The sequence below is a fragment of the Notechis scutatus genome, chromosome 2 (assembly GCF_049901735.1).
Source record: "Notechis scutatus isolate UNSWTSFEM ecotype Mainland chromosome 2, rNotScu1.2, whole genome shotgun sequence".
NCBI classification, from domain to species: domain Eukaryota; kingdom Metazoa; phylum Chordata; class Lepidosauria; order Squamata; family Elapidae; genus Notechis; species Notechis scutatus.
Genome location: NC_142010.1, coordinates 100745352 through 100886379, shown reverse-complemented (window position 1 = coordinate 100886379; position 141028 = coordinate 100745352). Strand labels below are relative to the sequence as shown.

The following is a 141028-nucleotide window of genomic DNA, read 5'->3' as shown; positions in this document are numbered from 1 at the left end:
GTCCCTGTTTCTCAAGTTCCGAGATTAACTGGCCTCAGGGGTTACACTTGGGGGGGAACCCCACACCTCCCTGAAGGGGCAGAGCTGCGTGGGGAGGCTCTACTTTTCCGGAGAGGGGAGTTGGGGCTCGGCCGAAGAGCTCATCTGATAGGCCAGACGGGATCCTGGGTGAATCTGTATCCACGGACACCGTCACGCGTAAACTAGGCTCTTTTTAAAGTAGATATTCATCTAAGTTAATTCTCTAATTTAAAATTCCGTCATAAGAAAAGTGGCGTGTCCGAAACAACTCCCACCCTAAAGGCATTTCACGTAAGCAGCAGGTAATTTCAGATGTGCGGTTTCTGGGCTTCATTACAATCATGTTGTTGCATTCATAATATAGGAAAAAGTCGTTCATTGCGTGGTTACCATTTGATTGGTTATTTGCCATCAAGTCGTTGTTGACTCTTAGCAACCACATAGATATTCTCTGCATCCATTTGTCTCTCTAACCTGGTCTTTTAAGTCTTCCAACAGTAGCATTGCATACATTTAATTGATAAAACACCAAGTATTCCCTCCAGCTGAAAGGCAGCTTTAGCTTTGAACAGCTTTCAGGCTTTGATAGTTCTCTGAAAGAATCTGGGAAGAACAGCTGTACTTGATTATTTTCATAAGTCAATAGCTTCCTGTACAAAGACTAAGCCACTGTCATTTAGAAGGAGAGTTGTGTTGTCTTCCATTTCCCTCTTGCTGTATTTCTTTTTTATTCACACAAGTTAGAACCCCATAATGAAGCAAATGTCATAACTTAAAATTAGCCGAGAAGTTTTTTCTGTTTTTGTAACTAAAAAGTCTCCTTTGACTGAAACTCAAATCTTGCTGACTTTGTGAACATGAATGAGCATATAATGATCTTGGTAACAAGAGACAGAAATGGTTCACCACTACCTTCTTCCAAGTATTTTATTTTCAGCTTCCAAGTCTAGTCCCTGGCCAAGATTCATGGTAGCCTCTCATCCAGGAACTAGCCCTGCTATTCTGAGATAGTCAAATTTGGCTAAGGGCTGCCACCTGTTGTTACATGTTTAAAGGCAAAGGTAAACTGCTAATAACCTGCTACTGCTATTCTAAAATGGCAAGCCTACATTTACTACTCCTATATAGAATTTTTCACTTCTGAATTATTCATGTTCTCTCAGTGGCCTTCACAGGGCATTTCACTGATTTCAGGTGTGCTTTCAAAGCAGAACTTGAATTTTATCAGGAGATTTAATACTATTTCTCAAGAATTACATCTAAGGTTCATTATATCAACAATGCCAAAGGGATGAGATTCAACTGTTTTGCAAATGTTCCAATATTATTTTTACTTACATTACCTATGTTTCATTTTTCACATATCTTTTTAATGTAGTTTTCCCCCCATTGCAAACATTTGCACAAGAGAGTAGGCAAAATATGAGCAGAAAAAGAGTGAAATCACGCATCTTTGTAACCCAGCAGTTTTGGATGATTCTCTTTCTTTAAGGTTAGCAGAAAGGAATGTTGGAAGAAATATCCTTCTGGGTTCAGTTCCAAGTTGGGAAAAAGACACTGGAAACATGGAGGCTGTTTGGAAGGTTTAATGGTGGACAGGAGGACCACATGGCCTGGAGCTCCAGAGTAAAAAGGAAGGATGATCACCTGCTTCAAGGTGAAGGAAGAGATCAAGAAAAAGGGCTGATATGCTGAGAGTGCCTGGGTTTTATAACCTTTGTTGGGATTTGAATTGGAGCTTGTATTCTGATTGGTTGTCAGACTCCCATGGGGCCATGCAGGGGCAACTCTGTAGGCTGTCCTGAGCTCCAGGCTTGGTTGAGCCTTGCTGGATGATGATGCACTGAAAAGGGCTTTTGAGCAATTGCTATAGCTTTACCTGGAGATCTTTGTTATGTAAAGTATTCTGGCCCAGGCCTTAATGGCCCACCCATTAACAAAGGTGGGGGAGGAGCTTCTACTTCTGAGGTGAATTTCTGCTTCTGAGTTTCTATTTTTTTTTAGAGGAAATATTCTGCCTTTTTAATATTTCCTAGGATATGTCAATTTTCTAGGAGAGGTGTGGGTGCCAACTTCCTACAGGAAGACATGCTAAACTGAATGTTTCCCCATCACTGAATGTTTCCTCCAGCCCAGCCTAAACTTTACAATAGCTGCCCAATTGTTTATCTTAGAAAATATCCTGATCTTCTTTTATAAATATATATTTATATATAATATCAATATTTATTAATACTTTTATACTATTTAGTAAAAAATAAAAGTATTTATTTTTGTTGACATGGCAAAACAGAAGAATTAATGAAAATGTCTTCCAAAATTGCTTCTTAAAATTATCTCATTGTTTGGAAGAATGTCCAAAACATTATATAAATATAACATTATATCTGACCATCCTTCAACCTTGCCTAAAAATCTGTCAACTCTTGCAGCCTATTGGAAGAAGAGAATCATTGAGATATTGCCTCTACAAGGCCAGGGAGCAATATCACAGGAAGTGAAGCCGCAGGATTTATATTACTGTAACAGGGTATAATATAATAGTATAATTACTATAATATAACAGATGTGTTCTATGCTATAATTCCTATTGTAATTGGAGAAGGGAGGTTGGTTATGGGAAGAAAGTAAATTGTCTGCATGCAAAGTCAGGACAAAGAAAGTTGGCGCCTCTGTGTTATGATAAGTGAAGCTGCCTACTAAAACACAGAGAAAACTTTGCTGAAAGCCTTTCATTTGTTTTATTTCCTCTTTATGATTCTTGAGATAGTTTTGATAGCAAAAAAATAATTTTCACAAGTTCTATTAGCAGTCTTAACCAGATCTCAGTCCTAGAGTGAATACTTAAGAGTTGTAGGTCTTTCCTGAATGATCATGGAGATCAAAAAACAATATCATAATTATAGTTTAGATAAAGAACTCAGCAAAGAATAGTATTTGGGTACCTGGATCATAGACTGAAAATCCTTGGTAATCTGCTGTTCAATTGAAACCAGAACTTTTCGCGTTGGGACTAATGGATAGATAATTAGAAAAAAAGTTAAAAGGTTGCTTTTACATACAATCACTGCTACAAAATTATTATATGCACAAAAATGGAAAGACTCTGAAATATTCACAGTTCAGGAATGGCTGGTGAGGATGACAGACTTTTGAGATCAAGAAATTTAGTTGCCTAGCTAGGAAAAAGACAATAACTATATTTGTGACTGGAAACCACTTATGGGCTTTTTGCTGAAACAAGAAAAAAATGAAGTTGTGATTTATGGATTTGATGATTGGAAAGATAAAACTATAGAAAGAAGCAAATTCTGCTGTAATCATAGAGAGAGGGTATAAAGGTACTTGCAACAGCTATTAAGAAAATCAGAAACTTCTTTATAACGTTGTCTTCTCTATTTCTTTCTTTGCACATTTTCACTTCCTTATTTTTCCTTGTTTTCATTATTTTTCCTCTCAAAATTTGTATTGTTTTTATTTTAAAATTCCTTTAGTGTTTATATGTGTGTGTGTGTGTGTGTGTGTGTGCCATCTTTCCCAATCTCTTCATAATCCAAGAAGAAAATAAAAGAAAAATATGTTTTTAAAATCACAATTCATAAGTGATTTACCCATGTAAACATTATCTGTTTACACATGTTGGTTTGCATTTAGCATGTAGGGTTGCTCTGAAATTATCTTCACAGAAACTCTTTGAGGTGAAGATAATGTTATTTACCCAACCTCTATCTTCATCCAACTGTTTAATCATTATACTAAATGAACAATGAGGGACAAAAGAAACATTGATCTCTGTAGATTTTACCAGAAAATAATCCTGCTGTGATTATTCTTTTAAAAATAGATGTCGGGTTACAACCTCAACTCATTCCTATGTTTTTATCATGTTGACTAGAACTGACAGGATCTTGATTCAACATTTGATGGACCACATTTTCCCCAGCCTAGTCTTTTCCAATTATTTTTCCAAAATTAGGAAAAGATTTAAAGAATACTGGTAATTGTAACACAATAGGGGACTGTAAACATGGTTATTAATAGTGTTGGGTAGGGGTGTGCTCCAATAGTATTGATCCTTCTAATCTCCAGCTATGTCAGCTCATAACTATGTTTCCTTAGAAATAGGGTCTGTGGGCCTAATTTACCAGCACATGTGTATAAGTGCATGTCTGCATTCTGCTTAGTACACAGCAAAACCTACCTAAAGAAATGCAGCAAAATGAGTCCCACAAATGGAGGGCTAATAAACAAAAAACAAAAAACTCTGTTGAACCTGCATCCCTGAAGCAAACACATTTAAATCTAATTTCCAAAACTCCGCACAGGGTTTGGCTGAATAGTATGCAAAATTGCCTTTGAATATTACAGGTCAGGAGGAATGCTTTACTTGGCAATACTCATCAGCAGGTTTGTTTGTTTTTCCAAATGGGCGTTGTTTCAACAATTATGCCTCTGTCTTCTGCTGCTGTGCTTCCAGATCCTGGGGGAATTACTTATTTATTCAATACCTGTTGATGTTTTCTGTAAAATGAGGGGGAACTCAGGGGTTTATCTGGAAGGAATCAGGAATTCCCTTGCTCTGCTCCAGATATTCAGAAGTATTTTCAGTGGTGGGATTCAAAAAAAATTACTACCAGTTCTGGTGGGCGTGGCAGGGGAAGGATACTGCAAAATCTCCATTCCCTCCCCTCCCCACTAACCTGCTTTCCAGCTCCGTTCTCCTGTGCAGAGCAACAAAAGAAGACCCAGCCGATCAGCTGGGACTCAGGAGGCAGAGAATAGATAGGGGCAGGGCCAGTCAGAGGTGGTTTTTGCCAGTTCTCCAAACTACTCAAAATTTCCGCTACTGGTTCTCCAGAACTGGTCAGAATCTGTTGGATACCACCTCTGAGTATTTTACTTCTCTCAATTTTCTTCTTTAAGGGGTTGTATATCTTCCACCAAAGGGCAGTGGGAGAGACATGACAATGGATGGACTCCAGCAAGAGTCCGAAAGCTTGGCAAACTAAAACTCTGGTCCCAGTGACCGACTCAGATTGGATCCTGCAGCATTATCCTGCGACACTTATATTTGCCTTCATTCGTGGACATGACAATGTATAGAATTATAGCCATATAATCTTCATTGAAACAAAGGATCAGCATAAGTTTGAATAAAATATATTTTAAAATAGCAGAAGCATTCCAAATAAGGCCAGGTCCTGCCTGTTCCCTTACAGATTTGGGAGGGGAAAAAATCCAAAGTATAATTCCAAAGCAAGTAGCATAGCAATGCTCATTCCCCACAGCCCAAGAATAGTCAGCTACTTTTACTATAACCATCTCTAAAGTCATTTTGAGAGAGTTGCAGATTCAGAGTTGATGGTTCCAAGAATCAAAAACATGCTGGTACCTTCCAAGTGACTCTTACTTTTTCCTTAATTTGAAGCCCTACAATGAAAGTTTTTTTTTTTTTTTTGAGGACTGCCACATAAGCCACAGATCAGCCATGTGGTGCCTGCACTCACCATGGTATGTGGCCTCTGCTCCCAACACACACAGTTCATGGGATCCCTAAACCAAATAAAAATTAGTTTTTCATCTTAAAATAAAAGGCCAAAATAAAGATCAAAATCAGCAATAATACAGTTTCACAAGGTTTTGTAATCTCAGTAGATCTGGGCTGTGTATATATGTTCATGTGTACACCTTACACAGCCCATCCTGGAAGACCTTTGTCTCCACCGATTGAGAACCATTGGTGGTTCCACAATCTCTTGCCACTATTCATTTTGACTTGTAATTAAGGTGGAATACATTTAGGGGACATCAGATGCCTACAAGTGATCAAGACAAATCCAAGTCCATAAGATACATCCATACCATTGTCTGTCTCTGGCAGAAGATTGTTTTGGAAGCATTATATCAAGCCCATTTTGAGTATAATTTTGAAAGAGCCGTATCCTGTTTCTCTGCTACAGAGCTTTCTATCAAGCAGGAAGGGTCATAAAACAGACTAAAATGAGAAACGCTGAACTATCACTGTAGCAACTCGAAGATTAACATAGGAATAAAAACTTTGCATCTAGAAGGTAATGCACAGAAGGCTTCATTATGAAGCTAAATAGCCATCGCTCCAATCTATTATTGAAGCTTTTCTTTATGCAAAACAAAATAAAGATTTTAAAAATCCATAAAATAATCTTCAGAGCAGAGAGTACTTTGCTGCACGTATAAATATAGGCTTTCTTAACTGTTCCAAAATGTTTCAAGTCCCTTCTAATACTGTGCCCTGGTTTGTTGGTTTGTTTTCAGCATTCCTTTTGTTGTTCACCAGGACCAGAATGGGAAATAGGATGTTTTTTGTTTTGTTTTTTAAGTGCTTTTTGGCTCAATCGTTGATTGGAAAACGGACAGTATCTCAAACGCTGCTTTGTTATACATCTCTGCTGCTGCAGCCCAACACAAAATTCTTTGTGCAACTATCATCATTGTAGAAGCTTTTTAAACCAGAGATTAAAATGGGTGCACATATAGAACAATCCTCTTTCAACTCCATTTCAACTCATTTTAAAACCATCAAGTAATTTTGTTTTTCCTCTGTTTGAGATCTCCCTCCAATGAATGTGAAGCTTAAAAGCTAGACTAGCAACCAACAGCCTAGTAGCCTAACAGAGTGCAAACTAGAGGAGATGGAAAGTAGACCATGAATGAGCAGTGTATACGGATTTCCCTTCCTGGGGCTCCTTCCTGGAAACATCTTGCCATTAGGGGGCACTGTGGGCAGTCAGGAATGTAGCCTTTGGATGTAAAGATGGGCAAACTAGCAAACCCGTTTAAACTGAAGGACAAGGAGGAAGCAAACTAAGGAGCAGAAGTAAACAATGGTGAGATAAGGGAGAGGAAGACCCAACCAGCATCTCTTTCTGGCCAGTTGGTCAGAAAAATCAGGGGGGGATACATACTTTTGTTATCTGAGTTTTGTTTCCCATCTCCTTTTCATTCCTTATTCATTAGATTGCTCTAAGGTTTTATTGCCAGATCCCAAACTCATTCAGAATTGTGGCTCTTTTGAGAGACAGCTTATTCCACTATAGTTCATACTTATCTAACTTAAAATGTACTATTCCCCCCCAAATTCTGGGATCTTGAAAATGTCAAAACTGCCCAGTTTGGGATTTAGCAACCTGAACCACAGACCCCCCCACCCCACCGCAGCTACCAGTAGTGCATAATGCTGCGCTTCCTCAAACTTTCGAGCATGAGGGCCATGAAATAAAAAATCAAATCAAATCAGAAGTCTTTGATCTTCTACTACCATAGTAGCTTGAGACTCAGTTCCAGCCTGAGCTTGGCTGGACTGAGTATAGAGAGACTGAAATCCGTGCCATTCGATCCGTTCCCACTGGATAGCCATGCTCCCAACATAGCCCAATGCATTTTCCAAATACCGAAGGGTGAGGCCATTTCCAAATGCCGTTTTATCTTCCAGATTTGCATTCAGGGAAGCAGAGCAACTACAGCCTGTCTTAGCTTCATGGATCAAGCAGGAGGGGGAAGGGCCTGGATGATCCAAAGTAATCCACCAGAGCCATCACCGGTAGACAGGTTGGCATGCCCTGTCATTCCAGGAATTTGTGGATGTCCCCATTCAGCTGATACTGGGGTCCCGTGGCAGCTTCACTCAGCAGCGGGCAGTGAGATGCCCCACACTGGCAAGTATGGATCATCATGACTTTCTTGGTAAAACTGCTCCCATCAGGACAATGGAAGGGTACATTTAGTGTACGAGTGCGCAGAGGTACACAGCAGCGGCCATCCAGGCAGGCCCCACAGAAACTGGGCTGGTAACGACGTGGGCTCTTGCAACCCGCATGACTGAATCTCACGGGCTCTTGCACTTTGTGCGTCCTCAGACATTTCTTGCCTTTCTAAAAAAAAGGGGGGGGGAGAAGGGGGAAAGGAAAGTATTTAATGCTACCCATCTAGTCCTCTCTCGGGCCCAGACTGCTATGAATTAGTACAGCTTTCCCCACTGCATCAACTTATTTAAAACTGCCTGCAAACAGGGCCAGTAAAACTCTTAGATATATTGTCCCAAATATCCCTGGAGAAGATTAAACTACAGACCATTTAATTAGGGTGTCTGAAGTCAGAACCACAGACCAGCATTAGTTAGGGAATGCTGACTTCAATTATTAGATACCCCATTCCTTACCCAGAACCTGGCTACAGGAAACTCATATTTTTTTATTAATACCATGTTTCTCATATAATAAGGCCGGATTTTATTTTTTTTGAGCCCCGAAAAAACGGCTAGGACGTCTTTTCGGGAGTGAATTACTTTCTCCCCTCCGCGCACCCTCACCGAGGGTGTCCCGCCGGCAGCTATGCCTCGCCACCAGCCACTCCTAACGGCCAATCATGGTGGAGCACAAGAGGGCTCCTTTACCCCCACCAAGCGCTGAAAACCCGGGTCAGCGGGCGGGCAGGGATGTCTGCCGGCAGCGTTTCAGCCGCTTCTCAGGCCTCTGTAGCTTTCACAGTTCCCACCGGTGCTGGCGCCTCTCTCGCCAGCGGCGTCTCCAACAACAGCATGAGTCGCTCCCGCTTTTCCCCAGTCCCCATAACAGGGAAAAAAAACATTTTGAGGTACCTGGGAGCGCCGCGCACTGCCTTTTGGTTTAATCCTGAGCGGCTGGGTGGGCGTGAGAAGAACCGAACGAGCATCTCTGCTGCTGCTACCCTTGGTGCTCCAGCCTCGGGCAATGCAAGTTTGCAAAAGTCCCGGTGCGCAGCCGGTTCCTGCATTCCAAGAGCCCAGGCTGAGCTGCAGCTGTCCCTCTTTCGCCAGCGCCATCTCCAACAACAGTGGCAGCAGCGGGAACCGTGGAAGCGTTTCAGCCGCTTCTTGGGTGGGGGAGCCACCTCTATAACTTCCACGGTTGCTGCCGCTGTTGTTGGAGACGGCACTGGCGAGTGAGGGACAGCTGCAGCTCAGCCTGGGCGCTTGAATGCAGGAACGGGCTGCGCACCGGAACTTTTGCAAACTTGCAGAGCCCGAGGCTGGAGCACCAAAGGTAGCAGCAGCAGAGACGCTCTCTCGGCTCTTCTCACGCCCACCCAGCCGCTCGGGATTAAACCAAAACGCAGCGCGCGGTGCTCCCAGGTACCTCAAAATGTTTTTTTTCCCTGTTGTTACGGGGACTGGGGAAAAGCGGGAGCGACTCAGACGCTGTTGTTGGAGACGGTGCTGGCGAGAGAGGCGCCAGCACCAGTGGGAGCCGTGGGAGCTAGAGGCCTGAGAAGTGGCTGAAACGCTGCCGGACATCCACGCCGATGCCGCCCGCCTGCTGACCCAGGTCTGCAGCAAAGGCGCTTGGTGGGGGTAAGGGAGCCTCCGTGCTCCACCATGATTGGCCGTTTGAGAGGCTGATGGTGAGGCATAGCTGACCTGCGGGCACTCCTAATGGCAAGTTCCCCCACCTTCCCCCAATTTCGCATGTTTTAAACTAGGCCTAAATTTGGGGGGAGGGGCTTAATTTCATTTTATGCCTAGAAAAATGCTGGGTCTTCCTATTGTGGGGGGGCGTATTGTTGGAGAAACACGGTGTATACAGTAGTTAATATACACATTCTGATTTCCAGAAACTGGGTTATAATTGTAAGGCCTCTTCCCCATTTGGACTGCAACTCTTGTCAACTCCACACAGCATGATCTATGGCTAGGATCAAAAGGGAAGGCTGCAGTAACCGACACTAGCCCTCCTTTTCTTTTGGTTCTGCCATCTCACCTTTAGCTTTGAAAAATCAGGCTGCTCACAGGGCCTGACCTGACACAATCGGGTTTCTTTGATCAGCTTGCATTGGGGATTATTGCTGTTGATGCGGGTAGAGATGCCAAAACCACAACTCTTAGAGCACGGGGACCAGTGTGTGGTCTGGACCAAGCATTTGCGCTCTTGCTTTGTATCCTGATCCTGGAAGAATGGTCTCCATGCTGAGGAGAGAGAGAGAGAGAGAGAGAAATCTCATTACTTCACCATCATAGGGATCCCAAGGGAGACATGAGCAAAACAACATCCCAGCAACTGGGATGACTGCACACAACAAGATGCTGTTGGTGGACCAGTAGTGGGCAGCCCTTGGTGCACTGCCGGTGAGTAGCTCAGGGCTGGGCACTTTTGGAAACTGAGCAATTATTTAGATGCTCAGATTTGTCCAGCGAAGTTCTTCTACCAAGAAGAGCCTCTGGCAGTTCTGCTACTTCACTGGGTATTTCATGAAGAGGTCAAAGCAAACTGTGCATCAGATGGTTATAGCATAGAAAACCGAAGAAAGAGGAAGAAAGAAAACAAATCTGAGTTCTAGAGTTCGGGTACCAACTTTTCTGTGTTTAAAACTTTGGTGACTGAGCAATGTATCAGGTCAGTGGGGCCCACCTCATATCTGCCTTCCTCTTCCACACTCCTGTAATGTTAAGAATGTCTGGGGACATTTCTTATTTCTATTTTGCATGGAAAATTAAACAAGAGTCAGGGCTGACACTTACAGCCATGTTTTTTTCCCCTGCTGTCCTTCTGCTGGGAAGAAGTTATATTGACATAAATTGTGTTGCTCCCACCAACTACGGCAAGAGTGTCAAACTGGAGGCCTTGAGGCCGGAACCAGCCCGTGGGGTGCTTAGATCTGGCCCGCCCTGGAAACAGCAAAGGACCGGCCCATGGTGCCTCTGCCAACAAAAATGGTGTTCAGGGAGGCTGCACCCTCTGATTTCACTGGCAGAGGGCTTCAGGAGGCCATCACAGTTGAAAATGGAGCCTCAATGAATGATGTCGAGCTGGCCATGCCCCTCTGCCCCCAGGCCCCACCACCCAAGATCAAACACAACCCTGGTGCGTCCCTCAATGAAATCGAGTTGACACGGTATCTTCACCATGTCTCAGCAACATGAATGGGGAGTGCTACTGTTGCCCTCATGCAACTTTCAACACAAAGTAGATTTCAGGACAGTGACTGGGGGATTTCTTGCTAGTTTTTCCAGAAGGAAAACCAGTCACCTATCCTGAACATGCGTGTGCAGAGTGCACTGATAAATCAACATCTAATTTTTATCATTCGCTACATGCTTCTGACAAACTTAAATCAAACTCCCAGGAAATCCATAATACTCTATGAAGCCTGCGATGGTCCAAATATTTATTTATTTATTGAATTTATATTGCCGCTCATGGCAACTCGAAGCGGCTTGCAGAATGTAAAACCATATTTAAAGTAAAAAACACCAAAAACTAAACAAAAAGAATCAAATAAATTAATAAAGTACAATAGAACAAAATCTGGAAAAAAATAAAAAATCACACACCCCCAATTCCCACCCCCTGCCCTGACAACAGCAGATTACACGAGCCATTTGATGGGCTCTATCCTGCTCTGGTTTCCCCAGGCCTGCTGGCAGAACCAGGTCTTCAGTTCCTTCCGGAAGAGTATCAGAGAAGGGGCCATTCTAATCTCTGGGGAATGATGTTCCAGAGAGAGGGAGCCACCACGGAGAAGGCCCTTCTTCTGGGTCCCACCAGGTGTATCTCCCTCAGGGATGGGACCCGCAGCATTCCCTGCCTCCCTGCTCTGATGGGTCGGGTAGATGTGACTGGCAAGAGACATTCCCTCAGGTAATTTGATCCCAAGCCATGAAGGGCTTTAAAGGTAACCAATAACCACGAGATGGCAGCATCTATGAAACCATTCTTGAATGGTAACATACATTCTAGGCTACATCAAAGAATTTTGATGGGCAATATTGAAGGGCAAAGAATTTGTACCTCCCCATCCAAAAAGTCTGAGATCAGAAGAGCTGATTGGAAATACAGAAATGCCTGAACCAGAAAGAACTCTACGCTACTGTGCCTTTAGATCATTTGCCTCTAGATCTTTTTTTAGTATTTTTCCCCTCTGAAGCCAATTTCTTCTGCAAATCAATTTTGATCAAGTAAACTAGTATCTTTTCTCCCATTCCCATTCCCTGAGGGTCTGTGTGCCTCTTAGGCTTTTTCTAGTTTACATATTTATTTACAATCTTCTCAACACACACACATGCACACTGTACACTCATATCAGATAGCAAGATTCCTGGCTGAAGATCTATCAATCTCCCGGGAGTCCGATATTGGAAAGATAAATAGACCAGGTTGCAGCCAAAACCACAATACTCATGGAGGCCCAGCGCCCAACAACTGATGGGGAGAGCTGTTCCTATATCTGACCTGCTGAGACAATTGGAATTGAGCTGACAATGTCCCTGACCGTGCCACTCCAGGGCATGTCTACCTATTACATAAGTTTTGCACTCCTTCCAACTGGAATAACTAAGAATGGATCTGGATTGCCTGAGTTACAAGCTGGAGATGAGAAGGAAATAATGCTGTTAGGACAGGGCTGTCAAATTCCTGGCCTGCGGGCCAGATGCATCACGCGCTGGCCATGCCTACACCCGATTTAGCAAAGGGGGGAAAGTCCCAATACGTCACGTGACACTGCCGTGATGACGTGAGTTAGATACCCCTGCGTTAGGATTATGCCCCACCAAAACAATCAGCCATCTTTGTGCTGCAGCTAGCAGGATGTGAGAACGAACCCACAAAATTATCTTGCAATTCCCCTGAGTTCTTGAGAAAGTTGCACTCTGGACATCAGGTGAAAAAAAAACTGATATGGATGCCGTGCTTTCTGACCTCACCCTCACCACCCACAGTCATGTTTAGTAGAAATAGCAGCTGGAAACCAAAGCAAAATGCAAATAAAGTATCACATTTCATGACCCCCTGAAGAGCATCAGATTTAGATCCCAAAAGGGCAACAGGCTACTGCCATTCCTACCCCTATTTTTGTTTAGTGTTCCCATCCTACTTAGGATCACCTCCCAACACCAGGTTACATATTTTAATCTCTTGTTGTTGAAACAAAACTATTTTTAAGGTCAGCTCGTTCTATCCTCTGCACATCTTGTTGCTTGTATCTACACCGAGAGCTTCTGCACCGGGGACAAATTCCTTGTGTGTGTCCAGTCACCCTTGGCCAATAAAGACTTTTATTCTATGCTATCCACTCAAAGCACAAGCTTTTTGAGAGTGCACAGACTGCACATAGGGAGTGAGAGCAGAGGGATTGCAAGACTCGACCTCAACCAGAAAATTTAACAAACAAATTTGGGAGGCTGCCTTGGCCATTGACTTCATATCCGGTCACATTTAGATGATATTGCTGCGATTTTCCATGTATTGCCCCTGTAAACCTAATCTTATTAAGACCTACTGTCTTATTTCCATTATCTTAATCATAACAGAAAGTATCCCTACAAACGGCTTCAAGAACAATATGTTTGTCCTGAAGCAGCAGAGACACTCCAGCCTTAAAAAAGATGATGATTAGTGGATATTCTGGTTAGATGCTCTGCAGCAGTTGTTCCTTCAAAAGAATACTCCTGACCGATGCAACTCTGTGGCCTTGTAGTTACCCCATCTAAATCTTTGAAGCAATTATAAATTGCAAAATCCTCTTTCCCTGTCATTTTGTCCCAACTTTACCAAGAGAAATATTTCTTTCAGTTGAATAAGGAAAGTACATAAAGTTCCTAACACCACTAACACTGGTGGGGCTTGAGTAACTCAACTTTGCTGAGTTTCTGTCTTCTGCCCACTCACCTGGCAGGTTCTTCCAGTGTCCACCTTTACCCGCATAGATGATTTCATTGTTACTGGCCTCTCCATTTGAGTTGTACTCAAAGGCGACACCTTTGTACTTCTTGGATCCTTTGCTGCACACAAATTTCTTGCAGCATTGACCGGGTACTTTAAGGAGCCGGGGACTGGAACAGCCTAGTGAAGCCAGAGGCAGTTCCAGTGGGCAAAGAGGCTGGCAACCCACCGCTCCATCAATGCAAGTGCATTGATGTTTGCAACTAGGCTGGAAGTTCTCTCCATTTTGGTAGATACGGCCGTTGTATTCGCAGGTCCGACCTTCTTGCTTTGCTGAGGAAGGGAAGAAAAAAGACGTTCCGATTTAGTTGGTGTGTGTTTAAGGGTGTAATCATATATAACATACACATTTATAAGAGAGGATCATGTCAGAAGTTACAAATTGCATGAATTACCAAGGTACTGTGTTGGGGCAAGCAATCACTAATCATGCCATCCATGATCCTTTTCTCCCCTAAGCCAGGTAATTTCTTATTAATCTATTTTCAAACAAACATACATAGGATCCTTTGAAATAGCTGCAGAAAGAAGTCTTAAATCATTCTGAACTTCAGCACAAAGATTTCCCAGCCTGCATCTAATTAGGATTTCACCTTCATAGACACCAGGGAGCACTGTTCACACAAACAGACCTGAAAAATAACCAAGGGGTACTGAGAACACTTCAAGGTCACATCCCACTGGTCTGCGCTAACATACAACTTCAGTTGAAACTGGGAGTGGTACCCGAAACCTCAGAGTTAGATTATGCAGAAGTGAAAACACAGCCAAGTCACTGGCTATCACCTTTAGAAGTCAGAGGAAAATATTTATCTGCAGAAATTTTAGGGGCCATGTCAACAAGAGGCGAGTGTTCTGAGCTTTAAATAGACATGTGAAAACAGGATGTGAAAAACACACACAGCCTGGGATCAGGTTGCAGTGGCTTGGGAAAGGGCTGGAGGCCTTCTGCTGGGGGGTCTGGTGAGAATTCTAGCATAAAAAGGAATGTAGTCTTTACCTTCTTGCTCTGCTACAAGTTGGCTTCTTTTTTTACTTGTCCTATATGTGCTTATAGGGTTTCTTTTATTTCCTGTATATTTGTCCACTGGGTGTAGGGAGCTATGGCTAGATCATCTGGAAGCCTCAGTTTTTAAAGCAAGTCTGATGCTCGTGTATGTACATCCTGGAAGTCTTATCTATGATAATAAAATCCAATCCATCTGCTCCACTTGCCAAGAAGCAAACCTCCTTCAGTTATGCAATCTGGTTTTCTACATGCATTCTTTCTACTTTCACTTCTGCATAGTTATTAAAAATGTCTCTTTTCTCAAATCTCTGGCTTTATATCACTGCCCCGATCTCTTTGTGTACTACTCTACTATTGAGCATAGAAGTTACTAGGTACTACAGAGTGATCTTATCTGCCAGTAATCTAAAGGAAGCTGGGATAAGACACAGTATTTTGGAAACTGACTGTTCGGTCCAAGCCCAGAGACAAGACACTGAGATCCAATCAAGTCCAATGCTAATGGACAGACTCTTGCCAAACTAAAGCTGTAACTTTCTAACCTCATAGATGTATCCTGAGAGATTCTGGGGTGTGATTATCCCGAACCACTTTTCCCTTTCCGCATCCAGCTCAGGACCGTGCAGTCTCTTAATCTGGGCTTCTTTCTGGGAAAGCTCTTTGTTGCCAAAACTCTCACACTGCTCCTCCAGGTGCACATTCCATCACACTCACACAAGTTATCTTCATTAGCACTGAATGATCTCCCTATTTCCAATAACTCAACATTTCTAAAAAGATATCACTGGGCATGGAGATCAGTCCAGCTCAGATTTATATGCCAAATAGCCTGGACAAACAGACCTGCCTTCTGTTAAACCATTGGTCCATCCAGCCAAATCTGTCTACACACATTGATGAGCAGTGGTGCTTTAAGCCTTCCACCAGTCGTCTAGCGTATTTGGAGATACTACCTCCAGTGACTTTTGGCTTGCAAAGATTGTGCCCAATCAAATCAGCCACAAAGCAATGAATGAAGGCATATTTCTAAGACAGATGAATTTGGAACCATTCCCTGCTATAATAAAATGCTGCTTCTTGTGAAACTGAGGGTAACTAATTCACTAGGTCAAGCATTTTTCAGTGCTTAATCACCTAGAAACTTCACTGGGGTGAACACTATATTAATCACTTAAAACTTCACTGCAATTTCTTAATTATTAACACAGGAGATTGCAATAGGACAAACATACAGAAATCCCATTATAAAAGCTTACTCTATTGTTTTAAAGAACGACTTTTTTAAAAAAAAATCGCTAAAAATAACCCACGGATACTTCGCTCCAATTTCAGCGGTAGATTTTTAGACATACAAGTCCAGCCTGGAACTCCAACCTTCTGTCCTTCAGAGGGCCACTTCCAGACCCCTCTTTCCAGCATGGCACCGTCCCTGATCGCCGGGAATGGAGGGAGCTGTCACCCACCTCATCTAGAAGTAGCAGGTGAGGAACGGCTCCTCCAACTCCAGGCCAGGTTGCGTGCAAAGGCTTACTTACCCCAACAGATGCCCCGGGTCGCTAAGGGGTCGGCCCCAAAATTGCACTCCAGGCCTTTATGAGGATCGCAGGGCGACAGCTTGTCACAGTCCTCGTTGAGCTGGCGGGCGCACACCTGGCAGCAGCCACAGTCGTCGAAAACCGAGCTGACTCCGGGAGGGCAGCGAAGGGGAAGCGGCGCGCAGCGGCATGGGAAAGGGCAGCGGCGGCCCGCGACCTGCAAAAGAGCGAGAGCGGCCGGGAAAGGCAGTTCTTTCGGCAGGCCCGGGAGGAAGGCGTCCAGCGAACCAACTCCCAGCAGCCTCCAGGTTCAGAAGACCAGGAAGCCCCCCTTCCTGCGCCTGGCTCTTTCGGGAGCGAACGCTTTCGCTTTTCCACCCCTTGCTCCCCACCTCCACCCCCACCCTCCTTTTCAAGGCGACACTAGAGGTCGTTTCCTAGAGGGCGCTGCGTGCCGCGCAGTCCCGGCATTCTCTCTCCCCCCACCCGCCACCCACCCTCCACCCACCCCGCCGGGATCTCCATCCCGTCGACCACGCGGGGATTACAGTTCTGGAAACAAATGAAAGCGTCCGGCCGCCGAGGCAGCGGAGGCCATGCGACCGGCAGCTCTGGGGATCGACGGAGGCGGAAAACGAAACTCCTTGCGCACCCTTGACGGGCTGCTGCTTATTCCCGATCTGGCCCCGGCGTGGAGCGGCCGGCTTTTAGGCAGGCGGTGAAGTTTGGCCCGATCCCCTTCTTGGGTGTTGTTTGTTAGGGAACAAGTGCTCGGACGTCAAACGGTGTCGGGCTTCCTGCCTTGGACTAGAAAGACCTCCAAGGTCCCTTCCAAACTCTGCCCTTCTGGTATTCTGCCAAGCCGAATTTCGGTGGCCTGATGAAGCCGGAACACGAATGGAAGGACACCTAAACCCGTCACCTGGTCATGATCTGAGTCAAGTCAAATCCCCCGGCCGGGAAGGTCAGCATTGGGGGCTAAGCAAGGTAGAAGCTGCTACTGGGGATTTAATGAGAATTTCCATCCTTCGGAGGTGGGTAAAAATGAGGAGCCAGATGGTTGTGGGGAGGGGAGGCATATGCTGACTCTGTAAACCTCTTTAGAGAGGGCTGGAAAAGCACTGTGAAGCGGTGTACAAGTCTAAGCGCTATTGCTATTTGATCCAACCCCATTATGATTTTCGCTGTTTGACAGCTGGTCATTTTTTTCCCTGTCATATTGACAATAACGTCGCACCCTTTCCCCCCCCAATTCACATGTCGAAACAGAGGAGAAAGGGCTAGTCTAGCTAAGACTACTCACCTGAGAGAAACCCAGCAGGAAAGCTACGAGGGTCAGGGCAGCCGCTCTCATTCCTGATCGATGAGAAAAGGCGACCAGGAAGAGGGCGACTATTGCTGAAGGAGAGAAGCAAAAACACCCGGGGAAGCAAACTCCCAGTGAGACGGAATTGAGCGTTGAGGCTCTGCCTCTATAAGGTCTCAGGACCCTGGCACACCCCCTTTTCTGCTACTTCCAGTACCTACAAGTGCTATTCCCTTCTTTCTGTATTTATATTTTCCCCAGGCCCTCCCACCTACCGGGCGGAGGGCCAGTGGGAACCTCCTGTCAGCCAATAGCAACGGTGGCGCACTTCCAAACATTCCAGGGGTGGGACTTGGGAAAGGTAGGAGGGGCCGCATGAATAGAGTCATTCATAAAATTAGAAAGCCAGTGCATTCCGAGGCGATGTGCGTTTGGCCAAGATGTTCCGCTAGCAGAGAAGCACTTTCTATGCAAACTGTTGAATTAAGGTCCTTACTCTCATGGGGCACCTCGCTGTATAGGCAATCCAGTGTGAGGAGTAGCCACAAACATTCCTGGCGTGCAAAAAAAAAAAAAAAAAAATTAGGCAGAAGGAAAACATCATGGAAGGAGAAAAAATAAACGGAAGGAGGCCAACGCTGCCTTTCGCAGAGCAAATCTCTGATCTGACTCTTAAGGTAGATTCAAAGGCTCTAGGAACTGGGAACATCAAATGCCTGAGATTACTAGGGAGAATCAGAATGCAATTATGCCCGTGAGATGTTCTGTGCAGTTTTCGGGAGAATGCACAAAGTGTCAGGTCAGGATGAATTTATACCAATGAATCTGATTTAATCTTAAGTGCACATAGCACTGGAAAAAATGAGGGCTAGTACTGCAAAACACAGTTATGAAGAGGAGAAGACCTGCATTTTTTCTGCTCTCAACTCCTTAGAGGGAGAAATACAATTACCTACATACTGTGGTTTATCAACTTTCATTTTTTTATGAAGCCATATGTCTATCTTTGCGGCCCTGTTTCATGAAAATGCACCTCATATGCTGAGGGAAGAAGCGCCTTTCAATAATTTCCCTCTCCCTGCCCACGTTTGGAATTATGAAATATGGGCCATTGATCTTTGCTGTTTTAACCACAAGCGGGATGGCTTTGTTCTTCATTATATTGGCTTGGGTAGGTATGCAGCTCTTTTATTGCCTAACATGTTTGATTGTAATATGATTAATAAATCTCTAAACTAAGGAAAGAGAATCATAAACTAATTTAAAAACAACCTTCGCACATCCATAAAATATAGAATGATTTCCCTGCAACAATTTCTCAGAAGAAAAATAAAAGACATATTCCGTTATCTACAAATGTTTAAAAAACTTTAAGAAAACAAACTTAGATTTTATTGGCTACACAGAGTAGTTGCCCGGGTGAACAATTGGCACAGTCCTGGGGGTTATTCCTAGCTTTGATCATCTCAAAATACAATTTTCCCCATGCATCCACCCATGTTGACCTATTTTTCCATATACCCAGAAATGGGTATCCATTAATATCTTTGTAAAGGGCAGACTAGAATTAGAATGACAAAAGTGCCTGCCCACAGGACCTCAACTGAGCCCAGCAGAGGCCTGGGTGGAGTGGATCTTAATGTTGTTCTTTTGTGAGCTAGGTTTAGTCTTTTCTCAACCAAAGACTCATCTGGCTTCCAATCATCACGACAGCACAAAAGACCGTGCCAGCACTTAGCTTCTATGTTAAATGAATGTTAGGCTGCATGTAATGACAGCATTCTTTGAATAGCTGCAAGAGTGTCACGAAGAAGGTCAAGACCTCTGATCCATCAGTCCATAACTTTAAGTCATAGAATAATGGCTTTAAGTTAAGTTACAGGAAAAGAGAATCCAACTGGATGTCAGAAAAATCTTAAGAGTAGTTTAACAGGGGAGGCATTTAGCCAGAGAAGTAAAAGAAGTCTTCTCCCCGGCTACCACAAGTAGAGGCTGCACAGCCATTGGGTGGCTTTAATTTAGATTCTTGCTTTGAGCAAGGGACTTGCTTGATGGCCCCTCCCAATTCTATGATTCTGTGAAGTGAGTCCAATCTGTCACTTTTTACTGAAGCTTTGGGACAGGTTTAAACGTGGATTTATAACTATTTAACACTTGAGGACTCAGTGCTTAATGATGCCTAAGGAAATGTATTAGTTTACTTACACAAAGGAGCATATTTTTGTCACCTTGCAATCGCTGTTTGGTGACTTCTGAGTATTGTGTCCTTCTTTTGTAATCTTCCTGCTTATAATTTATGCTCAGCTCAGCAGCTGTTGCCTAGTTTTCTGAAACATGCCAAATCAACATCTCACAACACTTGCAAAGTTGCTTGCACAGCACTGCAAACAAAATAACACGATGTTAGCATCTTTCAGCTTGGCTCATACTGCTTATAGCTTTGAAAGGAAAACAAGAGGCTATTATAACATGCACCTGAGAAGATAAGAAGATCCCAGCAGAAATCCAGCACCAACTTGTTTGGACAGCTCCTCCCAGCTGCCATGCCTGGATACTGAGGATTGATGGAAGTGGATCGACTCTGGCCTTGTACCATGTCTGTGGCAGCAAAATGGTTTCTAAATTCTGAAGAGATTCTGTTTCATAATATGTCTCTTTCGCTCGCTCACTCGCTCTTTTGGATAAGCAAGCTGCAAAAGGCATTTCAAGCTAAAATAAATGTGTGCCTTCCTTTTTTGTCTACAGCTCTAAGGTTTATACCATTTTCCTGACCTTCTGTTTTCAGACATTTCTTTCCTGCTATTCTGATTTCATTGATTTACCACACATCCGTTTAAGGAGCTACCTCCAAAGTAATTCTCTGAAGTATATGCCTAGCCATAGCCAGAGATATAGGAAGGCCTTCCTGAGCTTTCACAAGCACTACTTTTTTGCCTTAAATTTATCCTGTCAAGTACTCTTCCTTTCCCAACAGCTTTGATTTCACCAAATTATAAAAAAGATGTTGAGACTCTAGAAAAAGTACAGAGAAGAGCAACCAGGATGATTACAAGACTGGAGACTAAAATATACGAAGAACAATTACAGGAACTGGGCTTGGCTAGTCTAGTAAAGAGAAGGACCGGGGAGACATGATAGCAGTCTTCCAATATTTGAGGGGCTGCCACAGGGAGGAAGGGGTCAAGCTATTCTCCAAAGCACCCGAAGGCCGGACAAGGAATAATGGATGGAAACAAGGAGAGATTCAGCCTGGAAATAAGGAGAAACTTTCTGACAGTGAGAACAATCAACCAATGGAACAGCTTGCCCTCGGAAGTTGTGGGAGTGCCATCACTTGAGACTTTCAAGAAGAGATTGGACTGCCATTTGTCAGAAATGGTGTAGGGTCTCCCGCTTGGGCGGTGGGTTGGACTAGATGACCTGTTACCTGATTTCACCCCAGGATACTCTGTTTTGCTTCTGCTTTTCTCAAATCTCCCAGCCTTTAAATATGGCTTCGAAAACTGGACCTTCTTTTATCAAGCATATGCCTTCTTCCTACATTTCTAGGATAAAGGGGTTCTATTTTTTAGAATTTGTGGTTTCATAATGTTTCCAAGATCTATTTTTTAGAATTTGTAATTTCATAATATGTCTCCAAGAGATAAAGAGTCTTCTGCTATTCTATTACACTACCTTAGCTCTCAATTTTATACATTAGCCTACATCCTGAGTTTAATTAGAGTGAGGGTGAAAAAGAAGGTGTCCATGTATAAAAAGTTATAGTTGTTAAAACTCATCAGAGATACTGTACATAGAGTTGATGTTCATTTCTAAGAGTGCTTTATTTGTATGGGCAACTGGCCAAAAGGTGAGGACAGATTTGTCTTAAGCTTTCCAGTTTAAAAAGCATCTCCCAAATCCAGCAGTGGAAAGAAAATTAAACAGTAATACCTAATGGATATTTCTGAAGGACTTCTAAAAATATGTTTCAGAAAAATATTAATAAAATTTCCTATTGCATCATGAAAGATGAAGACTCCTGGGCAGATTATTTTGCTAGGGTTTCATAATTCACTCCCATACAATAACTGCATTTACTGTTCCATCTGCACAGGAGATCATACATACATACATACATACATACATACATACATACATACATACATAGATACATGTGTGTGTGTGTGTATGTTTAATGTTTCACTAGACTAGATGGTCTAATATTGCTCTGGGAGAAGAGAAATGTCTACCCCCTGTGTGCACTTGGTTAAAATGACTTCTTCAGTATTTTCATTGGAAAAGAATTACATTTATAAAGCATAACATGCAGCAGTACCTTTGGAACATAGAAATAGCACTTAAAAATTATATAGCGCTTTACAGTGCTTTACAGCTCTTTCTAAGCAGTTTACAGAATCAGCATATTTCCTCCAACAATACAGCTCTTATTTTTTTTTATAAAAATTTTATTTGGGTTTTCACAAAACATAATACACTTGAGAATTGAACTGCTGAACTGCAGACAGCCGGCAGTCAGCAGAGGTAGCCTGCAGTACTGCATTCCAATCACTGTGCCACCACAGCTCATTAGAGAAAATAATCATTTAAGGAACAGGCGAAAAGGCATGTTATAGCTAGATGATGTATTCTTCAGCTGATATACCACACGTGATGCCAGAGATAACCAATGGAAGCTGAACAACCTCTGCAAAACCAGATGTTAGGCAGGTTTCAAATCATCTTCTGAAACTAAAAGTAATCCTAAATGGAATTAGTGGAATCCTGTTTTCTAAATTGCAAACTGTAATGCCTTAAGTATTGGGAAAGAGCATTAGAAAATAGCTTGAGATATGATGTCTGGATCTTCAGGCACAGATTGGAATGATGAAGATTTTGGGTTTTCATAAATTGGTTATGGTAAAGAGCAAGTAGAACAGAACAGAATAATGGAGTTGAAAGGGACCTTGGAGGTCTTCTAGTCCAACCCCCTGCTCAGGCCAGAAACCCTATACCATTTCAGACAAATGGTTGTCCAATCTCTTCTTTAAAACTTCCAATGTTGGAGCAATTCACAACTTCTGGAGGCAAGTTGTTCCACTGATTGTTCTGTCAGGAAATTTCTCCTTAGTTCTAGGTTGCTTCTCTCCTTGATTAGTTTCCACCCACTGCTTCTTGTCCTGCCCTCAGGTGCTTTGGAGAATAGCTTGACTCCCTCTTCTTGGTGGCATCCCCTGAGATACTGGAACACTGCTATCATGTCACCCCAGTCCATCTTTTCATTAAACTAGACTACCCAGTTCCAGGAACCATTCTTTATATGTTTTAGTAAACTTTGAAGTAATGGTCAGAAATCTTTAATTACCGTATTTGCCGGCGTATAAGACGACCCGGCGATAAGACGACCCCCACCACCACCAGAAACGCCTCCAGAAATCCCGGGGCTGCAGCGGCAGGGCGGAGTGCCAGGGGCCAAGTGGAAGAGCAGGAAGGCTGCAGCCTCGGCGGGCGGGCGAAGCAGAGTGCGTGAGCGGCGCGGGGATCGGGAAGCCAGAGGCGCACTGTCGCTGCGTCCAACAAGCATCCGAAAGCGAGCAGTGGATATGCAGACATAGAGACGACCCCCCACTTGGAGGCATGTTTTTGAGCAAAAGAGTCGTCTTATACGCCGGCCAAATCTGATAAACCAAATGCAGTCTTTGCTTCCTCCACTGTCGATGCCCTGGGAATGTCATTCCCATTGCTGCTTACCAGACAAAAGTGCTTTTTTAAAATTAGGCATTTTGATTCATTGTTATAGCTCTGAATATTTTGAATTCTCAGTGTTTAATTACCTTTTATCTGATCATTGATTCTTGAATATGAATTATTACTTCATGAATACAATAGATAATCATCTATGACTGATTTTAATATACTAGGAAATATTCACACTAGCACTTAGCTCAGATTTGCTGTTACACTTTTGATTCATGTTTATCTTTAAGAAGTTAAACATCTGTAGCTTATTCAAACATAGCAATACCTAAAAATACCAAAATGGTAATCTATTCCATTTTTATTTAACATAGATTTAGACTTCCTATTCTGTCCTCTATAATTACTGACTGAATGTATAAAGGCAGATAGATAACTCCACAAAGCATCCATACAAAGTCTTTTTATTGGTTCATCAGGCATCCTCAAGATAACTCACATTCTTCTCAATGTCCAATTCTTTGCATATCTGTCTTTCTGGGTAAAAAGATGGTTATCTCTCATCCCGATAATGAAGGAGCAAAGGGTGAAGCACCAGCATGCTGCTGGGGTCCAAGCAAAAGTGAAGAAACATCCCCCAACCCACCAAGGGTCAATTCAGTGACCAATCAGGGTTACAGATGTGGCCACATAACATGAACTACATTTCCCAGGATACCTTAACTACATTTACCCTTAAGGGGACAGCTCCCAATTACTAACTAACTATGCCAATTCCCATTAACTATAACTGGCTGCACAGCATACTTCCAATATGACTGACTATAATTGTAATGAAGATTACCTATGGTGCATAGTGCAAGTGATCTACAAAGCTTTGGGGTAACGTTTCTGAAAACATTAAGGAAAGAAAATAAATAATATGTAATTCAGGCACATAAGAAAGCTAAAGGACAAGGGAAGGACTCTTTTTTCAACATATACACAAACCTTAATCCTGGGGTAGGGGTGAGCATCTTGAACCTTTTCAACTAAAGGAATCTATTCTTTTTTCTTGATGCTGAAAGCTGCAAGCACATGTTTTCTTCAGTCTCAAATGAGAAATGCATTCAACAAGGAGGGCCTCCAAATAAGTCTTCACACCAATTTTTTAAAGCAAAAAAATCCCAAATTCCATTCCCAGCCCAAGGAAAAAAAAAACATGTATCATCCCATTCAAGTTATGATCTGCCTTTTTTTCCTATTTTTTCATTGCCATTCCAGACACATTGGGCCTCCGCAGACCATTCCATACATCAGTTTTCCTTCTTACACAGCACAATATTTGCCTTGGAATTGGGCACACAACACTCAGTTATGGTGAAATATTCCATCCCCTAGCACAGAACTTCCTGGATATGCCTGGAACATTATACTACAAATACATCTTGTGATTTACCTGTGTACAGTTCTTTAACTTCTTTAAGATCTTACTCTACCCATGATCACCCAAACTCAAAGAATGTGTCCTCTATGACTTGACATTCACACATCTTCAAGTTGCAAAGGTTGAGAGAACACTGCCCTAACCAATTGTTCTGTTTACTGTTTCCAGTAGGATGTTGGTTGCTGCTATGGTATGCTGAACTTTAGGGAACAAGGAAATGTTGAGTGATCTCCCTCTGCAAAGTGAGCAAGTCAAAAAATATTGTAGGGGGTGGAGCAGGCAGAGACTGGAAAATGGGGAGAGAGGTTTGGAACTTTCAGAGAATCCTGCTAACCACTGAGTTTAGTTGAGCTGAGTTGAGTTGAGTTTATTGTCATTGCACCTAGTATAGAGAGCAGATAAAGTCAGAATTGTCTTGCCAATGTATACCTGGGTACACATAGAAGCTCTCAGGGAAACACCCTTCACCCACAAGTCCCTCCTCCCCATGCCAAAGATTGCTACATCTAGGCTGCATGCTTCTAACCTGGAGAACAGACATTTATACCTAACCTGGATCTGAATTCTGTAAAATGGTGTGATCCTTTTTGCTGCCTGTCTGAGAAATGATCATACACTAGGCGGCCACCCCAAGCATCCTTCTTGTTCCTCCCATATCCATGTATCCATCAGCTTGTGTGTGCTGTAGATTCCTGGGATGCTTGTGGAACCTTCAGGCAGTTTCCTTTTGGCAAACCTCCTTGTTGGACAAAGGAGCCTGTGTGCAAGCAGCTCTCTTTGCATTGGCCGTGCAGTTCCTTGACACACACTCTGCCTCTGTGATGGGGTCTAGGTGCATGTACCATGCATGTGCACACCCGAATTCTGAAGAATGGAAAAGGCTGAGTGTTGCCCCTCAGAGTGCTTTGGATTGTCACTTTGGAAACCATAGCAAAAGCAGTAGATGTTAGCTTGGGGGGAGTGCAACAGATGGAAATCAGCATAAATACCTGAGAGACGGATTGTCTATTCCTAGATACAGATTTTGGACTGGGTGGTGTGTGTACCACAACAGGAGGCTGCAATGGAATGGGACGACAGGGCGAGAGCTAATACAGAGCTGGAGCTGGGACTCTATGAAATGGGATGGCACAATTGTCCCCTTTCCAGTTCTCCATCTTTTTGTCTGAGCTCTCATTCCAGCTACCGAAAGAGTTTAGGGACCAGGAAATGGGTGAGGTTTGGAGCTGTGGCTCAGTCATAGTCAATCATCCAGAAATATGGTAATCATATGGATGGCTGTTCTAAAAGGAGATCCGCTTAGGTCAGGGGGCTTGCTTCAGATAAATAGGAATAGGATTGCTCCCTTAGCGACATTCTTAACAGAGCTTGTAAACATGGCCCTTTGCCAATTTCTATTTTTCCCTCCCCTGGCTTGGGTTTCAATAACTACTGTAAACAAAGGGTTTGTGTGTGTGGAGATTTCCTACAAACAGGATAAAAATGGAGCATATGGAAAGTTCGGGCTAAGGCTCCCATTACAAGCCCCTTGGGATTAAATGGCCCATTGGCAGGTCACCAGGTCCCTATACCTGCAAAAGCAACGCTGTCTATAAACACACTGTCTATTAATAAAAGCATGGCAAATACTTTTAATAGTGTTGGCCCCCAACACTTTTATCAAAATCCTGTATCTCAAGCCATCTGATTTTCAGTTATTATTATTTTAATCTGCTCAGATTTGCAGATCTCTCTCTCCATCAGGGACTTGCAAAAGACATCACTCTTCTGATAAAAAAAGGGGGGGCAATGTAATCAGCCATTGTGATTTGTAGCCGCTGTGTGTGTGTGTGTGTGTGTGTATGTGTGATATCTATGCAGCCTTTGGTGAGAAAGAGGATTCACTTCTCTGCATGCTAAGTAGGATCAGAAAAAGCTAAGAATATATTTTTTAGCCTGGGGGAAAGAACTTCCCTAAACACAGACACACAGATACACACAGACATAGACACACAGACACACAGACACAAGGGGGGGAGCACTCAGCTGGATTACGTCTCCTGGTCTCCATCTTGTGGCTATTTTTATTTAGCAATAAAAATACAACCGAAAGCAAAAATAAAAGTTAAAAGCATTTGAAGTTTAAAAGTACTGCTGGGAGAAGATTCTAGAGCATAGTATAGGCCTTTAGTGCAAATATTCATGGGATTAATTTCTACTTGGAAACTATTTTTTTCTGTAGTTATAAATAAATAAAGATTAACTGGTCTGTTAGATGTTACAGGCGTTTTAATTTTACACATGAGACAACCAGCTTGGGAAAGCTATTAGGCATTAAATCAAAATTAAATCAATTTAATTAATAGACTTCACTTCTGAATTCACTGACAGATTTGCACACTGCACAGTATGAAATAAAATTTGAATGCAGAATTACATCTGATGGTAAGTATTCAAAGTTCTCAGGACTTGATCAGACCATCATAGCAGATAAGGTCTTTCTTGTGAATCCTTATGTGTAGCATATCAGGGATAGTAAGTCATTGGTTTCTGCCGGTCCCATAATGGAATGCAGGTGGATTCAGCCAAACCATAACCAGGCTTCCACTCCCCTCTCTCTTTTGGCATCTGCTTTCCATGGAGAATGGAATGCAGTGAATCACTTAATGGCTTAATTGCCCTACTACTTCAAGGTTAACTATCTCTCTGCTTCTCTCTGCCAATATGGCAGTGTGCCTATCCTAAGCTGTAGCCAAAAGTATGGATATTACTAAATTCTCCAGAAAACCAGTCAAGGGTTTTCAATTAAACTTAAATCATCTATCACATCTATGACACATTGATCTTCCCCTCCCCCCCTCAGGCCAATGGATTCTTACCTCTCTCTGGGTATCAGTGGTAGGTAGACAGATCCCTTGCTGCTTCCTTCTCTCTCTAACATAGGAATTCTGCTTTGGTGGCCTTGAATCATCCCGGATCCTGCATCTTTTGGCAATCCGAGATTGCCCAATTCGGTTCTACTAGCTGTTCTCCCTCTTCTACCTTGTCCAGTTTCAAGACTAGTAACTTCCTTTCAGTTTCTTGGCCCATTACAACTTCCCCTCCTCACTGAAGACCTTGGGTGCAAATCTCTTCTCTGGATCTTTTCCATCCTCAGGTTATTATTACAGGTACAGTTTTTCTCTCTGTGGGATTACCTGTAGATGAGCAGACAGTGTTTGTCTTCTCCATTCTGTAACAGAAGGCATAGGTAGCCTGGGATAATAGGATATTTTTAAATCCAGGTATCCTACAGATAATTACAGATAATCAGAGTTGGAAGTGACCTTGTACATCATCTAGTCCAACCTCCTGCCTAAGCAGGAGACCCTACACATTTACTTGACAAGAGTAAATCTTCCTGAACTCAGGCATCCTTCTGGACTGACATGTATAGATTGTGGTACACTTCATAGATAGTCCTCAATTTGCTACCACAACTAACTGAGACATTTGTTAACTGAGCTTTGCCCCATGTTACAATCTTTCTTGCCACAGTTGTTAAGTGAATCACTGTAATGGACAAATTAGTAAGCCGGTCGTTAAGTGAATCTGGCTTCCCCATTGACTTTGCTTTTCAGAAGGTCGCAAAAGTTGATCACATGACCTTGGGATATAACAATTGTCATAAATATGAACCAGTTGCCAAGCGATTTTGATCACACAATCATGGGGATGCTGTAAAGGTTGTAACTGTGAAAAATGATCATAAGTCACATTTTTCAGTGCCATTGTAACTTTGAACAGTCACTAAACAAACTGTTGTAAGTCAAGGACTACCTGTATTTTTAAATTTGTACAATTTATCAGAAAGCTTCAGTTCCATTTAAACTATTTTTTTCCTCAGAAATAGAGAGCCCAAACCCAATCTGTTTTTTCATTGGAAGCTTCTGGTAAGCATAGATCAGTCTTGCTTCCATAATGTTGCTTTCAGTTGTTTTATGAGTTAAAGGCAGAAAAGACAACAGCTAGCTGCATCTTTGGGGTTTCTTTCTTCTATCTTTTCCCCTATCTTTATTTTATTCAAAAAATTAAAAATATAACAAAACAAAAAAACAAATGAGATTTTGAAAAAAGTGCATTAAAAAAGAAAAAACAACAACATATATACATATAATCCCCCGATGAATATTGATTAATAATTACAATATTGGTTTCCCACCCCTTGCAAAACAGGCCCCCACATTTTTTAAATTATTAAATCTATCTGCAAATTATTGACCTGTCATATTCATTTATGTATGTGTGTGTGTGTGTGTGTGTGTATAACAAAATAATTAACAGGAACAACAATAACAATAATAATAGAAAGACAAGGTTAAAGTTAAAGTTTCGAAACCCTCTGTTAGCAAATTCTTATGACTAATTATTTACTATGGCAACTAATCTATCACAAACCATCCCAAGAGTTAAGAGTAATCCTGAATCAAATACTCATCTTTGTTTTTAAATACCATCTCTTATCCATTGTTGATTAATTAAATATAATAGATTCGATCTCCACAATCAGTTTCTCTTCCCAATAAAATTTACATTAAAGTGGTTTCCAATCAAGTGTGATAAATCCATTCCCCAATTTCCTTCAGTCCTCATAGGAAAAGTCAATGTATCACTTCTCCATTCAGTCAGGCTTCTGCTATGGTAAAAGAATGCAGGCTTGAACCTCAGAGAGGTGCATGCTGTCAGTTCAGTCAGTTCTACATTTATACAATCCATATCTCTTTCCAATGGGTCTGCAGTTTTCAGATCGCATGCCTTTTGTGAATCCAATTTATCCAGAGCTACATGTATCTGAATATTTTCCATAGCAGTTATCATTTCATAAAACATTTTTGAAAAAGCTTTCAACTAAATATTGCATGTTACCAAAGTGTCTTTTTCCAGATATCAGCCACCAGATATCAGCGTCTTTGATGTGTTTAAGAAAACTGCTGCATAGAGGTATTCACCGGGAGACTTCCATCTAATAGAGACTTTATTCTTTCAAATTAGAAGGTTTCCAGAATGAAGACATATACCAGAGAAAGAAAAATCCTTAGGAGAACCCGATCTCTGCAAAAGAAAAAAAAAAGGTAAAGCAAGGAAATCAATTGACCGGGATGGATTATGGCTTAAGTAGAGCAGTTGGCAACATGTCAAGCCTTGCCCATTTTTTTTTCTTCCATAGGGATGCACTGGGGAATCTTTCTTTTGCTGGCTTCTTCTTACCCAATTCTTTTTTTGTTTTCAGAGAGGTCTCCTGTTGACAAACATACAGAAAGATAGTCTGACAGAGTTCCAACTCCTTCATATAATTTCTTTCCAATGTCTCCTTGGGAAGGGATTTTTTTAATAAAAAAATGCATTCAAAAATGCAGGTAATTTAAAAAACATGACTACAGTACACACTGGAAATTCTACACCCATTAATTCACCAGCAGGTGGCCAAGATAAGTAGGTGTTGATTTCTAAGATTACCTCCATGAGTAACATTCAAGGAAGGCTTTAGTCATACACATTACACACACACACACACACACAAACAGACACACACACAATAACATACTGTATAAGAATGCATAAGCAAAACACTATCCAATGTAATAAAACAGAACTAGTTCCTTTCAAAGGTGACCAGCATGCACATCTTTCTTATAAACTTACGAAGTGTGACTTAACCATGAGTACTATGTCCAAAGTCTTGTTCACTTTTTTTTTAAAGGATCAGCCCAATGAATGACCAGAACTGAATGATGTAGTTTTAAGGATTTACCTTTTGATAAAAGAGGTGATATGGAATGAAGAGATTGTTTATTGTGTTTTAAGATACAGTGATGAATTAAAACTATTTGTATTTTTTGAGACCAAGGAGGAAGGTATTTCTTTATGTTTTTTTTCTGTTTTGCTGTTGTTTTGTGTTATTTTTTATTTTATTTTTTCTTTATTATTTTTTGTACAATATTTTTTCTTCTCTAAACTTTTTCCTTTCTCTTTCTATTCCTTTAGGTTTTTTTGTAGTTTATATTTGTCTTAATCTGTACAACTGTAATGTTTGGTAAAATTAATTTTTAAACAATAAAATAATCTTCAGATTCATGGTACTAGAAACATTTTTGGGGATAGGATTCTTCTCAACTCGTTTCTCCACATAACTTTCAGTGATGCGTAGGCACTGAATCCTCATGACTCATTTGCACACATTTACAACTAGGAAAAAAGTCATACTTTAAACAGTCCAACAGTTATTCCCTTCAAACTTTCTGAGCTTTAACATTGCTTTATTCCCCATTTGTTTCAGTCTGCCCCAAATTACAAGCTCCTTGCACTGTTTTTTCTTTACATACAGTAAATACCAACTGGCCAAACTCTTTCAGATGAAGAAGGCTCTAGTTCAGATATCTGTTATCTTTGGACTTGGTTAATACTAGTTGGGAGAAGGAAATCACAACATGGTACAGTGTAATAAATAAAGTCATAAAAATATCTATACTTTCTGGTATAAGGAAATAACAAACTGCATTTATAATCTTTCTGTTGCCAGGAAATCAGAGAGTTGAGTTCAGTTTACCTTTAAGACTCATCAGCCAACTAATTTGCATGTCAGTGGATATCCTTGGCTGAAGTTTTCTTAGCAGATTTCAGTCATTAACTATCTGTCTGAAGATGTTATATAGTCTAAGAATGAATAACTGGTGGCTTTGTACATGTTTGCTGAATTATAATTCCTAGAGAATCAGTGATCAAGCTGTCTAAAATGGAAGCTGTCGTTGTGCAGTCTATGGAGAGCCACTGATTATTAGTTATGATATCTACTCTAGACGTGATGTGAGGGAAAGGATAAGTACACTGGTTTCCCTGCTGTTGGAAGCAATGTCCATCTGGGTTCAGTTCCAAGTGCGAAGGTTGAGATGGTTTAATGGTGGGATGGTTTAATGCAGGGATCCCCAACCTTTTCGACGCCGCGGCCCGGTTCCGGCGTCAGCCGGGCGCCGCGCCGGTTCGGCGTCAGCTGGGCGCCGCCATCTTTTGCGAAAATCACTTCCGGTGGCGTCACGGAAGTGATTTTTCGTCAAAAATAGCGGCGCCTAGCGCTTCTGGTGAGCTTTTCGGTAGAAATGGCTTTCTACCCGGAAAAGCTCACCAGCGCTGGCGCCGCCATCTTTTTGATGAAAAATTGCTTTTTTACCAAAAAGATGGCGGCGCCAGCAACCAGCGGCCCGGTAAGGCTTGTTCCGCGGCCCGGTACCGGTCCGCGGACCGGCGGTTGGGGACCCCTGGTTTAATGGACCACGATGTGAGGTCCTGAGCAAAAAGAATACTTGGGTGAGAGAGGGAGAGAGATTTATAACCTCTGTTGGGCTTTGAACTTGCTTCCTGTGGCAAGAAATGTATTCTGATTGGTTGTCAGACTCCCATGGGGCCATGCAGGGGTAGCTTAGTTGAATCTTGCTGGTGATGTAACCTTTCCAGGTGCCATGTGGTTAGATGGGTAGAGGGATAATCCTATCATGTCCTGAGGGCCATGTCTTAATCCCATTACCCTGGAGCTGAAGGCCTTTTGTGTTGTAGATAAGATGTCTTTTGTCTTTCTGGGGCTATTAACAAAGGCGGGAGCCACTTTCCAAGAGCATGTTTCTCCTTTTCTCATCCAGGAAGGTATAATATTCTGCCTTTTTAATATTTCCTAGAATATTTCATTCTTCTAGGAAAGGGGTGGGTGCTAACTTTCTACACTGCCTTTCATCCTCAATCTTTATGTACAGAAGGCAGCTATAGTAGCAACTTTCTCAATCCATGTGGTCTTTGCATCACTCAGTGCCCTGATTTTCATTCAGGGAGCCTTTATTGACATGTTCCTTTGTCTGTCTATGCTAGGAGGAAGACAGGAATGGCAACAGAGGTGGCCAGATTGACAGATTCATCCCTATGTTTCCTGTGAGAAAATGTGCATTTCTTGTAAAAATGCAACTTTGGGTTTTAAATGACTTAGTTTACTAAAATATGTTTACTCTTGGAACGACACCTATGGTTTTTAGCATCCAGGAAACCACTAAAAATGACATAATATAAAATTGAGTCAAGACTGAAGTAAAAAAAGTAATGTTTATATGACTGAGGCTACATTAGACATGGACACACCCACCCACACAATTAAAACTCCCAAATAGAATAAAAACAAAAAAGGATTTTTAGAAAGTATTTTGTAGAGCAAATTTGAAAAATGTTTTTTTTTTTAAAATAACCAGAAAAAAAGGAAAACAATAAAAAGAAGAGAACAGAAAGTAAAGCAACTAGAAAAACATAGATTCCCAGAATGGAGATTCCAACATTACAGTATAACCCTCCTACCCCAATTTCCAACAAAAACAAATACAAATAGAGTAAATAGGTACTAGACAGCTCATGCCCCAATGAGTCATCATTTCAGAAATATTTTTCTATCTAAACAGAAAAACAGAATGACCAAGAGCAAACAAAAAACAGTGGGAGCAGGAACAATTCTGACTTCCTGCCAGTTTCCCCACTGAGTTTCCTTGTGAGAATCTGGCAGGGAACACTGGAAGTTTCCTATCCTTTCCTTCCCTTCCCTTCCCTTTCTACCAGGCAGGTAAGTGGCTGCTGCTGGTTGGGGGAGGGAGCAAGGGATTGTAAGACTGGCTGGGAAACTGTCACAGAATATTGAAAATGAAGATCATGTGATTGCAGCACAACCAATAGGTGAAGTGGCCAAAAGTTCCCCAAATTTCATTTCCTAAGGCATCGTGTCCCAGATTTTGGTCACATTCTGTAAGTTAGCCCAATTGAAGTACCTTGTTCAAAAATTGTCAAAAAAAAATCATATTTTCCTTTCCTCTTTTGATCTCAACTAAACAAATCTGTCTGAAGCTTCCATTCGAACAATTTCCTCTTTCAAAATCCCGGACCAAGAAAATTAGATATTTAAAAGGGAAAACAAATCATCCTCTTTTATCTTGCAGCTAAATGGGCTCCATTAGAGATACCAGTTGGAGAATATGTGTCATAATATAAGTAGAATGTAAAGAAACACCCCCATATTTCAAAAAAGAAAAGATCTAGGTGGCTTTCAGAACAAACTGTCATAATAACTAGGAAAAGATGGAGGATGGAGGGCTTTAAGTAGCAAGAGTATGTATGTATGTAAGAACTTTGTATGAATGCAAACTTCTTACATTAAGCAAAAAGAGACAAGGATAAATATCTTAGTCAATAACGTCAACAATATTCTAGAGAAATATAAAAAGAAAGGAGAAAAAGGAAGCTTTTTAAGATCAAAGAAATCACAGAAAAACTTACAAATTCTATTTATTTGTATCCCTCCTTTATTATTTTTACAAACAACTGAAGATGCCAAATATATCCAACACAATTTCCTCCTACTTCCCCCACAATCACAAATCCATGAGTTGGGCTCAAAAAGAATGACTGGTCCAAGGTCTCCCAGCTGGCTTTCATGGCTAAGGTGGGAATTGAATTCACTATCTTCCACCTTCACCACTAGATCAAATGAGCAAATTAACAAATTAACATTTTCACAGAAAATATTTGAAATAAGTAAATGAATATTAAGGTATTTACTCCATAGTAGATCAGCTGTCAAATTTAAAACGTACCAATTAAATGTTCACTAAATAGGATAAAGCTGCAGGAGAAGTGCTACCACGGGGTTACCAATCTTGCAACCTTAAGACATGTGGACTTCAACAAACAAATAAATAACATCTGGAATAATTAATTTCCATATTTGTTTCTATGTATATTAGCCATACAATTTTCATAAAAACCTGGCACCTTCAAACTTCCAATGTGCAGTTATCTAATCTTGTCCCAGCATTTGAGGGAAAAGTCAGGTCTTGAAAGCTTTATGGAAGGCTAGGCGAGTACAGTCCTGCCAAACTTTTGGGGGCAGAGTGTTCCATAGGGCAGACAGAGGCTGCCACAGAAAAAACACAATTCATAGCTCCCGTCAGATGACAAGAGGGGAAGGGACCTGTACTGCACCCATCCTATCTGATTTTGTAGGATCAGTAGATGTCCTTAGGGAAAGGCAGTCCCACAGATAACCTAGCCCTGTGCAGTAATGGGATTTTCTGAGCAAGAAATGGAGGACATAGATGCATTAAAACTTGATGTCCTTATTCATAGCTTTCCACACAGTTTGGCTGTATAACTGTTATCTTCCTATACAGAGATGTAAGACCATAAGAGCAGGGATAGTGACCTGCTAGATAAGACCTCTGGCCCATCTGGTCCAGCAGTATGTTCTCACAGTGACCAACTAACTGCACAAGGAAGTCCACTAGTCTCCCAACAAATGGACTTTCTGTTGCCCACAAGATCCAAGGAAGAGACTTTAGTATATAACAGTCCTCGTTTCTACCCAGAATATTAGTCTATCCTTAGCTCAGTATTATTGACAACCACAGTGTTCCAGAGTTTAAGACAGGGGTGTGGCCTTTCTCCACCAGAATCCTATGAACTTTCGCATGTATAGAAAGTGCTTTATCGCTGCTTTACTATGGCTCATCCGTAGAGTGAGAATAAGGAATAGTGAGAGGTGATAATGGACTCAGAGTGTCCAATATCTCCCTTAGGGGACTATAGATTGGATCTTCTTTCTCCTAAAAATATTTTGATTGCTTTTGCCTAATCTCTCTCTGATTGTCCTTCTCTATGCCTTCTTTTTTTCCTTCTCGCTTTGCTATTCCACATTTATGTAACTCTTTTCCTATGCTCTTCTTCTCTGTTATCTGTTATTACCTTATTATTTTCAAGAAAAGAAGATATAGTAATTATGGCCAACAGTGAAAATCCACACATAATTAGGTACATAAACCTAGCAGATTACTTTACTGTTCTACCAGCTCTAACAAAATAATTACTGGTGATATATCTCAGCAAGTTCTTGTTCTTCTGGTTCAAAAATCTACTCCAAAACATCACATCTGGGTAACTATGGGCCTGGTGGATGCACCTATCCATTTTCATCAACATTGTCTTGGCAGTAGAGCAACAAGTTTGGTTGCTATTAAACCTTCATTAGTTGTGTGACTAATTATGATGCTGTGACAACTTATACCATCTGTCATTGGTTTCCATGACGCTCACATTGCACTGAACGATGTGAAAGTATAAAATAAAAATGCCTTGGCTTTAGGCCATGCCAAGAGGGGAGGAGGGCAATCAGAAAAGGAGGAATAAACATCAGAAGGATAAAACAAGACATCTGAAAACAGAGGTGGGGAAATGCACCTGGCTGGAGGGAATGGGCAATGCCAGGTGGGAAACACCTTCCATGAAGACTCTCCCTGAGGGCCCACCCTCTGACGTCAACACTTCTTTAGGAAATTGCTCTCCAGTACTTGGAGCACTTTCAACACCTTCTCTGCCTTTCTGAGGAATAACACAGGAGAAAGTAATGTTTCCAGGAAATCCTTGATTGAATTTCCCAGGGGCTGGCTGCATCCACCCCTCACCTCTTAGGGAAAGTGGGAAACAGGCAAATGTTGCTGCTGCTGCTTCAAGATCCCCAAAAAAACACTCCTTTGGGGGTTTCCTTCTCTTTCATCTTTCCTTTCAGAATGGTAGAAGAGAAGGAGGAAGAGGAACAGATATAAAACCTGATGGGCCAGATATAACTTGCAAGCTGAAGTTACTTTTCTCTACTTTAGATGTCTGTGGAGGTTCTGAGTCATACACAGAACTGAAGGAGCTTCTTGGATGAGAAACAAAACGTCTTCCAGCAAAAACAAAGAAAGTCCAGTTGCCTTTTGAAAAAGCACCTTTGCGACAACTCTGCTTTAAATCTTAATCCTGGTCAGAAGGCTGCCCTTTAAACTCTGTCCTGTAGAGCAGGGTCCCCAACCACCGGTCCGTGGACCGTCCCGGTCCGTGGAACAAATCCTACCGGGCCGCTGGTTTGCTGGCGCCCGCCATCTTGTTTTGATGACAAAGTGCTTCGGTGAGCTTTTCTGGGTAGAAAGCCATTTCTACCCGGAAAAGCTCACTGAGCGCTAAGCGCCGCCATCTTGTTTTGATGAAAAGTGCTTCCAGTGAGCTCACCGGAAGCACTTTTTCATCAAAACAAGATGGCGGCGCCCAGCTGATGCCGTACCGGGCCACGGCGCCCAGCTGATGCCGGTACCGGCTGCGGCATAAAAAAGGTTGGGGACCACTGCTGTAGAGAGAGGATGTTGTCAGCTGCACTCAGATTTTACCTTGGAATAGGTTGGGGCAGCAGTAGGGAAAATTGCCTTAGAATCCATATGTGGAGGAGATGCCACCATGGCTCATTATTCAATGTGACTAGATGGATCTTTTCATTCAGGGCAGCTAAAACATATCCTCAGGAGTTACTTCAATAACCTGCATTTGCAATCTTTAGTACTTCTGTTTGCAGGACCATTGACTTCAATTGATTAAAAAAAATGGTAATAGAAATATGTGTGACAGTCTGAAGAAACTTGGGCTGGTCTCAAATTAACATTCTGCCTCAGGCCTCTTAGAAGGGCTGGTCTGAGGAATACCACTGTTTTCTACCTGTTTTCTCTTTTCTACCTGTTTTCTAACATTTTCTGTTGAAGGAATGCCAGTTTCACTTGAAATTAAGACAAAGGCTCCAATTCAAAACCTACTTCCTAAACGAAGAAGCATCACTGAACACAGTGATTATAAGTATTTCTGAGTAAGTTGCTACTATGAACCAGGAAGAATGTTTGAGACGCACCTTGGAGAAGAAAAGCTTAGCTCTGGTCAGACATCTAAACATGCAACCAATTTGTCAATATTGGTAAGGGGAGGGCTTCTCATCAACCAAATCAAAACACAGGGGCATCTTATACTTGCACAGAACTGCATTCTTAAACCTCTAATCTGGTTTATTTCATCTGCTCTTGATCGAGTGGACAATAAACAAACACTGAGCCCAGGCTGCAATACTATGAACATTTACATGGGAGTAAACTTCACTTAAACTAAGGAGACCTACTTCTGAGTAAATGTGCAGGGACAGAATCGGAACTTTAATTTGAATAAACATGGAGGTTGTGTATTTCAGTTCGCTGTATAAATTTATATCTGTCAATTTGCCAAATGCTGGATTGTTTTCCTTGTCAGCATGAAATGCCAGGTAAAGTAATACTTAAGCCACACAAAGGTTATAAAAGAAACAAGGAACCAGTAGCAACATTTCACATTTATCAGCCATTTAGTTTGGATATCAGGTTATTTTCATTCCTTGGTTGCTTCCAGATTCTGGGTCATGGGTCCCGACACACAGCTCTACTGTTTCAGTCCTTGGGGTGGGGGGAGAAAGTTGGCAACATCACCAAGCCCTGCTCCCAGGCCCACACACATATTTCTGACAAGAAGAAATGGTCTGTTTCGACTGGAAAAACTGCAAAAAACACCATGGACAACCTGAGCATGTTTGTTTAGAGAAGTAAGTCTGGGTTGGTTGAATTTCACCAAGTCAATGAAAGGCTTTGAGTCCATTCAGAGAACTAACGATCAGTTTTCTTGAGAACATAATAAGGGCTTTTTATAGGTCACTTGCCTTCAGTCACCCAGTGCAGAGTTTAGCCCAGGATTCGCCTATGCAAGCATGCCACAAACATTTTATGCAGTATAATGACTGTAGAGGGAGTCATTTTAACTTGCCTTTGCCCCTGTCAATGAATACTTCAGCTTCAACCATAACAATACAAGGGCAAACAATAGATACAAACTCAAGGAAAACTGCACCAAACTTGATTGCAGGAAATACGACTTCAGCAACAGAGTAGTCAATGTCTGGAATACTCTACCTGACTCTGTGGTTTCTTCCCCAAACCCCAAAAACTTTAACCTTAGACTGTTTACTATTGACCTCACCCACTTCCAAAGAGGCCTGTAGGGGGCATGCATAAGCACCCCAACGCGCCTACCGTCCCTGTCCTATTGTTTCTTTTTTATTTTTCTTATATGTATCCATTTCATGTATTCATAACTATGTTTATACTTATACCTGTTATCTTATAATCACTTGACAAATAAATAAATAAATAAAGTCTGCAAGGAGGTTGCGCAATACCTCATCCCAGAGGCAACTGCATTTCAGCAACACTAAATGGTATCTGGGTAGCCAGAGTCACGAGCAGCCTCCCAAAGTAGTCTCAGTTCTTATGAATGCCATGGGGGGAGTGGGATTTGTCTTGAAACAGAAATGCCTCGTAAGTCCTTCAGTTGGAAATCAAAATTCTAGAAGGATTTCAGGAGGTTAGCTTTAAAAGGCGAACAATCTTGACAAGGCTTACAGATGTGGCACCACTGATGGCTGTCTGTTCTATGTACTGAAAAATGTACCACACTTCAAAAGAAAGTGCCTTTGATCTCCTGACCCCAAGTCTTAATTGCATGCCAGCAATGCCTGTTTGGTTACACCCTAACCATTGAGATAAGCAAAGCTTGTTTTAGCCTAGCACCAAAATGCACAGCACCGCTTTTGCTGGATAATGTCCACATCTGCATGGTAAAGGTGTTCTCTGTGGCATAATCTCCTAATTTAAAAAAGGGTCTTTGGTCACACTCATTATGCATAAAAATATCACCCAATCTGAAACCATGCATGCTTTTGTAACATTTTGGTTGGCAGTTATAAAAGCGATGGCAACTTTGCATGTGAGATTTTTTTTTCCTTATAGAAACTTAGAAAACTGACAGCAGAAAAAAACCTAGTGGTCCATCGAATTTGCCCTTTGTGGGTTTTTTTCCCTTTTAATTCATTATTTTTAGTTATTTTTATATTTTATTTTGATGTAAAATGTATGTGTGCATGAAGGAGAGATCATATATTTGTTCATCTACTAGTTTGTTGCATTTATAACAGACTTGATATGGAAATTGCCAGAAGTGCCCCATTTGGCAGAGTTGATCTTTATTCCTGTGACAGATCCATATTAAAACTTGTGAAAACTTAGTGAAGGTAAATATATACAAACACACATTACTATTTATTGACTTTTTGTTGTTCATCTCGCCATGAGGCAACACATACACAATGTAAACATTGCTACCCATATTTTATCCATCATCCCTATGATGCTTAACTTTGGGAACTATCCTGGATAAGATGACAAGGACTATACAGGGATTTCCCTGCCATGAATATTTCAGCTAACTGGGCGTTATCACCTCTGAGTAATGTGAGTCCAATCATATATATTTGAAAGAGAAAGCCTTTGAGTCAATGAGCTTAACTTCCAATTTAAGCAGGCTTATTTCTCAACAGTGCTCATGTTAATATTTTACATTAAGCACTACATGAAATGAAACATTAGAAAAAGTCCAGTAAGTTCTCGGTTTTTTAAAAAAATCATTATTACAGGTTACATAAGTTAGTGATTGTAGCTGGTAAAGCTAAGTATGCACCTATTTAATTTTCTACTGCCAACGCAGGAGACCAAGGGTGCACTTAACAATGGGAGGAGGTTGACAGTGCAAACAGAAGGAGCCAATTAAAAATGCAAGCATGACTAAGTATGGGCTCGTTTCAATTTTTTTTTTAGCGATGATAAATCAAAGCTACTGTTTTCCTATATTTCTCAGCTGAAAGGGAGTTTTGAGAGCTGCATAAGATTCTATGAACCACCTCTATTTTATTGGATTCAGCCCATATAAAGGCACTGCTAGATAATTATACATCTAGTTCCAATAGTCAGATAAGAATCCAGGGAAAGTTTATTGTCTGGTATCGAAGCATCAAGTAATGGATCCTCTCTATACAGTATCATTTCCCACAGGCTAAACGTCAGAGAGGTAAGTTTAAAATAATTCCAGACATACTACTTTTTGTGCCAATTGTAAACTTGTGCTTTACATACCCCAGAATCAGTCACCCAGTAACAAGAACACCTTACATGCTTGTGTGAGCAGAGGAATTCTGCATATTTATTTCACTGTGTTACTACATCTGGATACGCCCACAACGTTTGCTTGGATTTACAGCATTCAGGTGATTTGGTACCAGCCATAAAGCTGTCATGAGAACAATGCCCAGGAACCAAGTGCAGAGATTCCAGCTAACTCACCCTACTTCCTTAGGATGCCTCTGAGCATGCGATGTTTTGACACCTTTATATCATTAGTGGTCAAAAATCAGAAGGAGTGTGGCAGCCTTGTTTCTGATGAGTATCACGTTTGTATAAAGGTATAATACCAGCTACGACTGACTTTATCAATTTGTTAGTTGGAAAAGATGATGCTACCAGACTCCTGGGATAGGCAAACAGGGCTCTCCTATAACCACCTGTTCCCAGTAGGTGGAGATGCTGCTTCTGCTTGGACGGTAAAAGAGATGGAAGACTTCTCCCTCATATTTGGACTTACTGGCCCCGCTTGGTACACAAGGCAGAGGACGCCACCACTATCCTTCATCTGCTCCTCTGCCACCAAGTGCCCAGGGAAAGAGTTCCAGCCTGGGCCGGGCCGGAGAAGCCCTTCCCTAGGGTGGTTCCCGGCTGGCAGCCCGTCCCAGGTTGTTCCTCGTTACTTGCGTGGGTTGTCGGGCGGCTTCCTCCCAGTTGCTCCACGGCGGCAGCGCCTTACAGTAGGTCGCCTCCCTCCCAAAAGTCACTTTAGTTAGAGCAATGGGGAGAGAGGCGGGATCGCCAAGCGCCTGGGGAGGAAGAGGCGCTCCACTGGAGGCGGGCGTAGAGGAGGCGGCGGCGGCGGCGGCGGCTTGCACAAGGCGACTCTGCCGCCGGGGAAAGCAGCGGCGAAGGCGGGGCACGGCCGTCCAGAGCAGGTGGCCACAGCAGGAGAGCCGGATCAGGACCAAAGACCACCGACCACAGGCAAGTGGTTGGGATACCGCGTGCCATAATCTCCTCAGTAGGGTGCCCTCAACTCTGCTCTCGCTGGAAGCGATGCAAGTGCAAACCCCACGCGGCCGAAGGGCAGCGGCGACTTGGAGAAGGCAGGCTGGCGTCGGGAGGGAGGGAGAAGACGAGGGGTGGTATGAATATGGAAAAAAGTACCGGGAAGTAGTAGAGGCGGTTAGGGGGGGAAAAAAGCGTACCCCGGCGCCTCCGTTTCCCACCTCCGAGTAGGGAAGCGGGAAAGGGGGGGATTGACCCAGGAGAGCTGGCTAAGTTGGACCAAACTCGTCCCGCGCCAAGTGGCTTCCCGCTTCTTTGCCAGTTCGGTCCCCAAAACATCCCGCCGCGGTAGGAAGAATGAACCAAGCAGGAAGGCATTTTTTTTTCCCCTCCACAAAGCGGGATGGATGTATTTCAGCTTTGCAGACTCCTGAAGCGTCCTTGATTCCTCAGGGTCAGAGGCCACCTCCCCTCCACCGCCGAGCACGTCTGTCTTGTCGGAGGAGGAGGGCTGGAGGGGAAGGCGGGAGACTTCTGGGGCCTTCAGTTTCGGGGGACAAAACTGCTGAAGACACCTACTGTACCTACCGTCCCTGTCCTATTGTTTCTTTTATATTTTTATTTATTTTTATTTTTCTTATATGTATCCATGTATTCATAACTATGTTTTTACTTATACCTATTATCTTGTAAGCAATTGACAAATAAAAATAAATAAAAGAAAGCAAAAGACAGGAGCCGCTCCTGATCAGTTTCAGGCACCAGGCAGTGGCCACGCCCGGGTGAGGGCAAACAAGGCCAACAAGAGCTTCCAGTCTTCCCATGAAAGTCCCTTTTGGGCCCAGAACTCCCGAGTTCTACTGGGAGGAATCTCAGCAAGCTCGTGCTTGGAAGGGTATTGTAAGGAGTTGTGCTGCTAAACCCCCCCCCCCTTGTATAATTAAATTGGTGGGCGAGGCAGAGGAAGGTAGAGAATCCAATTAGATGGAACTTGAAAATGCTGATTTCAATCAGTTGTAAGCCAGGTGGTGAATTGCTATCCCGGTAATATGTTCTCTCTTCAGTTAAGTCAGATTGGAATTGGTGTACCCTAAGCCAGTGTTTTTCAATGATGGCAACTTTTAAGTTGTATGGACTTCCATCTCCCAGAATTCCCTGGCCTACATGCACTTCTGCTACTCTCTGTCCATCCAGGAAGTTTCAGAACTATTACAACCCGTGGAATTCTCCAGTCAGGAGAAAAGGGGACGTACTTCAGGCTAATGGTTTTATCAACAATATTGCTATTGTAGCTGGCGCTACAACAAGCTACCAGACTTATCTGGAAATTATCTTAGGCCAGTGTTTCTCAAGGTGATAACTTTAAAATGTGTGGATTTCAACTTGCAAGTTCCCCAGCCACCGTGCTGACAGAGGAATGCTGAGACTTGAAGGCCACACAACTTAAAAGTTGCCAGTGTTGAGAAACACTGTGTTAGGAATATGCTATTCCAGCCTGAGTAAACTAAAGGGAATAGAATTGATCACCTTAGGGACACTTGCTCACAGTGGACATCTAGATGCATAGAGGAAATTCACAAGTCTGGATTGAAGGGTAATAGACTTCTTCTGTTGATGCGTCCAGCAGCCAGTGTTTCAGACCTGCTGCCTATGATTCAAGGGGTGGTAAACACTTGATGTGATTGTTAGCTTGATTCTCCATAAACCTGTCAAGTCTTTTTGAAAACCACTCAAATTGGCTGCCATGACCACACCTTTTAGCAGCAAATTCCACATATTTCTTAAGCCGGGTGGAGAAATTTCCTTCTTTGACCCTGAACTGCATTGCAAAATAGCAAAGCTTTTTAAAATATAATTTGAAGACTACAAAGCCGAATTATAGAGATTGGATTTGCTGGCCAGTTTGGGGAAGTTAGGCAGGTCCTTGTTAGTTTACTTGAGATTACTTCCATTTTTAGGCAGAAGGGGCTTTTCAGGGGGGCAACCTGAACTGAGAAAGTCCATTGTTTAAAGGAGGTGGAATGTTGATGTAATCAGACTGATTAAGAATGGAAGACTCGGGTTTGTCTCTGTTGCAATTTCCTTGTAAAGGCTGCCCATGGGCCAATCTGGTTTTGATAGGATTAGGGCCAGGCAAAGAAAGGAACTTAGTTTGACCCTGATTCCATCTAAAAGACAGAGAGAAAAAGGATGCAATGTCTAGGCTTTTTACTGAACCTGCAACCTTAATTATCTTTGTGTTTATAAAGTCCTATGCCTGGTTAGTCATTTGCCCACTGAAATCCTATTTATGTACAGTTAGAGTTTGGGCTTAAAAAATGCATCATTTTACACTGAACTGAAGTTGCATTTGTCATTATGAACTGTGTTTGTCATTTTGAAACCTATTTGCTCAATATTGACAATCAATCTTTGTTTGATTTTATCACCTTGTTTGGCATCAATACTTCATGGCTCACTTCTAAGTCCTGAATCACTGTGCAAAACCAACTTTTGTGGTTATTTTATGGCTATGCAGTTACCTCACCTCAAGATGCCTGCAGATCACTGTAAATCTCTTTAGCAGGTTGCAGTATAATCTCTAGTTACGTAGTGATGTATGCTTAAATGTAAGGTAAAATTGTAGAACCTGTCCCCATGGAACATAATTAACATGTGCTACAGGACGTCACACCTTACAAACAATGATTTTTAGCGCGTTTTTAAAAAAAATACATTGTTTTCCTTCAGGAACAATTCTCTGATTTTAATATCTCTTCAGGGACCATTGTTGTACAAGCTTTTTCTACATGCCAGGAAGGTGCTGAATAAAATGCAAAACATTTTTAGGTTCCAGCTTCAAAATATACTTTCTGCCAGTGAATCTATGGGACTTTGCATGACCTGTCTTATTAAGGTGGAATTGTAGTGGAATATTTGTACTTTTGCAGACCCACCCATCCTGCCAAAAATAGAAATTTAGGGAATAGCACTTATATATCGTTTTATAGTGCTTTACAGCCCTCTCTAAGCGGTTTACAGGGTCAACATATTGCCCCCAACAATTTTGGGTCCTCATTTTACCCACTTCAAAAGGATGGAAGGCTGAGTCAACCTTGAGCCTGGTGAGATTCAAACTGCCAAATTGTAGACAGCCGACAGTCAGCAGAAGTAGCCTGCAGTACTGCACTCTAACCACTGCGCCACCAAGGCTTTCCTCTTTTTTTTTTTTTTACCTCTCACAAATAAGAAACTGAGCTTGCTTATTCGACCTAGGTTATCAGCACTTGAATGCACCAGAAGTCCAGTTCTGTGTGATATAAGAAACTTGACTTTCAGGTATCAACAGGAACCTCTCAACAGTAAGGAGAAACTGGAGGCCACGATACTTTCGATTTATAAAGCGTTTTTATAAAGCTACTTTATAAATCATTTATGGTTTGTGTTTTGAAGAGCCAACTGGAGCAACAGCTCTCTCTCTCTCTCTCTGTCTCTCACCCCTGCCTCTCAAACCTCACTAAATTCTTCTGAATCTCAGAATTCACTTTTGGATTTGATAGGCAAAATTTGCTTGGGAGAAAATTTTGTAGTAGCTAATGATTTATTTTTTAACACGCTTATTACATTTCTAATCAGTCCAATACTGTTGTAATCTAGTCAGTGGCTCTATAAATTTCCTAAATAAATATTGTACAGTAATTGAAGTTCTCTGGGAAAATTACAGTGTAGCAAATACTATTAAGTGTTTCTTTAAAAATAATCCACCCTCCTTTCAAAAGAAGAAAAACAATGTGCTTTAGTGAAGAAGGAACAGAAAGATGCCATTTTTGTTTGACCATATTTTCATTTATCTTGTTCAGTTTCAAAAGTCAGATGTGCTTTTATATAAAAGAGGTTACATTAAAAAAATGGGAAAAGGAAATAAAGCCTCTCTGGGAACTAAGTGGATGTCATTTAGAAGTATGAGATGGGAGATAAGATTCTTGGCTTCCATATCTTTAAGGGAAAGCAAAGCAAATTAGAATAGAAAAATATTTATATTCATTTACAAAGTTATTTGCTTATTTAGATTGATAGGTTGCTCCAATAAGAAGATTCTGACAGTGTTAATATTTTAAATTTCTTTCCTGGTGTATTAGGAGATCTAGAGGAGATAAGTTGACAGCTAAGCTTTCTGGAAGTCTTCTGAAATGGAAAGGTGCCATTTCAACACAATGGGAAAGGAAATTTTCCAAGAGAATAACACAAGTAATATACACTCTCTATAGTGAGTAATACGTTTAGGTAACCCTCACTTACTGTACCTAGTAACTAACTAAGGAAAGCAAATTCTATGATTCTTGAAAAACAAAAGAGATAATGGAAAGACCTATATAATAAGAGAAAAAGCTCAAGGGATTAAAAAAAATCTATTACAATCAATCTATTTTTGTGTGTTTCTCCGTCACTTTTGATCAGACTAATCCCCTCTGTCATAAATAAAAAAATACTAGTCCATAAGATGAAGCCACAGCATTTGAGTTTATATCAGTATCACTTCTCTCTTACACACTGGAATGTGCTTTTCCATTTTTCTAAAACTCGTATGGGAATTGTTTCAGTATTTTAGTATTGTAGGTGTCAACTAATGCACATGAGCATGACGTCATGATGATATTAAGTGCCCATATTTCTGGGCATACATATTATTTGGTATATTTCTGACCAGGCCAGTGTAATGGGAGCATAGTTACTATAGCAACCCCAGAATCTGAAAAAAAACACCCCATTCTATATTGACAGAAGATACACTATAGGCAAGAATGCAGCTAAAAGGTTACAAGTGTAATTCTTTTGGGCTGTTGTCCAGATATCCATATAATGCCTGACTTGGTCCTATTGCCTTTCCATCTTAAGCTAAAGAGAAAGATGATGACAGAACTTGGCATAGGTTATAAGAAAATAAAATCATTTCTGCAATAATGTATCCAAGGGCTTGATTTTCAGCTGATGACTAGAAATCAACCCCGTTTTCACAATGGCTACTATCATAGTTAAGTGAGTGACTGGTTCTTTTGTTACCAAGAAAGAAGGTTGGAATGAACACATGCACATTTAGCTGTTGAAAACCTTGGATCAGCTGAGGCAGTATCAAAAGTAGCTACAGCAACCATTGTTATATATAATATTCTCTTCCTTCAATATGTTGGACTAGGACTGGAGGGACACAGATTCAAGTCCTTCCTTAATTTTGGAAAACTCCCTGTGCCATGCCCCTGGTGAAGACTGACTCTCAGGGAGAGGAGGAACAGCCGACAGGGAGTGGAAGTGTGGCTCCGGAGGTTGTGGAGGAGGCTGAGGAAGGGCAGAAGCCAGCTGAGCAGTCAGAGGAGGACCCAGGCCCATCCCCTATCCATACTAGGGCACGCAGGGAGGAGAGGATAAGGGAGAGACGTGGTCTACTCGGGAGGAGAGGACCTTGATCCTCTTCATGGGCTGCAGCTGTGACAACTGAATAAGAGTATGGACCTGTGTACTGACAAACACTGGAAACAAAGCATGTAAATATCTCTAGTTTATAGTTTGGCGTCCTTCCCAGTGTACGTTATCTGTGGACATCCTCCAGCTTATCTTGCCTGGTTTGGGAGGGAAAGGAAGAGGAAGAGAAAACTCTATTTGTTCTACCTTAAGCTCCTGAATAAAAGGTGGGATATTAAACTAAACAACAACAATAGTATCTTATAAGGTTGACAATTCCACCCCTGAAATGTGATCCTGGATGTACAGAGATATTCTCAAACAAAACATTTGATCATTGCCTGGCACTGAGAATTTTCTGAAACCTGACTACCATTCTGAGATTTTCAGGGTTTACAGGAAACACTGAATTTTTAAAAATGATGTATTTATATCCTGCCTTTTTTCCACTATGGAACTCAAGGCTAGGTATATAAGGTCCCAAAGCAGTTCACCAAGGTATTAACTCTAAACTAGATGTGATTAACTGTAACATCACTCAAGGAGTTTTTTCATTTAGTGTTAACTTCAGAATTAGGAATTGTAATATTTGGTTTCCTGTATTTTATCATTCAACATATTAAAATATAAAGAATTTTAAAACATTAAAATATATTAAAATGTTATATAAAATACATCAACATATAAAATATATTAAAACTGGCATATATCTATAAGGAGCTTTGCTCTAATGGTAGTTGAAAGCTAGGGCTTTCCTGCTCTTTTGAAGCTTTGGATCATATTCTCCCACTATCTCCAAACATGGCTTCCAAAAATGCTGAATTATAGTTCAGTCAGAATGGCCTAAAATGGCAGATTAGCGAAGGCTATTCTACTCATTCCCAGATGTGAGGATCATGTGTATTGAAACTTCATTAGGGCTTTTAATAGGAATAAATGCTTGTGGGAATAACGGATAAGTGTCAAATGACAGACCTTTCATTGGCTTGTTTTTATATCCAGATTAACAGATAGGAAAAAGATCTAGAGCAGCTTCCTTTTTGTGCATGCTTGAGTAACAGCCTTAAATCCACAGATAATTTACATGTCCCAGAATGCCTCAGGTGTACAAGAAGAGATGATTATAGCTCCTGCATCAAGCTATGAATTAACTTCGGATTCAACTTAGCATTCCTGAAACGGAGACCATTCTAACTTCTTGTCTTTTTTTATGGCAGGCAGTATGATTCCAGTTGCTGAATTCAAGCATTTCACAGACCAGCAGCCTGCTTTCAAAGTTCTCAAGCCTTGGTGGGATGTGTTAGCTGAGTACATCACAATAGTCATGCTGATGATAGGCGTTTTTGGCTGCACTCTGCAAGTGAGTGAGTATGGAAGCAGACTATACCATTCCAAAACAAGATCATGGAGTCACTGACTGAAATTGCAGAACGGAATATTTATGACAGAAAGGGCTTTGGAAGTTGATTACATGTACTGGGATGGATTTATGATTTGATCCTGGGAAAGGGTAATTTTTTTTTTCAGTCTAGGGAGATTAGAAATCATATAGAAACATGTTGGGCAATATTTTCTTCCCTAGTGACTTCTTATATTGCAACAGGATCAGAAGCCTACATGCATACGCATACACACACTCCCATGAATTATTTACATATAACAAATGAGTCAAGCATATCTACTAATTCCTCTCCCTTTCCCTCACTATCTTGATCAAAACAAACAAATAGCTGAAAGAACAAATGAATCCAAGGTTCTCAATCAAAACTTTAAATGGCCAGGCTCAAATCATGGTCTATACAGTAAATGGTGAGAAAGGCAAAAGAAAAGAGAAAAAGGACCACTGGCAGTAGCAGGAATGGGCTCGGTTACAGTGGCATTTGGGTGCACTCTGGAGCTGGTCTATCAATATGGTTAAGAGTAAACACCAACTTAATGGCACACAATCAGTCAATACCTTACTGACAGATGTGTCACCTGTATGAAAATCAGAGATGGTGTAAGTTGGATATACTGAACTAATTCAGCACTACAGAAAATGTGAGAGCTGGTATAGTAAAAAGGCATATAGAAAAATAGTATCATATATTGGGTGATGCAGCAGAAACAATGAAGGGACTTATGCATCTGTCATATATCTGCTCAACTTGCATAGTTGACGTTCTAGTAAGAAGTCCATTGGAAAGAAGCCCCATTAAGGAGCCTAGTAATATGTTCCTAGAATTCATCAAATCACAATTGGTTATTAAAACACTGCTGGCATAAAGTAAGAAATACTGGCCAAAGAGTTATATATGCTCATTTGCTGCACCAGGAGTTCCAGTCCCAGATTATTGCAGGATTCATCTCGTCCCAGTACATAAAAAATAGAAAATAATATATTTAGGGTACTGTTTGGGCTACATGTCCTGAAGGATCGAATAATTACTGTGACAGTGTTTCACAGCAAGTAACATTTGGGGAAATGCCCATTGCTAAAGATCTAGATTAGCTTATTGTTGTGCTACCTTTCTCTTTGTTGGGTTATTTTTAAAAGAAAATTGTAGCTCTTGCCCCTTGAAATGGTCAACTCCCAATCAACTCCTCTGGGAATCTACCAGACCATTGTTATGTGATGTAAACTGTTGTATCATATGGACTCTGATATATCATGTTTCTTTTCCTCACTTATATGTTATGGCAGGTGATACATGACAAGATTATCTGCCTTCCCAATCATGTTCCCAGTGGCACAGCTTTTACTGATTTAACTTGTGAAGATTTCACCAAGAAGACAATCAATAACTCTGAACCAATCAAGTCTTCTGTCCACCAGGAAATGAGTGGATTACGGAACAACCTAGACCTTCAACAGTACAGCTACATCAATCAGATGTGCTATGAGACAGCCCTTCATTGGTATGCTAAGTACTTTCCTTACCTTGTTGTTATCCATACACTGATGTTCATGGTGTGTGCCTCTTTCTGGTTCAAATTTCCTGGTACCAGTTCCAAGATTGAACATTTTATCTCCATTATGAGCAAATGCTTTGACTCACCTTGGACTACTCGAACCATCTCAGAAGTTTCTGAAGAGGGGAACACAAGCTCAGGAAAGGTGAATCAGATTAGGAAAAGTAATGTTCCCAGTGAACTCATTGAACTTTCTCCTACAGGAGGCTCTGTTACAGGAAAGAAAGTTTTAGAGTCCCCTTCCAGTAGCATGTTGGGAAAAAAGGAAGGCGAGGAAGCTAAGGCTTTGTTTGAAAAGGTGAAAAAGTTCCGACTCCATGTCGAAAAAGGAGACATCCTTTACACAATGTACATCCGCCAAACTATTCTCAAAGTTTGCAAATTTCTAGTTATTATTGTCTACAATGCAGTCCTGGTTCACAATATTAAGTTCATCGTGCCCTGTAGTGTTAAAATGGAGGATATGACAGGCTATGACCATTTCTGTTGCAATCATACCAAAGCCTGTCTCTTCTTTAAGCTGGCTATGTGCTACCTTTGTTTCCTCGGTGTGTATGGTATGACCTGCCTCTATACTCTTTATTGGCTCTTTCACCGGCCACTTAAAGAGTACTCATTTCGCTTTGCTCGTGAGGATACTGGCATCAAGGACATCCCTGATGTTAAAAATGATTTTGCTTTCATGCTCCATCTCATAGACCAGTATGATTCCCTTTACTCCAAGCGCTTTGCTGTATTCCTCTCTGAGGACAGTGAGTTCAAACTTAAACAGCTCAACCTCAATCATGAGTGGACACGTGATAAGTTGCAGCAGAAACTGCAGACAAACCCTAGTGGGCGCCTAGAACTCCATCTCTTCATGTTGCCTGGGTTGCCCGACACTACTTTTGAGATGATTGAGTTGGAAGCTCTAAAACTGGAATTGCTCCAAGATGTTACTTTCCCGGTCTCAGTAACTCAACTGATCAATCTCCAAGAGCTAGTGCTGATCAACTGTCCTGCTATGCTGTCCTTTACCTCCCTTAAGTTCTTCCGTGAACAGCTGAAGGTGATGATGGTAAATTTTGATGACATCAAAGATATACCTGTGTGGATCTACAACTTGAGAGGTTTGGAAGAGTTGTACATTTCAGGATTTTTCAACCAGGAGATGGGCAGGACAGGAACTCTAGAAAGCTTGCGTGAGCTAAAGAACCTAAAGGTTTTGACACTCCACAGCAACTTCTCAAAACTGCCACCCAGTGTGGCTGATCTGGCCACTCACCTGCAAAAACTCAGGATACATAATGATGGGACTAAGTTGGTAGCCCTAAACAATCTCAAGAAGCTTTTCTCACTGCAGGAGCTAAAACTGATAAACTGTAACCTGGAACGGATCCCCCATGCTATCTTTAGCCTTGTGAACTTGCAAGAGCTGGACTTGAAGAATAATAAGTTGATTTCTATTGAGGAAGTCATTAGTTTCCAGCATTGCCGAAAGTTGATATGTCTCAAACTTTGGCACAACCAGATTTTCACCATCCCAGAACATATCCGCAAACTCAAGGCCTTGGAGCAACTTGACCTCAGCCATAATTACATTGAAGCTCTCCCTTCCCAACTCTTCATGTGCACTAGGCTACATTATTTGGATCTTTCCTACAATAAAATTCAGGTCATCCCTTCTGGGATGGGAGTTTTACAAAGCCTTCAATATTTTGCTGTTTCACACAATTGCTTGGAGACGTTGCCTAATGAAATTTACTTCTGCAGGAAACTCAAAGTTCTCAAAGCAGAACACAACAAACTCCGGCGCATCTCCGATCGCATAAGCTGGCTTCCTTTGCTGTCCAGGATAGAGCTGAAAGGAAACCAACTTGACGCCCTACCCTTGGAGATTGGTCAATGCAAACTCCTCAAGCGTAGTGGTCTGGTGGTGGAGAGCAATCTTTATGAGACATTGCCTTTAGAAGTAAGGGTAAAAATGGAGGACGAATGACCGATGTGAACAGCAGCAAGGACAGTTAATTTCTCAAGTGCTGACTGTGTAGGCATAGAACCAGAACACGTAAGAGTCTGGCTCTATTCATCCCAGATACTCTCCCAGTAAGTTCCAATGTTTTTTCCATGTCACCATGGAATGGACGTGATAAGTCTTAGTCTAGCAAATCTGTATCTCAGGATGAAATCAGGAAGGAGCTGACAGCTTTAACCCTACAAAGAGGTGAAGGGTTTTCTTCTCAGCAAAAAGAAGTTGAAAGTGACATTTTGGTTTTGCTTAGTTTTTGTTTTTCTGAAAAACCCCTATTTTCAAAACAGTTAAATAGGATAAATAATTTATAAGAAAAAAGGCTGTACCAGATAAGAATGAATCCTTGTATTTAATTGTTTTGTGTCTATGTATGTACATATTTTTGAACTGCTCTGAAGCTTTGCTAGATACTCTTCTTCAAGTGGATTAATTTTTCCACTCTTAAGCTGCGGTTTCTTCTTGACATGTTTGGAGACATTGACTACTTTTATCAAACATGATTCTGGGTGATGTTTTGCCTATTTATTGCAATAGGTGAGAATTAGTCAGGGACTAGGAATCTTGCATAATTATCAAAATAACCTCGCTGTCTTTATTCTGTTTTTTGTTAGAAGAATTGTGTTCTGAAATGTTGAAGAGCCAAACCACAAAGCATTTGTTTTGATCAATAAGGATTCATCATATGATGCAACTTCTAATTTTTCTGTCGGATTGGCCTAAATCTTAGGCAATGTTCTGCCAATGTGAGCATCTCCTCAGTGCAGTTACTGTCATGGAGGATGTCCATGTGCTTGGCAGATTGAAGTACCTTCCATGCAAAGCAAGTTCTGGGAAATATTGGGGCAGTTCCCCTAACTTTTTCCTCAGTCTATCAGATGACAAATTAGGAGATATATAGTGTAACTCTTACATCTCATTAATGAGACTGTCTTCCTTTAGATGAATTCCAGGATTCTTAAAGGAAGACTCAGCTTTCTCAGCTTCTGCCTATAGAATGAAAATCATAATTGTTGTCATGCAACAAAGACCTTCAAAAAAGACTCTTGAGCAAGCTGTTGCAGTCATGAGATTTTTAAAAAACAGATTCTCTTAGTAATTAGTAAGTAATAATAGGGAACATGAAGTATGTCCCATGCAGATAGAAAACATACATTGATATAAACTATCATTTCTTGAAATGCAAGACTTTCAGGAATCTACAATTGCAGGTCTTTTTGTTGATTTATTTGAAGAAAGCATTAGATCTCTGTCTTAAGTTCCAGCCCTGATGGTACCTCTGACAGGCTGTCTAGGCAGTGTCTTGCTTCTAATCAGAGCAAATGACATTCCATTGAGGAAGCATCAAGCAAATGCTTTATTAGGAATATCAGGTTATGCCTGGGAAGGCTTCAAAGGACTCTTTCATGAGAAACAACCCAGTTTTTTCTAGATCATGGACATCAGTGCCATTCATCTCCAATGGGATTTTCATTATTTTGTAATAATGTGCTAAAACAGTGCTAAAAAAGACAACAGTGCTAAAAGAGAAACATGTACAGCTTTAAAGAGTTTTCAAAAATAACTGCAAAAGATCTGTAAAGACCCAATCATTATTATTTATTTATCTTCATTTAGTATGAATTATCAACATTTACCAGTAGTTTAACTGGTTAGTTGATTGACAATTTATTTAATGGTAAACCACTAGCATTCTATACATGGTGTATCAGGTTCACCTCCAGTTGAAAGAATAAATGGCTGGTGATGAAGAGATTTGGTATAAAGGTCTAATTCATGACACACTCTAAGCCTAATGTTTGTCTTGTATTTTTGGATTTGATACCAGCCCTAAGTACCAACACTATGTATGTATGAATATATGTATGTGTGTGTGTATGCATGTCTGTATGTTGTTTGCAATTACAACCCCTGTCAAGAGTTATATTTTTGCTAATAAAATAGAGTCAAGTAGCATTTAGAAATATTCATAAACTAGTATCCTGAATTATTATGTACTTCCATGAAGGAGAGATTGAAAACCATAAATATATAGTTATGTCATTTAGCTACCCTCTAATTAATCATTGGTAATGACCCAGACTTTGTAAGCAAACAATGGAAGAATTAAATGTATTTGGTTATTGCACAAAGAAACCTTATTCAATTGTCAGTGAAATAATATATCACCCTGAGCAACTTTTCTCAAACTTCTAACCTTGGAGAAACCATGAAATAATGTTCAGGCCTTTATTAAAAATGGCAAAAAATACAGAAACATCATAAAACAATCCACTCAGTAAGAGGTTGACTGACTCATGTCATGTAAGCCTGAAATTAAACAAATCGTACTATGATTTAGTACAGTGTACAAAACTATCCAAATTAAAGTCATTCACTGAATAATGTGGCTGAATGGAAATTTAATCCTAGTTCTTAATCTAAATCCAAGTCATATCCACATAGTTGCTTTTTTGTGCTCCCTTCCTGTTGCACCACCATAAATCTGGCTACCCAGATTATAGATGCATGCACAGCATTCAAAGAGCCATGACTGAATTTCCAGCCCCTTCTAATGTCATTTAGCTGCTTTAGTATATTTAGAGGCTCCTTCATAGATGCACACACAATGTCTTGGTTACTCCATGCTTTTCTTTTACTTCTTTCTTTCTTGTCTATGGAGATTCTCAGTCATCCAGGTCATGGTTCTTCTTATTGTTGTACTGATGGACTTTTTCTAAAATCCTTGAAACTGCAGGTTGACCCGTTAACTTCATAACCACCAGGTGGCTGCAAAGGGTTAGCTTTTATAAATCTTCACTGCCACCTACTGATTGTCTGGATGTGTGCAACTGAAATGCAGCCAGTGAATAACTGGACAGCTGGAAATTGAGAGAGGATTGAGGTGACACTGTAAACTACACTAAGAAGGTAGCATGAGAAGAAACAAGAAAACAGAGTTTCTCTGGGAGCAATACTCGTGGTCCTCAATAATGACTGGCAATTTCATTACTAAATGGTAAGGTTGTTTTGTCATGTGACATTGTTATGAGATCAATTCGGGTTGCAGTCATTAAGTGAATCACCCTGAGTCTTTAAGCATGATGTCATGTACCTTTGATTTGCAAATTCCTGCCAGCTTCCCCATTGATTCTTGGAAGTTGGCTATGAAGGTCGCAAATGGTGATCACATGATCTTGGAACATTGTGATAGCTGCAAGTTTATGACTATTGTCTAATTTTTCAGCACCCCCATAATTTTGAATGGTTGTTGAACAAGTTGTCAGCAAGGAAGGTCTATCTTGGCCGTTGGGAAGAGAATTCCCAATCAAGACAGGCTGTGGAACTACACGAGTAGAGGCCTTTCAATTACATCTTGAATTACATGTATTAAGTCAGGAAGGGCTATTCAATTTTAAGGCTTCACATTCCAGGTGAGTTGCCAAACAGTTTTAAGACATGAAAAGTGGCTGTGGTATAGCTGGAATTCTGATCTCCCTTGTAGCCGTAAGAGGATTTGAAGGGAGGCAAAGAAGACAGGAAGCAGACTTGAGGGAATGGTCTCACAGGAAACAGGACAGATCTAATTGAAATGATTCCAACCGAAAGCCTGTCCTTTCAATTTGCTTCCTTGATGCACCTCAGTGATCCCTACATTGCCTGTATACGATTATCTTGGGATTGGACATGGTGTCTTTAAGGCAGGATATTAAGAGAAACACCAACCACTTTCAGCATGCAGCCCTTGGACTGTCTCAGTTGGATCTTAGCTGAGTGCAGCGGGGGCATCGGGACAAGTGGGTTGATATACAAATCATAATTGGGCCATCCATAAACTGTGGTGAAGGAGGCTGGGTGGAACCACAAAACTGTAACCATATCACCTTGGTTTTTAGGGGGAAAGTAGAATGGGCCACCATTTTACATGTGTCTAGATCCTCTCTGTCACCTCCCAATGACGAAACACTTATCACAGCAGGAAAATTGCCTAGACCAGATGATGAAAATTACCAGGAGCCAACCTTGATTCAAAGGCATTTTTACTTACCAGACATTTCTTATAGACTTCAAGAAGCAGATGTCACTAGAGACTGGAAACACCATGAAAGGACTGCATATGCTTTTACCTTCTATCAGAGCCTCTTAATCCACTTTTTCTCTTCCTAAAACGTTTACTAATTAAGTTCTCTGTTACATCTTGTTGCCACCTAGCGGTTGATGTTAATTAAGGAATGCCAGGGGGGGAAAACTAATTTGCCTCCTTTATCTAAGATAAAATGTGAAGATTCAGAATATCCTAACTATGATTTTTTTTTTAAAAGGTAAGGCAGAAAATTAATTAGTTAAACCTTACTGGAAATTATGCACAGATAGTTGAAGCTTGATTCTGCATGTTACCAATTTGTTGTGAGCTATCTTTAGGGAAAAGAAATGCATCATATATCTTGAAAATCCAGTCAAGAAACAGACTGCCTTTGTATGAGAAGTCAACCTTCCCGGAATTTTTTTCATAGCTTTCCAATGACAAGCAACCTCATCTATTGGTATGTGCCAGGTGCATAGAGCTGTGTGCTTGAAGTGATCTGTTCTTGTATTGCCTAGAGTAAAACTGCAACCTTAATTAAATGTAAGCTATGCAAATCAATAAATGAGGTTTTCACTTAACATGGTTGCAGGTCTGAAAGAATAGACAGATGTGGTAATGTGAATTGTTAGGGGAGAGAGCTAGAAACGTGGTGGTGGTGGTGGTAATCCAAAAACTGAATAGGATGCCATTTCTGTATTGTTGCCAAGAAAGGTCCATGTATGAGTCCCCGAAGTCATGAGAAATTGAGCTTTATTGTAAGAAATCTTTATCTTGTAAGATGTTGTCAATCAGCACATTAGAACAGAAATTGAAGGCTTCACTTAGCAGAATGAAGAGGCGGCCTGCTGAAGCTTTTTAGGCTGTTTTACCCTATTACGAAACAAGTGAAATGTGCATATTTCCATGAACAAAATCTCCCTCTTAAGAATATTAAAATGGAGTCCAAAATATTTCAAATAAACTCATTACACCACATTTAAGAATGCTGTTCATTTGAGTGCTGGTAGAATAATGAGATGGAGCTGTGATTAATGGTATTCTAGATGGAGATTCTAGCCACTCATTTTCAACTAAACCTAATTGAGAGAGGAGAGGCTCTTTGCTGCCATCTATTGGACATCAGGAGTCCTAGCAAGACAACCCTAACTGAAAACCAACCTGTATTCCTAGAATTATAGGTATCATACAGGCTACACACAATGTTAGGAATGGACACATCTGTTTTGGAGAAATTGCATAATTGCTAAACAGGAGTTTATAAACGAAGACTACCTGTATGAGTAACTTTTTGTGCTTGTCTCCCCCCAAACTTTTTTTGTTTTTGTCTTTGAAGCCAACTGTTATTGAATCCTAGTATTAAATAATTTAGAACGGGTATGTGGTAAGCCCGCAGAAAGCCTAAAAAATGTAAAGTTCATTTATCTCATCTTTTTAGGACAAAGTGGAATTAAGGTCACCAGAAAAAGTTGGGAGCTAGTCCCTATACACTACCCCTAGCTACAAGTCTGGGAGTAAAATATTTGAGCTGCGGCTGCCTGTGTTTTTTTAAAGAGCATGTTATAGGTCTTGTCATAAAATGGCCTCCTTGGGAAGTTGTTGCCTGTTTGCAAAACAGATGCCAGAACCAGCCATAAAACATGCACTAAAGAGACAAGGTGATGAAATGGTTCCCCAAATCTTTATTCCCTCTAATGATTTCTATTATTCCAGTTTACCTTTTGAGTGATTGTTTTTCCTAATTAGTTAGGCACATTTCTAAACAAAAGCAAAGGGCTCTAACCACGCATCACTTTAAAAACTACCTAGGTAGGCAATTGCTTTATAAACAGCCTCCGGTGCTGCACAACTCAAAAGAGTACAGAATGTGCAAGCAAATCAAGATGGTTGCAGGTACTGCACTTTCTTTATGGATAGCCATTCAGTTTTTTCAGACAGATTACCCAGAGCAAAAGACACAGGGGAAAAAAACATTAGTTGCTACCTTTGCTTACTTGCATTCCAGGATTCCAGCTTTTAAACAGAAGAGACACTCTTCCCGATTAAAGCTTCTTGGACAATTTCCAGATATTTTTAGCAGTCTCCCAGATCATTCCCCACTATCCTGTCAGAGCTGAAGAAGCTTCTTGGATGAGAAGTGAAACGTCTTCAAAAGAGAAAAACAAGAAGGTCCAGTTGCCTCCTGAAAAAGCATGACCTACCCTGGATGACTGGCCTCCCAGATCACGCTAATTATTGCCCCTGCAGGTGGCAGCAGGGAGCTGCCCTTCGAGCTCTCTGACTAAGCAGGCTCTAAGGCCCCTTAGCTAATATTTAGGTGGGAAACCTCTGAAACTCCCAGGGCAAATGCCTAGACAAGCAACCAAGAACATTTTGTGGATGCTTCCTTCAAAACCTAAGCACGATTCCAGTATGTTTCTACCTAAGATGGTCGTGAGAATCCAATTATGGAAGAGTCATCTCCTGGGCTTTCTTAAGTTTCTGGGTAAGCACCTGCTTAAGGCATCCAGGGAAGAGGACACCATAGAGTCCCCCCACATACACACCTATCATCCTCTTACCTCTTTCACTGCCATGCAGGTAGTCCTCAACTTACAACTGTTTGTTTAGTGACCGTCTGAAGGTACAACAACACCGAAAAAAGTGACTTATGACCATATTCCCCACTTATGACTGTTGCAGCAGCACACAAACACCCCCATGGCCACATGATTTACATTTGGTGCTTGACAGCTGACTCACATTTATGACAGTTGCAGGGCCCCAGAGTCATGCAACCTTCTGACAAGCAAAGTCAATGGGAAACCAGATTCACTTAACAACTGTGTTAGTGATTCGCTTAACAAATGTGGCAAAAAAGTGTCATAAAATGGGGCAAAACTCACTTAACAAATTTCTCACTTAACATAAATTTTGGGCTCAATTGTATCATAAGTTGAGGACTACCTGTATTCAACTTTAGTCCATTTTTTTCCCTTTGGCAATCGTCCTTATCTGCGGTGTTCCACTTTAATCTGCATTTGTTAAAAATAAGTTTTCTTTGGCAGGGCGAAGCTTAAAAGTTTGGATTAAATATGTTGTCCGATATCCCGCTTGTTTCCATCTCCTGGTGTGAGAATTTTGCCTCTGTAATTTTAATAGTGGGACACCACTGTTAAACTGTGTGTAGGCGCCAGTTGGAGGAATACATATTTTTTTTTAAAAAAAAAATTCTCTTAATAGTTCTGTGATTTAATATGTTTAGTGATTTTTGCTAGTTTCCCCCCTTTCCCGCATCCTTCGTGTATTGCTGTTTGCATTTCAAGAGAGGGCAAGCTCATGCTGAAAGCGAATGAGTCCTCCTGGCTAGGTCACACTAGCTTTGTTCTTCCCCCCCCATTCCAGTCCTTTGCTCCCTCACTCAGCTGCCATGGAGATGAAATAAAGCTTCTTGGGCTGCTGAGAGTTGCCTTGAGAAATCGTAGGCAATCACAGATAAAGGAGAGAAGATTCGGGAACGGGTACCCTCCTGGATAGAAAAAAAAGGAAGAGAAGATTGCCTGCGGAAAGGATTGGCTTCCTGCAGGTGAGGAGCTGATGTTGGACAGAGGAAGGGAAAGAATAAGAGAGGGAAGGCAGATTCATGGGGCTTGTGGTCACTGGTGGGTAAGGAGGGTAAGCTGTAAGGTGGACAGTATTTGTTTTACAGATTTATTTTGATTTATTTTTGTCAATTGCTTACAAGATAATAGTTATAAGTAAAAACATAGTTATGAATACATGGATACATATAAGAAAAATAAAAAAATAAAAGAAACAATAGGACAGGGATGGTAGGCACATTGGTGCGCTTATGCATGTCCCCTACAGACCTCTTAGGAAAGGGGTGAGATCAATAGTAGACAGTCTAAGGTTAAAGTTTTTGGTGTTTGGGGAAGAAACCACAGAGTCAGGTAGAGTATTCCAGACATTGACTACTCTGTTGCTGAAGTCGTATTTCCTGCAATCAAGTTTGGTGCGGTTAACCTTGAGTTTGTATCTATTGTGTGCTCTTGTATTGTTATGATTGAAGCTGAAGTATTCATTGACTGGTAGGACATTGCACTGTATGATTTTATATACTATACTTAGATCGGACCGAAGGCAGCATAGTTTTTCTAGGTCTAGAATTTTGAGTCTGGTGGCATAAGGCACACGACACATGACACACTGAGCTATAAACTATGGTTTACAAATCACATCAATCAGGCCATATAACAGTCTAAAACAGGTGTCAAACTCACCATGTGACGTATTACAACTTTCCCCCCCTTCGGTGAACCAGGGGTGGGCATGGCCAGCGTGTGATGCATCTGGCCTGTAGGCCATGAGTTTGACACCTCTGCTCTAAAACAAAGACCAACTCAGCTCATGAATTAATACTTCATCTAAAAACTTAATAGACCAGCAGCTACCATTGATCTTAAGGCTGTTTATAAAACAACAGTAATAAAATTACCCATAATTACCCAAACTGTAAGAAACTTCCCATTTGAGTTAATACTGTAAGGGTTTCCACCCCCCCCCCCCCAAGGCTTACTTGAAAAAAAAGCAGTGTCATCTGCTCAGTGTTTATACTGCATTTTGTTTATTTATTAATACTTTACATTCAGTAAAAGACAAGCATTTAAAATATATTTGATTTATTTATTTTTTTGCTTCTCTGATAATATACAGTAGGTTGAATATAGTTCTTGATTTACAATGGGCCATTTAATAGCCCTTCAGAGTTACAGTGGCCTCGGAAAGGGTGCTTTACAGTCCGTAAAGCACTTCTGGTTGTTGCAAAATCTCACCCTTCCCACGGTAACATGACAGCATTTCGGCTGCTTGGCAACCAGTTCACATTTATGACTGGTTGCAGTGTCCTGCAGTCCCGTGACTGTGATTTGAAATGTTTCATTCATTTCATTTAGGAGAATGGGTTCACCCTTATGACCATGTGATTTATTCAGTGATTTGTGATTCAGAGTTATGATAACATGATTCGCTTCATGACTGCCATAAAATTAAGTCTGAGCATGTGGGTGCCTCAGTTTACAACTGTTACAACTTGTGGTTGTAAGTGGAGGATTACGTATACTTCCCTCTACAGCAGATGAGACAATGTATTTCAATTCAATTTTTTTGGTAGCCTAATTTGCATTTCTACTAAACCACTGTTTGTTCAACCATTTTTCAGTAAATAAACCACATTTGCACAATGTAATTAGCAAAAGTCAAAAGGAGATATAGATAAGATAGATAGATACAGATATAGAAATATATACTATGATGTTCTGCATCACTCCTGAGCTATTTCATTTCATATTTCTGCAACAATTGCAGAAATACATATAGTTTTTCCTCCAGATAACAGTATTTTATAATTCTTGTTTCCGTTATAGATCTTTGTCTTCTAAGCTCTCAAACTGAAGTTAGGCAAACAAAATGCTCTAAAATCTTCGCTTGTTTTAGTGCACGGGTGTCAAACTTGCAGCGTCACATTGCCGTCACATTATATTTTGCGACGTTTCCCCCCTTCGCGGAGCTGGGGTGGGCGTGGCCTGTGTGTGACGCATCCAGCCCCAGGCCGCCAGTTTGACACCTGTTTTAGTGCAAAAGCCAAACAAATTACTCATATTCCTATTAATTATTTGTTTTTTCTAGTGATGTTTGCCCTGTCAGAAGTCACTTTCTTCAATGACAGCCTTACCCAGTTCCAGTCTTTAAAGCCTTGGTGGGATATTCTGATGGACTATTTAGTACTAGCAATGCTGATTATTTCTCTTCTCTCAGGAACTCTATTAATCTCTGTTGATACCATGACTTGCCTTCCTCTGAATGATAAGCTAAATGAGACTTCAGCTGTTGCACCCAAGCCTCGAGCTGTGGATCAAACCCTCAGTGAAGAGTTTCCTGTGGCAAACAGTCATCGCTCAATCAATCTGGACTACCAACAGTACCTATACATCAGCTATGTCTGTTATCAGAAAGTTCTGCCCTTGTTCTTGAAGTATTTCCCCTACTTTGCACTTGTCAACTCACTGTTCTTAATGGCAAGCAACAACTTCTGGTTCCGATATCCTAAGACCTCATCAAAGATTGAACACTTCTTGTCCATTCTTGTGAAATGTTTTGAGTCACCTTGGACCACCAAGGCTCTTTCTGAAATAGGTTGCCAGCGCTTCCTAGGCACGTGCACAAATACTGTTAATGTGGGGTATCTAGGACAACTCAAGTCTCCTTCCTCTTCTCCCATCCTGGATTCAAAAGATCGGGAACTTGGCCAGGCCCTTTTTGAGAAGATCCGTAGATTCAGGGCACACACTGAAGGTGGTAGGATGATTTATAGAATCTATTTGGGACAAACCGTCTTCAAAATGGCAAAGGTTCTAACTGTGCTAGGTTATACCTTCAACTGTGTAGGATCCATCTCCTTCAAGCATGTTTGCCAGGCAGACATACAAAACGTCATTGGCTACTCTACATTCATCTGTACTCATAGCATGGCTTTCATTCTACAGAAGTTGATAGCTACTTATATTTTTTTAATATTCCTGTATGGAGTTGTGGGGGTTTATTCATTCCTATGGCTTTTGTGGCAACCACTGCAGAAATATTCTTTTAAGCAAGTGCACGAAGACTGTTGTGTCTTTGATATCCCAGATGGACAGAATGATTTTGCTTTTTTGCTGCACATGGCTGACCAATGTAATCAACTCTATTCATGGCGGCTTGCTAATTTCTTATCAGCCATGCACAAAAATGACGTGCTGGATATAGTCCACAGTGGTAAATTAGGAACTAAAGATAAGGCTGGTTCCCATTATCCTTCCCTGTCATCAGAATAAAACAGATATTCTTGTAAGTAAGTGTTTCAGGTACCATAAACATTCAGGTGTGATCCACTTACCAAAACAGAAGAAAATATTGAAAATTGCATATAATAAACAAGAAATGCCCTTTGAAAATAAGCCCAGATTAATTTAGGGCTAATACAATTCTATCTTACTCCTTGCTAAAAGTTTTGCCTTACAAGAAGAGAAAGTTACATCAGAAGCAAGTCATATGATAATATGCCTAGAATGAAACATTTATCCCATGGGAAAATAAGTTTAGGAATTGATAAGTAGATAAAAAACCAGGTCATAAATTGACTGTGGTGGGCTTTAAGTATAAGGCAATAAGTGAGCAGAAACACACTGAACAAAATTCAAGCTAAATCCAGATCATACTCTAGTTCATTGCAAGTAATACTGTTATGGAAACGGATAGACTACAACAAAAGGGCCAAATTCTCTGACTAAAAAACCAATATTGGAAAAGCACTTTTTTTCTTTCCTTTTAAGCATTATAGGTTCATCGGTGAAATGAAGAACTAATAAATATATGTCAGATGAATTTTAATTAATAACTCTTACTATAGGAGCCGGTTTTATTTTTAATTACTAACATGATTACTATGAGAGATTATGGGAAATGGGAAAGTCATGGAAGGAACATTGGAAATAAGGCATCAAGAGAGAAGAAAGAATTTGGCAATAAATAGCAGCTCAGCCCAGGCTACAAAAAGCCTAGGAAGAAATTGATGGTTCAAAGGGATACAAACCTTAATCAACCACTAATGCAAGAAGATAGGAAATTTGCTGCCATTTCCAAGATTCCCTAATTTACCTTCAATCTTTACATTAAACACACTTTATAGAAGTCTATGTAATTCTTCCTTGTCTGTGCCTTGCTGGGAAGGGCTATAATATCACCTGCTGAAAAGACTCTAATAAAGGTTTGTTAGAAACTATGTGTTTCTATGTACGTGTGTTTGTTTCACCCCAACGTTTATTGAGAGATAATTAATATATACCCAAAGTTGGAAATTTGTGTTGCTGACAATATTCTCCATCAGGGCAGAGGAAGGCACAGGATCAGCTCTCCTTGGCCTGATCCTAAGTAATAAGAAAAGCTTTGTTGAGGAAGTAAAAGTAGCAAGAATAATAATCACATAATTGTAAGAATTCTTAACGTTAAGGGAAACAAAAAATGAATTCACAGTCAAGATACATCTTGGACTTTAAAAAGGTTGATTTTAATATTGTAGACCAATATTCAATGGTGAGGGAAGCCCTCCCACCCCAGAAGATTGAAATACTTTGAGGAATATTTTAAAAAAGGCAGAATATTATATTTCCCTAAATGAGAAATGAGAAATATGTTTTTAGAGTCAGGAAGTAGCCCCAAGTATTTCTTAATAGCCCACAGCAGATGCCAGCACTTAAAAGATAAAGATCTCATTGAAAGACTAACCCAACTATCTAGATGGCTCTATTCATAAGCAAAGCAAATACTGCAGGTAGAAATCCATTAAAGACAGGATATTTTGAAACTGTTTGCAGCAAAGTTTGACAGCTAACAAAAGCAGAGTGATAGGATTAGAAGCATCTCCTCACCCAAGATCCAATGCAGAACGAAAGCCATTAGCTGCAATAGGAATTACCCAACACCCTTTCAGAACACAAGCCCCTTCATTGCACCCCCAGAGCAGTCCAAACTTCAAAGTCACAGAAACCTGGGAGCTCAGATAAACAATAAACCAGAGGTTGACCAGATTAGCTCAAACAAGCACTTAGAATTTGCATTTCTTCTTTTGCCTATAGAGCTAGCTATGACTCCTACACAACCCCTACATGACTCCATAGGAATCCGACAATGGCCAATAGAATATTAAAGGACATGTTCTTGCACAGGAAGAGTAAGCTCAAATACAAAGCCCAGAGAAGGTATAAAACCCACCCATACTCAACTCCATTCTGACAGCTGCCCAGAATCACATGTGGTTCTGCTTCATCAATAAACCATCTTTCCAATCAATGTTTCCAGTGTCTTTCTCCCAGTTTGGAACTGAATCAGATGGATATATTCCTTCCAACAATGAGATGTCATGGCAGGGAAAAGGCTAATGGGAAAAGGCACTCAAAACAGATGCAATGCTATTTTAAAAAATGAAATTCACTCTGTTCAAAGATGAAAAGAATGGAGGATAGTTACAGAAGCTAAGATGATGCTACAAAAGGTTTAGTGCAAACTGAGTAAGACATGGAGGAGGTGGACGGTTGCCAGTTCCTAGAAGTAATAGCTCAAAACTCATCACCCAGAGAAGAGAGGGATTCTTCTTTTCCTTCACCTTCCCTGGATGTATTTGAGCAGAACACAAGGAAGCAGCAATCTCAGAGCATTCCTTTCCATCATAGCCATCTAAGGAATTGGAAGTGCTTCAGGATTTCCAGACCTAGAATGGAATCTGGAAATCAAGAAGTTCCCCAAGCAGGAGAACATAGCAAATCTTATCATTATATTTAAAGTGGTGTCTGGATCTCCTTATCTGGTGCCACTTGCACTGTATGTATGGGGTATTCTCCAAAGGGAAACCCAGCTCCCTTAAGCAGCTATATTGTTGCCTGTCTACAGTGATCCTGCAAATTCTTGTTAATGGATTAAAGGAGACAGAATAGCATGCTGTAGAATCATAGAATGTAAAATTTGACAGGAACCATTAAGGTAATTTTAAAAAGAGCCTCGGTGGCGTAGTGGTTAGAGTGCAGTACTGCACGCTACTTCTGCTGACTGCCTGTTGCTTGCAATTTGTCAGTTCAAATCCCACCAGGTTCAAAGTTGACTCAGCTTTCCATCCTTCCAAGGTGGGTAAAATGAGGACCCAAATTGTTTGAGGCAATATGCTGACTCTGTAAAACCGCTTAGAGAGGGCTGTAAAGCACTATAAAGCTGTATATAAGTCTAAGTGCTATTGCTAATTTAATCCAATTTCCAGCCGTGCAAGAATCTACCACTATACCTTCCCCAGCTAGTAATCCAGTTAAAACAAAATTAAAACAAAATTGATTCTGTAAGTCACATGGATATCCTTAAGTAAACTTCCAGGGCTGTTGAATGAACATTAGTATTCAGGGTGAATCTTTGGTGTTGATTGTTCTTGCCAATTTAAGAGTAACAATTTCTTCCAAACTATTTTCTTCCAGATTTAGTATACTATGGTTTCCACAAATATGTTTTCCTAAATATCCAGCTATCATCAATCACTTGAAACACTTTTTTTTTGTGCCTGCCGTCTCTAATTTTTTTTAGTAAAAAAAGATCGTAGGAAGTGCGGGCTATTTTGCAGAAGTCTCTGGCTAGAACATGTGGAAGACTTCACCGAAAGTAGCACCCAAGCCAACTGTGGTCAGGGACCATTACATATCTAATGGTCTCTTACATCTCTATAATGGAACTCATGGATGCTTTTCATTAGCAGATTAAGAGTACATAAATCAGTTCAATTTCTATTTGGAATGATTGATGCATAGTTACACTAAGCTCTTTGATTTATCCTTTCCTTTACATCCTGCCTATATGCTCAGAAATAGTGACCATTCTGAGTTATTTTTGAGCACTAAAGGGACCAAGGTTTGGGAGATGATTTTCTTGGGCAAAATTGCTAATCCAACGAGCAAAAATTTTAAATATGCAACAGGACCTTAAGGTGTTAGAGTGATATATGACGCACATAGGATGCATTGATTTTAAATGTAATTTAAATATATTTGTAATTATTCTCTACTCGTGTGTTTAATAACCTTTCCTTGTCATTAACTTTAAGACGTCCCTGGATATCTGTATTTAACCACAGTTCACTCATCCACAACAAGCCCCATAGTTACAGCAAACCCCACTAACTAGTTCATAAGTGAGCCACAACATTCAAGTTGATAAACGAGCCACGGTTGGGTTTAGTCGGATGTTAAAACGCAGCTTTGAAGCGTTGGATGGCCGCGATAAGAAACCCGAGGACAGACGGCCGCTTCGCTCAACCTCTCGCTTGGCAGTCTCACCAAACGTTAACCGAGATCAGCAACGGAAACCACCCGCCAGGCGCCTTCAAGACTCCCCGCAGCAGGTACCGGGACTGGTATAGGGAAAGGGAAGCCGGTTTCAGCCTTGCGCATGCGCGCGAGCCCGTCCTGCCAGGCAAAACAAGCGTAGGGCAAATCGGGGCCGGAGGAGGAGGAGGAGGAAGAAGGAGGTTGGAGTTACGGTGGCCTGGTTGGTTCGCACCGCGCCTGCGCGTTGCGGTGTTTGTGCATTCTGGCTGCGCGGCGGCGGCGGCTCCGGGGGGGGGGGGGGGAAAGATGGCAGCGTCCTCGTTGGAGCAGAAGCTATCTCGCTTGGAGGCCAAGCTGAAACAGGAGAACCGGGAAGCCCGCCGGCGCATCGACCTCAACCTGGAGATCAGTCCGGCCCGGGCTCGGCCTAGTAAGGGAAGGGAAGGGGCCCTGCTTGGCTATGGCAGGCCCAGCTTGGAAGGCGCTCGGAAACCGAACGGGTTGGTGGTGGGGAGGGGTACGATGACGGGAGATGCCGCCAAGGAGGGCGGGAGGGACGGGCGGACGGGGCAGAAGGGAAGGAGCCGAAGCCAAGTCCTGAGCCTTGAGGAAGGAAGGAAGGAAGGAAGCTGGGAAAAGGGAAGAAAAATAAAAGGGGAAAAGAGGGAGGAGTTTGGTAGAAAGAGATGTGTACAATGAGTGGAAGCCCCTGAGATGGAGATATCCAGGGTTAGGGGGTCCCTGAAGCCCCATGCCAGAGTGTTCACATAACAGATAATCAGAGTTGGAAGGGACCTTCTAGGTCATTTAGTCCAACCCCCTGCCCAAGCAGGAAACCCTACACCATTTTTGACAGATGAGAGTCCAATCTCTTCTTGAAAGTGTCAAGTGATGGCGCTCCCACAACTTCCAAGGGCATGTTAGAGGTGTTAACCCTTACTACCAGGTGAAGGTTTGGCTGAAGGGGGTGTCAACATGGGCACGTCCAAGTTGTTTAGTGGGTGTTGCACCACCCCGTATTTGCAATAAACGAGCTGGATTCACAGGGCACATTAGGGTAGTTGGTGGTTGTCTGATTTATAGTTGGTGAACACGAATATGGGCTGCGTTCACATCAGTTGGGGCAGAGATGTGCACATGGATGGATTTTTTTAAAAGGACTTTGAAATCACACTAAGGTGGAATGGTGATTTGATGTAGAGTGGAGAGGAATGAAAGCACTGGACTGAGAATGCTTTCAAAGCTCAATTGTGTGCTTAAAAATATTTAGAGGCTCTCTGCAAGATTGGTGCCTATGTGTGTCTGAAAACAGTGAGATTCAAATTCCGGGCTAAATATAGGATGTTTTGTATATTCTGCTTACAAGTTTCCTACTCGGTTCTCAACAAGTCAGTTTAAAGCCTTAGCTCTTATACTACATACTCACAAATCTTGAAATTTATTTTTTTTCAAAATTTCATGCTGGTTTGATTCTGAATTGAAAGGATGATTCGTTGCATCACAGAAAATGGATGAGTTTGTTAAGTAGGACAAACATTTTGTTTGAATCCAGATAGTAATCAGATTAAGTGTGATATCCAAGGCTTGTTCTTCTAAGTTAAAAATGAAAGCTTATTTCATCTACATTCAGATTTATCTGTATTTTTAGTCATTTCCAATGGCTGGACATTCTCCATTTCTTTTTGACATATTGTCCTTTCCTTGCCTAATTCTTTGTGGACAATGCTGTTAAATATAGTATCCACACACCTGCTAATGATAGAACTGATTCAGAATATTAGAAGAATTATACTCAATTACATGACTGTTCTATAGTGTTTGTGTCTAGCCAGCCAGCCCAGATGTCTATAGAAAGGCCTATAGACCGTAAATTGCTTTTCTACTTTTTCTCATGATGCACTTAAACATGTCCATCATATTCTAACTGTTTCTGACTTGAAAAGCTTCAGATCTTATAAGATGTCCCCGTATGGATTTGTTGCAAATCCCTAATAACTTTGAAATGGACCAAAATGTCTTAACAGTAGTAAATTAAGTTTTACAGTGCTAGTTTCAGATATGAGGTTCATTTGAGGTGAATCCACCTAAAATCTGTTCATAGAGAATAGGAGAATTGAGTATTCAGAGAACAGAGATGGAATTGAGTATCCTGAGAGCAGAAATGGTGAAACTGATTCATCCAAAGTAAGTAAACTAAAATCTCAGATCTTTCTTCATTTGCCATACTAATTGTGGGTCCTATGAGAAAGGTGATGGTTGGACTATTGTGTGGAAGGATACTATGTTCGTACAGTTTGATGTGCAAATAAAATCTAACTATATATGTGACTGCCGTATGGATGGCAATTACATGAAATATATATCCATGTCTATCCCACACGCCTTCTGCAAATCCCATAGGAATATTGGAATAGGAATTTTGCTCTTGGATATCGGTTTTAGATCTAAATTGACCTAATGCTTAGTTTATTCCTGTTTAGGTTTGCTTGTGACATTCTACAATCTTGGTTATCATTTGTGATAGCGTGTGTTGATAGGTGTCTTCAGTAATGCCTTAGGAATATTTCCAAAATCTGAACAGAGAAACAAATTATGCCTCCTCCTCTACTGTGAGTTTTATTGTAACTGTATTGTAATATGATGTAACATAGCTAATGGTATTATAAATAGCTTGGTCTCCTACTAGGCTAAAAGATTAGGTGATCTTCCTCCTTGCCCACTGCTGTTTCCCTGGATGGAGCTGCAAAATCGTTCTCCTAATCAGCAGGAGGTCTGTGGGTTATTATTGAAATGATGGCAATTACAGTTCATTCAGAAAGTATTCAGACCCCCTTCACTTTTGTCAGTTTTGTTATGCTGCAGCCTGATTCTACACTTGTTGAATTTAATGTTTTTTCCTCATTAATCTACACTCAGTACTGACAAAGTGACAACAGAATTTTAGAAATGTTTGTAAATTTATTAAAAAGAAAAAAAAAATGGATATATCACATTGGTATAAATATCCAGACCAGGAGTGGGTTTCTACTGGTTCTGTCCACCTCTGTAGAACTGGTAGCTCTGAAGAGCAGCAGACATAGAACCGGTTCTATGTCTGCTAATGTTTGTGCCCACCTGCCCGCCTGGGCTCTTACCCTTTATTTCCTGATTTTTCAACTTCAGCTGCCCTGCGAGGCACAGCTACAGTTAAAAAAGCAGGAAAAGAGGGCTGTTTCAAAGGCTGCTTCTCTGCAGGCAGGGTGCTGATGACGATTTACAGGCGAGGCGCACTCTGCAGCGTGCAGGGAAGCACATCATAAATCACCGAACCTCATAAATCCCGAACCGGTAGTTAACCCTGTCGTATCCCACCCCTGATCCAGACCCTTTGCAATAACACATGAAATTTAGCTCTGGTGCAGTGGTGGGATTCAAATATTTCTACCACCGGTTTGGTGGACGTGGCTAGGTGGGCGCACTTTGCGTGCGTGCATATACTTTGCGTGCGTGCAGAGGCATTCTAACTCACCACCTGCAAGCCTGCACGATCCCGATTGCTTCAGCAGCTGCCATGCGACATTCTTCTGTGCTGTGCAAAGCAGCTTTTCTTCAAATTCAGAGGATAAAGGTGAGTATGGGAGCCTGCGCAGGTGGGTGGGCCCAACAGCAGAGCGATTGCTGCTACCAGCTTGGCAGAACCGGGCCAAACCGGTACAATATCACCACTGCTCTGGTGCCTCCCATTTCTCTTGATCATTGCTCACATGTTTCTACATCTTGATTGGAGTCGATCTGTGGTAAATTGATTGGACATGATTTGGAAAGATCTATAGAAAGCCTCATAGCTGACAGTGCATACTATAGCAGAGCAAAAGCCATGAGGTCAAAGGAATTGCATGCAGAACTCAGAGACAGGATTATTGCAAGGTACAGGTCTGGGCAAGGCTACAGTAACATTTCTGCTGCACTGAAGGTTCCTAAGAGCACAATGGCTTCCATAATTCTCAAATGGAAGAAGTTTGGCACAACCAGGACTCTTCCAAGAGCTGGTCGCCCAGTCAAACTGAGCAATTGGAAGGGAGGTCACTTTTGGGGTTATTTATTTCGGTCACTTCAGTGGTCACTTTGACTGACCTCCAGAGATCCTGTGTGGACAGAGTTCTAGAAGAACAGCCATCACTACAGCCTTTCATTGATCTGGGCTTTTTGGCAGAGTGGCTAGACCAAAGCCTCTCCTCAGTGCAAAACACATGAAAGCCCTCTTGGAGTTTGCAAAGAAGCACTTGAAGGACTCTCAGACTGTGAGGAACAAGATTCTCTGGTACGATGGAACCAATCTTGAACTGTTTGGCCTCAATTCTAAACATTATGTCTGGAGGAAATCAGGCACCACTCATCACCTACCCAATATTATCCCAACAGTGAAGCATGATGATGGGAGCTGGGAGACTGGTCAGGGTTGAGGAAAAGCTGAATGGAACAAAGTACAGGGAATGAAAACCTGTTCTCAGTGAAAACCTGTTCTACAATGCTCAGGATCTCAGACTCAGCCAGAGGTTCACTTTCCAACATGACAATGATCCTAAGCACACAGCCAAGACAACACAGGAGTAAACTCTGTGAATGTCCTAAAGTGATCCAGCCAGAGCCCTGACTTGAACCCTATTGAACATATCTCTGGAGGGACCTGAAAATGGCTGTCCATCGACAGTCGCCATCCAATCTGAGTGAGTTTAATAGGATTTGGAAGGTGTGCAAGGTGTGTAAAGCTTTCATATCCCCAAAGTCTTGAGCCTGTAATTGCTGCCGGTGATGTTTCAACAGAGTACTGAATGAAGGGTCTGAATGCTTATGCCAATGTGATATTTCAGTTTTTTTCTTTTTAATAAATTTACAGACATTTCTAAAATTCTGTTTTCACTCAGTCACTTTCTGAATGCACTGTATAGAAAAATTGATGGGACAAACTATTGGCATGGGTTGGGAGGCTTACGGGTGGGTATAGGAGCAGGAAACATCTGTGAACAACTCACATTTCTACTTTTAAAATCCAAAGTTCGTATTTCCAAAATGATTGAAAATGGAGCCACTGAGGTTCAAGGACAACATTTTAGATTATTTATTTAAGACCAGCAGCTCAGATATTTCTTATTTTTGACAAGAGACACCACCACCACCACCACCAAAAAAATAACATAGAAAAGTGAAGTTTCTGAACAAAATTCTAGTGGCCCAGTCTCTGGGTGCAGAGGATTACATGTGGATCATCCAACATGTAATAGTTAATTCACTAAGAACATAGAGTTGGAAGAAGCCCTGCAGAGTATAAGCAATAATAGGTGCAGCTAGGTTTTCTGAAATGAAATAAGGCAAGAAGTATCTTAAACAGATTTGTTTGTTTATTTATTAGATTTATAGTGTGAATTATTTCCATAATATTGCACTGACTTATACAGGGATTTTATTTCATTTATCTCCACAAACCTTATTTATGAGAGTATGATTGGCTGAAAGTCACCCAAGGAATTTCTGTGATTAAAAGTGGTCTGGAACCTGGGTTTCTTTGGCTCTACTCCAATATCTTTTGAAGTGAGAATAGACTTTATTGACAAATAATATTTATGAGGTATTTCATATTGAAGATACTAACTAGAACTGTGTATGCATTCCTGGCACATCTTTTTTTTTTTTTTTTTGTATCATATGGCATCTACTTCACATGCTCTGAAGCACATTTTCAATTTGAGTCTGAAGTAATTCATTTCCCTAATAATTACAGATAGTTAGGATGTTATATTTCTGTGTCCTGTTCAACTCCTGGACTGCTTTCCTGGATTTCTTGTGTGCCTATTGGACTCAGTTACCCAATGACTCTTGTACTGAGCTTGGAATCTGGACCTCCGCAACAGGAGTGCTTTGTAAAGACAGGTTTTTTTGGGGGGTGGGGAAATATAACATCCTAGTTGGAAATTTCCTTGGAGTAATGATTCTCAGTATGTAGAATAAACTGGGTTTGTCGGGAGTTTTCTCTCTTATGTTTTTAGTTCTGTCAGACTTGTTTGTTTAGATCTGCAAAAGCAAAATGAAGCCATTATTTACTTGATGAATTTCCCTTGATTCTTTAGTTTTCAATAGAGAACATTGGATTCCGAATTTTGTTTCTTATTAGTTGTCAGTTGCACACTGTATTTCTAAATGTGGATGCTACTTCTTCTTCTTTTAGAACCGGATAATAAATTGCTTGTACTGGTAACAATTTCACAGTAAACACATATTTCTCTAACATAAAATGTATTCACAGACAGCCATACCAGAAAAGTCAATTAGTTATCTTACCTAAAGGAAAAACAGTTAAAATTTATTTTCAATTCATACTTAATACAAATTTTGGAATTTCTAAGATTTAATTATCTTCCATTTCTAAACCTTATTTGTCCATACATTTTTATGTAGCCCATATCCACCAAACTCTACCTTTAGCAATCAAAATCAGCTACTATATGGACAATGATCATAGTATATTTGATTCTAATATTCATTATCCCCTCACTGAAGATCATATTGTATAGAAGATAATACAAAAATATATTAACAACACATTGGATTTGATGAAAGTAATTCAGAATTATAATAAACATTTAAAATCATTACATACAGAAAATACTTAAGTTTTGCTTCACTAGTACTGATACATCATACATCAACATTGACATACATCCACATTTATCCACTGAAGCATGGACAGCTCATTAAGTGTTACTAAACAAGCCTTTAAACGCTAACCAACTTTTAAAATTAGAAATTAGATTACAAGGATGTCTTATTATCCCTGAAAGTTATTTACACAGGAACTTTGACAAAACTATAAAATAACAGGAATATAAACTAGTCTTTTACTGAACTGGATTATCTGAATTGGATCACCTGACACAGTCACTCCCAACTTTAGACTTCCTGATATTGGCTACAATCCCTATAATCTCAAACTGTAAGCATTATGGCATGGCACTACAATAATTACAGTCATAATAGCAATTTGGGTCTGGTGTTGATAAAGGCTTTCCAGTTATTTTGAACCTCAATTGACAGAATCACTATCCAGGGGTTAATTGACTGTTTATTAGTGCTGTTATGTAATCCTGAACTGCCAGCAGTAATTTTATTTAGTTTCAGGTAAACCCTTTCTAACATTGTATATGGATACAATATTTTCTCCTTTGTTTTTAAAGTTCCTTTCAGGAACTATCAGGAACTATCATTCTCCAGGAACTATCATTCTCAAGGCTAGGTTGTCACAATAACGTATAACTTTCCTAGATATCTAGGAATTTTTTAAAAAATTATGCTACAGTGGTACAGTACTTTAAAACATTGTAGTCAGAGTTTGAAATCTACAATCCCTAATCCTGGTAATTAACTTTGCCACTAAATATTAAAAGAATTGACTGATTCTTTTAACTTAAGAGAGTTTGAGTAAGTAAATAACCCAAAAATTATTTAACACAAAAATGGTGTTTGCTTCATTTATTACATAAACAAGGTAATCCTACATGCAGCATGCCAATGTGAAAAAGTGTTTCCCTCCCTAGTTCAATTGATTCAGTTAAAAAGTTAGGTAGGGCCAGTTGTGTGAATTCTTCAGTTAACGGAGTTAACTTGCACCAGTTCTTCCTTATCATTATTTAGCATATGATGAGAACACGATAGAAGAGAAGTAAACCTATATACACTGTTTACATAATTATAAGTAAAACTTCTATGAGGGTATGGAAGTGGCCTCATAACTGGATGTCCCAATTCACCTATCCAGGCAATAACCTCTGGCATTGCTTCATGCAGTTCTGTCATGTGAATCAAAGAAATCTTAGTTCATCACTGAAAATCTCATCACACAGATGCTAAAGGAATATCAGGGCCAACTCGAAATAAATTTATGAAGGTCTCCATACAAAAAGTCATTGATACTCATCAGTCTACAAAAGTTCTGGAAACAGAAAGATATGATCCTGAAGAATAATAGTGATTCTTCCAACAAGACTCTTCCAAGCTGCTCCAAAAGCCCAGCATAGAATCATCCCCCTAGTACCTCAGAATGGTATCAGGGGATCTTCAGAGTGCTGGCTCTTTATTAAATCAGTGTTCATGGCAACATAATCCAAAAAGCATGGAATAAAAATGGGTTTCGTGAGATTAGCAAGGCAAAAGCCATTTCTCAGTAAGAACATTGATGTTAGAAAATATGACAAGAGCAGGCTATATGTACAGTGGATATTGTTATCTCCATCAGAAACTAATACTTTATTCCATAGCTGTTTTGTGGATGGCTTTCTATCATTGGAAAAAAACATGAATTTTGTCTTGTGTTAGAGAATTTTAAAGGATTAATAGGCCATCTGTCCACCTGCTGAAACTGAAGTGGAACATGTAACATGATAGTGATTTCAAACGTACAAATCTATAAGAGAATCATTGAAGAACATTTTGAACCAGCAATGTGAGAGAGTGGTCACTAATTATAAGAAGCATTTCATTGTATCCAAGGGAGTGATTACTTTTTCACGCTGGCATATCATTGTTTCATTCATGCTTGTGAAATTTATGAAACAAAAACAAAACGTTAGTGTTATTTGTAGGTCACTCAGCCCTCCTTTATATAGCAGTAGGACCATATGAACCCGAGGTAATATTTTGAAGAAAAGAAGTGCAAAAATCCAGAAGGGGTTAAGTATTTTTTTCATATCATTGTGAAGTGGTAGAACATGTTGTTGATGAAGTTCTAATAAATAGGTTCTGTCTGGGAAGGAAAGAAGAAAGACCATTAAAGGAATGTTATACTGTGTAGGGAGCTGAAATCCACAGAGCTTAATGGAACAGTGCTCATAAATACAATGGAGAAATTGATCCTGCACGTGTTTGATTAAGTTGTAGAGTAGATTCTTCACTTGTTTGATACATCTCATTTTCATCTTTCTGTCCCCTATGTTGATTTCTCCCTACCTGAATTTCTTGAATTCCTTGTCCTGAAATTGATTTGAACATGAATTATTTTCATTTTGATGATTTGACTGTTTCTGTTGTGATTTATCGTGTTTTTTTCTTCCTTTTCCCAATCCAGTTATTGTGATCACTCTAAGCCCTGCTCCCGCTCCATCCCAACGTGCAGGTACCAGAACTTTTTATCATCGCAGCTTGGATTTCTTGCATCATTTATCTAATGCTTCTTTCAACTGCATAGAATTGCCACTTTTCTGCTTCTGTTCCAAATGTGTGTCTGACCCTGCTTCTTTCCCACTATGGTATTTTCCTTTACTACCTTCTATCTAGCCCTAACTCATCCTGACTGGCTAGACCAAGTGATGCATCAAGCCATGCATGAAAATGTGTTTGATTGTCCACAGCTGCATTTAGTTGCTTAGCACCTTCCTTTACTGATGTCAAAGCACTTTATGAAAACAGGTAAAATTTAAATTATGTGTATTTTGGACCATGTTTTACCAACCTTCTTTCCTAATCCTTGCCAAATGTCTCTGCTGGAAAGCAGCAGAAATACAGATACAGTGTATGTTAATATTTGGGTTAGAAAAAGCCACTCACTCCCTAAAGGAAAACTAAGAAAGACTTTTCTAATGTAAGTGCAGTTGTCTCAGAGGTAGAACCTAGTAGCAAACTGTCAGTGCTGTTGAGTTTGCTTAAGGGGAGAAAACCAAGATTGTATTTCTAATTAACCACAATTCTAGTCAAGATTTAAAATCGGAACTCGGAACTTGGCAGAATGTAAATTGCTTTAAGATTTCTAGGACAAGATGAAGAAATCTGAGCTGAATAGTAGGCAGCATCTATAACAATATATAAATGAGTTATGCTTTTGGTATTGCCATTTGCATTACCTTTGAAGGACTGTCTTCCTCACAACCTGTGGCAGCAACTACAAATAATTTCCCAGTTTGATTCCTGTTCAAATATTCCTTAATCCCTAACATATTTCTATGAGAGACCCAAGTATTTTGAGATCACTCTTTGGACCTACCTTCCCCAGTCCAATGCTTTCCAGGTGGTTCTAAATTCAGGTGTCAGACTAAGAATTCTGAAATTTGCAGTCTAATACATCTGGATAAAGATGGAAGTTGTGATGGGAGGTGTTAAGTGGAAATGAATCCTCACTTAACAAAAACAACACCTTTAGAAATCAGGCATGCATGTAATGCTACTTGCACAAACGATATTTCAGAATTTCAGCAGATGAAATTAAAACTATTTTATTGGCAACTTTTTAATAGAGTTAATGAAACTGAAGATTTCATGCCATAATTACATAACTACAGCAGAAATTAGTAGTTGTTCTGAAGCAGAAATTAAAATTCAGTTTTTATTCATAGGTTTTCCGTGGTTTTGTATGTTGGTAAAATGTTCTACACAAAGAACTACCCGTACTTGTTTTGCTTTCAGATTGACATTGTACTTTTAACAATATTACAGTGGTGGTACCTTTTGGAAAGTTCTGAGTTTACTTGTTCCTGCACTCCCTTATGTCTAAATGACATACTTTGGGATGGGGGCGATTACATTGTAAATGTTCAGCTATTCATCTTGATTCAACTTGTCTTGCCAAATATTCTCTTTGGTATATGTAAAAGAACTTCTTCATTGTCTGCCTTTAGCTACTGTAGCTGTGAATTGTGAATTAATTACTGTGGTTTTTCCTACCTGAGATGTAGCAGTGTTGCAGTGCTGAAAATACAGAAAGAGTAGCATGTTTTGTCTTGGGGAAGCTTGCTTACTAATGCTTTGAAGCCCCTCGGGCTGGGAATGTGTTTAAATAGATTATCCTCCAGGCCTTCTCAGTCTTGCCTTTCACAAGCTCTTACCTATGCTTTTTTTTTTTGCTTTGCCAGCTGTTCTTTGCAGATATAATCCAGCAAAAATTTTAAACGTTTTTTTATTGTGAAATAGATAATACATTAACATTTTTTCTGTAGGAGTGTATTTTTTTAAAGCATTAATGCAGAAAAAGAGAAAGAAAAAATATATTTCTTAAACACAGTACAATAAACACACATATTGATGTCGTGGTGTACAATTAATTTTTTAACATTTAAATAATATTACTTAACAGTAGAAAAAATGGAACATTAAGCGTATAAATTAGTTTGCATCGTTCAAATTTCTTAGTCCGGTTTAGTTTCCAAACAAGATTCCTGCTGGTAAAATTCTAACGCAAATGTAGAAAGAGAGATTCTAAAGTTCTCTACACCATTGAAAGAGAATGAGTGGCCTTCAAACTTTGTGATTTCAACTTGGCTTCATTTAAAAAAAATGTCATGCTCATTTCTTTTATTATCCTTTTTATTTCCAAGCCATTGATATATATGGGAGCACTTTGTGAAATACATCTTTTAATCACCCCATCTCCAACAATTAGTTGAATCCAAATTCTTCCTAAGTATACAAGTTATACGCTATCCATAAAATATGGTTTTGTTGAATTGTGTTTTTAAATCCGTAGAAATGTGATATGAATGTATGTTCATGAACCACTTTTGACCCTTTGACCCTCTCTATATGTATATAAATTTACATTTGCATTTGATTGGCTTAGAGACATTGTAGTTCTCTAAGATAGATGTATGCAGGCAGTTAAATTCTGCCTAAGCCTAATTATGCTAGTTGAGCAGCTTGTAGCAAGGTAGATAAAACCCAAATTCCTTGTTAGTTTCAGGTTTTGAGCTCATTTTATTTTAATCATTTATTATTTTATTTATTGAAATACTCGATTTCCATTTTTCCCTAAATATGAGTGCGTGGAGAGACTTCAGTTTAAAAACAACAACTTATGATTGCAGAAAAACTTGAAAATGTAATATGCTGTTCTGTATCCCCAAAGTAAAAGCAAAGAGTAGATTGTCAGTGAATTACCGTATATACTCGAGTATAAGTCGAGTTTTTCAGCCCATTTTTTGTGCTGAAAAAATCCCCCTCGACTTATACTCGAGTCAGATTCCCCTCTGAAAAAAAAATGGTGTGGAGTCGCTGCCGCCGGAGCGACCTCAGTCCCGCCGCCTCGGGAAGGGAAAGGCAAAGCGCTTTTTGCCTTTCCCTTCCCGGCCGGGGCTGTCTGGAGTCGCAGTCCCGCCGCCCGGGAAGGGAAAGGCAAAGCGCTTTTGCCTTTCCCTTCCCGGCCGGGCTGTCTGGAGTCGCTGCCGCCGGCGCGACCTCAGTCCCGCCGCCTCGGGAAGGGAAAGGCAAAGCGCTTTTGCCTTTCCCTTCCCGGCCGGGCTGTCTGGAGTCGCTGCCGCCGGCGCGACCTCAGTCCCGCCGCCTCGGGAAGGGAAAGGCAAAGCGCTTTTGCCTTTCCCTTCCCTGCCGGCTGTCGGGAGTCGCTGCCGCCGGCGCGACCTCAGTCCCGCCGCCTCGGGAAGGGAAAGGCCACGGCTTGGAAGGCCGCCGCTGGAGCGAAGCTGCGCGCAGCCGCTGTGCTAGCATCGGATTGGGCGCACGGACGGTTCCGACCGAGCCCCGAGCGTCGTCTTTGGCGCCCGCCCAGCACCGCGGAGCTCCCTGTACCGGGAGAAGGGAAAGACCACCCCCCGGGGCGGGGCAGGGAGAGGAGCTTCTCCCGCCCGCCCCTCTTTCCGCGCCCACCGGTGTCCCCGCAGGGCGACCCCGTCCCGCAGTCGCCGCCGCTTGAAAGAGACGGGCCGGGGGTGGGTAGAAAGGCGCCGGGCGCCCTTGGAGGAGAAGGTCCGCGTTCGCCTGCCTGCCCGCGGATGTCAGCGGAGCTTTGCCGCTGCTTCGTCCGGGGTCTCTGGGCAAACACGCCCACCCGAGTGGGGCTTGTCGCCTCCGCACGCAACGAGCGCTGCCCTCGGATTCCCTGTCCGGTTGACCCCCTTTTGAGGGCGATGGCAGTAAACTGTTCCCGTAGCAGCGGCTGCTCCGCTGACATCCGTCTTTCCCTTCTCCCGGTACAGGGAGCTCCGCGGTGCTGGGCGGGTGCCAAAGACGACGCTCGGGGCTCGGTCGGAACCGTCCGGCGCGCCCGATCCGATGCTAGCACAGCGGCTGCGCGCAGCTTCGCTCCAGCGGTGGCCTTCCAAGCCGTGGCCTTTCCCTTCCCGAGGCAACGCGGGACTGGGGCCGCTCCGGCGGCGGCGACTCCCAACGGCCCCAGCCGGGAAGGGAAAGGCAGGCGGCGGGGACTCCCAACGGCCCCAGCCGGGAAGGGAAAGGCAGGTGGCGGGGACTCCCAACGGCCCCAGCCGGGAAGGGAAAGGCAGGCGGCGGGGACTCCCAACGGCCCCAGCCGGGAAGGGAAAGGCAGGCGGCGGCGACTCCCAACGCCCCAGCCGGAAGGGAAAGGCAGGCGGCGGCGACTCCCAACAGTCCCAGCCGGCAAGGGAAAGGCAGGCGGCGGCGACTCCCAACGGCCCCAGCCGGGAAGGGAAAGGCAGGCGGCGGCGACTCCCAACAGCCCCAGCCGGGAAGGGAAAGGCAAAAAGCGCTTTGCCTTTCCCTTCCCGAGGTGCCGTGAGATAGTGAGATCGTTTCCCAAATTAATTATTTTTATTTTTGAAATTTACCAGTAGCTGCTGCATTTCCCACCCTCGGCTTATACTCGAGTCAATAAGTTTTCCCAGGTTTTTTGTGTAAAATTAGGTGCCTCGGCTTATATTCAGGTCGACTTATACTCGAGTATATACGGTAGTTTGTAAGCAGGGAAGGGAAGGGAATCTTGCTTATACCACTAGGTAGAACTGACAGAATCACATTCATTTTATCTCAAGCATATTGCTAGTCATTATCTTTACATTCGAACCTGGATTATCATACATAGGAAATCATGCTTGAAATAGCATAGTTCTAAAAACCAGCCTTCCTTAACAGAGGATTGAATGAAGCAAACTGTGTTTTTCTTATTTATAAAGGTACTAGCAAGGTACCTGTGCTTTGCTACGAAACTATGTGATTGGGCAAGTTTTTGGGGAGGAAAATAAGGGGGTGGGGGGGAATTGTGCCTCTGCCTACTAGCATCCATCAGTATTCATCCGGCTAGCTTCCTGTCAGCGTATGAGAGAGTTCAGGGCTGTTTGGAAACTGAAACAGTATTTGCTGTGTGAGCAAGAAGGAGGCAGCAAGGAACCTGGGTGTGGCTTAGCTCAACTGTTCTGTAGTAAAGCTGCTTGGTGCTGTGAAACTCCTCTGCTTGTGTTTTGCATTTGGAACAGATTTCTTTTCAGGTGGGGAGGTGGAGTAGAACTCCTTAGCATCAGAGGGTATTAATAATAATATAGGAAATACTAATGGTCTGCTGGTCATTTCAAAAAATCCTTTCTTAGTGAGCATCTAGAAGTCAAGAGGAACATACGTGCCAGATGTCAAGTTTGTAGGCTTTACGGTTCTGGAGATTTTGTGATGATGCATGAGTGGTTTTTCGCTTTTATACAATAGCGATACAATATATCTATATATAGATATAATTCAGCTCATATAAATCCATACAAAAGTAATTGCAGAGTAAATTCCAAGTTCAACGTCATTCTAAGATTATCCTTTCCATTTCTGTGTGTTGTTTTTTTTGTATTGTGATTTCTTTAAAAAAAAAATATCAGGTTTTATCAAAATTTTCGATAATAAAATGGCATAAGAAAGTGTGCCAGCTGAAAGCATGAATTGGATCACAAGAGCAAATTCAGTGCAGTTATGACTTATGGACCAATTTGCTTCAGAAATTCAACATTACACACCTCAGAGCATATTTTTCATGGAAGGACCCGGCTTCGTCTTGTTTCTACTAGTAACCTATTTTTCCTGTAATTCTCAGTGAACAATAAAACGTTTCATCTTTGCAGAAACGAACAAGGAAACAGAAATTATACAGCAATAATGAATTTATATTATCCTGATTTCCATAATTTCTAAATTCATACTTCACTGTTCCCACAAAGAACAACAGCGGGTCCTTATAAAAATTACCCCATCACAGTGTCCTTGAAATGCAAATGTTGAGGGAAGTAACACCACAATATGCAGAACTCCCACAATTGGCTAGAGGTAGGAATATAAATAGGTAACTTTTCAAAATGAGATGAAGACTGAGGAATTATTTTCCTTGCTATAAACAGACTTTGTAGGCATTTCTATGTACAGATAGTTATTCTTATCATAAGTTGAAAAGTTCCCTCTTGCCAGTTTGTTGCATAGTCCATTATCCCACATCAATATTTATTTAAAATAAATATAAGGCTACAAGAAACATTAAGCGTAGGCTTAATTTTGTTCTCTATGTAAGTGATTAGTCTTCTCTCCTCATCAGATATACATTTTGGGAGCATTTAATTTGGCAGTCAGAGCTTGGTACCACAGTGAAACACTAGTTGTAAGCCGCCCAGAGTTACCTTAAGGTAAGATGGGTGGCTAATAAATTTTATTAATTTTAAGCCAACCAACCAGCAAACCTTAAGTACCAGGAAAGACTAGGTGAAAATCTTTTGTCTCTAAACGTAGCAATAGACACAATTTGTGGAGCTTATTTTTATCTAGCTCTAAATATTCGTAAGTGCCATGGATGCCAAGTATGCCAATGATAGTTGAAATGTCATTGCAAGTTCGTTTTGGTAATCTGATGGAGATCAGTTTCAGGCATAAGTACCATTTTATGTGGGCCCCGAACTTTGAGACAATGTCTGAAAGCATCACCTTCAGAAATATAAAATAACCTCAAGAGCATTCATCCCATGAGCGATGAATAATAGTTTTAATGATGATGATGATATAGGAACTGTTACAGTATTGTAAAACATTGAAAACCCATAGATTTCTTACTCAAATTTATTTTGTTAACAGGTCTCAACGTTAATATTGATTCCCCCCACTTTTTTTGGTGCATTAGCTTTAATGTGACCTTATTTGGTATTTCAGAAATATGTTTCCATGTGACTCAAAACCTTTATATATTGTCATGTTTTCTTAACATTAAGTTAACTTATTTAAAGTAGCTATGTCCCATTATCCTAATGGACATCTCTTAAGTTCTGATGTTGAAATTTACCCTTTCAAATATAGCAAATTATTTTTATATGTGTTTTTTTTTTAAAAAAATAAATCTGTTCAGCACAGGGATGAGCAATTGCTGTTTGTAACCCCTCAGCAGTTCCATGAAGAATGACAAATTAGGGCAAATTACATGAATAGAAAAAAAAATCTACACATACAGAATAGGCATGTTGAGACTTAGATTCTTTGTGGCAATCAGTTTCTGTGACTTTTAATGCTGCAATCCTAAACATACTTACTTAAATATGTATCTTATTGAATTTATCAGGATTACCTTTGGATAGTCATATAGAGCAGGGGTCCCCAACCACCGGTCCGTGGACCGGTACCGGTCCGCGGAACAAGTCCTACCGGGCCGCTGGTTGCTGGGCGCTGCCATCTTTTGATGAAAAGTGCTTCCGGTGAGCTTTTCCGGGTAGAAAGCTCACCGAAGCACTTTTCATCAAAAAGCGGTTACTTCGGTGAGCTTTTCGGGTAGAAAGCCATTTCTACCCGGAAAAGCTCACCGAGCTGCGCGCCGCCATCTTTTTCATCAAAAAAAGATGGCGGCGCCCAGCTGATGCCGGTACCGGCAGCGCCCAGCTGATGCCCGGGCGCCCAGCTGATGCCGGTACCGGGCCGCGGCATAAAAAAGGTTGGGGATCACTGATATAGAGAATTACATTTGCAAGACGTCAAACCTACCAGTTTCTTATTTTACTGCCTGCTTCTGTTCACTTTTGAGACACATTATATTCTAATTATGTGATTATTTTTGTGACATAGATGTTTTATCAGAAGGCTGTCAGAAAAACTAGCTTTTAATCTGTCATCTGGGAATGGTGTGGATTTAGTTTTCCTTTGCTGGCTAGTTTTAGCACTCCTTTTTTGAGCTAACATTTATTTAAAATCTCAGTACCCCCTTCTTTGTATAAAGAAAGTAAACTATGATGACAGTAATCTTTACTGATATGTGAAAAATGTGAAATGTACAGTACAACTGCTTTTGCTTTACATGATCTGACCATGATAATTCAAAGTAGGGCAGGTCTAAAAAGGCCATTGGAATTCTGTCACATGACTAGCTATGCCAATTAAAATGTTTTCGATGCATGCCCTATATCGGAGTCGCCAGTGCTTGCTTGCATCCTTGCTTTGCTGTGCTTCTATTCTCCGTGTTATATCTGCTTATGCCCATCAATGTAACTTTCCTTCCCTTTTTTGTATTTGTTTGTTTGTTTGTCTATGTTGTGTTCTATCGTCCCTCACCACTGGTAATCTTTTTTTGAAATATACTGCAGTGAATGACCTTTTTCCCTTCAGCATGTTTTTCTCCTTTGCCGTGGATTTTGTTTTGACAGATCTGTTTGCATGATCAAACTTTGAGCAGCATGCTTCTCGGATTCAGACTATGAGTGTAGTATGGTATAAGAAAGAGTTTGTAGTTTTCAGATCTTTATAGTGTTTATCTGAATACAAAGTAAAGTGAATAATAATAGAATGACATGGAAAATACCAATTAGGTCTGTTCGGTTACATTTCCACAGACATTAAAAATTTCTGGATGTTCTGAATTATGTTTTAATATCTGCAGTGAGAGCCTAGAGTAGGAGTGTCAAACTCAATTTCATTGAGGGCCGCATCAGGGTTGTGTTTGACCTTGGGGGGGCTGGCATGGGCATGGCCAGGGTGGGCGCGGACAGCTCGATGTCACTTGTGGTGTTGGGGGTACCTGTGGTGGCCTGAGCACTCTGCCAGTGAAAACGGGCTCCCAAGCTCAGTTTTCAGCTACCACAGCATCCTGCAACCCTCTGCCAGTGAAAATGGAGCTCAGGAGGGCGTTTTCAATGGCGGAGGGTTGCAGGAGACCATGGCAGCTGAAAACAGAGCTCGGAGCCTGTTTTCGCTGGCAGAAGCACTGTGGGTTGGTCCTGTTTCCAGGGTGGCCCCGCCAGATATAAGTACCCTGTGGGCCACATCCAGCCCCCGGGACTTGAGTTTGATACACCCCTTGTCTAGAGTTATATCTTCCTCCCCATGATCTGTACATTATGCTTAACAGCCTTTTGCTTTTACTATGAGCATGCAATCTGATAAACAGACAAAAGAGGAAAACCTGTTGCCTCCCAGGGGGCTTCAGTCAAGATAATTCCATTGAAACTTCCTCATATGGATTGTATTTGCTAGATAGGCTTAATTGTGATTAACTCAGGTTTATTCAATATAGTTTTCAGGATTTATATTGTACATTGAATAATTGGCTAATTTCATGAACTGGATTCACGTTATATACTAAGCTAAGATTGTGACTCATTGTGCTACGTGAACCTAAAAGTAATGTTTCAAAAATAAGACATGGAAGAAAACGCACTTTAACCCCCACCCCCACCCCACCCCCAAAAAAAACACTTTATCACATATATCTTGAACTTGTAGAAAACAATTAATTGTCTTTTGAATGGAGAGGCTAATTTACAAATTACTACCTACAGTATATTCTTTTCCATTTCAAAGCCTAATCTTGGTTCTGTGAATTTTTTCATGTTAAAAAGATGGAAGTAGTGAAGGTCAGTTACATTTCTACCATAATTTCATTTTAATGTAGTTACACCATCTAATTGGCCAGTGGTTTTACCTCCATGTTAGACATTCATGGACAACAAATAATTTCTTAAGAAGCAAATTGTTGCTTCTTAATTATAGGCACCGGCCAGGTTCCCAATTCCTTGTGTTATTGAAAGTATGTGAAAGAGAATCAAGGATGAGACAAAGAGATGACTTTCTTCTTGAGTGGCCAGGGTGGGGAATATTGTCTCCACCACATTTTTTTTTAGGTTTTCAACAGGATTTTTCAATTTATTTCAATAAAGCCCACAAGACATAGATTACAAGGACAGAAAAGAAACTAATCTCTGTAAAAAAATTATGTAGTGTGGTTCAGTAACATGGAGGCTGTACAGTAGATACTTATATCTCTTTAGAGCTAAAACAAAATCAATGTTTCTACATTTTCCTGATTGGAGTCTTTCATTTCCTGAACTTTTCCCAACTCTTCTTTTTGAGGTGTGGTGACTGGAACTTCTAATGTGCTCACATTTTAAAGTCATATAGGACTAACACTATATTGGCAGTATTATTTTCATCGAATATGAAAAGGACTTTGACTGTTCAAATGAAAAAAGTGGAGATTTAAGTAATCAGCATATGGCAAGTAAAAAACAATGGCCACCTAAGGGGTGATCAAGGTTTTAATATGTTTATCCTTTGACATTTATCTTTTCATTTTTATTTTTCTAATGTTAAAATAAAAGTTGCGTCTTGAATCTTAGTAGCCTTCTGTTTATTTATTCATTTATTTCCTTTATACTGACCTTTTAGATGTCAGGATGTATCAATTCCTCTTCTTCATTGATGGAGATACATTTAGTCTATTAAGAGTTTTTGAATGTGCATATTGAGGCAATGGACAAGTTTCTGCCGTTTTCTTGACAAGATTGCTTTCTTCCTAGGGCTTAGAAGGAGTGACTGGCTTCCCAACTGGCTTTGTGCCTAAGTCAGGACTAGAACTCACAGTCTCCTGGTTTCTAGTTCATCTTAATTTCTGTATCAAATTGGCTGTAATATTGAGAGTAGATGTATTTATATGTTTTCCAGATATAAGGAACTCTCTCTAAACATTTTAGTCATTTTAGCCAGGGAAGATTTGTTCCTGGAGTTAACTGAACTTGAATGATAATCCCTCAGTTATTTTGGTGTCCTAATTTATTAGCTTTTAAAAACACTTATGTAACTACTTCTTGCAAAATAGCCACAACCATCTATTTCACATTTACTGTTTCTTTTTTTAAACTGGATCATTAAATAGATGGCTTCCTTGAGCATTTGAAAATGCACTCTTAAATTATGACTCTGTTATATTCATTTCAATTTTCTTTTCGGCTTTACTCCATGTATTTTGTGGGTCAGATCATATATGATAATGAAAAATTATTAATTTATAATTTAGATTTTTGAGACAACCCATTCTGCAGTGACCGGGCAGCATTAATTTGAATACCAAGATATCTCAGCCCCAGAATTTATTTCTTAATCTGTAAGATTTTATTTCTTAATCTGTAGGGATAATACTTTACAGAACAGTGTAAAGTTTAAGGACATAATATATATGGAAGTATTTTAGTAATACATGTTGATGTCCTTTTTACTAGAGGCCCAGTGTTCTTACAAAAACTTTTGTAACCTTCAGTGGGTTGATAGAATGTTTTTATCAAACAGAGATTTTTAAAAAGAGAAAATAAATGGCATTGATTAATGCTATTGGTCAACTTTATTCTTTGTAATACTTATGTTCTTGTTTGAAAGCCATTTATTTGCCTTCGCTTCTGTTGTTGAGATCGTGTTCAAAGAGCAGTTTGGAGCCATGGCCAGGAAAGATTTTATAGTTGTGGTATGTGCTAATTATACTTGTTCCTGGGCCAAGAGACATAATCACCTTCTGAATGAATACTGCAATGTGCTTTTCATGATCCTGTGCTTGAAGAGCATCTGGAAGCTGCAGCAGGTGCAAGATGCAATGGTCTAGGCCCGTGATGGCAAGCCTATGGCACGTGTGCCACAGGTGGCATGCAGAACCATTTGTGCCAGCACGCGAGCCGCAGGCAAACGTACCTCACTGCACACGCACGAGCCACACAGCTGATTTTCGGTTGGTTTGAAGCTTCCCAGAGGCTTGAAAAAAGCCTCTGCAGGCCAAATAGGCCTATTTCGTCACTTCCTGTAATACCGGAAGTGACGAAACAGGTTTATTCAGCCTGCAGAGGCTTTTTTCAAGCCTCTGGGAGGCCGAAAAAGGCCTCAAACCAGCCAAAAATCAGCTGTGAGGCGCAGTGCAGGTAAAGGGGGCGGGGGGGGGAATTGCATGCACATGCACAGGGGGGTATGCAGGGGCTGCGCATTGCCTTCTGGGTGCTGGCATGTGAGCATGCGTGCAGTAGCGCGCACACAATTTTTGGCACAGGAGCCCAAAAAGGTTAGCCACCACTGGTCTAGGCAGTTATTTATTTATTACATTTGTTGTCCATCTTTCCACAAGGCAAGTCATATAAACTCATTATGTCAGCTTCTTGATTGATGCTTATTTCATCTCTACTCAATGCAGTAGTTACCAGTGTGCTTCTAAGATCATTTCAGGGGTTGTAGAGACTTACAAAGCCCTGAATAAGATGAGTTTGGGTAATTTAAGGGATTTTCTCTCCCTGATTGTGTCTATCCATCCCATCAGATCCAGCAGGACTTTATTAAAGAATGTCATTTGGTGGAATTCAGAAGAGACCTTTTTCTGTCATTGTACTCATTCTTCAAAACACCATTTCCTGGGGATTAGATTAGTCCCAAAACTGGTTGCTTTTCATACAGCTTTAAAGACCAGATTATGCCACTTCATAATCAGAATTTGTGACAAAAGTCTATTGAATGGTTATGTGAATGATTCAGATGGGTTTTTACGTTGGCTGCTGGTTTCATATTTATTGGTTGTGGTATTTTTTTCCCAGAATATTGAATGGATGATTTTATAGACACAGAAGAAAACCTTAGTTCTTGACCAAGATAGAGCCATTTTCACGATGACGTAGTTGAAAGCTCCGGCTTGCACACATGGCTTTTACTGTGCAGTGGTAGCAATAGTATTTGATATTTAGAAATAGCAATGTTAACCTGATAAGTGAGAAGTCAAGATAATAATAAACTTCTAGGAATTCACACCCATTGCATCTTAACCCAGCAAAATGGTTCAGCCTAGGAATTCCTAGTGTGCTATCAACTCTTGGTCTAACTCTCCTCTTCTTTCTCAGCATTGCAGCTTCCCTTAGCCAACGATGGCAGCAGCCGTTCCCCCTCTTTGGAAAACTCACCCCAACACCACACACATCCATCACGCCCTCGAAATATCCTGGGCCTTCCTCCTCAGCCACCATTCCTCATGCACAGGAGCATGGAGAGGTAAGCACAGGTGGAGCAAAGAAGCCAAGTGGTAGTAGAACACTCAACTTAATTTTTTCTCGTGTTTTTAAGAACTTTCGACATGCAGTTTCTGGGCTTATATTCAAACTAGGGAAGGGCGGTTTACTAAGAGATGGGGGGAAGCTGTTTATAGCCAAGCTTTTATATTGCTTTAATGTCTAATGAAATGGAAATGTATGTAACAAGTATGGCTGTATACAGATGGTCTAATCTATACCATAGAAGAAGAACTTGCAATTATGTGCCATTATGATGTTCAGTGACAGCATGTTGGGGTGGGGACTGATCGTGATATACTTCGGCATTGTTGCTTATTTAATTGTTTGATTGCTGATGATTTGATTGCCTCTGAGTCACTTTTAACTCCTGGTAACTATTGTATATGGACAAATCCATGTTCCTTTGGTAATATTTTTGGGGGAAATGGTTTGCCGTTGCCCTCTTCCTAGGGTTGAAAGTAATTTGTTTTATATTTTGCCACAGTCATTGCTGACTCCCTGTGTCTTACATCCTCACCACTCATAAGTGATATTAGACCCAAGCAAGTCATTACAAACCATAATTTCTTGCCACAGTCAGAATGCCATCATAGTAGGCAATGTGTACTGTAAGGGCTTACGTTTGGCAGAATGTAAAAAGCAGATCTTTCAAATTCATCTTAAGATATTTTCAGTAAATGTAGTATGTTTCCTACGTATTGGAATGCAGCTTATTGTATTTGGTGTAATATTTGTATTAGGCCCCAGGAAGTTTAAGAGCATCTGTCCCTGAAAGGGTGTGCCAGTTTGGCTTATTTAACTGGGCCTGCTGCTTATTTTGCATTCACCAGTTAAGTAAACATTCATGACAATCTGCATTCTTCTTTACAGCTGGGATTGATTTTGAGGGCTTGTTGTAGAACTGGCTGATTTTGTCAAGAGGTTTGAATGCAAAACTTATTATTCTTTATAGAATTTTCCTTCTTTACATAATTATTCGGATACTGAGCATGGGAGCTTCATAATAGGGCTATGTATGCTCTTCTTCATAGTATCTGTTCTTGGAGAGAGAGGGAGAGAGAGAGGGAGGGAGGGAGGGGGAGAGAGAGAGAGGGAGGGAGGGAGAGAGAGAGAGAGAGAAAGAGAGAGAGAGAGAATGAATATGAATTGATACAGTCCCATGTCAAGGATACAAGCTGCCATAAGTTCTTTAGCTTTTCTTTCTTTCCCTTCCTAGCATAGAAATTGATCAAAAACTGCAGGAGATAATGAAGCAAACTGGTTATTTGACCATTGGAGGCCAGGTAGGTTGAATTCATCTACCCTGCTATAGACAAAGTATTCCCAGCCCAGTGTCTGATTAAAGCTGATCACATTTGAGGTCGGAAAATCATGATAAGGAACTTCACAGTCAGATCTAATGTGGCACAACCTGCATTCTTGGATATAGGATTTGTGGCTTGTCCATCTTATTCTTTTTGTTGCATTTCATGGAGTATATTTTTCCAAGTTAATATTTACCTTTCAGACAGGTATTTTAAAGTTATGTGAATTTCCACTTTAGACTGGCAAGTTAATGTGGCTTTATAAAGGATATTTTATAGGAAGAGATAAGAGATATAGTAGCTTAAAATACTTTGCAGCCTGATGACATAACAGTTGACTGCAACTAAAAGTTACCATAAAACAGTCTTCCCTTTTTTCAATATTCACTATATTAACACTTGTTTGCGTCTTAAGTTATGTGTCCTCATTTCCCACAGAGATATCAAGCTGAAATCCATGACCTGGAAAATCTTGGTGAGATTGGTAGTGGGACATGTGGACAGGTGTGGAAAATGCGCTTCAAGAAGACGGGACACATCATAGCTGTGAAGGTGAGGTAGATATACTTGAGTTTTGAAACTCAAAACTCTTAAAAGAATAAGAAGTCTGGGTTGAAATGGCAGGAATTCACTCTGAATACAGCTTGAGATAGGTTGAAGAGATTTACAATAAGTGTCTTTTGTAGATAGAAATTAGTGGTGATCATTGGACAAACAACAGAAGTGCTCACCATGAGGGAAGGCATGTACAGCGCATCTTTCTTTTTTAATGTTTTATCTACCCTCCATGCTCAGGGGTGCCCCTTCCTATTTTTCCTCTCCTTAGCAAATGCGTCGTTCTGGTAACAAAGAAGAGAACAAAAGGATCCTAATGGATTTGGATGTGGTGCTGAAGAGTCATGACTGTCCCTATATTGTTCAGTGCTTTGGGACTTTCATCACAAACGTAAGTGGACCCAGTGCTTCCGTCTACTCTATTTTTTTAAAAAAGCAATAACTTGATCAATATCTCCCTTCATTTCTCCCCCTTTTTTGTCCATAGACGGATGTTTTTATAGCCATGGAGCTAATGGGCACGTGTGCAGAGAAACTGAAGAAACGCATTCAAGGACCCATCCCTGAGAGAATCTTGGGAAAGATGACTGTGGCGGTAAGTGTCGATAATCTCTGGTAACCCCAAATAAATGTATAGTATGTTGCTTGCAAACATCAGTACAAAAAAAAATATTTTACAGATCTCTCTCTCTAGATGTTAAGTTGTGAAAACTGTTTTGTGCCTCCTAATGATCCTCATGCATTTTCCTTTGGAATTTAAAATATTCCTTGGTGCGTGTGGGTTAGTGCGGGTGCATCCCACCCCCTCATGGAGACTGTATGAGCAGCTTAGAGGAAGTGCCAGTTAATGAGTGGCAATATGGAAGTTGACAACTTAAAACATCAGCCTAAACATTGAGGGGAAGAAGAAAACTAGTTTACCACCATTACGTCTGCTGTAGTTTTCAGGCTACAGTTGACCAATTTGAATGAGTATTATTTAATCAGAATAAAACTGAATAAACTCAGTGTAGGAAGATTGTGCATCTCTCCTACCAAGCAGAAATACTAAAGGTGTAGTTTCACATGTATCCCTCCTCTTTTTGATAATGATTTTGACATTTGTTTTGTGATGTATATGGATAAAAGGTTATGCTATAATAAGTTTAAGCATATTAAGTTATGTAACTGAAACTCTGTGTTCTGCATAATCACATAATCTTCCAAGTGAGTGACTAACCTTTGCTTTCCAAGTAGCAAATGTCTTCATAGAAATTGAGTTTTGCTAATCCTAAACAAATGCTAAAATTACTTTTCCGACAGTGAGTCATTTCTTCGATGCTGATTTTTTTATTTTATTTTTTCCTCCCTAGATTGTGAAAGCCCTCTATTATTTGAAAGAGAAGCATGGTGTCATTCATAGAGATGTGAAGCCTTCCAACATTTTGTTGGACGAGAGGGGACAAATCAAGTTGTGTGATTTTGGGATCAGTGGGAGGCTGGTCGATTCAAAAGCTAAAACCCGGAGTGCTGGTTGTGCAGCATATATGGCGGTAAGGATTAGAGACATGTTTAGGGAATATCTTCAGGTATCTTGCCGTAATGTTGTAACCTTTACTGTGTGCCCAATTTGTTTGCCATAATCAATTCCTTCATAGGTTTTCTTTTCAACAGTATTCTGGACTAGGCCCGTTTAGATTATATCAGCACATCTCTGCCTGAGGATGTCCCCTTGGAATCAGAATCACACATCTGGTGCGTGATTCACAGCACATCTGTACAGAGTTGCCATTAGAATACGGCCTAAGCTTATGCAATTGTAGTTCCGTTGTTTATTTTGTTTCTATATTTGGGGGTTGTTTCCTAAGCGCAGGTAAGAAATTAGCAATCAGTTGCTCTTTCAATGGCTTTTTATTTTCTGTTCTTAGCCTGAAAGAATAGATCCTCCTGATCCCTCAAAACCTGATTATGATATCCGTGCAGATGTGTGGAGCCTGGGCATTTCCTTGGTAAGTTAAACTCTCTTGGCTTGTTTTTTTTTTTTTTTTAATGGCAATTGGGCAATCTATAGCTTGCAGTCTGCCCACATTCCTCAAAGGTCTTCTCTGTAGCCCATGTAGATGCCAAAGCTCTTCAATTAAGCCTTGCTAGATTCTCAGCATGCTTAAATACTTATTCACATGCACAGTTTATTATTTAGTAGATGGTAGCAGTTTTTAGAGCGCTTTATTTTCTCTTTCTAAAGTGAAGAATGCAAAAGTGAAGTTAAAAGTATCTTAGATGAAAGATGAACTTAAGGCTAACATTACAGAAGACTTTTGTGACTTAGGGTGGTTGCAACAGTATTATGAGATTCAGTGATATTGAGGGATTTCAGCCAGTTTGATGGAGGAGATGCCTTGGTCATCATGTGAAGAGGCCTGAAATGAGTCTACTTGCCATATCAGAGATTCCAGTGGAACAGCAAATGATATGTTTCTTAATACCTTATGACACAGTGAACTAAAACTCATCCTATTAAATGATACCGCAAGAGAGGGTGATATTTTTTCTGCTAACTTCTTTTAACTTTTAATATTTGGCATTTCTTCTCACGTCACATTCCAATGCAGGTTGAGTTAGCTACAGGGCAGTTTCCCTACAAGAACTGCAAAACAGATTTTGAGGTCCTCACCAAGGTTTTGCAGGAAGATCCTCCTCTTCTCCCAAATAACATGGGATTTTCCGTGGATTTCCAGTCCTTTGTAAAAGACTGGTGAGTAAATAGTCTCAAAAACAACTTACAGTGAGTAGTTAATAATTTTGAGAGGTAATGGTCGGAATATGTAGAAAATGGGCCCACTCCAGCTCTATCAGGACCCAGGAAGTTTACATTGTCTGTCACAGTTATTGCCCTTTGGAATAGTAACCCCACAGAGGTCTGAATGATTCACATCCTGATGATGTTCTAAAAGTCCTTGAGGACATGGCTGTACTCCCAGGCCTTGGGGTAGAGTGGTGGTTGAGCCCCTCCCTGTTGATTGCTTTTTGTTATGCGTGTTCTTCTCCTCTGGATATCTATGTTAACTTATTATCGTTTCTCACTTGGTGTATGTCACCAAGAATTGTTTGGAATAGGGCAAAGTTAATTATATATAATAAAACAATAGATCACTGAACACAGTTTTATTTGGTCAGTCTGGTAATGTGCTTTTGTGAAAAGGTGAACTCAAGCATCTTTGTCATTTTTTCCATAAAATTAAATCTCATCTCAGCCTTCCAGCTCCCTTTGCACAAATTGTGGGCCATTCCACTTGTTCCTGTTCTCTCTTCTCAACCTGTTCGTGGCTCCTGCTTTTTTCCCTTGGCCTTTGTCTTGGCTAACTGCAGAGTAAGAAGAGGCTCCTCCATTGAGCTGAAAATGACAACCAGGTTGCCATGGAGGGTGGGTGCGAAAATTGGCCTTGGGCTGTGCCAGGATTATGATGGGTTGCATCCTATTAACTAGAAAACTTTTGGAGGGGAATAACTTACATAAATATGAAATGTTGGTGTTAACTACTGTTAACCAAAATTCAGTTGAAAAATGTGGTTTGAGTGTGTGTTTTTGTTCTTCTAGCCTTACTAAAGATCACAGGAAGAGACCAAAGTACAACAAGCTACTTGTGAGTATACAGCACTTCATGTGAATATGGATGCTATAGGAAGGGTACTCTTAAAACAATTTGCACTTGGTGCAGAGGTTTTGTGTGTGTGTGTATTCTTCTTATTATTCTTATTATTACTATTATTATTATTATTATTATTATTATTATTATTATCATCATCATCATAAACATACACACTCACAGTTTCCTAAAGCAGAAAAGTTCTATTGAACTGATTTTTTTTTCATGACTATCCATTTGTTTTTCCTTGTATTCAGCATCATTGTGTGTCTATTTGTACATATTCAAACATAGTTGTTTTCTGCTATAGTTGACCTTAGTTAATCCAGGCCCAGCAGAATACTTCTCTAGATTTCAGGAGATCCCCCACCCCACCCCAAGTCCTACAGAGTTGCTCCCTCAGCCTTTTAGGAACAGAAGGGGGAAAAATGCATTCCATCTCCTTGTTTTCAGGAACACAACTTCATCAAGCGTTATGAGACACTGGAAGTGGATGTGGCATCCTGGTTCAAAGATGTCATGGCTAAGACAGAGTCACCCCGCACGAGCAGCATCCTCAGCCAGCATCACCTGCCCTTCTTCACCAGGTAGCCATGTTGTGTGGCTGCTGTATCAGAGAAGGGGTCCTTGGCTGCCAGATCTTAAAAGAGAGAGCACCACAACAAGCACCAGCCTTCACTAGAACAACGCTCCAGTGGCATGCATTATTTGCTTCACCTGCTCAGTCACCCGTGACTGTTTTGTCTTCTTCAGTATTGCCAGGAAGAGATGGGTCCCAGGTCTGGTCTTCCTGGAATGGGATTACATTTCAGGGCCTTTGGCATTTCAGGCACCGCACCGGACAGCCCAGCTGTACGACGCTTTGGATGAGAAAGTACTTCCTCAGCCTCTGCTTGTATGTTTCTGAGATTGAGCATCCGCCATCAGGGTTGCCACCAGTGACAGCGTGCTCCCTGCTTGTCTCTCTCTCTCTCTCTCTCTCTCTCTCTCTCTCTCTCTCTCTCTCTCTCTCTCGACTGTGACCAGAGGCTTGAGGATATGCAACAGTGACGCTTGCTCACGCACTGTGAACAGACATAAAACACAAAAAGGAAAATAGAAAAGATATTTTTTTTACAAGTTATTTATTAAGTTTGGACTTCTGGTGCTGTGGGCTGCCTGCTGCCCCCGTTCACCAGTCTCTGCGTCATTACATGTCCTTTTATTTGTTTGATATTTTTTTTCCTCTGTGTTTTTGGATTTGTATTTGCTAAAGACAAATGGGGGCTGGGATAGATGAATTGGCTGCTGCTTTTATGATGCTGAGCTTAGCAGTTGCAGTTGTCTTGGTTTTGTTTGTTCTTAGGGCTTGCGGGTGGGGTTTCTTCCCTGGAAAGGAAATGTGTGCTAGATTCTTGCCCGAGAGTTACTCAGTTAAAGTAAAAAATTTCCCCCTCTTTGGTTCTTTTTGATCTCAGGGTTCCTCTTTTGAGTGTGAACAAAGTTTTGTCATTGGTGTTTTATTACCAAAGTGCATGTTTGGTGCTAGGATGAATGCTTCTTCATTTTCTTCCAGTATTTAAGAAAAGGAAAAGCAGAACTGAAAGATAATCCTGGCATCAATAAAGCCATTAAAAAGAGAGTCAGCCCTAATTATCTCTAACATAGCAGATTCTTCAAAAACAAACAAACAAAACTTGATAGCCACAAATTTAAGACCTCTGATCTGTTGGGGACTGATTGGTTTGGAGTCTTAACTAGTAGCAACAATGTATTTCCAATTGAGGAACAATCAGTTTTCTCCCTGAGGTCATGGGCTTGGAACAACAGCATCTGTAATGGATGCTCAATCTGCAAGCATAGATGTGGTCCTAAACAAGAAGGTTCAGTAAACGGAGGAAGTACCGTTCTCTTTTATTTCAGAATAGAGCTTCTTTTTTTGATAACGCTCTCCACAGGATAAAAGAAGAGACAGGATCCAGTCATTTAAAATCCAAAGACACCTTTTAAATTGGCCAACACTAACAAGTTGATGGAGGAGGAGGAACCAAGGTGTCTCAATCACTAAGGTTGTTTTGTAATTATCAGGCAGTTGGAGCCATCTGAAACTTGGGAAATGAAAGTTGGCCAGAGAGTTTTGGAAGTGAGTCAGGAAGTTATTTTCAGGCAGTTCCAAATTGTATCTTTTCCAAGGTTCTGGGGATAATATGCAACTTGAACCTCTAAATGTTGTCCTGAAGATGAGACTTGTTCCTGCTTTCTCCTGCTAGAAAAAGCTTGCATATTATGGCAGAGGCCAGAAAAGGCCCCACACAGTTTTATCCTCATCAGGAGGCTTTAATTGTGTAGGGCTGAGAAGGAAGTGCACTAGTAATATTGCTATTCCAGATACATTCAACCTCGTATCACCCTGAGATTAATACGTTCCGCATTCACTACATCCTGGCCATTTTGCAAAAGAAGCCATTGCGTTTAAAGGACTGAAGGAGCCAGGGGCAGAACCAGCGGAGGAGGAAGAAGCTTTAATGGAACCATATGTTCAAATTTGGTATATGGAGGACTTGGTTATTAGAGACGGGTTGAAATGAAATCAAATGGGCCTTGCTGAGGTTTTTCTCATAGAAGATGAACATGCAAAGCTTGCTGGAAAATATATGAATAATATGCAGGTTATAGGAATGCAGTGCTTTTCAAAACAAATCATAACAAAGATAGCAAAATGTCAAAGAATTTGGAGAGGAAACAGAATTGCAGGATCCAATCTGGATCGATCACCAGGACCAAAGGTTTTGTCTTCCGAGCTTTCGGACTTGTGTTGGAGCTCCTGGGACATGTATATTTGTCTTCATTCAGGAAACAGAACTGTTTGTAGAAGATGTAAATCACCTGTTCAGATGGCTGGCTTATGGTTACTGCTTCATATAGCACACTAATATCCCACCAGCTTTCATTATGACTATTAAGGTATTTTTCAGAAATTGAAAAAAGGCCATTTATGTTACACACCTTACAAGGCATAGGATTTGTGCAAGGAAGAATAGTGTTTTGAATGTGTTATATGAAAACATATGAGAGAAGATAGGAAGTGAAGGAAGGAAGGAAGGGAGGGAGGAAGGAAGGAAGGAAGGAAGGAAGGAAGGGAGAAGTGAAGAGATAGCAAGAATAAGACAGTGAGCTGAAAGAGAATTTATGGCTTAAGAAATAAGTTAGCAATAAGGAATGTATATTGGAAACTTTTATAGAAATTCAGTCGGTGAAACCAGAAGAAGGGTGTGTGAAAAGAAATGAAGAATAACTCATTAGGGAGACTTAAAGATGCTTAGCTTTCAAGATGTGAATTCCTTTAACAAGTTTATTTAGATTCACTTCAGTGGTGAATTTTTAATTTTACTTACTAAGGTAACTTCTAAAAACCTCTTTCAATTCAAAAACATGCTCTGAAAGATACTTTGGGCCAGTTTGGATATATATCCTATGTCCAAATTGGGTCATAATAACTTTGGCAAAATATATCCTGCTAAATCACAGTCAAGAGACCCAGAAACAAATAATGGCTCCTGATTAGAAAAACAGTATTTTTTAAAAAAAAATCCCTCTAGATCAAACATAATAGGGATAGAAATCTAAGATAAATGAAATTGGCTTACCAGTGAAATAAATGAGGACATTTAGACCCAGTACTTATTCTTAATTTTATGAAATATGGCTTTGATTTTCAAGATACGTTGGTCACAGTTAATTTTGATTTTCCATGTTCAGGTAATATGCATGGGTATGTTCTATATGACCATCAACCAAACATATCCATTTTCTTTGAGACCCAGTTAATGTGGCAAAACATAAATAAGCTTCACTTGGGAATCATTTAGTTCTCCAAATTTATTAATTCTATGAAGACACAAACATATAAACACGAACATTTGTCAAGATACTAGAAAAGGTCATTTTACTGTATTTTTAATTGTTGTGAATTGCCAAGAATTAAAAGGTAGAGTGGCATATAAACTTAATAAGGTTAGAGAAGAATAAAGAGTGTTTTCTAAAACCATTTTAGAAAGTAATGACAAAAGTTCACAATTTTTATGGCAAAACTGAGAATTAAGCAAAGCCTGAAATGCTTAAAAGTGAGAATAAAACAGATGCAGAACACAATGCGTGCATAAGTGCACCATCGTGCCTACCATCCCTATCGTCCCCATTTATTCGTACCTATTTCCTGTATTCTTACTCATGATTATACTTATACCTATTATCTTGTAAGCGATTGACAAATAAATAAAATAAAATAAACACAAAACAGCCCCTGGACATCTGTTTCCACCAGGGAGAGGGTCTGTTGGCTAAAAGATGTAGTGTAAAAATCATGGTAGAGCTACATTCATGGTGACTGATTATGAAACTGCATCGGGACAGTTGCAGTAGAATTCTCATGTGTATCAAATCAAAGTTAGTTTTATCTTAGTGACAAGTACTGATTTTTCTGCTACTGTTTTGTTCAGTATTTTCGCTCATTTGGTAGAGGAATTGATCTTGAAAAATAAATGGCAGATAAATGGAAAGCTACTGAAGCTTGGACATATGACACTCTGGATTAAGAATGTTGGAGAAGGTTCAGAGCATAGAGATATATTGGAGTTAAAAGTGAGTTTCCAATTCTAGGTTGAAGAGCACAGCACTGCAAGTGGACAGTGGCACTGGCTACGTAGAAAAAAAGAAGGATGTACAAAATTGTTTGCTGGAATACAAAGTTAAGCAGAAAGGTCCTGGATAGTTAACAGAAGTGTTGTCATATAAGCAATTGAATAGTGTACCCTCATTCTGGCTTTGTTGCTTGTTTTTCCATCTTGCTAGATTATTTATACTTAAGCAAGGTAACCATAGTAGTTGGTAGAGCACGAGTGATATATGATATGACAGCTGGTATTTTCACCCCTCCAAGGGGATCTTTACCTTGAAGCTAACAGTGAATCTGCATTCTGACTGCAAAGAATCTTTCAACATTTTTAATGCTCCAGTTCTTTTTAACTGTTTTAAAAGCAGTTCCCACATGAATTAATTTAAGCTGAACCAGTCTCTTGGAAGTCTTACTCAAACAATGAATTACAAGGGCAATGACGTTGTTAAATAACTGGATCATCTTCTTCATCAAAAGTAAGGTCTGATCATGAATCTCAGTTTGTGATCTCAGAATATTTTTTTGTAAAGAAGGCTTTTGTGTTTCTTTCAAATTCTTTTCAGAATTTGATAGTATTTATTTGCTGCTTCTTGGGACAAATGGGGGCCTATTGATTCCTATGAATAAGTGCCTTCTCTTCCCTCCCTGCCAAAAATACTGTCAGTTGCATTTTTAAGGTAACAGTATTTAAGTTACTGTTGATTGTTTCTTACATCACATTTTGTGATTGCTAACAGAATAGAATTGCTAAGAAAAAAGTTTCATTTTTCAAGATGCTTAAAACAATCAGTAGTTTTAAGAACATTGATTATATTCAGCTTACCTTTTCTACTGGGAGCTTGTAGTCTCTATCCTTTGGCTTTAAAATCCACATGACCACTCTGAAAGTCCTTTAGCTTCCCAGATGTGTTTGGGCTACATCTGTTTTCATGTCCTTGACCAGAGGGGGACGGTAGAATTTGTAGTTCAGAGGGTCACAGATTCCAAGTCTTCCAAGGCCTAGAACAGCTGCTTCTAGAAAGTCATAATTAGCCAAAATTATTAAAAACGTATCTAGTGAGATTATTTTTATTATGTGAACAGGGAAAGAAAAAAGTACTATCAATCTCATGGTTTTGTCATCCTTTCCACAGCAAACATTTTTTGATCATTGTAGAGGCTTTTAAGGCAGGCCTCTCAAACTGGCAGCTCATGGGCCAGATGCGGCATGTGCAGGCCACGCCCACCTCGGCTCCGCAAAGGCAAAAAAAATGTCACGATACATCACAATCTGGCCCGTGGCACAATCGAGTTGGACACCTGTGCTTTAAGGAATTAGACTGCTTTCTGCTTAAGTAGTTCAGCGCAATAAAAATGGGACTGAAGTGGATAATAGATGAAATATGATGTTGCTCTTGTACAGTTCTAGAACAGAATAATTCTTCTGTTATGAACTGCGACATCAATTAGGATTAAAGTTTCTACACAAACAGTTTTCTTAAATTAAAATTATATCCTTTTTCAGATGTAAGGAAAAAGTATAGAGAATTGTGGGAAAATGAATTGGTTCTGTTCATAAAGGCATATATTGTCATGAATTCAAGGTAGTTTTTGCTGTAGTAAGTTTTAAATAAAGGAGTTTATTAGAAATCTTTGTACAAGAAAGGTGCTGTTTTTATCCCTCATAAGAAATTCATATGGGTTTATTGTTCTGTTCCCTCTTGGATTTGAAACTTGAAGATATCACGGATTATCCTAAAAATGTTGGCCTCTAATAAAGCATGTTTCTTCCTCCTTTTGGTTTCAAGAGAAAGCAAGAATAGTCTCTTACAAGGAGTTTACCTGCCTTTCAAGCATGGAAGAATGCTTTCTTCCATCTCAAAGCAGTTAAAATACAGATTTCTTTTGTCAAGGTTCCAAGTAATAGGCCCATAGCAAGCAAGACTCCGAGGCAGGGAGATTCCTCAAAGAATAGCTTCAGAGTTGGCATCTTCGGTGGGAAGGACTTGGGGTAGTAGTAGGTTTAGGAAGTGTTAAAGGCTTTTTTCAATTGTTCAAAATATGGGATGATTTTAAATACGAAGAAGAAAAAGAAAAATGCAGTTTTATTGCATTTTAGAATTATTTTTTTAATGTATTGATTTAGAACAAATCTTTGTTAATGTTATTTTTAATCTGGGTGACTCAATGTTTACAATCGCCTGCCTGACATCTGCTCTTAAAGTGTGTGGGGACATTGGGGTTGGGAGGGGCACCTGTGTGCAGCGTGTGATGCATGCAATTCAAATGGGGATTTTAAAACAAAACTGTAAAAAAATCATGCCAAAGTTAAGGCAGAGATTAGCTGGATAGATGGTTATATTCTAGGCATTAGCAGTTCACTATATTCTCTATATATCATATATTATAAATTTGCATGTTAAAGTAAATAGAAGTAATTATCCTATACAGCAAGCAACTTTTAACTTGGATTCCTTGTAAATTTGGTCACCTGTCTTTATTCAGGGTTATCTGAACACCTTCTGTTTGATTTTTGTTCTTTGTTTTTGTTTTTGGTAGCTACTAAATCTTTATTTTACCACCATTTCATTAAAAGGGCATGATTTATCCAAAGTTTCATAGAGGGAGTTGAGAGCAGAGCAACTTGAGTTCACAGCCAGCACAAAAATTATGGTCAGTGAACATTTCCCCAGAGAGTATGTTTTTCTTCTTCGCTGGCCTGTTCTGCTGGAAGCTACATGACAAAAGTATTGGAGGACTTTTTGCCATTGAAGGCACCTGCTCAATATTATACCCTTAAGAAGGTCAAAAGATTTCAGTTTGGCTTTGTTTGTTCAACTCTGTTTGCTCTGTTGTTACTTCCAATAATTAAGGCTACATTTGTACACATTTATTTATTGCCCACAGGGAACTGTGTGTTGTTTTAATTTATTTTTTTAAACTTCCCTTTCTTTCACTTCGTACAGAAAATGTATTTTTTTGTTGTTGATAGCATTCACTAAATAATTAACTGTCAAAGAGGAAATATGGGACATAGCAAATATACTGCAGTTTTTAGGATTTTGTTCTGATAAATCCCAGCACTGATCCTTTTCCAAGAGACTTGTAGTAGTTGAATGGTAGTTAGACATGACAGGTTTTGGAATCACGTAACTTTGAAACCCCCAGGGTTCAGTGTCCCATCTTCATGCTGTTCAAGGGACCCAAAAAGAAATCAGCTTCTCAACAAAAGGATAGGGAAGTAGAAAACTTTTTAAAAAGATTGGCTGACAGATTTATGAAATTATTTATAGGCAGTATTGGGAGAAAACGCAAGATTGGAAATCGAATGCTCATAATTACGTAGAATTTCCAAACTATATTGAATCAAGGGATGTTGTTTTGCACCCGTAATTTAAGCTGACGTTGAATATATTTGCCTACTTGCTTTTAAACTTGTAGAATAGAATAAATACAGTGTATTGTTACCAACAAAGCTTTTAAGAAAAATATATATATATTCCTAATACAGATGATCTCCCAAAAACCTAGTTCACAAAAGCAAAAACCTGTATAGTTTTGTGGGAGAGATGAAGACTCATGTGATAACTGTAAGCTAATGGGTAAGGTGATAAGAAAAGATGAAAGAAAAATAATCATTAAGATATAGGGTAAACATTCTTTTAAAATGTTATGGAAGCTAAACTGATTGGGGCAGAGATGCAGAGTATTTCCCCATGTCTTTAGTTTAGGAATGATGTTTTCCGTTATTGTTTCTGACAATTACATATTTAGTTGTAGATTCTGCGTTATTCTTCAGAGAATTTTGGAGAAACTGTTTCCTCTCAAAACTTTAAAATCACTTTGAAGAAGAAAATTTTCCACCTATTCTTCTTGAGAGGAGCTTTTTTTGAAAACAAAACAAAACACCACAATATATATTTTTCCATTCATGTTCTTTTCTTTCTTTTGTTTTAATGGTTTGATTCTAGTTCCATATTGGTGTTGAACAAGCCATTTTTTAAAAGTAAGGTAACGGTACTTGTACAAAAGTACTAAAGTTATTTATTTGGGCTGTGATGAAGGCTGAAATCCATTTCCAAAACTCAACCATTTTCTCAAATCACATGAATCTATGACTTATCCCAACCATGCCACTTGAATATGCCAGCAGTCTTTCATTCCATCTAATGTTTCATGGAATGTTGCATATATGCCTTCTTGACCTTGCTGAAGAAATTTCTCATTAGCATCCTATATTTCTAGGGGCATTATTACAAACATGAAAACTCAAGTGCCAACTGTACTATTTGATGTTTTTATATTAGGGTGGGGTTGACAGCAACTTCCCTAGATGGTACCCATTGATTTTGAAATTTTGTTTCAATTGCAAACTGTCAAAATCTCACGAGATAAGTAAATTGTGCAAAATCTGTGGGGTTGCATAAGAATTTATGAGGTTTGGGCCATTCAAAAACATAGCTACCTGTTATAGCATTGCACAAAAATCCACATTGGTACTTGCCCTGAAAAGGTTGATGGCTGTAGCAATCAGATGTAGAGTATTTCCACAGAGCAATCAGCACGTAGTCTTGGAGTGAACATTACAGTTCACCTGCAAAAACAAGAAGTCTTGAGTTTTGGTTTGCTCTTCTAAGACTTGGAACACACATATGGGCCCACTGAACAGCTTGTGTGGTTGATTGAGTTTATGGGTTGAAAAAAAATCAGAATGCTAGTTTTCCATTTAAATAATAACTGTGTCTTGAATTTTAAAGATTATTGAAGAGAAATTTCAGATGTCTTCAATAGTCTGATATGAAACACCATTTTGTGTCCCTCTGTTATAAGTGAACCATCCTGTAGGTTCAATAAAGCTATATAGGGCAGTTCTGATCACCTATTTCATCTTATTTGTTTGTTAGCCATTTCTCAGGTTGGGCTCACTGTCCTGAATCCCATTGTCTTATTACTTGGCATGTGCAAAGTCTTAGAACAAGAATTTTCTTACACAGTAGTAGTCATCATCCTTGTTCTATACTGTAGCCCAAACAGTTTGCCAGAACTATTGTCTGCCTCCAGGAAGTGAGGTCAGTCTGGTCCATTTGAGTGGAACTTTGGGATTTAAAAATACATCAACAATAGTGTAAAGAACATTCTTCATTACTTTTGAAAAGCTTTTTTTACTGTTTGTACAAACCCTCATAGAAGCTTAAAAACAAAATAAAATGTTCTTTCCCTAAATGTCTGTGTTCATTTTACAAGTTTCATCTCTTGTTTCCAAAGATGTTATTCCCTGATACATGCACTATTCAGCAAGGACTCTGGATAGAACAAAGGGGGCCCAAGTAATTGCTGAAAAATCTCATGGTTAAATATCTGCTAAAATTACATTGCTGCAAATGGTTTGCAAAACGTTAGGGGCCATCTGTGAGAGGATATTCCACAGAATTCAGCCTGTCAGGGAGAAAACCTGACACAGACTACATCCCATGTATCTCTTGAGGTGAGGACACCCACCTCTGGCTTGTGACCCTATTTTCTATATTACTTTGGAGTATGTGTCAAGTGTAATTTGTGAAGCAACTACAGAAGATCTCTCAACATTTTTTCAAATGGAGCTGCTTGGAACTTGGATGCTTCATGGATGCTTCATACTTAGCTTTTAGTTTTAATAGGAACACTGTGGGTCAATATTCATACTTCCCTTAAAACACAAGAATCAAGCAGCATTAGATCATCCATGTGTTGGAGTGCAAAACAAGTTCAAGGTTCCTACATAGGACACAGTATGCCATAATGCATGTTTTTAGGGCAACTTAAATGGTGTCCTTGCGTTCTGTATCCAACTCGCCCACATCATTGTCAAGGAACACCAGGAAGGTGGTTTTTGTCCTGGCAACGGATGATCAGGTATCAAGATCACAGAGTTTTTCCCTTTGGACTGGCAGCTGCAAGGCAGGAGTGCCCTTGAATGGGGATTACCTAAAAAGCTCTGTTCAATAATTGGACAGCTTATAAGTCTGCAGTATCTGTACTCTAAGCATTCTGTTCTGCACCAAGATTTTAAATTTTGAGAAATTTTGCAACACTGCCCTTTAATGCCCAATACTGTTTAATTTGTGGCCAGATTTAGGTGTAGTATGGATGATGTTCCCTAATCCATATGCCTTCCATGTATATTATAATGCCAGCCTTCTTTAGTACCCATTAAGGTACTTGGTGTCTCAGCAGATGGTAGACCCTGGGTGCTCTTGTCTGCATTCAGAAAGTGAAGATCAGACTAAATTAGTACTAGGATGGAAGACCACTATCAAATACCAGGGATGTCAGACACATTGGGAAGTTACAGAAAGGCAGATTTTAATTCAATGTTTAAATCAACGGTTTGACACAAAAACCATTCACCCACACAAATAGGCTTCCCTTTACTGAAGGTGTACAAGCACAAATTAGACAGCAATCTTTCTTGACTGATAGAATTGGAGTTCTACAGAGCAGGGGGTTGTCTATCCCCCTTCCAGCTCTGGAACCCCATGGAAAGTGTCTGTAAAAAGAAAAGTGCACAGAGTTCTTAGCAACAATCCTGTGAAACCAGGAGTTGAACTTGCAATGCTTTTGAGAGGTCTTGAGCTGTGTCATCTTCATCTTCATTAGAGGTTCTTTAAAAACTCAAGTGTTTATTCAACCAACTTATATGGCCACCCGTCTCACTGAATGTGACTCTGGGTGGTGTACTGGGCGACTTACAATTAAAACAATGTCCACTCCCAACCCACAGAGTTAGTCCAGAAGGATGCCATTGGTGATACTATCGAAGGCTGTCGAAAGGTCAAGATGGAAGAACGATGTACTATCCCTGCTTTGCTTCTGCCAGGGATCACCCCTAAGTGCAACCGATGCTGTTTCTGTCCCTTTCCCAGGCTTATATCCTAACTGAAATGGGTTCAAATAATCCTCTTCACCTAGGAGCTGCTGAAGCTGCTGCACAACTACTTTTGCCATGACTTTCCTAAGAAAAGGAGATTAGATACTGGATGAAAATGGTCCGATGTGGTGGGATCCAGCAATGCCTTCTTGAGGAGGGGGCAAACCAAGCCTCCTTAAGGGGTGCAGGAACAATTTAATCATTGTTATAACCCAACCATATAACATGACATTTATATTACTTCCATACGAATGAGAGCCAATAGATTAGGGAAGTGGAAAAGTTTTAATGTATTTCACTTGCAAAGTACATTTCACATTCATTTTGTGATGATAAGGGAAGGGACAAATTGCAAAATCTGCTCACTGGCTAAAACATTTAGAGGTCATCGAAGCATCCCATCAGTGTCCAAGTCAAAAATTGAACTCGGGGCAGAGAGTTTTCCAAAAAGGATTAGTTAGAGAGGATAAATGGCTAATCACTGCATTGCTGCAAAATAAAATGTGCTGTGAATTTTATTGTACTAAATAAAATCTTCAAGGATGGTTTATTACAGCAGGAGAAACCTTGGCCTACCTAGTCACATTCTCCAAGAATAACTGTACTCCACTCCGTTCAATAATAAAATGATTTTGAGATAAGTTCAGTTCATAAAAAATTATGAAAGATAGGAGAGACAAGTGATATAAATACTGGAAAAGCATACATATAAGTTATGGTACTTCTTCCCCTTCTTTCACAACTTTTAAGATTTTGCATTCAGAGAACAATCACACAGAATATTTTCCAACAGAGAAAGTTGAATATTATTAAAGTCCAGTGGAAACTTTTTCACAAAACTAGAAACATAGGCGAATGAGGCAAAGCACATTACTGCTGTGTAGAAATATGGGATGACCAGAAACTGAGCCACGAATGGACTATATATAATGAGGGTACAGCCAGAAGTGGAGCCAGTGTGGTAGAGCCTAACAATGTGACCATTAAATCTACGTATACAGGTCTCTGAAATCTACACCACCCTATGGTATAACCAATGGTAGGACTAGACAATCTGTCCTACTGTCCTGATGTTGTAAAGCTCCCATTCTCATGGGACTTTCCCAGCCTGGTCAATAATAGAAACTGTAGTGCAGCCATATTATGTTCCCCACCCCTGCTTCCAGGTGCTTTGAGGTGCATCTTGCTGCGTGATCATGGACCAATCCCCTTGTAGATTGATCTTTATTTTGACCTTGGATTCTGCCCCTGAGGTTTCGAAAATATGAATACAGTGCAAAACGCCAGGCTATTTACTTAGTTTCTGTCTGACACACACCCAAACTCATAAACTCACACAATCAGAACCTGATCTCTTTGCTGCTTCTCATAAATTATTTGATGCTCTTTGACCCCAACTAGTGAGCTATTGAAGCCTTATTATTATTGTTGTTGTTGTTGTTATTCACAGTTTGAAGCAACTTGATTACCTGCAATGTCTCCTTCCAAGCCCAATCTTACAAGTGTATGCATGCGTGCGTGTGGGAGGCAGCATGTCAGCCTGAGCCAGAATGCATCACTTCAGGGGGATCAAGAAACTTGCGAATGATGCTCAGGAAGTTTCTTCCTTTGCATGCCTGCGTTAATCATAAATCCAGCTATCTCTTTAGTGACGCCCACTTGGAGCTTAGCTTTTATGCTCCTTATTTTGTGAGGCATCATCAGGGGAAGCTTGCTGATTTAGTACCTCTCAGCCACCACTCGTGCCCTGCCTCCGAATGGAGAAACCAATGCAAAGAGGGATAAAGAGGGAGAGAAGGAAACGGGAACGTGGATGCTTCGGGTGGCAGTGCCCACTCCTTGTCTTGGGAGCACTTTTCCTCCACCGCCGAATTCCTTTACAAATCAACAACTGCCACACTCTCCATGCACCCTCCCCTCCTCACTTGTAATTTGACCCTCCCAGAGCCCTACAGTTATTTTTAACTTTCCATTGACCACTTAATTTTCATGATTGTTAAATCATGCCGGCCTGGGGACAAGAGGCACAGACTTGCCCATGATTTCTGCATCTCCTGAAGCAGATGGCACCCTCCCACCTCTTCTTTCCTCCTCTTCAGTTCAGGTGGCATTTGCTTCTTCAGCTTTCCTAAACAGTGCCTGGCTCCAAGGGGGCACTGAGGCCGCTCTGCTGAGGAAGGTAAGAGTCTTTTTTTGGCTGGGTCTCTCCAGGGTCCTACTTGCTTGGCCAGCTGAAGAGCGTAGCGCCTCCCTTTTCTCCTGCTATCCCCAATCATGCAATCTTGACGCAAGTTCACTCCAAAGCACAGCAGTCCGTCTTCTGCTTTGCTTCCAAAGCAGCTTTGAAAGGTGGGAGTGATAAGTGAATGACCTTGGAGGAAATAAGAGTCCAAAGGAGAAAGATTTTGACCACAGGTGGGAGAGAAGGTGGGGGCACATTTGGGACATGCGATATGTCCCCTAAGATCTTGAGCCCTTGCAAGCACATGCTCAAGAAGGGCCACTGGGAAACCAGCTGGAGGGGATAATAAAGATTAAATGGACCAGTGAACTATTGAAAGAAGCCAGCTTCTTCACCTCAAAAGAGTTAATGATTTGTGGGATGCTTTATGGAGAAGTGTAATCCAAATGCACATTTCTTGTACACAACCCTAAAAGCCTAAGTGAGCATAGAATCTATTTCATCTTTAGTAAGACACTCAGTACATTCAGGTTTGGTGTGGCTACATCCTCGTCTATGGAGGAGAGTGAAGGTTAAGAACTACAGGTAGTCCTTGACTTATGACCACAAATGAGCCCAAAATTTATGTTGGTAAGTCAGACAGTTAAGTGAATTTTGCCCCATTTTACAACCTTTCTTGCCACAGACGTTAAGTGAACCACTGCAGCGGTTAAGTTAGTAACTCGGTTGTTAAGTAGATCCGGCTTCCCCGTTGACTTTGCTCAATGGAAGGTTGCAAAAAGTGATCACATGACCCAGGGACACCGCAACAGTCACGAGTCAGTTGCCAAGCATCTGAATTTTGATCACATGACATGAGGATGTTGCAATGGTCACAAGTGTGAAAAATGGTCACAAGTCACTTTTTTTCAGTGCTATTGTAGGGTTACTAAACTGTAAATTTTGAGTCAAGGCATACCCTGTAAATGACTTCCATTTGAGACTATTTAGACTGAAGTTTGAAGGACAATTTTGGGTAGTATATTCTGAACTCAACCCCTAGAGAGACCTAAGAAAGATTGGATCATTGGGGGCCAGAGTGAGGATGTTTAACTTTGGGGCTAATGTTTCATTTTCTCCCATAATGCCTGGCATTGGCCCCTTATTTAGTGGTAGAGCTTTTTCATGCATCCTGGAAACTAAAGGTAGGCTGAAAAATATTGCAGACTTTATCCAGGTGGTGGTGGTGGTGAAAATGGGTTATATAGCCCTCCCCTCCATGGGGACAGTGGAGCAGAGGCGTGTTGATATGGCTACAAAAGAAGATCAAGGCCAGCGGGGGAAACGTCTGCAAGCTAATCCTGGTAATTGAGCTAGCCAAGGCCTTGGCCAGGATTTAAGGTCCAGAGATCAATAAATATGCCGGATGCACACGATGAAAAGATGCGCTTCATTTATAGGTATCCTGCATGCAACAGGCTGGTAAGAGGAGTAGAGGCTCTGTACGAAGAGCTCTTGGTGGTGTGTGTTTTTAGTCATTTATATGTTTGTACTTCAGGTAGAGAGAAAAGAAGTAGAAAGGTAAGTGCTTAGTGTCTTATCTTCAAATCTGAATGTGAAATTAAACTGTCTAGGAATTTGAAACAGCTTGGAGGTTATGAATCATATTTTCCTTCTTCCCTCATGCTTTCTTTGATTTTGTTTTCATACATAGGTTGTGACTAGTAAAAATCTACAAGTACCAATGATGTGTGGCAGTTACCAACACATCATTTGTCGATGGAGATGGTGCTTATTGTTTGTCCTTTGGACTTGCTCTGGAACAGGTAAAAATGAGGTTGCTAAAATTCAGCTGTCCCAATTTTTAATCTACAATGAGTGATTTGTTAGGGCTGATGCACTCTGTCCAACAGAGGAGTAGAGGTGGGGAGTGTAATATCCCATGTATTTACCAATCTAGTATGGCTGTAGTATTATTTATGCTTCTTATTATCCTCTTTACTCTCATCTATTATCGGTATTATTATGATGATCATCATTATTCTGTTATTTTGCATGTACAATGAGAGCTTCTGCACCAGAGACAAATTTCTAGTGTGTCTGACCACACTTGGCCAAAGTTTTCAATTCAATGCAATTCTTCTTTTCCCAATGATGTCTATCATGTTATTTTTGTCTCACTTGAGCAGCTTGAAAGCTCAAACTATTTCTGACCACAGTTATGAAAAACTAAATGGACCGTGTACTAGCAACTAGGCATGCAGGAGACATAAAATCTTTCAAACTCTTAAGTACAGAACACTGAAGCATTTTTTATGTTTGCATGCATAATCAAAATATTACATATTAGTTTGCCATAATTTCTTCAGTAAAGTATATATGGGAGTTTTATTCTTAAAATTTCAGCCGGTACAATTTAAGCTAATAACAGTGTGAACTGAAATTGGGAGGGTGTGGTTATGCTGCCAAATATCTATTCAAGGTGTATTCGTGTTCAATCTGGGGCCACAATAGTTGAGGGAGTTTTTTTTCTCAAGTATTCCCTTCCAACTCTTTAAGATAGGGTTGAAAGAGATATTGGGACATCAAGCATCTAAGGGCAGAAATCCAAATTATCCCCAACAAATGGCTGCCTGGTTTCTGCTTAAACACACCAACTGGACAGAGACTACCATTTGTTTGGGTAAAAGATTTCACTTTTGAACTGCTTTCACTATTAAGTATCCACCTACTTGAAAATTATATTAATTACTTCATGTTCTGACCACCAGAGCATTACAGATTATCTCTGGGTCTTATTCTTCTGTCCCTGAAGAAGATTGCCAAATGCCAGTCTTAGTCTCTTCTTCTTAAAGCAAACATTCTCAGAACTTTCAGTCATTCTTTATGGGACTTCATTTCCAATTTAGTGACCATCTGCATGGCTTTACTCTGAACCTATATTAATTTTTCTTTAAAAAAAAATTTGTATTGAATTTTACACAGTTAAAAACAACACAGATATAGAACAACACAACAACAAAATAACACAAATACAATTTTTACAATGTTGTGACATCTACTTTTCTAAATCCTTCTTAAAGTCTCATGCTCAAAACCAAACACAATACTAAAGATGAGATCTGATCAATGAAGAATGATATGGAGTTGTTACTCCCTTGATTTGGAAACTCTACTTCTCTACTTCTCATACCTAAAAGTACGCTTCTGTTTTTGGAAGCCATTGACTCAAATTCAGTTTGCAATCAAGTGCTCATCTCTCTTTACAAGCACTTGATACCAAATCCGATATCTCTCATCCTATGCTTGTGCATTCGATGTCTGTTTAATAAATGAAGAACTTGCCTATGTCCCTGCTAAATTTAATTCCATTATTTTCAGTCAATTTCTCTAGCTTATCAAGATAATTTTGAATTTTTATTTATTTATTCATTATTTTTGTCTTCTGAAGTGTTGTCTACACTTGATCTGAAAATTTAATTGAAATTTTCTCTACCAAAGTATTGATAAAATATGGAAGATACAAGGCCCAGAACTTATTTAGAACCTCTACAATTTGATGAAGAATCATTGATGAGCATTTGGGGTATGATTTTTGAGCTATCTTTGCTGAAATCATGATATAGTTCTCACAATCTGTTAAGAAAACTACCTAATTTTTTTTAAAAAACTATTCAAGATTAATAAAAGAGAATCTTTAAAAAGTGAGACAGTTTATTAAGACTTTTTGACAGATTCCTGCTGAATTCTGATCATTGTATTTGGGAGCCCATTGTATTTGGGAGCCCATGTCAAGTTAATTGTTTTCTTTTCAGAGGAACAGTATTTGATCTTCTCCAATCATTTGGCTCTTCATCAATGCTACAAGATTTCTCAATAGAAAAAAAAGTGCCCAGATTGTCACCACATTTTTTTCAGTATCCTAAGATGTAATTTATCTAGTCCTGTAATGGAACTGCATTCAAAATAAGCCATTATTACCTGAGCATGTTTGTAGCATTTTCAAGCTTCACAATTCAGCAACGCCACAATTGCCTAACTACACACACCCTCTTGTGAGGGAAAAAAAACCTAAAACAAAAGTGTACATTTCTGCCTTTTCTTAGTTATTAACATTTGGTCATTTTGCAATTGGTAATAGGCAGTTTTTCCCTTGAATGTTTTATTCTGAATGAACTTGAAGGAGTCTTCTTGTTCATAGCATCCTCTGCCAATCTCAACTCAGCTAAGGATTTTCCCCCCCACCATTTTAACCCTTCCTGGCTACTTGTGTAGTGACACAAATGTACTGACAAGTACTAACTGCATTTTTAAAATGGTGACTGTTTTCTACCTTCTTTTTATTGTTATTGACACTTCTGTTTTCACTTTTCCCTAAGCTTTTTCTGTACAGAAACATTGTGCTCTTTGGAATACTTTGCAACTGTGTTTCATCAATATTCAGCTTTAATTAGTATATAAATCTAACAAATAAAATGGATTTCTAAAATCAAGAATTTAAGATTTTGTTAGTATTGTTCTTTAAAATTCCTCTTACTTACATTTCCTTAGTTGCTTCTTCTCTACTGATTACATAAGTTCAAATTAATAAGAAGATCCACTACTTTAATTTGAACTTAATCAATAGAGATGATTAAAATAGTGGGTCTTCTTGTTCCTTTTCCTGATAGAGAAACATCAGAGATAAATGTTAGGGGTTTCCTGAAAACAATTGACATGTTTTTGTCTCCTACAATTTTGTTAGGGTAATTGAAGTCTTCTATCACTATACCTCATGCCTCTTTGATAGATTTGGAGTTTGCTTTTAGAAAGCAACATCCATCTTTTATTTTTATCTGGGCAGGTGAAAGTGGGCTCCAAAAGTAACACTGCACGCATTAATTCCTCCGCTTATTTTAACCTAGATCAGTGGTGGCTAACCTTTTTGGGCTCCTGTGCCAAAAATTGTGCATGCTCGCGCTCGCATGCCAGCACCCAGAAGGCAATGTGCACCCCCCCACACACATCTCCTACGCATGCGCGCGTAATCCCACCCATCCAACTGCCGCCCCCTTTCCTGCACCGCACCTCACAGCTGATTTTCGGCCGGTTTGAGGCTTTTTTCGGCCTCCCAAAAGCTTGAAGAAGGCTTCTGCAAGCTTCTACAAGCTTTGTAGGCTGAAATCCATTTGGTCACTTCCTGTTTTTCCGAAAATACCAGAAGTGATGAAACGGGGCTAGACTTCAGCCTACAAAGCTTGTAGAAGCCTGCAGAAGCCTTCCTCAAGCCTTTGTGGGGCAGAAAAAGGCCTCAAACGGGCTGAAAATTAACATGCGCAGTGAGGTAAGTTTGCCTGCAGTACACCTGCCAGCACAAATGGCTCTGCGTGCCACCTGTGGCACGCGTGCCATAGGTTCGCCATCATGGACCTAGATGCTCTCTACAATATCCCTGAGTTCACTCTTTTGGATATCTTGGGAGGTACGGGTACTTTTAGCAACCAGCCCAATGCTTTCTATTGTTTAGGTTCCTTTTAAAGGAGTGGTGTTTTCTCCTCAGCTGAAGTGTAGCCACTCATTGTTCTAATCCTTTGACTTGTTCTTCAAACTTTCCTATAATAGATTACTGAAAATATATGCCAGGCTGCTTTCAGGCAAAAAAAGACACATGACACATTGCAGATGCAGGTTCTCCTCTGGTAATTTTCACTTAGTTTTTTAAGCTAATGCCAATGGAAGGCCTCTGCGTCTCCTTCTCCTTCTTGGGCTCTCAGATTAGCCAAATATGGACTGTGGGTTTAAAGGGTAAATGTTCTGGGGACCCTTCCTTAAATTCCATTCTTTGCTCAGTGATAGGAATGTCCTTTTCCAGTATTAAAAAAAGGCCTTTTAATATCTTAATGTTTATTTTATTAAATATTACATTAATTTAATTTAAATTGCAAAATAATTATTACCTTTCTGCTCTTTTACTGCTTTTATGTTAGGTATTTTGAATGCGGTTCTAAATCACAATTTTAGCACTTGCAAGCTTCGCTAGAAACTTTGTCCTGAGGGGTGGCATATCCATTTTAAAAATAAATATATACTGGAGGTGTCTTTTGCACTTGGTCTCCCCCAAAATATGAAATAGTACATATAAATGACCGCATTGTGCTGGTTTAATAATTTTCTGTTTTTGTAACATTAACACAAGTTTACAAGAAGTCTGGATCAGTGGTGGGATTAAAAATGGTTTACCGCCGATTCGGTGGGCATGGCTTGGTGGGTGTGCTTTGCATGTGCATGCATGCTTTGTGCGCGTGTGTGGCAAATGCGCACTTTGCGCGCACGCAGAGGCTTTCCTACTGACCTCCTCCTGCACTCCTGCACTCTCCCTGTCTCTTGAACAGCTGACGTGCAGCAATCCGCTGTGCCGTGTGATGCAGCTGAGCATCAAAAGCAAGAAATAAGGGTCAGTATGGAGCTGAGGCAGGTGGGTGGGCCCAGCAGCTGATCACCGGAACGAACTGGTTCCCTCCCAAGTGATCTTCGGAGCTACCAGTTCGGCCAAACCGGTCCAAACCGGTAGAATCCTACCCCTGCGTGGGAGGCTGTATTTTAAGGCTGTGGGAAGCAATGCAGCTGGAGGGCTGTAGATTACATTTCCTGCTGGAGGGTGTCCTACAACATTGACATGAATTGCCAGTGACTCCAGCAGCGGGACGCAATCTAAGGCTTCAGGAGTAATTCTTGAAGAGAAGGTGGGCTCCTAGAAGTCAGGGGCTTCCCCAGGCAGCTTCTTTAATGCACTTTCCTCCAGGCAATGAGGCAGAGCACATCTGTGAAGCCAGCAAGTGGGGTGGTTTTTACAGTATCAACTGGGACAAACCTGAGGAAAGTGAAGAATGGATTTAATACTTTGCTCTTAAGACGTGCTTAAGCCACCTCCCAGAATCCGATATGTTCTGGGGAGCAGAGTCTCTATTAACCTAGAGATTGCATCTAACTTGTGGAGGTGGAGTAGGGGAGCAGAAGAGATATTTCAAGAGAGGCTGCGTGGCTGGCCATCTGTCAGGCCTCTGCAGCTGTGGATTATCTTCAAGGCCCTTTTCAAACCTGGCATGCTGTGATTCCTGCTTTACTGGAAAACTCCCTCCCACTCAACCACAATATTCTCTGTCTCTCTCGCTGACCATTTCTTCGCTTTTCTAAAAACACCTAATAGGGGATTGTCAATAAGGGGGCTAGAAGGTGAAATTTCCACTACTCCTGCTATCCAGCCCTCACATTAGTAACTTGTCCTCTCCACCACTCTCATTACCAGAATAGACATCAAAAGCTGGTGTCACTTTGAAAAAGGGAGCAGGTACAGGACAGTTTATATTACGCCATATTTGAATGTGGAATTAGTAATAGTAATTCTTCTGATGGAATAATGAAGGAGAATGAGAAGGAAAAAAGGAAAAAAGGAGAAGGGGAGTAAGATTTATTACAGCTGCTCACTCCAAAAGACTCTGGGTGGATCACATCATCAAAATATATAATTGAAACAGATAAAAACATAACAACCAAGCATAACCGCCAAAACTAATAATTAAAAATAAGTATTAAACCAGAATAGTTTAAAAAATGGAGACTTCACTGACATCCTAATCAGGTCTGGTCTTAAGACTCTTCCACTGCAATGGCACAGGGGAAGTGCCACAAGAGGACAACTTTTGAGTGAGGGGATCCCGATTACACCCACTTTGCCCAAATGTAATTGGCTGGCAGAACAATTGTAGAAATAAGGCATTACTGTATTGTGTGATGGGAGTTCCCTTCTTTTACCTTTTGTAAGCAAAAGATTGGAAAGCATAGATGTGGATGTAGCGGATTAAAATGGCCAATAGATGCTGGGTAGTTTCCAGTCTCTAACTGGGTCATCACTGCAATCATGCTAAAGCTGCAGAAATCACGCACAGAGGAAAGCATATGTTGGAAATTTTCCATCAATGTCACAGATACTAAATTAAGTGGCCTTGGTCATGAGTTGGAGATGAGCCAAAGGCTGCCTCATGAAAACCCACCCTTGGATGATGGTCCACAAGACATCTTTGAACTTCAGAGAGAGGGACTGATAGAGGAGGCTGTGATCTAAAGCAGGGGTCCCCAAGGAAAAGCTCACCGGAAGCACTTTTTCATCAAAAAAAGATGGTGGCGCCCAGCTGATGCCGGTACCGGGCCGCGGCGCCCGGCTAATGCCGGTACCGGGCCGCGGCATAAAAAAGGTTGGGGATCACTGATCTAAAGGGCAGCAAAAGTAATTTTCCTCACATTTTCCAGAACTGTATAAATAGACTGAAAACATATTGTATAAACAGTATAAACTTGCTGAAAATTTGTCCAGTGTTGGGTTTCAAGGTCCTTCTAATGATGCCAGCCACAGTTGCTGGGGAAACATCAGGAAATCTGTCTAGACACAGTCACTAAGCCCTGAAGCCCAACACTACTCAACAGATGCTGGCTGTGAAAGTCTAAACAAACGTGCTGAAAGTTTCACATGATTATATACTCAAGCCCAGGAAAAGACACAGTTGCTTTAAGGAGGCACAAAGGAGTGCAATGCAATACTTGTTCCAAAATATTTCTGTATCCGCTCTGAAGTGCTGCACACCCCTACATCATCCAGACATCACTCTAGCAATTTCAAACCTTAGTTACTGCTCTATTGGCACAGCATCAATGATATGTGTTTTTTTTTCCATTTGGCTGGGAAAAGCCATAGAGCCAATAAGTTGGGATGTACCAAGTTCAATGATTAAGTCTGCTTCCAAATTGTTAGCAGCAGAAAAATATAATATTTTGTTTAAATTCTCTTTCTTTCCAAGAAAAAGTTTGGAATTTAAAAATAAAATTATACATAATTACAGAAGGCAAAATAGGGGAGGTGTTTGAGAGAAACCCAGAGGCATTCCCACCCCAAATATATCTGATGTTCAAGATCCATTAGGAAAGAGAAGCAGAGAAAAGGGATACCAGTTTGCTTGAAGCCCTTCATCACAGATCTGGTCTGGGTATAATTAACTGAATAGTTGGAACTGGATATAATTAGCAGAACCCCCTGGAGCGGGTAGGGGAGAAAATACAGGTTGACTTGCATGATCTAGTAGCTGAATCCTCAGAGAACAGCAACAGCACTTGAGCAATTGAAAGAGAACCCGTGAGCCCTGCCCCCTTTCTGCCCAGTGTTTGCTCCATTCCTTGCTTTTCTTGCCCTCTGCTCTCCTTCATTGTCAGATGTTTTCATATTCTTCACATGGCAGCATGGAATAGATGTCATAAAGAAGTAAACAAATTTCTAAGTTCAAACTCCTGACTGCTTTGGCATAGATTCTGTGTCTGGGAATGAGGAGAAACAGAGTGAAGGCAGCTTTGGCACCAGAGGCACAATCTCTATTTTGCTCTGCAGTTGCCTGGCACCATCTCACTTGTCTGCCTGAGTCTGCCTCCACCTCCCATCCTATCCTGGGCTTTCGGGAGGTCTTGCGAAAAGGCAAAGGATGCACCAGCCGGGGACTCTCCTCCACGGGCCAAGAAGTGCACATCATCAGCCTGCGCAAGGGAGGGCCTGCCAACGCCCAGGTACATTAACACTGGCTAATGCTCTGCATGGTATGGCTGTCTCTGACACAGCCCCCACCTTGAAACTGGCTTAGATTGGGAGGAGTGTGAGTTCCCACAAAATCTTCTGGTGTGGAATCTAATAAGAACTCGGATCTAAGCCCTACATGTCAGGGGGCCAGGTGACCTGAGGAATTGCCTTATGCCCATCACATCAGCCATTCTCACCCAGTCAGACAGGGAAGCTATGCTGTGGCCCCCTTGGTTAAAGATTTCAGTGGGTGGGGTCAGTTGGCGGGGCCTTCTCTGCTGTTGCCCCTGCCCTCAGAACATCCTCCCTCCCCTCCCCAGAGGAGTGGTGGTCCCCCTCTCTCCTGGCCTTTCAAAAGAGTCTGACAACTTGCATGGCTCTTGCGGAGCAGCACACAAAACTCTAGGGCTGGTTGGTGCCTTAAGGCCTTCCACCTGTCTTTTAACTTTTAAATGATTTTAATTATGTTTCCACCTGGCTCCTTTTACCCATGCATTGCATTTTTATAAGGTTTTAATACTCTTATGCTTTTAAACTGCACACTTCCCAGAGTTACACCTCTGAGAGTAAGATGGGTGGTACCTAAAATTTGATAAACAAATCAATCAATCTATAGGAACTGAATTCCAACAAAATAGAAAGCACAATAAATGCCCAATTACAGTCCTGCAAGTCTGGAAAAGGAATTCCTCTACTCTCATCAAGTGGTAATGTAAGCAATAAAACTTTTGAAGGGCGACCCTAACAGTTAAAATGGTTTGGTAGCGTATACATGCTTACAATGATATGAAGAAATTTAAAAAAAGGAAGGCCTCATCAAATATGGATCAGGTTGGAATTTAGTTTGCTTGTTTGTTTAAATAATTTATATGCCCCTCCCATTTCACAGCTGTGATTCTGGGCAGCATATCAAGATTAAAACAATCATAACAGTATCAACTAATTATGTCCTGGTTAAACAGTAACTGTAGAAAGAAAAGGATATCACTGCAAAACTCGCTTAACTGACAGCCCCAAATATCTGGAGGAAAAGCCAGGTCTTTAGAGCTCTACAAAAATCTACCAGGGTAAGGGCATCCAGATTTCTTGGCTGGGTACTGTTCCTCAAGGCAAGCTATTAAACTAATTTAATCATATTTGTCATACTTCAGACATCCTCAAGAATTCTAGGCTATCTCTGTAGATCTTGCTCCATTTCTGCTAACATTGGAGATAAATTTAAGTTTATCAGATGAAGGTATTCCAAGAACCATTTTATAAAGATACACAGAACATAATCTAAAATGAAGATCTGTAGTGAAGAGATTTGATCTGTTTGACCCTCTTTCAGGTAACTCTTATGTTGGCTCCAAATCTTCTGAGTGGAGCCCCTATCTTTGTATTGCATTCCCAGCAGCCGGTGCAATGGATGTTGTCTTCTTCTCCTGGGAAAAATTGGACCTTCCAGGTGAGAACAGAACTTGGGCAGAATGTTCTACAGGACAAAGGTGGAGAATATTACATTTGGAACCTCTGAGGAGGAAGCAGCTTTTCCCTGAGCAAATAAAGATGATGAACTAAATCTTAGCCTAAAGGATAGATGGGTAACAAATACATTTTAAATAGTGCTTTAATTAATCCTAAAATCAACGATCATCTATGTTTGTTTGAGCTCAGGATCTTCTTGTATAATAAATTATTATTGTTCCACCATATATATGGGAGAATTGGGTTAGTGAGGTTTCAATAGGATTTTCAGACATGTGGCAAAAGTAGGAGCTGTCCCCCTATCTTCCATCTGGCAGGCAGGCAGAGCCTTAAATTCAAACATTGTCCAGCTTTTTGAATATCTACAACAAGCATCTCCAACCTTTTCGTTTGCCTGGGCCACATTAAGTGAAAAGGAATTGTCTTGGGCTGCATATAAAATAGTTAATGCCAGAGGTGGTATTCAGCAGGTTCTGACCAGTTCTGGAGAACAGGTAGCAGAAATTTTGAGTAGTTCAGAGAACCGACAAATGCCACCTCTGACTGCAGATTTTACAGTCTCCTTCCCCTGCCATGCCCACCAAGCCACGCCCACAGAACCAGTAGTAAAAAAAAAATTGAATCCCACCACTGGTTAATGCGTATAAATAACAAACTTTATTTTTTGATATTTGTTATTGTGATCTTGTGGGGTCATATCACTAGATGTTCAGGGCCACAAGGGGCATGTTGGCTGCAGGCTGGACATGACTGATCTCCGAAATACTTCTTGACCCTCCTGCTTTAGCACATTCCTGTGACTGAAAAATCAGAAGTCTTTCTGATGCTGGAAAAAGTAATTCCAAATACCTGTAGATCTGGGTACTTTCTTTTCTTTTCTTTTCTTTTCTTTGTTGTTGTTGTTGTTGTTGTTGTTGTTTTGTTGCAGCTTTTCACTGTAACTTTTGTCACAGATGTCAAAAAAACTAAAGGGTGTGCCCCCTTTTGCCCCCATTTGTCCTTTCCAATTGTCTGTACCCTCCTTTGCCAGTTCAGATATCTACTATCCCACCCCTGGCTGGCCCCGCCTACTCCACCCCGCCCCTCTCAGGAGTCCCCGCGTGGCCATTTTGGATGCAGGTAAATGCAGGGTGACGTGGAGGCTCGGGAGGGTGAAAAACGGGCCTCCCTGAAGTTTGGGAAGGCCAGAAACAGGCCTGTTTCAGCTTCCAAAGAGCCTCCAGAGCCCGAGGAGGCTGTTTTCGCCCCCCCCCCCCAGAGGCTTGAGGAAAGCCTGGAGAGGGCAAAAAGCCCCGCCCACCATTGTGCAGAGGCTGACTAGGCCATGCCCACCATGGCCACGCCCACCCAGCAACCAGGCAGAGAACCCACACCTGCTAGTAACCGTAGGTTTGAGTGGGCCTGTAAGGCTGAGGTGTAGCTCTTGTCACTGTCTCCCAGATTAAAGTAAAAATGAGAAAAAATCAAAGTAAAAAATCAAAGTAATTTAAGGTCAAGCTTCTTTCCCGTTATCTTTCCCTTGTCTCCAGGTCTCTCTGGGCTCCAGCCTCTCAGCCTCTCAGCCGGTGGCATCTGCCGAGACCGACTTTCCAGATTCTGCAAGAGGCCTGCTTAAGTGGGCACGTAGGAAACATGGAGGGGTCACTTCATTTGCTGAGTATCGTGGAGTCAATACAATCTACACACGCCTGGGGTCTGGTATGGGCCACCCTGAAGCAGAGATGGCTTCAGAATTACATGCTCTTTCTATGGGAGGGTGGGATGTATTAATGCAGGCGGTAAAAGCTGTGGGGTTTGGCAGTGTGATAGAGTAGCAGTGAAATGGGTGCGAGCATGTTGTGTGTGTGTACGGAGTAGGAGGTAGAAAGGAGCTTTGAGTTTAGACCAAAGGGCTTCAGGAAGGAGGAAAACCAGGCTTCTAACCTGAATCAGATGCAAGTATGAACCCATAATTGTGTTAAATGAACAATTTATTATTAAATTAAGTTATTATTAAATGTATAATTATGCTAAAAATTTACAGGTTACAATTTGGTTCATTTTTAGGTGTATCCTATCAGGCATAGAGGTTGAATGTCAATGAAATAAAGAACAGGGGCCACGTGAATTCAACAATGTCAAGTGAAAACCCGTTGCCAACCAAACGAGTGGAGTTGCACTGAAAGGGTCTTTGATGTTAAATTAACAGAAACAGCCAAAGGGTTTTCTTCCTTAGTGAGGGAGATTATATACAGTCTTAATTCTCTTCTTGCCTTCCTCCCTCAATAGGTGGGACTGCCCAGGCAATTTGCAAATTGCATAGGAATTTCCTAACGCCCAAGCACTTTGCCTCTGAACGCCAGCTGCAGCCCCTGAGAATTTGCCAGAATCCTGACCCTCCTCAAGATCTTGAAGTTCACATTATCCTTTCCAAAGGTGTTGCCCCCAGGTATGCACTCAAACCTTGCCCAGAAGGTCTAACATAGATGGGTGGTTGGAAATAACACAGCAATGCCATTTATATTTAGAAGAGGCTGGACTATTATGGAAAGCTGGCAAAGCTTGTTCTCTGGAGTTGGGTGGGGAATGGAAAAGGGGGAGGGGCTATGATAAATTGCATCAAAATGGCTTATCTCGAAGTACCTAAGGTTGAAATAAAAATCACAAACATTGGGAACTGGCTTGCAGATGTAATTCATTTTGGATGTTATGTTGTGGAAACCGTGTGTGCGCGTGTATGTGATATTCAAGGAATCTTAGCCATTCGTTGGAAGCACAGACCTGATTCCATAATTTTTAGCTTGATGGTCTGATATTAAAGGTGGAGGTGGCAGTCTGCTCTCTTCTAGGTCCAGGCTGGCCCATCTGACTGTGGAGCTTCATGCGGTTGGAAGATCTCTACGCCAGGGGCTCCTCTTGATCCTGAAGAGTGAAGGAACTGCCCAATGGATGGTTCGTGTCCACTGTTTCACTGGACAGCTGCATATACTGGTATGGGCAGGATCTGCTATGGCACACTTTAGGCTTCCTGGTGCTCTCTTTCCAGCCAAAAATGCTATGGGTAGATATCTCACATTATTTATCTTCTCATCTGCAAATGTAACTACAATTATTTGCAGAATTAGGCAGCTTCGCCCACCTTTTTGCTAGTCTGTACCATTGATCTCCCTGGCATCAAACGCTACTTCCTTGGCTGGATGTCACTCCGTGTTTGGTAAAGTTATTCCTTATTGCTGAAAGGGAGGGGTTGCTTTTCTACCTAGGAGCACTACCTAAGCACTACAGTACTGTTTGATTCCCTGGCCTGTCTCCCCTTTGAGTTGGCTGTTGCTCTTGACTTCAATGCTCTAAATCAGGGGTGTCAAACTCAAGGTCCACGGGCTGGATCCAGCCTGTAGGGTTGCAAACAGCAAAGGACAGGCTGCAAGCCCTCTGCCAGCGAGAGCTGCAGAAGAGGGACCGCAAGGCTCCTCTGGAGGACAAGGGTTTGGCCCTCTCCCTGGTCTCACTTTCCTCTGCTGGAGACAATGAATTCCCCCCAGCCCTGCCTGAGTCTTAGGTGCCCCTGACAAAAGTGCCATTGAGCTAGCCATGCTCATCCGGCCATACACACACACCTACACACACACACACACACACTGAGGTCATACACAACCCTGATGTGGCCCTCAATGAAATCGGGTTTGACCCCCTGCCCTAAACGTATCCACCTGGACTGTTTTCATTCCAGGCTTCACACCAAGTCACCGTCAGCAACCCAGAAAAGAAGCAGCCTCTCACTGTGATTCAGCAGACATCTCCTGAGCTGGCTAATGCTAGAGATCCTTTGCAATATGCAGCAGAGCAGAAGCTACCAGCATTCACCTCTTACACCGAAGCCGAGCGGGTGAACAGGTTTCTTCTGATTGTTGGACTGAATGGTAGGTAGTTGTTAAAAGGGCTGAGGTGGAAAAAGTATTCGCCAAAGACCAACAAAGGGGAACATCTCAGGATTGTAATGAGAGGGGAATCCTTGGTGGTATGTTTCCAAACTATTCTGTGAATGCGGAGTCCTTAGTGCTCTCTGACCTTGCTTGTTTTCTTGCAGAAGTTTCATTACCCAAACTGTCATCAGTGCTACTAAGGAGTGTGGCACAGCAAATTACACCCCTTACTAGCACTGTCTGGGATTAAACTAAGACCAAGGAGACTGAGGTTGAAGCCCACTGTAATTTGTGTGAAATGATGGAAATTATTATTTGATCTTTTCCCTGCCTTTTACAACTCAAGGCAGAGAACTTACTTGTTAAAGAATATTTTAAAGCTATGTATCAGCTTGATTGTCAATGAGCATGTGATCACATGGCTCAGATTTTATTTGATATTAGAATAGAATATAATTCTTTATTGGCCAAGTGTGACTGGACACACAAGGAATTTGTCTTGGTGCAAATGCTCTCAGTGTACATAAAAGAAAAGATACATTCGTCAAGAGTCAAGAATCATAAGGTACAACACTTAATAATAATCATAGGGTACAATAAGCAATCAACTCATACTAGGAAACAGTCAAAAAATATCATTAGGATACAAGCGACATGTTACAGTCATACAGTCACAAGCGGGAGGGGATGGATGATAAGGGGTGGTGAGAAGATTAATAGTAATAGTAATGAAGACTTTGTAAATAGTTGGACAGTGTTGAGGGAATTATTTGTTTAGCAGAGTGATGGCATTCAGAGAAAAACTGTTCTTGTGTCTAGTTGTTCTGGTGTGCAGTGCTCTATAGCGTTGTTTTGAGGGAAGGAGTTGAAACAGTTTATGTCCGGGATGTGAGGGGTCTGTAAATATTTTCACAGCCCTCTTTTTGTCTCGTGCAGTATACAGATCCTCGATTGAAGGCAGGTTGGTAGTAATTGTTTTTTCTGCAGCCCTAATCTATTAATATCTAAAATAATAATTTAACAATTTGTAAAAAAAATTATATGGATGAACCTTCTGACCAATCCTAGGTTGGCCAGCTATTCAGAGAGCTTTAATGAGAGGAGGGTTGTTCTCTAACTTTGCAATTTTATATTTACTTTTCCAATGTTCAAAGGGCAACCAATATACTGTATTACAAATTTGTGAAAGAAGCCCAAGTCAGGTTTCTCATATTTTGGTGGATTTGAAGCCAGGTAACTATTTGATGGAAAAAAAGATTGCTGTCTGGAACAATTGTGATTAAAATTCATTTTCTAATGCAGATTGTCTAGTAAACTCATCAGTACTGTACTTAGTTTAGATTAAAAAAGAAAGAGGGGGGGGGTTAGTTACTCTTCAAGTTAATGATATTGGAGCCATGGTCTATAGAGGGCGCTGATGGTATGCCAGATAAGAGTTTGCAGATAAATTACATACTGCAGTGAGGGTGCAGCGAGATTAACATGACATATTTATATTAACATAATTGTCCTGGCACTATGTATAGACAGCTCACTCCTGAATATGCTTCTACATATTTTGCTGAGTGTATAAAATATTTCGTGACACTCATGACACACAACTTAATGACCACCTGATTTTACTGTACGGAGAGATGATTCCACCTCTTTGTTCCACTGAGCCTACTGAATCTATAGAGGAGAGAATCATATTATACTGAAACTCAAACCACTATGACTTCAGTAATACAGGAAAGAGTTCACCTACTAACAAGAAGCTGCTGTCTGTTTGTACTCTTATCTCACGTGGGTTTTGCCTCCCACCCTTCTCTCTTTGCAGAGGCCATTCCTGGTCCTCCAGATAATCATGAACTCTTTGGGCCTATGTTCTTGTCTCCCTCCAAACTTGGAGTCGGGAGACAGCACTTTCCAGAGACTGTCACCGTAGGCTGGGAAGCGAAGCAGAAGGAAGAGGGCGGTTCTGTTCTCGCTACCTTGCCTGCCCCTGAAACAGACAAAGTTGGATCTGATTTATGCTATGGGATCCAGAACCTCATGCCTGAAAAGAAGGATATAAAGGAAGTAAGTAAACTGGCTGAGATGGTTCCAGGCTTGGAGAGAGAACAGGTTTCCTAGAATAAGATTTCATGTGGAAGGGTGAATGGGCAGACCTTCACCTGCCACCAAGAACACCATTTGTAAGAGATGGCATGAACACAGGAAGCTATTTCAAAGAGTGATGCAACTGGCCAGCTGAACCTTTGTTGGAAGGAATGGCTGAATAGAATGAGTAAACAGCTACTTTATGAGAAAGTGCCAGGTCTTTGCTGAAACAAAGCTACTACACAACCAGGCACAAAGAAGTAATCTTAGCGCACACTGCAATAAATTTCTGGTCTGATTGCTAAAGAACACTTCACATGAAATCTTTTAAGCCTTAGCTTGCATGCTTGGTGATTTTCTGTTCCAACAATACTTCTTGCCCTGCTTGACAATAGCAGTTAAGTATATGGAGGTGGTTGACGGACCAGTAGAAGACCCCATCTCCCCCACCCTCATACATTATTTTTTTACAGTTGTATTGCTTTTATATGTTGTAAGCCTTGCAGCCAGATGAGCAGCAAACAAATTTAATAAATAAACAAGTAGAATACGAGAGCCAAGGTTTCTCCCAGGTTTGTCACCCAAGAGTCTTTTTAAATCAGAGATCCCCATGGACCAGCACCGGGCCACAGCATGCCAGAAACCGGGCTGCACAAACAAGGTGGAGCCCGATCTGCAGGATGCAGGCAGCATGGGAACCACGCCCCCTCTGGGCTGCGGGAAAACACCTCTCCCCAGAACTGGTCCCTAGTGGCCAAATGGTTCCGGGCCACTGTTGAAAATGGAGGAATTGAACCAAATGCCTTCTCCACCCCAGAATTCTACCATTTGGAAGCAGCGTTTCACTGATGAGTTATGTTTTCATTAGTGCAACATACACAGCATCAGATACAATCAGTCCTAGGGCTCTTCCATGCTGCTTACCTCCACCGCTGAATCCAGCTGGAGATGACAAGAAATTGCTGTAACAATTTCAATTTGTCCTTTAGTTTTGACAACAATACTGGCCAAGTGTTTTGTCTCAATAACAGTTTCCAGAGTGCCTGATTGCTGTCCACCCCTGATGCTTTATCCCTCTGGGCCAGGCAAACAAGTGCCAATCAGTCATAGGACGCTCTTGAGAAAGACCTTTCGTATGAGCCTTCTCCACTGACTCCACCAATAGGCATCTTCCTTTTTTTTTGTATCTACTGTATCCCTGTTACTTGGGTTAGAATGGGAAACCGGCAGATTTTTAAAATCAAATTCACCTGAGAAAGGAAAGGAAAGGAGGGAGGGAGGGAGGGAGATACTGCTAGTAGTCCACTGCTGAACTTGCTTTGGAAAAAGTTACAGCATTTCCTTTCCCTTTCAAACGTCATTGGTCTTTCCTGAAGAGCTATGGCTTACCCTGACTGTTGGTATACCAATGGCACAAACTGATAGCAAACAGACTGGGGCTTCAGTGTACTACTTATCTGAGATTTAGAAAAAAATAAAGCATGTTGACATTCAGACTTTATGTGGGCAAAAATGATGCAGTTGGTCTCTGATTCTTAAAATTCAACTCTTGTGCCAAATATAAGCCTCTTTTTTTCCTTATGTTTCCCTTGTCTTTTCTACTTCAACCCAGGCATTTTCCTCAGAAGGCAAAAAGTTACCACACCATCCTTTTCACCATGTCCTGCTCAGCCTAGAAGTGTCCAGCTCTGAGGCTTTTGTCAAGCAACCAGGATTCTGTATCGTCTCTGCCAACAGCCGGGTCTTTGTGGAAGTAATACTGATATTCAGTTTGAAAAAAAAATATTGACTTTTGGTGCAAAAATTCAAATTTCATGTCCCTTAAATAGTGCAAGGCCACTTTACATTTCCAAGTTGTCTTATTTCAGGGGTTGTGGCCAGCAGTCCCGGCATCTCTCACCTTAACTAGGCCAAAGTCTGCTTACTTCTTTTAAAGTACCAGTTTAAATACTACTTGAGATGATGGGTTTCAAAATCCTACATATCTAGAGGATGTCAGTTTTGGAATGTTTGACTCTTTCCCCCAAAACTCAGGAAAGAAGAACTCAAAGACTATGTTAATTAGACACTACTTCTAGGCTCCTTCAAGGATTGGTCAATTGAGTGAATATTGTTTTTCTTTCTGGTAGCAGTTATGGAAGAGGAAGTGAGTTTTCAGGTTGGGTATCCCCTATTGGAAAGCCTTCAGTAAATGGGCCTTCATTTTGCCAAACATGGTTGTTGAGACTGCCCAGTTTTTACAAGGAAATAGTACAAACTGTTAGTTGGCCAGGGAGCATTTTTGGGAGAGTTTTTTTAGGACCAGCGGTGGGATTTAAATGTTTTTATTACCGGTTCTGTGGGTGTGGCTTGGTGGGTGTGGCGCAGCTTGGAGGGCATAGCTTGGCTTGGTGGGCATGGCGTGGCTTGGTAGGCGTGGCATAATGTAACATCTCCATTCCCACCCCACTCCAGGGAAAGGATACTGTAAAATCCCCATTCCCTCCCCACCCTACTAACCTGCTTTCCAGCTTCATTCTCCTGTGCAGGGCAACAAAAGAAGGTTCAGCCAGTCAACTGGGACTCGGAAGGCAGAGAATGGATGGGGGTGGGGCCAGTCAGAGGTAGTATTTGCCAGTTCACTGAACTACTCAAAAGTTCCACTACTGGTTCTCCAGAACTGGTCAGAACCTGCTGAATACCACCTCTGAAAACAACTACATCCATGTTTATGATAACCATCAAGAAAAATCCGTATGGTTGAATATATTTGGGCTCCAGCCCCCGCAGGTAGACCCCCCCATGATGCTTCCTCTGTTCCTTACTCCATTCCAGATCAAGCATTTGGATTTGCTAATTCTGTGGTGGGGTGTTTGGGTTTTCTTTTTGTCCTCTAGGCATCTTTGGTCACATTTCACTTCTGTCTTGGCTTCACCATCCAACAATGCTTCATCTCTGCCTCTTCGGATTCTTCAGTGATATCTTCACACCTGCTTATCCAGCATGGCTGTGCAGCTGATTCCCATGTCAACCTGTTAGCACCTCAACAGGCAGTTCAGGACCAGACATCGCGCCCAAGATACCACCATCGCCAACGCCTGAGTTTTGTACTCCAGCCTCGCTCCAATGACTCCATTCATTTCTTGCATTGCCGCCTGATGCTCTGCAGCAGGGAACCTCAGGACTCTGGCAAAACTAGCGGTTCAATCCCCAAGGTCTCTATAGCCTTTTAGAGCAGGGAAATGGGCTTTTAACAGTTGTCCAGCAGCTCTGTGCAAAGGCTCACTTTCTGCCTCTGGTGCCGTCCTGACATAAGATGTCTTAGGTCAGACTACTCGTCAAGCTTTGGGTTGACCATTTGGATAGACAGGGTATCAGACACCCATGTTTCTTCCACCTTTCTTGGGAGTTTTTGTACACAAATCAGGTGCTCAATCACTGAGCTACGGCGTGTGTTTTGTCCAAAGGGTGGAAAAGCAGTGCTAAAGAACTGGGAACCTGGGGACCTGGGGACCAGGCAAAAGGGAAGCTTCTTAATTTATCTCAGATGAGTTTCTGCACAGAATTGCTTAATGTGACTTATTTGGGAAATTAGATGCATGATCTTATTGGAAAAGATAGTGGTATTTGGTTCAGACTTCTTCCCCTCGCAAAGGAAAAACTCTCTGAGACAGATTTTTGTTTCAGTGCCAGTTTGGGAACAAAGCCTGCAGGAGAGAAGAGCCAGCCAGTGGGGACTTCCAGCGTACCATCACAAAGCCCATCATGGTGACCATGGAAACTCCACTCAGACCTGCTTCTCCTAGTCTGGAGCCAGGTAGGCGCTTGGCCGTTGGCTTTGGAGAATGGTATCCCTCGCTCCGAAGAGATTTCAGTGCCTGCATTTGGGCAAGACAGTCTGTGCAGTCAGTCTAGTGGTGGGATTCAAATGTTTTTACTACCGGTTCTGTGGGTGTGGCTTGGTGGGCGTGGCATGGCTTGGTGGGCGTGGCTTGGTGGGCGTGGCAGGGGAAGAAAACTGTAAAATCTCCATTCCCATCCCACTCCAGGGGAAGAATACTGCAAAATCTCCATTTCCTCCCCACTCCTGGGGGAAGGTAACCACCGGTTCTCCAAACTACTCAAAATTTCTCCTACTGGTTTCTCCGGAACTGGTCAGAACCTGCTGAATACCACCTCTGGTGCAGTCCCTTTCCAGGATATGAATGAAAATCCAGGGATATATGACACTTTTTTGTGCATCTTCTCACCTCTTGTTATGGGCAACATTTTTTGCCTATTACTTACTAGTTGTCTATTTTATTACATAGCAGTGATTGGGTGGGCCAATGTAACTCAAAAATATGCAGTTGTTTTATGGAAGCCATTTCCAGATTATGTTTTTGTCAGCCTCTCCCTCCTTGACTCTTACATTCTTTGCCATAGATAATTCCTTGGCTAACCGACAAGGAAAAGCAAAGGATGCCAGAAAGTTGCATAAGGCACAGCAAGTTCTGAGTGAGTATGTGCTGAGGTCTTATTTCTTTAAGCATGTTTCCTGGGATACGGAGAATAGAGTCAGGTCTGAATCTGAATGCAGTCTCCTCTTCTAGAAGAGGTCCCAGGGCTTTTTCCATAGCTCAGTTAAAATGCTCTACTCCCATCTGTGATAACAGCAGATAAGCCTTGCTGTTCCCATTGCTGTTCCCCATTGCATCTAACCATGGCTTGAAGCCCAGAGGACAATGTCATTTCCCACACAAAGAAGACCACCCTTCTCGCACTTTCTCAGTGTCACCAGCTGACAGGAAAAGCATTTGCCAATCACAGTACTATCACAACTGGCAATTATTTTGACAAATGGCTACACTACAGGTTTAACTATGTGCCAGAGCTTCCTTCTCTTCCATTTGTTGCCTCTCCCAGAGTGGAGATCACCCAAGCAGGGTGATTGGGATGAGGGGCTGTTTTATCTGCTGGTTTTCCTAGCCAATCCTCAGGCTTAGATCAAGCAAACTACAGACAGTTGTAGAAAGTCACTTATGCAAGCTAATTCTAACACAACTCAGCATGTTAGACTTACAACAGACTTGTAGCTGTTGTTTGCTCTGCTATTGTACCATGCATGGTTAGGGGCTGTGCTGTGAAGCCGTAGAGAAAGAGAACAATTTCTCTCACATATTTCATCTTGTAGTTCCCCATCACTGCTGAGCAAGTCCAATTCAGGCAGATTCAGGTCTCTGAACTGAGGATTAAGAATTAATAAAAAAGAAAAAAAGACACCAGACTGATCCTGCCTTCCTGTGGTTCACCTGATAGACCTATCAATAAGATGGTCAACCAAATACATGAGACTGTACCCATGACTGTCATGGTGTTTTTGCTGCTTACAGGACAAAACACTGCTTTAATATCAGAACATCTAAGGATGACCTTAAGCAGCCCCAGATATGAGTTGGACACAAAGTGAAGGCAAATGTCTTGTGAATATAGCAAAAGAAGCAAGGAGAGGAGGGGTGGCGGCACATCAGTATCATGAAAGGCTCAAATATGGCCAGATCAATGACTCCTCCTACAATGTTTTTCTACTTCTTCAAGGCATATACATCTGGCTCTATTTCCAGAATAGTGCAAAAGAAAAAAGAAAAGAAAGAAAGCTTCCACTTGTTTAACAATATGATTCCAGTTACTTGTCATTAGGGATGTGCAAAACTTACTGATTCAGGAACAGACTGTACTGAATCTCCTCCCGATCACTCTCTAGGTATCTCCCGTGACAGAATGTCCAAGGTTATCCAATTTGTTCTTGTCATGTTGACCCCAGTTGCATGAATCACACACATAAGCAGGGACATAGAGTCTAAAAGACATTGCTATTAGAAATTTAGCTGTCGTTTGGGGGAGAGGTGAAAGACAAAAATTGACAAGAACATGGAAGCACTGTCCATCACAGGAGAAGTTATAACACACCTAGATGACAATGGAGTTCAAAGGACACTTCAAAGACTTCTGAAGAAATATTTGATGGTTGGGATTCCAGGGGAAAAGACAGTGGGGGCGAGGTGAGTTATGATCATAAGATCCCAGAGAGAAGGAAAGAAGAGAGCAGAGAATAACAGAAGATAAAGCAGCTGAAAACTCTTTGTCTCTATAATGTTATCTATAAGTCCTCTTTAATGTTACAATGAGTTACCCAGGACAGGAAGGAAGAAGAGAATTGTTTAAAACCTGTTTAGTTATCTGAAAGTTAAAAAAAACTCTCTCAAGGAGGAAGGAAATAAATATAAACAAAGTTAGATCTATTAATGAGGGAGAAAATGAAAGGAAGAGCTTAGAGATAAACAGTGAAGAATATACAATAGCAATAGATTGATACTGCTCCATAGTGCTTTACAGAACACGTCAGCTGTTTTCAGAGTCAGCAAATTGACCCCACCAATCTGGGTCATTTTACCAACCTCAGAAAGATGGAAGGCTGAGTCAACCTTGAGCCAGTCAGGATCAAACTCCTGGCTGTGGGCAGAATTAGCTTGCAATATTCCATTCTAACCACTCTGCCACCAGGGCTCATAATATTTAAGAAAAAGCAGAACTGCAAAAATAACAGGAGCAACAGTAAAATAAAGAGAATTCTGAAATATAAATTCACTATAAACAACACTTCTGGCAGTTCCAAACAACTTAAGACACCTATTTAATTTGTAAATAGCCTGTTAATAAAAGTAGCGATTTCACTGGATTGAATTGCACACACAGCCTGGTTTTGTTGCCATTCCAAAATGTCTGTATGCAGAGAAAGAACCAGATATTCCAAAGTTCTCCGGAACATATACAAATGGGTTTTGTATACACTTAATTATCATACTGGAAAATATTAGCTGGCTTATAATTCTTTAATTCAAAGTATATGCATTATTTGCCAGGTATCCCAAAGTAACATAGCTCCAACTCTGAAATCTGCCCAACTTTGATCTAATGAGTTTGAAATAAGATGATTCTTCTGCAAGATTTAGAACAATCTTCCTCTTTGTTTCAAGAAATGAACTAAAATGAATGGAATCTTGATTTTAGGGTTTCCTTTTCTTACAATCTTTAATTTTTGGGACTTGTGTCATATTTTGCAACTGGTTTTATTGGGCAAAGGGAACAAGACTTCTCAATTCCATGTATTTCCAACTTTTCTGCAGCTACTCCTCCCCCAGTTCTGGAGCTCCCAGCTGTCATTGGCATAGCCTTTTCTGCATTCATCATTGGCATCTCCCTCGCTGGTGGCCTCTGGTTCATTCATTCTCAGACGCGTATGTAGAAGGACAGTTTTCAATGCTATTCCTAACATTATTCCATGTTTCTTCTGGTTGCTGCCAAAGTCTGCGACAAAAAGTATCACAGTAGACCAGATAAAGGGCTTATTAGTTCAACCTGGTGTTTCCCAGAATGGTCAACCAGAGGACAATGAAGGCCCATTAAGGGTTAAGTTTAAATGAACACTATTACATCCATACCCCTCTGACGGGAACTTCCAGACAATATTTTTTATGAGCTGAATAGTATTATAAATACAGGAGATCCATTCCTAGTTTCTCTACATAATTTTATACAACTCTACTATTTCTTTGCTATTATTAGTATTGAAAAGCCAAAACATAAACATTTTCCCTATAGAAATAGCTCCAGCTCTTGGCTTTTTTGGTGATGCGTTTATCAGAATTTTAGGGAGTAGACTAAATGTAATTGTATTCTAGATTTGTAGAAAAAAATGAATCCCAATATAGATTATATATATTTTATGGCTGCTGCATATGATTGATGTTTCAAGCTCTTAGAATTGAGATGACAGATAGGAAAGGTGTCCCCGGAATTGCAATAATCTTACAACCCTGATTATGAAGCTGCAACATTTGTTTCCTGGTGTATCCTCAATATCAATCTACATAAATTCCTCAAGAAGCTCTAATGCAGGGGTGTCCAACCTTGGCAACTTTAAGACTTGTGGACTTCAGCTCCCAGAATTCTGGGAGTTGAAGTCCACAAGTCTTAAAGTTGCCAAGGTTGGACACCTCTGCTCTAATGAGACATATTTTCAAATGCTTTTAGAAAGTCTATCCATTGGTTCAAACAGAACTGAATAAATTAAATATTGTTCAATATAAAAATTTAAGATACTGTTAAGCTATTTAACTAAAACTAAGTAGAAATCCAATAATAGTTTTACTGTCATGTAAAAAAATATACTTTATTATAACCAGAGACCAGGCAGATTAAATACTTATCAATACTAAACAATAAAATAATAGTAATCTCATTAAAGAATTAAAAGGATGCCCCTGCTTCATATGTAACTATTCACATGCATAGCAACCTAAAACCACTCCAAGACATTCAAGATAAAAATTAAATTGTAACTGACAAGCAGTCAATTGGCCAGTTTACAGAGGTAGGTTAAAAGTTAGTCCTTGATTTATGACCACAATTGAGCCAAAATTTTATGTTGCTTAGTGAAACAGTTGAGTTTTGCCCCATTTTGAGACTTTTCTTGCCACAGTTGTTAAGTGAGTCACTGCAGTTAACTTAGTAACTTGGTTGTTAAGTCAATCTGGCTTCCCGGATGACTTTGCTTGTCAGGTCACAAAAAATTACCTCAGGACACTGCAGCTGTCATAAATATGAATCTGTTGCCAAGGATCAAATTGTGATATGAAATGGGGAGGCTGCAATGGTTGTGTGAAAAATGGTCATAAGCCACCTTTTTTCAGTGCTGTTGTAACTTTGATCACCAAATGAATGGTTGTAAGTTGAGGACTACCTGTATTTCACGTCCCACTATCATCACACAAAATGTTGCAACATTTTTGTCCAAATGCAGGAGCAAATGGCTTTGACCAGTTTGGAGGATAGAGCAGAAAAGGTGTGATGTAGTTCATGCAATAATCATTGGACAGGTCCCAGCAGTTTTCTTGGCAATATCTTTCAGAAGTGGTTTGCCCTTACCTTCTTCCTAGAGCTGAGAGAGAGTGAATGACTCAAGGCCACCCAGCTGGCTTTGCCATAGGGTTCAGTGCTGTCTCATTTCCTCTTTAACAGCTATAGGAAAGCCACAGTCATCCATTGGTTGGGTTGAAGCGTCATTAGTATGCTGATGACATCCAGCTATGTACACCTGGACTGAGTCATGCCATGGAGTGATACTGTAGAGTGTCATCTCATGTGTGATGCAATGGCTACCTGAGTGAGGCCATGGGGGTTCCATCTTGGTGCTCTGGGATCTGGATGAGGAAAAACCAGACTCAATTGTGTAAGACCAAATGTTTTGGACTGTAGGGCCTCCAGGTTCCAGGGACCTTTTATCTTTGGTTCTAGAGAAAGTTGCACTGTCCCATATAGACCTTGTGCCTAGACTGGAGTCCTGTTGGACTCATGGCTCTTCCTCAAATAGCAGGTTGCACTGTGGCCAGAAGGCTCTTTGTAAAACTTTGTGTGATGTGCCAATTGCACCTGTTCCTGGATTGGGAGGTCCTGCTCACAGCCATTTATGCCTTTGTCGCCTCCCGTTTGGATTACTGAAAGGGGTCCTACATGGGGGTACTCTTGAAGAGTATTCTGGAAGCTTCATCTGGAGCAAAATGTCCCATTGTAAATGCACAGGAGGGATATGTGATGGGTTCCATCTCCAAAGGAGTTCCATCTGGCAGGACAGACCTAGGCAGTGGGCCTACCACCTCCTGGAACATCATCCCTGAGGTGAGATTAGCCCCATCTCTGTTAGCTTTCCAGAAGTCCCTTTTTTCACCAGCTTTGGGGATCCCAGGTGGCTGAATAAGATTGAGTGTGGTTTGTTCTCTCACTTTCTAGGGTTTTATCTATTTATTTTAGTTTTAATTGACTGCTAGGGAGTTTTTAACTGTTGTGGTGGTTTATGCTGCCCAAAGTCATGTTTGTGAGATTGGTAGCTATATGCAAGTAGTCCTTGACTTATGACTGTAATGGAGGCTGCCCATAATGGTCATAAGTTGTACTGGTTGTTAAGAAAGACATTGTGATCCCCTCACTTAGCAACCACAATTTCTCACCTCCCTATTTTGGTCATTAAGCGATTGTGAAAGTTGTTAAACAGAGCATGGGATTTTTATATATCACCCCATAGTGCTTTACAGATTAATCTCCAAGCAGATTACAATGTCAGCATATTGCCCTCAACAGTCTGGGTCCACATTTTAGCGACCTCGGAAGGATGGAAGATCTTGAGCATGTCAAGATCAAACTCCTGACTGTGGGCACAGTTAGCCTGCATTCTAGCCACTTTGCACCAAGGCTCAATGTTATCTCCTGTGAGAACTATCTGCCTTCCTGAAAAATGTAACTTCAATCACAAATTGCTTTTCAACATCTTTCTTTTAATGCATTCAAGTATCGTTTATTGTAAGTCTTGATGCTATTAGCAATAAACTTTTGAAAAATCATTTTCAGAAACTGTTACTTTCTTGCATGATCCTCCTCCTCCTTTTCCTTCCATCTTCCTCCACCTCCCACATAAATGTGTGTCCATTTTGGTAATCCTTGTTTTGATAAATATCTATTTTCAAAAAGAAGCCTTTTTTCCCTAAAAAGACCCCTTAACAATGCTTAATACCTATGCTGTATTGACCACTTTGGGGACTATACATAACAATATCATAATAATCAAATTGATGCAGTGGTGAAGGTCTTGATCTAGAAACTAGGTTGCTGTGAATACTAGTCCTTCCTTAGGCATAAAAGCCAGCGGGGTGACTTTGGGCCAGTCTGCTTTGAATTGTACAAAATAAATGTGGGATATAAATCTTGATAATTTTAGCTGAATTTCCATTATCATGGATTTGAACTCACCCCTCCACCCCAAAACCCTTCTGGAAAAGTTTGATCCACTTAAATTTCCCATCACGTTGTCTCTTATATTGGCTGTACAATTATTGTACATGATGCTTTAACAAGGCCTGAGATTCAACACAGAAAGTGGGGTGGGGTGGGGACTGGAAAGAAACCAAATTATGTACTTAGGCTTAGGTATAGTAAGAGTAATGAATTAAAGTGTTAAAATGGAGAACAAATAATTGCAGTTTTATTAACGGAATGATCAGGGCAAGGAAACATGGCATTTAGGTGAGATCTATAGTTAAAATTACTCAGCCTCTGCCACATTTCACTTTTATAATGGACTACAGAATGTTATTTTATAATAGACAATATGGCATAATGCTTTCTGTGCATAAGTGTAATTTTCAAATCAAATGCTCATCATGAAGAAAAGACAACTAAAATGACACAAAGTAGAGATCAGAAACTGGAATTAAATCTATGGGATACTGAAATCCATGGCCCTTTTCTTTTTTCAAATTTTTTAGTAGATACTTTATATCCTTTTCCATGTCTTTTGCCCAGGAAATAAAATTAGTTCTAAATATTAAAAGTTTCATATGTTACCACTGTCTTTGAATTCTTAGGTAAGAGGGCTGTCAGAAAGAAGGCCCAGCTTGCAAATGAGAAAGGTAAGCTAATCAGCCTTGGTAACTGTATTTTTTGGTACTTGATTCCCAGTTTCAAAAAATAACTGAACTCTGCATGTGAAGAAAGCCAACCCATCAATTTTATTGACTTCATATATCCCTGGAGCATTTTCCCCAAAGTATTATGGGAGTTGTAATTCAGTAAGGATGCACAGATCTCTAGCTTCTCTCCCCTCACACAAGATAGTCTTGTTCACTCTTAAGAGCCGTGGTGGTGCAGTGGTTAGAATGCAGTACTGCAAGCTACTTCTGCTGACTGCCGGCTGCTGGCATTTTGGCAGTTTTGAGTCTCACCAGGCTCAAGGTTGACTCAGCCTTCCATCCTTCCGAGGTGGGTAAAATGAGGACCCAGATTGTTGGGGGCAATATGCTAACTCTGTAAACTACTTAGAGAGGGCTGTAAAGCACTGTAAAGCAGTATATATAAAGTCCAAGTACTATTGCTTCCATGGTAATCCCTAGTTTGGCTTGACCACCTCAAAATGCAGTTTTCTCTGTCCAAGCGCTCTTCAGATATTTCAGTGAATTACTTTGTGCAAAAGCTCCTGTTCACTGCTTCTGAGGACTGTTGCACATTTCAGCTAATTTTGTTTGACTTCATATGTAACAGTAAGAAGCTGGAGTTACACATAGATGCTCATAAATAAACACAGAACAAATAGTAGAAGGCAAGTTTGCCCATTTGTGGAAGAGGCAATCATCCCATATTGAAAGCAAGCAAGCAGAAGGGATTGCTGGAGAAAGAAAAAGAATGACACGTTTATATTTTATTGCATTTTACCTACCAGCTCCTGAAGAAACAGCTGTTTCCACTACTCTGGATGTTTCCTCCGCTTTGAATGTAAACAGCCCTACAGATAGTTTCCTGCCCTAGAAGCCTCTCCTGAAACACAGGTAGCTGAATTTGTGAAAGTTCGTGGGAAAATGTGACTGGGATACAATGGTGACAAAAGCAATGAAACCCAACTCTTTTGTCAGATGATACATATGTGGAACTGTCTTTAATTTTCATTAAAATATTACTTATTCCATGGTTTTGGTTGAGAATGAAGAACTCTTGAGCAAGTGTTAGATTGACAATGAAGACATTTACAAGTGACTGGTCCTGCAGCAGCTGCAGCCATCTACTTTTCATTGCCTGAAACTTTATTTTAAAAAATTGGGTGAGTGCCATAAGAATCTGGCATTTCCAAACTATATGGCATACTAGGTTCAATTTCCTGTGCCACTGAACTAAAATGGGCAGCCCTGGGCAAGACCAAACATGCACTAACCGTAATAACCGAATAGAACCGAAACTGCTAAGACATATTGTATGTTGTATTTGTGATTGCTTTACAGTATAAATCTCAAAAATAGTGAACACAGGCTGTTGGTCTGAGTTCTGAGCTTGGCAATTTGGTTGCAAACGTTTGTCACCATTCGAGGAGACTCGTCAGTGCACACTGAGGATGTCTCCTTGAATGGTGATGCAATGTTTGCAATCAAATTGCCAAGCTCGGAGCTCAAACCAGCAGTCTAGCTACCAACCCAAGCTACTAATATTCAAACACATTTCACAGTGAACACAGCTGGTGACTATAAAGCAGCATGTACTACAAGCACTGTTTCCACCTGTTGCAAAAGGCAGTCCTACCACAGTCTGTGATAGATTATGGCTAAAGACATGGTGGGCAATAAAGTTGATTAGTATGTTAGCCTGCAAACCAGCCACCTCACCAATTACAGGTAGTCCTCAACTTACAACAGTTCATTTACTGACTGTTCAAAGTTAGGCACTGAAAAAAGTGACTTATGATCATTTTTCACACTTATGACAATTGAAGCATCCCCATGGTCACGTGTGTGATGACCCAGGGTGGGATATAAAACTAACACAGTCACAGAAAACAGGTGGAGCCCCTTTTATTCCTTCACTTTGCTTCCAAGCTCCGAATATTCTTGACAGAAGACAAAAAACTCCCACACAAACAGTTACAAGAAGGGAAAAAGTAATACAAACCAGGCAAGATAAGGGCTGGAGGATGTCCACAGATAACATACACTGGGAAGGACGCCAAACTCAGAGAGGAACTATAAACTAGAGATATTTCCACACTTTGTTTCCAGCGTTCGCCTGTACGCATGTCAGTCCTCTTATTCAGTTGTCACAGCTGCAGCCCATGAAGAGGATCAAGGCCCTCTCCTCCAGAGTAGACCTCGACTCTCCCTTATCCTCTCCTCCCTGGGTGCCCTAGGATGGATAGGGGATGGGCCCGGGTCCTCCTCTGACTGCCCAGCCAGCCTCTGCCCCTCCCCAACCTCCTCTACAACTTCCAGAGCCACACTTTCACTCCCTGTCGGCTGTTCCTCCTCTCCCTCAGTCAGTCTCCACCAGAGGCATGACAACGTGATCAGAATTCAGATGCTTGGCAACTGTATCACACTTGTGACTGTTGCAGTGTCCTGGGGTCATGTGGTCCCCTTTTGCAACCTACTGACAAGCAATGTCAATGGGGATTCCAGATTCACTTCACAATTGTGTTACTAACTTAACAAATGCAATTAGTCACTTAACAAATATGGCAAGAAAAGTTGTAAATGGGGCCAATTCACTTACAAATGTTTCACTTATCAAACTTTGGGCTCAATTGTGGTCGTAGCTGGAAGACTACCTGTATGGAAAGAGACAGTAAGGAGCTGCATAGCAGCTGTAAAATTTATCCCAGTTAGTTGTATAAAATTGTTGCTTTTGTATTACTGGGCTAAAGGACATGCAAAAAAAAAACTGCAGAGGAGAACATGAAAATCGTAACAGGATGGTTAGAAGTACAGAAACCATTTTTCTATCCACTTTTTTTAAAAAAATCTTTCACAGATTCCAGGATGAATTTGCAAGCTTCTAAAAACCTACCAGCATTCTCCCTCTATTACAAGTGGAAGCTTCAGTGTCTTTTTCTGTCCTTGAGTTGGTGCTTGATGCTCCAGCTTTAATAAGTAAATGAGCAGCAGGAAGCTTTTTCACGATGGAACAAGGTGGAAGACTAGAAAGCTGTGTCTCTTCGTTGAAGTGTGCCTCCTCTCTCCTACTGGACCATCAGCAAAAGGAACTGCCCTGCTTGAGTCTGTGCTGAAATATCTACATTCCTCTATTGTGCCAGATGTGCTGCTGCTGTTATATGTGTGGAAATAGTCAATTAAACGCATTGGGAGAAATGATAGATCAGGGAACATTTAATAATTCCTACCGAGTGTTATCTGGCTGTGTTTTCCTTTGTAACTGATATATTTACATGAAATGCCCTATCCAACAAATAAACTATTTTAGATCTTAATGTATTGATCCAGTAACCAAGTGTACTAAGAAAAGGCTGAATTTCCACAATATGTTAAATTATTGCCTACCCACAATCATAACCCAGAATCTTACACCATTTCTTGATTAAATTAATTCATAAAATATAACGATATTTATCTTACATATTTATAATATATATTATAACATTATAAAATATAAACTAAACCAGCTTCAAAAGTTTTAAAAGAAGCAAACAGCAAAAGCTTGAAAATGAGAAACGTTTGAGATTACGTTTGTCATAACGGGAATTTTGTTAGTGATAATGCAAATGATACCGTTTCCTATTAAACCTCTGAGCAGACTAGCAAAAAAAAGCATTGTGACTCTTCCAGGAGCAACAGTATTTTTTTCACACTTTATGCTATTATTTGGAAATGCCACTCATTTGATCCACTATAACGTAACATATGCTTTGCTTGCAAACCCCTGTTTGGTGGTCAAGTAATTAATAGAGGGTAGCTGTTGACTTACCTCAATTGGAACCAGAATTCCCATTGCTAAGCAAGGTGGTTGCTAAGTGATATTTTTTGCCACAACTGTTAAGCAAATCATTGTTAAGTGAAGGGCACTTTTTTAAAGCAAATTGGTTTCCCCCATTGATTTTGCTAGCTGGAAGTTGGATGGGAAGGCTGAAAATTGCAATCATGTGACCCCAGGATATTTCAACCATTGTAAAATATATGCTGGTTGCCAAGTGCCCAAATTTTGAGCACACGACCATGGCGATGCTCTGACAGTCCCAAATGTGAGGACCAGTTGTAAGCCTCTTTTTTTCACTATCACTGTAACTTCGGCCTGCCACTGTAACTTACACTGTAACTAAATGAAGTGTAAGTTGAGGGATATTTATTTATTTATAAAATGTATTGGCTGCCCACCTTACCCCAACGGCTCACAGTTCCATTTACCGTATATACTCGAGTATAAGTCGACCCGAATATAAGCCGAGGCACCTAATTTTACACAAAAAAACTGGGAAAACTTATTGACTCGAGTATAAGCCAAGGTGGGAAATGCAGCAGC

At 40.8% G+C, this 141028-nt stretch overlaps 5 protein-coding genes across 11 annotated transcripts; 4 read left to right on the top strand and 1 right to left on the bottom strand.

The window, feature by feature from the left end:
- Positions 1-5165: 5165 nt before the first annotated feature.
- Positions 5166-17928, bottom strand: LOC113418173 (CCN family member 1-like). The gene is made up of 5 exons (XM_026676910.2): positions 17602-17928; positions 16299-16515; positions 13701-14027; positions 9795-10000; positions 5166-7931 (listed from the first exon to the last, which is right to left on the bottom strand). Exons 1-5 carry the CDS (start codon positions 17650-17652, stop codon positions 7623-7625), a joined length of 1110 nt encoding a protein of 369 aa, XP_026532695.1. The 5' UTR covers positions 17653-17928; the 3' UTR covers positions 5166-7622.
- A 23331-nt stretch (positions 17929-41259) lies between these two features.
- On the top strand, positions 41260-53726 carry LRRC8E (leucine rich repeat containing 8 VRAC subunit E). 2 transcript variants are annotated; one of them, XM_087955566.1, is made up of 3 exons: positions 41260-41557; positions 48235-48373; positions 49697-53726. In XM_087955566.1, the coding sequence occupies exons 2-3, from the start codon at positions 48236-48238 to the stop codon at positions 51941-51943; spliced, it is 2385 nt and encodes a 794-aa protein (XP_087811692.1). In that variant the 5' UTR covers positions 41260-41557; position 48235; the 3' UTR covers positions 51944-53726. The 2 variants fall into 2 exon arrangements, with proteins under 2 accessions (XP_087811692.1, XP_026532694.1); XM_026676909.2 differs by lacking the exon at positions 41260-41557 and having other exon boundaries at positions 48243-48377.
- Positions 53727-59212: 5486 nt separating this feature from the next.
- Positions 59213-62887, top strand: LOC148132144 (volume-regulated anion channel subunit LRRC8D-like). Its single transcript, XM_087955564.1, has 2 exons — positions 59213-59601; positions 61704-62887. The coding sequence occupies exon 2, from the start codon at positions 61706-61708 to the stop codon at positions 62885-62887; it is 1182 nt and encodes a 393-aa protein (XP_087811690.1). The 5' UTR covers positions 59213-59601; positions 61704-61705.
- Positions 62888-67135: 4248 nt separating this feature from the next.
- On the top strand, positions 67136-104279 carry MAP2K7 (mitogen-activated protein kinase kinase 7). 2 transcript variants are annotated; one of them, XM_026676906.2, is made up of 12 exons: positions 67136-67340; positions 76005-76052; positions 88771-88918; positions 90155-90221; positions 90681-90794; positions 91069-91188; positions 91285-91392; positions 92150-92329; positions 92705-92785; positions 93389-93531; positions 94375-94420; positions 94877-95526. In XM_026676906.2, the coding sequence occupies exons 1-12, from the start codon at positions 67217-67219 to the stop codon at positions 95012-95014; spliced, it is 1317 nt and encodes a 438-aa protein (XP_026532691.1). In that variant the 5' UTR covers positions 67136-67216; the 3' UTR covers positions 95015-95526. The 2 variants fall into 2 exon arrangements, with proteins under 2 accessions (XP_026532691.1, XP_026532692.1); XM_026676907.2 differs by lacking the exon at positions 76005-76052 and having other exon boundaries at positions 67147-67340; positions 94877-104279.
- Positions 104280-107679: 3400 nt separating this feature from the next.
- LOC113418237 (transforming growth factor beta receptor type 3-like) lies at positions 107680-139980 on the top strand. 5 transcript variants are annotated; one of them, XM_026677020.2, is made up of 17 exons: positions 107927-108142; positions 109839-109950; positions 117537-117709; positions 119050-119166; positions 120716-120884; positions 121455-121614; positions 122015-122156; positions 122896-123085; positions 124908-125149; positions 126783-126923; positions 128047-128364; positions 128837-128966; positions 129575-129646; positions 132316-132426; positions 136606-136650; positions 137457-137562; positions 139526-139980. In XM_026677020.2, the coding sequence occupies exons 1-16, from the start codon at positions 108002-108004 to the stop codon at positions 137540-137542; spliced, it is 2349 nt and encodes a 782-aa protein (XP_026532805.2). In that variant the 5' UTR covers positions 107927-108001; the 3' UTR covers positions 137543-137562; positions 139526-139980. The 5 variants fall into 5 exon arrangements, with proteins under 5 accessions (XP_087811689.1, XP_026532805.2, XP_087811686.1 ...); XM_087955560.1 differs by having other exon boundaries at positions 122000-122156; XM_087955562.1 differs by having other exon boundaries at positions 107929-108142; positions 119116-119166.
- The last annotated feature ends 1048 nt before the right edge of the window (positions 139981-141028 follow it).

Coding starts and splice junctions, on each gene's coding strand:
- LOC113418237 (XM_087955560.1), top strand. CDS start 108,002: ATGATTTCTGCATCTCCTGAAGCAGATGGCACCCTCCCACCTCTTCTT. Junction 121,615..121,999: donor TCCAAAGGTGTTGCCCCCAG/GTATGCACTCAA, acceptor TGGAGGTGGCAG/TCTGCTCTCTTCTAGGTCCA. Junction 128,365..128,836: donor CTAGCGGTTCAATCCCCAAG/GTCTCTATAGCC, acceptor TTTTTGTTTCAG/TGCCAGTTTGGGAACAAAGC.
- MAP2K7 (XM_026676906.2), top strand. CDS start 67,217: ATGGCAGCGTCCTCGTTGGAGCAGAAGCTATCTCGCTTGGAGGCCAAG. Junction 76,053..88,770: donor CGCTCCATCCCAACGTGCAG/GTACCAGAACTT, acceptor CTTCTTTCTCAG/CATTGCAGCTTCCCTTAGCC. Junction 92,786..93,388: donor GGAGCCTGGGCATTTCCTTG/GTAAGTTAAACT, acceptor ATTCCAATGCAG/GTTGAGTTAGCTACAGGGCA.
- LOC148132144 (XM_087955564.1), top strand. CDS start 61,706: ATGTTTGCCCTGTCAGAAGTCACTTTCTTCAATGACAGCCTTACCCAG.
- LRRC8E (XM_087955566.1), top strand. CDS start 48,236: ATGATTCCAGTTGCTGAATTCAAGCATTTCACAGACCAGCAGCCTGCT. Junction 48,374..49,696: donor TTTTTGGCTGCACTCTGCAA/GTGAGTGAGTAT, acceptor ATGTTATGGCAG/GTGATACATGACAAGATTAT.
- LOC113418173 (XM_026676910.2), bottom strand. CDS start 17,652: ATGAGAGCGGCTGCCCTGACCCTCGTAGCTTTCCTGCTGGGTTTCTCT. Junction 14,028..16,298: donor GACCCGGGGCATCTGTTGGG/GTAAGTAAGCCT, acceptor TCCCTTCCTCAG/CAAAGCAAGAAGGTCGGACC. Junction 7,932..9,794: donor CTGATTTTTCAAAGCTAAAG/GTGAGATGGCAG, acceptor CCTTTTTTTTAG/AAAGGCAAGAAATGTCTGAG.